This window comes from Colias philodice, chromosome 1 (assembly GCF_061535455.1).
Source record: "Colias philodice isolate Cphi_HAF_F1 chromosome 1, ilColPhil1 Martin Lab GWU primary, whole genome shotgun sequence".
Taxonomy (NCBI): Eukaryota; Metazoa; Arthropoda; class Insecta; order Lepidoptera; family Pieridae; genus Colias; species Colias philodice.
The window spans coordinates 3,801,441-3,945,619 of NC_143086.1; the positions used below are offsets into that span (position 1 = coordinate 3,801,441).

At 32.3% G+C, this 144,179-nt stretch overlaps 7 protein-coding genes across 7 annotated transcripts; 3 read left to right on the forward strand and 4 right to left on the reverse strand.

Moving 5' to 3' along the window:
* Positions 1-9,169: 9,169 nt before the first annotated feature.
* On the reverse strand, positions 9,170-34,218 carry LOC149491079 (protein disulfide-isomerase A5). Its single transcript, XM_089702982.1, has 11 exons — positions 33,775-34,218; positions 31,185-31,628; positions 30,712-30,840; positions 30,442-30,542; positions 30,147-30,292; positions 15,869-15,999; positions 15,206-15,364; positions 14,516-14,654; positions 12,988-13,187; positions 12,022-12,199; positions 9,170-11,375 (listed from the first exon to the last, which is right to left on the reverse strand). The coding sequence occupies exons 1-11, from the start codon at positions 33,802-33,804 to the stop codon at positions 11,116-11,118; spliced, it is 1,917 nt and encodes a 638-aa protein (XP_089559108.1). The 5' UTR covers positions 33,805-34,218; the 3' UTR covers positions 9,170-11,115.
* A 3,038-nt stretch (positions 34,219-37,256) lies between these two features.
* Positions 37,257-41,136, reverse strand: LOC149491080 (uncharacterized). Its single transcript, XM_089698906.1, has 5 exons — positions 40,953-41,136; positions 40,793-40,881; positions 40,103-40,222; positions 37,895-38,021; positions 37,257-37,495 (listed from the first exon to the last, which is right to left on the reverse strand). Exons 1-5 carry the CDS (start codon positions 40,959-40,961, stop codon positions 37,418-37,420), a joined length of 423 nt encoding a protein of 140 aa, XP_089555032.1. The 5' UTR covers positions 40,962-41,136; the 3' UTR covers positions 37,257-37,417.
* A 1,939-nt stretch (positions 41,137-43,075) lies between these two features.
* Tpi (triose phosphate isomerase) lies at positions 43,076-46,337 on the forward strand. The gene is made up of 6 exons (XM_089705626.1): positions 43,076-43,268; positions 43,433-43,557; positions 43,635-43,746; positions 43,883-43,992; positions 44,515-44,721; positions 45,361-46,337. Exons 2-6 carry the CDS (start codon positions 43,447-43,449, stop codon positions 45,565-45,567), a joined length of 747 nt encoding a protein of 248 aa, XP_089561752.1. The 5' UTR covers positions 43,076-43,268; positions 43,433-43,446; the 3' UTR covers positions 45,568-46,337.
* A 1,101-nt stretch (positions 46,338-47,438) lies between these two features.
* On the reverse strand, positions 47,439-73,398 carry LOC149491082 (putative fatty acyl-CoA reductase CG5065). Its single transcript, XM_089703695.1, has 8 exons — positions 73,345-73,398; positions 54,902-55,100; positions 51,966-52,274; positions 50,937-51,132; positions 48,971-49,169; positions 48,490-48,729; positions 47,992-48,249; positions 47,439-47,780 (listed from the first exon to the last, which is right to left on the reverse strand). The coding sequence occupies exons 2-8, from the start codon at positions 55,097-55,099 to the stop codon at positions 47,621-47,623; spliced, it is 1,560 nt and encodes a 519-aa protein (XP_089559821.1). The 5' UTR covers position 55,100; positions 73,345-73,398; the 3' UTR covers positions 47,439-47,620.
* A 792-nt stretch (positions 73,399-74,190) lies between these two features.
* On the reverse strand, positions 74,191-77,077 carry LOC149491083 (uncharacterized). Its single transcript, XM_089706484.1, has 5 exons — positions 76,960-77,077; positions 76,678-76,746; positions 76,368-76,511; positions 75,809-75,882; positions 74,191-74,304 (listed from the first exon to the last, which is right to left on the reverse strand). Exons 1-5 carry the CDS (start codon positions 77,014-77,016, stop codon positions 74,211-74,213), a joined length of 438 nt encoding a protein of 145 aa, XP_089562610.1. The 5' UTR covers positions 77,017-77,077; the 3' UTR covers positions 74,191-74,210.
* Positions 77,078-81,573: 4,496 nt separating this feature from the next.
* LOC149491084 (serine/threonine-protein kinase OSR1-like) lies at positions 81,574-106,832 on the forward strand. The gene is made up of 13 exons (XM_089703322.1): positions 81,574-81,666; positions 85,596-85,647; positions 91,051-91,240; positions 91,908-92,032; positions 92,876-92,969; positions 96,542-96,686; positions 99,767-99,932; positions 100,292-100,439; positions 100,706-100,908; positions 102,387-102,572; positions 104,055-104,143; positions 104,814-104,997; positions 106,341-106,832. The coding sequence occupies exons 1-13, from the start codon at positions 81,581-81,583 to the stop codon at positions 106,416-106,418; spliced, it is 1,746 nt and encodes a 581-aa protein (XP_089559448.1). The 5' UTR covers positions 81,574-81,580; the 3' UTR covers positions 106,419-106,832.
* Positions 106,833-120,520: 13,688 nt separating this feature from the next.
* LOC149491085 (uncharacterized) lies at positions 120,521-130,838 on the forward strand. Its single transcript, XM_089698920.1, has 3 exons — positions 120,521-120,681; positions 127,735-127,880; positions 130,550-130,838. The coding sequence occupies exons 1-3, from the start codon at positions 120,594-120,596 to the stop codon at positions 130,553-130,555; spliced, it is 240 nt and encodes a 79-aa protein (XP_089555046.1). The 5' UTR covers positions 120,521-120,593; the 3' UTR covers positions 130,556-130,838.
* Positions 130,839-144,179: the final 13,341 nt, after the last annotated feature.

Below are 144,179 nucleotides of genomic sequence, written 5' to 3' on the forward strand. Positions count from 1 at the left end.
AATTAACACAAGATTACTCGTACTAGGAAGTACTTTAGTAAGAGTTCCATAATTATTTAATACTAACATGTGCCCGCGACTTCGCGTAGTATTCGGTTAAAAAGCTTATGTGCTAATTTAGACTGTTATCTATATTTACGTCAAAATTCATCAAAATCCGTTCAGTATGTTATGCGAGATTGTAAACAAACATTCTGACTTAGGTATATACATTAAAAAAATACAAATTGTTTAAAAATTTAAATAGCGCTACCAAGTACCAATCTATCTTCTAGTAATATATAGTTTGGGATCAATCTCGTAAAAATAAAATTGGTAAAAGTATCCAAAACATTCAATTACTCAATTTTATTCACTGTTTCTATTAATTTTTACGTTTATGAGCTTTTGATAGCAGTTACTCAGTCGTCAGTAGGAGCTTTTGCAGGATCGTAAATTTTTAAAATTTTCCATTCTAAATTACCATGACGAATCACCAGAACTAAAGAGTTAGATAACAATTTGTGGAATTCGACCTGCGCCTTGCAGTCATTAATCTAATCTTCATACCGAGCCGGACTTCCTATAGAGATTTAACGCAAAATATTTACTATGAACTTTCATTCAGGAGTGCAATTCATATTATCGATTCTATTACTTTCTCCATACAGCCTTTAAATATCCAATATCTTTTAAAAACGCCCGGAACGGGCCTAGGATTAACGTGAAGTATCTAAAGGCCGGTCTATTAAAGTCTAATCCAAAACAAAATCATTCGTTTTTTATATAATTTGGGTGCAAATGTTACGGGCAAACTTTTGTCTTTAATTTGATTATAATTTCTAAATTTAAGCGATAATTAAGAACGTGTGTATGGAAAAAGCTGTACAGAAACATGGCAAATATGCGTCGTGAAGCAAATAGTTGCATCCAACAGATTATGTACGATAAATGAAAGCTTATGTCCGTGCATCCATCACATTAAGGTTCAATCCAGACGGGAAGAAAATATTCAAACGTATGAATTCATATAAAAAAACAGTACCAGTAATACGAATATAACTGTGATTTTATAGCAGTTAGGCGACAGACCTTAATGTGGCGGTCATGTTTATTGTTGTTTGATTGAGACGTGTATTAATTTTAATGTTAGAGAATATTAAAAACAATTCCTGTCTTTGTCAGCTTATCTAAACGTGAGAGTATCCTAACCACGGAAACAATCGAGGAAAACAAAGAACCCAAGACATTATTCTATTTGACGAAGGTGTTCGACCTATGACTAAGAATATTTGCTACTAAACATCTGCTAGAGTTCATCATGAAAAGCCGTTGATTTGTTTCTAGCCTTACACACATTTCCTACACCTAAGAACCATTATGATACCATTATATAACGTCATTGACATTTCAATAACTGCTAAGTTTTTTAAACACTTGATAGCCTTTCACTAAATACTGTTAACTGTGAAACATATGCATATTTACTATGAAATTATCAACTCAAAGTCATAAGGAAGACCATTAGACGAGGTAAATTGATAAACAAACGCTTTGTAATATATCTTTGAAAACACATTCTTGTGATTATAATGTTCTCTGCTACCTGCATAGCAAGACCTACCTTGTGTACAGGTCTACTAAGTATCTAATAACAATAAATATTAATTTGTTCAATACAGACAATCCGGTTGCCATGACTCCGGTTTAGATCTGGATTAAGCTCAAAAAATAAAACCTTTGTTATTTAAGGTTCTTTGAAGCTTTCTATAAGTGAAAGAATTAAAAGATCAGTTAGTGTGAATATGCATTTGCAGTTACTCATTAGTCATTATCTATTAAAGAATTTGACTCTACAATATAAAAGCCTTAGCCTTGCCTTATTGTGATTAATTAAATTAATCAATTATTAAAAAAGTTAGAGAAATTTAATTTTATCTTATGACTTCTGTAGACTTCCACATGCAAGCTCTTCTGTGGGAAATAACGGTTTTCCCTATTCAGAATTTTCTAAAATAAAAGAGAACATAAAGATTGATTTCATTTTAACACTTGCACATTTCAGATGCAGTAAAAGTAGCCAAGTTTTTGCGTAAAAACTACTTTATATTTATTATATATTTTTACGTAATTGTATAATTGTTTTTATCTAAGAATAATTAAGTTACGTAAACTATGTGAGAGATTATTATTTAATAGGCGTTACTCAACTTAATTAATGCCTTGAATTCATTGGCTGTAAAATCGTAACAAGTGTTGGAACATCGTATCCTATTGTCTTTTTTATGATGCTTTGATATCGTATCTATGTAATATTTAAGATAATTTGAATTATAATATATAAAAAAATAAATAGAACTGACCAATTACTTTTTAATATTTTTTCATTTTTTGTTATTTTTTCTTTTGAAATAAAATTTTTATTTCAGATGGAACATTAGTCTATTACTTTACTTTTATATTTATTTTTACAAAGGTAAACTAAAACAGATAATAAAAAATCGCATCTAACAGTCAACAGACAAAGTGGCGCGCTTAACGTACAGACGAGCCTGCGAATTTACATAAAGTTATGAATTATTGCCTAGGTAATAGGTAATATTATATGAATATGGACGGTCTATCTAATAATAATAATTAATCAAATGATTACCACTGGAAACGTTTTCTCCGACATTGCTCTATAATGATATCGATAGATAAATTAATTCAAATCGATATCAAAATTTACACATCACTTTTATTCATTAATTATAATTACTACCGTCAATTTTACATCAGAATTCGGAACATATTTATTGTTTGCTAAAGTTATCGTTATTTATGCAAAATAAATAGCAAATCCGTAAAAGTAAGGGGGCTAGTAGGTTAATACTATAAATGAATAATCTCTTAAATTTTTATGTAATGTTTTTAAAATTCGGTGTGAAGTGTTAGTTCAACTTGGTTTAAGTTCACTTTACTTTCGTTGTATGTAAGCGTCTTGGTGAGCGGGGCGAAAAGCGATAGAGCGGTTTACTATAAATTGTAATTCCTATGTACTTATATATTTTTTTTGTTTTATGTGATATTAGTGGTACCTAATATTCGTGTTAATATACAAGAAAGTAAGACACATAACAAGTTTTAAATAGGGTAATCCTGCATATATACCTTAACCTACCCACGGCTCTACTGTATGCTATAATTTATATTTATTTTTTTATAATTTTACGAAGAAATGATAACAGACCATTTTTGTAGATTGTTTTTCGAGGAACAACTTTGATGTACAACATTTTGTCATTAAGTAAATAGCTAAGGTTTTACAGCGCTCCGAAGTGAGTACTAATTTTCAGTACTCTGATCTATACAGTATACTTATATTATGTGTGTAAATAATAATTTGTCATCAGTAATTGTTTTTTTTTTGTTATTATAATATTTTTAATAATTAATTTTGCAATATTATTATTAATTAATTATTGAATCTTTTCCCCACGACCCAGGAGATAGAGTCTGGAAGCGCGTTTTTTTTACGTCGAAAAGCTGGGCTGAAATATTCTGCAGTGTGCTTCCATTGTTGTGGAGTCTGGGAAAAGAGCCAATAGCCAATATATTATGTATAGTTACTACTGAAAAATAGTACTCACTTCTGAGCGCTGTAAAACCTTAGCTATTGACGTAATGAAAAAATGTTGTATATAAAAGTTGTTCCTCGAAAAACAATCTACAAAAATGGTCTATTAACATTTCTTCGTAAAATTATAAAAAAAAGTTTTATTGAAAAATATAAACATCTCTAATTTCTGAACATTTTCGCTTATAACTTTTTTATTTATAGTTCTACGACAAAAAGTTACTGGACCAAAGTTGTAGAGAATTTAATTTGCAACTAATAATGTGAACGATATTTTTTTATCAAATAAATAGTTTAAGAGATATATCGTAAAAAACTAAAAACCATTCCAACCGCTATTTTCAAGATGGCGGCCGTGGGACAAGGGTGGCGACCCCACAAACTTGGTTTTAGCTTCACACTGACCCCCCCTACATATCAAAAAAACAAAATTGCGTCCTCTAAAAAATGCGAGGTTAGGCCTAAAAAATGTAACATTTCAATGAACTAAATATCCTTTATTTAAAATAGGTACTAAATTCTAATTATTCAAATTTTATGAATCGCCAATTTATGAGATAGACACACTTTTAAAAAGAGTCTGTGTTATGAATAATAAAGCTTTGCGTCGATTCCTTAAAAGTTTACAACAATCGCTCCGCTAATAACTTCCATAACCCTAACAATCAATTAAATAAACCAATATATTCGCAGTCTTCACGCGCATGCAATTTTCGACCTAACAAGGCTCTGACATAACAGCATCAACAGTTCATCACCGCGGATCTTCAAAGGCAACATTTCATTGCGTATAAATATAAGTATAATTATAGAAGATATTACGTGCGTACATTCACTTTTTATTTTAATACCTCCTGTCGGCTTCCGGATTGCTCAATGTGCCCTCACAATTTGTTTTTCGGGTCATTATTGTGTTCCGATAATATTTCGAAATTCCATCTAATTACTAGTAGCAACTAGCACTCATTAATAAAAACTTTCTCTTTAATTTCTTCTCTAATTATATCTACAGTTGTAATTATGTACCTAAAACTTATCTAGACATAATTAGTTACGATCTGGTGATTCTTTTTTCTTTAAACAAATTCAAACATTTCCTTGTGATTACAGAATAAAGAGATCCACTTTTTAATCTTGTACTTGTTTAATTATTATCATTATTCTAAGTTAAATATGACCAAATTATCTTCTAATTGTATATTGTACGTACTATTCTTCTTTAATCATCAGGTTCTATTATAATGTCCGTTTATTTTTTAATTTTTAATTAATTAAGATAATGATAGATACTATGTATTTAATTTCGTTTTTATGGTGAATAAATCATTATGATTTGATTATGATATTAAAAAGTATAGGTAGGTACCTAATTATTTTCTTGAACAGAAGCTTTTAGAAACTCAGATACCGGCAAAAAGCGAAATAAGCAAAGTTTTGTAAGACCTCCCATTCTCCTAATAGGTACATAATAATACAATAAATAACGATCTACTTTTAATTGACACAGTTTACGTTAAAGTACCACTTATAGGCCTCGAGTGAATGCAAAAGCGGCTGAAGTAAACATCATTGTATAAATTAACAATTAAGTTTAGTACTTATTACAATTGTCAAACTATTGCTTCAATAAATTACAATTTTGCTCTACATTAATTATCTTCGAATTAAAAACTATTTAGCAAAAGTGAAATATGTTCTCGTCGGCACAACATTACAGGAAATATCTACGTATTAAACCAAAAAAATATGAGTAAGTCTATATGATTTAAAAAAATATTACATAAGTATATTACACCCTAGGGCCTAGAGCTTTTTAAACATTTCATGGTTGTATTAATTAATTGAAGGTAATTTCTTAATATATCCAATTAAACCAAAAAATATATGAGTAAGTAGTTTATGAATTAAAAAAAATATATAACATACCTATATTTTACACCCTAGAGCTTTTTTAAACAGTTCATGGTTGTAGTTAATTGTAGGTAATTTCTTTCTTGATGACATTTTTCTCTTACAAGAATTTAGTTTCCGCTTTGTTACCAAGAACTATGAAGTATGAACTGCAATAAACTTTTTAAATAATATCACAAATGTCTCAACAATACGTAACGCATAACAGGACGTGATATTGCAGATAAACAGTCGCTTATCTTGTGAAGTTGTAACTTGTAACCATCCAGTTATTCAAGCTCAATTTATGTTGCATTTTGTGATTAGTTGCTTCGGAAATTTCCTTATTGCTGGATACATTTAAACGGGTTTTGCCCACGGCTTTTGATTATTATATAAGATTGTTTGTGAGACACAAGGGCCATGTATTTGCGTGTGGAATGAGAAAGGCAGGAGAGCAGGCGGGGCCGATTATTTTGGTTGAACAAACCAAATAAATTGGGAGATCATTACAACAGAATAAACTACGTTCCATAAAACCTAAAATGAAGGGGAGATATGATAAGTGCTGTCTATATAGGTAGATATAGGTGGGTGTTATGTACCTACCTACGGTCTGCATTGTATCTGCAAGGAGGTTGTTAAAATATTAAATACCTAATTAATAAATCATCACCCACTTTTGAAATATAGGTGATATTTTAAAAGTTCCTCATACCGAAATATTCAGAGAAAGTTATATAGGTAGGTGTTATGTACCTACCTACCTGCATTGTATCTGCAAGGAGGTCGTTAAAATCTTAAATAATTAATAAATCATCACCCACTTTTGAAATATAGGTGATATTTCAAAAGTTCCTCATACCGCAATATTCAGAGAAAGTTAATAAATTATTAAAATAAACTCTTACTAAAATGAAGTTACGGTATACTAAATATAATTAATTATATGAGCATACGTAAATAGGCAAGTTAATGCCATTTAAAAAATATAAAACTTACATACAGCTTAAAATTATCTGAAAAATTATTACCAAAGTTGATCAAACCTAGATAACGTAAAAATTAAACTATGTACCTATATCTCCAACAGATTTAATTTTATTCAAATTCATTCAAAGGATGATGATGATGGTGATGCTGGTTGGATGATGATGATGCTGGTTTACTCTAAGGTTTACTCACAGTTACTATATTATACCCTAGTGGTCCGCCCCGGCTTCGCCCGTGGTACATATTTCGCAATAAAAGGTAGCCTATGTCCTTTCTCGGGTATCAAAATATCTCCATACCAAATTTCATGCAAATTGGTTCAGTAGGTTAGGCGTGATTGAGTAACAGACAGACAGACAGAGTTACTTTCGCATTTATAATATTAGTATGGATCAAATGGATATACTTATATATATGCGTATAAGCACTTCTACGGCAAGTACACTATAATATCTTATCTACACCATAATTACCTATAGAAATAGAAAAAATATATTCTGTCACAGGTGACTTTCCTACAAATCAATAATAGTGGTAACGTCTGTTCAAGAATGCAAGGAACAAAAATAATAATAATCGATCAATTAAATGGATTACACTATATCATTGTACATGTCATCGTTAAACATAAGAACGGTATTTCCGAATCTATTATCTGAAATATTTATCCGAATCCTGCTGCTATTAAGTGTTATAACAGTGCACCAACATTTTCAAAGACAACCCTACAGCATAACTCCAGAAGAATTAATTGGCGATTATAAAAAACCGAGACGAGAATCAATAGTTCCTGCATGGATTATGATGTCTGTAATACTATTTGTGCCACTAGTAATCCTATGCCTGCCGTTAGCACTAGCAAGGAATTCCGTAGAAAGTACGCACGCATTACTTGCGTGGTCTTTAGCGTTGTTGACAAACGCGCTCCTTACGGAGTCGCTCAAAGTGGTAATATGCCGTCCTCGACCGGACTTCTTTTACCGCTGCTTTCCTAATGGCATTGTCACGTTTGAATTAGTATGTACGGGAAATATTAGGGACGTAATCGACGGAAGGAAGTCGTTTCCGAGCGGTCATAGTAGCTTTTCGTTTTGCTCGCTCGGCTTTTTGAGTTTGTGGTTGTATGGGCGACTTGGAGCGCAGTATAATGATATAAGATTTGCTATTTTGTGTGCTGTGCCGATAGTGCTGGCTACTGTGATAGGATTCAGTAGATGTTGCGATAATCACCATCACTGGCAAGATGTAGTGGGCGGCGCTATGCTCGGCTTTGTTACATCATACATTTGTTATAAGTGTTATTGTGCACCTATCTTGGTGCCTGTAAGAATGTAAATTTGAATAAATTTCTATATATTACATACTGTAATTATTAATGATTAACATTCACGTAATATGCAAATTCTTTAACATTTCCTAGTTTAGTAAGTAGGTGTTGGTCCTACACATACACATTCATTAATTGAGGATTTTTATTTAAACCTATGTTTAAACTGAATAACTTAGGGTATTGTGAAATAAAACAACAATTTAAAATATTTATTTATTACTGAACATCAAGTAAGTACATACATTGTTTCTTCAACATCTTATGTTAATTTTGATTTCTGAAAGAAATAGACAGAATTTTATCATCAATATTCAGTATAATGTTATCATTGAATCTAAGATTATTTCATAATATTTGGAAGAACCTGATGAAAGTACACCTAGTATACATGGAAGAATTTACTCGTAGTATAATATTAAAAAGTTATTTTATCATCTCAAATAATATGGAAGAAAAATATCTTGTATCAACAGCTGCTTTACGGAATTACTTAACACTGGATATAAAATATAAGAAAATAATATTCCTCATTATAAGACATAGGTTACACGCTCAGTCTGGCGTCAGTTCAGTCCATCAGTCTGCTCAGAATGACAGGAGAATAATTATCGTCTAACCCAAGAAGCTTATATCTAATACACTGGAGATTGCACTATGACCATTAACTTGTAACAAGAAAATATGACGTTGAATGATGCCTGTATGTTTTTTTATCCCTTTCACACCTAACTTGGCAAGTTGGTTCAACGTTATATTTTCTTGTTACAAGTTAATGGTCATAGTGCAATCTCCAGTGTATCAGATATAAGCTTCTTGGTCTAACCGGTTGACTGACGGACTGTTGCTTCAGAATACCCGTGTTTTTCATCTATCATTCTGGCATCAGTCTAAGCCGGATCAAACTGATGGACTGAACTGACGCCACACTGAGCGTGTAACCTATGACTAAAGTTAAATATAAATGCATAAACATAAGCGAGCTTGGAAGACTATATGCTAATAAATTAATAATTATATCACGTTAAAAAAATAATATAAGCTATTTAAATTTTAAATGCAACAAACTAGAAATTTCATTTCGTTAAATATATTCAGAATTTAAAGTCCAGATAAGCAAAGTTAAAAGAGAATCGCATTTTCTTTTTTTAACGTAATAATAATATTGTGATACAAACAAACAATACTACAAATATAATAATAATATGTACTAAGTTTTCAAACATATACTATACTGAAATATTTTCTCAACTACAAGGATGTACATTGTACATACAAAAATATATATTTTAAGTACAATAATATACATAATTATAGTAAAAAATAATTACCAGATCATAATAAATTTCATTGGTACAAACATTCAAAAAACATTAAATTATTTCTAATACGTTTGACTTAATTGAATGTAAATTCATCAACATAATATAAATTTATATTAAAAATGTCTGTAAAGTTAAAATCGTTTAATTGTGCGATCGTTTGTGAGAAAAACAAATTCGTTGTAATTTTTTTTTTTCTTTAGTCCGATACGTCGATTACAGCATCGAGTACTGTTCAGGAAAGACAGAGAATACCTTATACAATCAATAACATTCCAATGTTATCGATTAAAATGTCAATTATTCAATACATTTAACATCGAATACGTATAATAAAACCTTTCTCCATAGATAAAAACCACGCATTTCCCGTCTCTTAAAATACCTCACACAGCCCAAAATTTTTGCTTACCGCGAAATTCAGTTCATAATTATTTTTATTTTTAGAGTTTTTGACTCCAAAAGCGGTTTTTTGTATAATTTATTCGTAAACATGGTGTGATGTATATAACATTTATAATATAATATACATATAATAAAATCCCTTATTCCGTTACCTTTCCTTGACCAACATCCAACATACCAATAAAATACAGATAATATAAAGAAGTCAGAATTCTATTCCTATACCTAACTAACAGCTAAAACATTGGAATGAGAGTATTTTTATTGTAAATATTATAGTAGAAGTACGGATTTTTTTTTTTTTGTATATCCGTTTGATTATTTTACGTGTTCCAAGTTCATGGCAATTGCGTAAAATATTTGACACTACTGACTTAAGATACTATTTTTTTTTCTTTTTTTTTTGTCTTTAACAACATCGAAATACAGTAAAGTATGGATATAATATAGCCATTTATAACTATGTAAACTTTGATATGGAATGTTAATTTCATTAAGCATACTGAATATATTTTTTCAAAATATCTTCTTATATAACATCCAGTCTATAAATTTCATTACTTACGAGATTATTTTGTTCAAGACATACATATAATTTGATACTAGTATATCCAAAAATAGTATGTAATTTTTTAAAAGTCAACTACATACTGTTTAAGCTCAAAATTATGCGTATAGTTTTTTTTTGTTAATACCTACGCGCGCTATTTCAATTACAATACAGACTATTATAAAATACCACAGATAATTAATGTCTACATTATCTATACCAAAAGCATAGATTTATATACTAAGATAAATACCAATACATTCGCAGGACTAAATAAATATTAAAAATTATTTTTACGTATGTTGTGATGCATAAGTATTTTAAGTTTACTGTATATAGATGTGAATTTACTACAATGTGCTTAAAATACAAGGAGTCGATTCTAGATGTTCAGTGGATACCCAGACGGCCCGCTTATGCGAAAAGAAAACTATAGTTATTATATTATGTAAGTTATTTCCATGTATCAATAGACCATAATATGTATATTGTGCGTGTTTTTAAAATTCGTAGATTTTAATTTGTACCCCATTCAGGTAAACATTCTAATTTCAACCAACAACCAACTTGCAGAATAAACATTTTCAAAGAAAATTTAGTCGAACATCAATAATTTATATTCAAGGAAAAACAATGTTTGTTTGTTGACAAAAATGTTATTTGCCAAAAACTTTTCAAACAAGTTAGCTCATTATAAAATTAATACGTTTTGAGAAGAGCAATTACGCTTGCCGACTTAGAAACTGCTTTTTCAAAGTAGGCGTAATTATTATCTATTTACTATTCTGCAAGTTGACCTACCAAATGTTTACACTGAATCCTTTACTTGTAAAGTCATGAAAAGGGCCAAACACGTTTAGTCCCTGAGGACCATCACAATAATACATATCATGGCACACAAGGTTCATTCCGCCACCTCTTGGTATATCAGGTCAATAGGGTTGATCAAGTATACTTGTATTCCCCAAAACGGTAGAGCAAATACGAGGAAAACAGCGACGAACTTAATCATCCTGTAAGTGGTTAGGAGTCACAATTCCTCGTTAACCTTCAACGAGCGTCGGCAAAAAGCAAACATGTCCTCAACGCTTCGGTCACCGTCGTATACGCCGATTTGAGTAGCTTCGGAGTAGAGCTTGAATGTCGGCAAAGTTTTGATTTGGCCGAAATCGGTGGCCTGCAGGCTGTTGGTCACGTCGATGGCGACGACTTTAAGCGACACGTTCTCGTTCTTCATTTGGGTCGCGAGGCGGCTGAACGCTGGCTTGGCTTCGTTGCAATGGCCGCACCCTGTTGATAGTTGGTTCAAATTCAATCCAATGAAATAAAATACATCAATTTTATATTTTACTAGCGGTCCGCCCCGGCTTCGCCTGTGGTATATGTTTACGTTTTCTCTACATAAGAACCATCCTCGTACTTCAAGGAATATAATAAAAAAAGAATTATCGAAATCGGTTCAGCCGTTCTCGAGTTATACGCTTACCAACACATTTTGCGATTCATTTTTATATATAAGAAGAAGATAGACCGGAGATATTAATCCATCAGGCCCCGGAATCACAGACACAATAGAGAATCTATTGTGTCGCGGTCGGATCTGGCCTCTCGGTGGTTGAGAGGTTAAATATTGTCTGTTTTTAAGTAAAAGGTGGTATTCAAATAAAATAAAATGCAAACAATATAATGCCTTGCAATTTCTTTATAAATATAAATTGAAAATATAAATTGGCCAATGTTTTTAACATGCCATTTTTTTATTTTGGGTACCAATAAACAGCATGAGCATAAAAAGTTTTTGTGTACGTGTTATTTGTAATGTATTCGTATTTGTATACGTGACATGTCACGGAGCACATGTCCTTTAAGCCCTAAAGAATAATGCAAAATTACTAATGACCCTGTAAAAAATAATTAAGATAAAAAAGCAACTCACATTGAGCATGGAACATAACAAAGCTGGGCTCTGTATCGCCGAGTATCTTCAGAAAGTTGTCATCATTTGCTATAATAACGTTAACTCCGAAACCGTCCGTGGTGTGACTCTTGATGCCTCTCTCTTGCATAAGAGTGGCGTCTAATTGTGTGTGGATATATTGAACAAAGTCCGCCATCTGGAATTAAATATTTTGTATGTAATTTGGATAAATGTGTAGGAACAAAATAAATAGGCATGCAGTTTAGATTATTAAGCTATTGCATAGCTTCTATCGCAGGCCTTGAGCGCGGGGACTGAATCTAGAAATTCCGTAACGAAAAAACCTCACGCTCCCCACTCCGACGGGCGCGGAGGTGTGGCTTGAAGGCATAGCATGCAATAGCTTTACCGCGGCAGTCCCCGAGTGCCACACGTCTTTTTTTTATGGTATTAGTATTATGCTAAAGCTAAGATGACGACCTGCTCAGAATTTAGAATGATAATGTTTCTTTTCTCAAACTCAATAAGTATAATTTAAGGCACTTAAGTTCATCCAAGATAATGTTCATGCAACCGTTTTCTTTTGCTTTTCCCTACTATAATTTGCCTGTAAGCTTGTATTTTTGACAAATCAAAAATCCTATAAAAGACCACCACCAAAACACAATTCGACATTGGTGTCGAGCAAGAAGCTTATATCTAATACACTGGAGATTGCACTATGACCATTAACTTGTAACAAGAAAATATGACGTTGAATGACGCCTGTATGTTTTTTTATCCCTTTCACACCCACTTGCCAAGTTAGGTGTGAAAGGGATAAGAAAACATACAGGCGTCATTCAACGTCATATTTTCTTGTTGCAAGGTAATATTCATACTGAAATCTCCAGTTTACCTATTAGATATAAGCTTATTGGTGTCGAGTAACGATGGCTTAAGGACACATGCGCAAATCCCCCAATTACCAATTGAATAATTTACCTTCCGACCCCCGGTATAGTCGTCAATCTTTTCGTAATGGTTAAAGTACTTCAATGTGGGGTACCCCTTGATATTGAACGTGGCACAGAGCCCAGCCTCCTTGGTACAATCCACAGCACCGAACATTATCATCAGATCGTCCGAGAATTGTTCCGCCGCTTTCATGAACTCCGGCTTCATTGCTTGGCAGTGGCCGCACCCTGGGAAAGGGAATTTATAAGAAACTAGGTTTCCGCCCGCGGCTTCGCCCGCGCAGTCAAAGAAAAACCCGCATAGTTCCCGTTCCCGTGGGATTTCCGGGATTGCGTCATTTTCCCGGGATAAAAAGTAGCCTATGGGCGCTTGTGCACTACAAGGAATTTTACTGTCCGGCAATCCGATTTTTTACGGTCCGGTGTGGCATGAAAAAACCGATGAATTGCTTGTGCACCTGTCCGTCTTTACTCGGATCAGTGCGGTACAGTTCAAGGAAGTTTGGCGGTATAATGCTATCATAAATGATCGTTTTTGCATTTTACAAGAAACGAGTAAAAAATATAGAAGGTGTAATATTATATTACTTCGTTATAATAAAAAGTAAAGTTCCGTAAGAGATTTAAAATGCGTGTTTCACTTATTTATTTTATTCGGTGACGAGGAGCTAAAGCTATTCCCACTTGAACTTTAACTTACCAACACTTACTTAGATAATAATTATAGGTCAATGCTTGGTCAATGTATATAAAATAACAATACCGACTTCTCAAATCTCATTGCCAACTAAAAGAAAGTAAAACAAGAGCTTGCTTTTAATTGGCATATGCAGTAAAAACAGTAAAATCCAAGCAAGTGGGCATTCGAAAACAATTATACCTACAGCGACTCGTAGACACAAAAAACCATCCGGAATAGGGAAAAGTAAAATGTCGGACAGTAAAATTACGTATAGTGCACAAGCTAGTATATAGATTAATGGCGTGCCATACCGGACCGTAAAAAATCGGAATGCCGGACCGTAAAATTCCTTGTAGTGGACAAACGCCCTAAGTCCGTTCTCGGGTATCAAAATATCTCCATACCAAATTACATGCAAATTGGTTCAGTAGTTTAGGCGTGATTGAATAACAGACAGACAGACAGAGTTACTTTCGCATTTATAATATTAGTATGGATTAATAAGGAAAAAGGGTAGGTGATAAGAAAAGTTAGGATATTTAAGGGTTTAAACGATAATTTTGAGTGACAATTGAATATATTTTTAAACTACTAGCTAGCTGACTAGCTTTTCGACAGCGGCTTTCCTCGCATGGGCAAAGAAATTTTCAATAAGAATTAGATGTTTTGCTTCCATAAAAAATAGTCTAGTCTCCTATTATCTTCAGACCTCATAAATCATAAACAAACCTTCAGAATCATATCGTGTAATCGTTCCTTATTTTTTTTATCATCGAGTTTAGAAAACATTTTTTTTAAATCACCATCTCACAACTACTTACATCCAAAACAATTTTTTTTGTAATTTCTACTAAATAAAGGGTATAATACTTACATGGTGCGTAAAACATGACGAGTGCGTGTTTAACCTTACGCAGTGCGTACTTAAACGTGTCCGTAGTGAGATGACGTACTGCGGTTTCTTCTTCAGACCATGGCTTCTCTATCAGTGTTGGTGGCGGTTCTTGGGGATCCTGGATAAGTATTTTTAGAATTTTTATATAGTTAAATAATTGAGTACTAGTGGTCCGCCCCGGCTTCGCCCGTGGTACCTACATGTTTAAACTATCCTATCTCTCAAGTTGGATCGAACTGCACATGATGTGCGAATTTTATTATAATCGGTTAAGTGGTTTAGGAGTCCATTGAGGACAAACATTGTGACACGAGATTTATATATATTAAGATTTTTTGTAAGAAATGTTATGGAAAACGTGTTATGTTGTTTAGATTCAATCAATAATATCAATGTGGTGTAATTTATAACCCGTCTTGTATATTTGCAATAAATATACTTATGAATAATTACAAGTAGGAAATGCATGATTTAACTTTTCTTATTTTTTACATGAATTTCTACTTTTATAAGTAAAGGAATAGCAGTAAGTAAACTTTGTATTAAAAATTCTTGTTTTTCAATAATTCAAAAACCGTTATCACTTTACATCCTGGATTTCACATAGTTATTATTGATTATACCTACGTAAACGACAAACATACATACAAAAAAATACCACAAACTCACCAGGAAAAACTCGACGATCTTCTCATCAGTGCGGTGATTAACGTCGTACTTGAATTTGCCGAAATGGAAGTACTTCATGGTCGGGTAGCCCTTGACGTTGAAGCGGGTACCTAGATCCTTTTGTTGAGTCACATCCACCACGGCTATGAGACCTTTGATCTAGAACAAATTAGGTGCAATTATAGTTTTAAGGACGTTCAAAGGGTTCTATATTTGAGAGTGTTTTTTGACGTTGAGTAACAAAGTTTAGTGGGAAATTGGCATAGTTTAAGTTTGTTGCAAACAAGTCATAAAGTCAGGCAGTTTATAGTTACCTTCAAAGGATTCTATGTTTGAGTGTATGTGTTTTTTGATGTTGAGTTTAAGTTTAGTGGGAAAGAATCTGCAATAGTTTTAGTTTATTCCAAATAAGTCATTTTTTTTAATCTAGCATTTTATAGTTTATTGGGAGTAACCACAAAATGAATTTCATTCAAGGTGGAAAAAGTTTATCACGTAACGATAAATATCAGAGTAGCTACGTAATTCAATCGTTGTTTTTAGATCGTTTAAAATTGTGTATTTTAAAGTAACTTCTTATTTTATTGTGTTAACTACTTAATACACATTATGATAGGTAGGTGAACCTTTCACCTACAAAAAATCATAGGTACATAAACATACCTCTTCAGCCTTCATCAACTCTTGAGCCTTGACGAGAATCGGCTTCAGTTTCTTGCAATGGCCACACCACGGCGCATAGAACACAACCAAGGCATTCTCTACAGCCACGAGCGTGATCTCAAAGTTGTCGACTGTCGAGTAGAAACATTTTAAATTTAGTTTTATAGCATTCAAATGCTTTATAATGAGAATTTTAAAGAATATAAAAAGTTCGATTACGAGGCAGGATTCGAACTCGCGAAAGAGAAAAGACGCGAAAAAAGGCTAGATACTGTAGGGGCTAGTTATGTGCGGGTGTAATAAAAGATGAATAACTACGCAAAGGTTATATTTCGTTAACTACATATATTTATTCGTATGTAATTAATATTCAACCTATGCGACCAACCCGCGTCCCGATTAGCCCGTAACTGTCTATGTATAACGCACAAACTGTTTATACATATACGAGTTACCGTGTGAACCTGTGGTGTGAACTTTCTTAGTAGGTACTAGGTTGAAATTTGATAACTCTTAAATTGGCTTGTCGTCGCTACATCATTCCCCCCTTAAAATAAAAAGGGTATACAAGTAAAAAAATCTTACAATAAAATTAAACAATAAACAGAGGGGTGTATATAAAGTGTCGCTATATAAGGTTACAAAATGTTTACAAAATAAAGTATAAAAAATGTTCACAATATAAATCAATCCTAACGTATACAAGTGGTTAACAGTTAACACCTAATTTAGTTATACTATTTATGTTATTACAAAAGCTTGGTTGGTTCTTCTAAGTGTCGTGCGATAATTGTTACACGTCATCTAACACTTAGTAACATTAACATTTCAAATCTCAATACGTTCTTTACACTTGTATCGTTTAATATTACCAAACACTCATAAGCCATAAATCAAAAGTACTTAAATTTCTAAGTAGGTAGTAAACATTTCAATCAAAACTCAACACAAACATAAATTTATGTGAAATACCATACTTAAAACGTTAAACAATGAACTCGTTTCAAAATTACTTAAGTTCTATTATTTATAAAATACGATGTGTTGATTACTAAGTATTTATTATACATTTCTAATTTTCTATGAAGTCTTATGAATACTTATAATCATCGTAATTCTAATAAAATAGTTGAAACAATTACAAATACAATACTATTACCTAAATCGTACCGGTAATCGTATAGCTCTTCCACTACGCGTGGTATGTGTATTAGGCAATTCGCTACTTGGAATTTGTAACGGAACCTCTGCCTCTGCATCTGCCCCAGATGTCGTATCACTATCATCATTCAAATAATATGCAGGTTTTAGACGGTCTACAGATATTCTAACTTTCCTGCCAGTCATTTGAATGTAAAATACCTTTTCCTCTCGACTCAACACACGATAAGGACCGTCGTATGTTGGTTGTAAAGGTTTACGTACAGCGTCGTTTCTTACAAAAACATAATCGCACTTTTCTAAATCGGGGTGAATAAATATGTTCCGTCTTTCATTCTGCCTAATAGCTACTGACTGATATTTCCTAATAGAGTCTCGTAATTTACTTATATACTCAAGACTGCTATCTATTTCAAAACTCGACTTTTTATCGTAATAATCACCTGGTAATCGTAAAGTTGTTCCGTACGTAATTTCTGCTGCGCTTATGCCGGTATCACTTCTTACTGCTGTTCTAAGTCCTAGCAACACAGTTGGTAATTCCGTAACCCAAGATGATGATATATTGCATAAACGAGCCGTTAATGCCGCTTTAAGCGACCTATGCCAACGCTCTACCACCCCGTTACTCTGTGGGTGGTAAGGTGTCGTACGCAACTTATTAATACCTAATAACTTCATTAGTGTAGCAAATAATTGACTTTCGAATTGGCGTCCTTGATCGCTTGTTAGCCTTTTCGGACAACCAAAACGAGAGATCCATCCTTCATATATCACACGCGAAACCGTTTCAGCAGTTATATCTCTCGTAGGAAAACATTCTGGCCATCGCGTCCCCCTGTCACTATGGTTAGGCAATACGTCCTAAAACCTTCGGGTGAAGTGGGTAAAGGTTTAAATCAACATGAATATGTTCAAACCTATCGCACTGCAGAAACGATCCTAAACCTGACATTGTATGTCGATTAAACTTCGATCGTTGACATTCAATGCATGTTTTAGCCCATTGGCCAACGTGACGATTCATATTTGGCCAATAAAAACGATTTTGAATCAACTTGCGTGTAGTCCTTAATCCGGGATGACATAAATTATGTACACTATCAAAAGCAATACGTCGAAATTTATTTGTCAAATAGGGTCTAATTTTATCATTATCTAAATTACAATAAATAAATGTACCGCTTTCAAGTAACATTATTTTCTTTAACCTATTATTAGCGTCTTTCGAATTAGATAATTGTAACATATAAGAATCTTGTTGTTGTTCCTTAGCAAGTTCTGCGTAATCTGTTACAGTGGGACAACTTATTGTTGCGACTCGTGATAACGAATCTGCAACGACATTATCTTGCCCACTAACGTGTCTCAAATTAATACACGACTTTTCGTTTATAGACTAGAGTAGATAATTTTTGAAACAAAAAATAATCGCAGTAGGATGAAACCCATTAGAAAAGGAGGGGAATATGATAAAAATAAAAGGAAAAATAAATTACGGTCAATCCGAGTTCGGGAATTGGGAGGGGGGAGCTTTTAAGAGAAAAAAATGGTTTCTTTCGATTTCCGACAAAACTGCAAGTCCTACGGAAAAAAGTTCAATGGCAAAGTTGTAGGTAATAAAAAGATCTACAACTTTTGTATTTACAATTTTTTCACATAACCTCAAAATTTAGGTGAAAAATTAAAAAAACCAAGATTTTTTTTATCTACTTCAAAATTTATTTTTTTTCTACGAAATTTGGTGGAAACTTACTTTATTATGTCCTAAATACACTGTCATTTATTTGATTGAAAATATTTATTTTTTCGCCTTATTTTGAATTAATACCAAAAAAACAACCTAATTTTCAATCGAAAAGTCACCCGTCAAAATATCAGCTTTTTTCAAAAACTTTAGGAGCCTTTTATTCATTGAAATCTCTACTTTCATATGGTGTAAAAAAAAAAAAAACATTACCATAGTAAATGTTCTCAGGAAATGCATACAAACAGTGTGAAAATGAGCTTTTACTAAATCAGGCACACTTCTCAAACTACCTGAAATGTTTTTATCGACATCATTTTGCTTTTGAATATGCTGTAAAATATTATACTTAGAACAGATAATCTTCTTTCGTTTTTCATTTTTTTGAAATATTACCGAAAAGCCGATACAAGAGAAGATATAGAGTTCGAGAAGTGAGAGAAGTGGGAACTTCCCGAACTCGGATTGACCGTAATTTATTTTTCCTTACATTTTTATCATATTTTCCTCCATTTCTAATGGGTTTCACCCTACTGCGATTTTTTTGCACTTTTTGTTATTTTTAAAGGGATGGATTGCCATTTATCATAATTGCCGAATGTCCGAAGAGTTGTGGGCAAAAATTACCACTATGTGAATCCCCGACAATGGAAAAAGGCTGCGTAGCAGGCCTAAAATCATATTGCGAGACCAACTGGACTCTCATTGCAAGGAATAGACTAAAATTTCTCGCAATAGGAAGACGTGGCCGGAGGGAAAAGAGGTCTTTGCCCAGCAGTGGGACAGCCAAGGCTGAATAAAAATAAAAAAATACATCATATAAAATACAAGAAATTGCGTCGTTACATTTGAAAATGTGGTGGCGAAGTTAACCACTGTCGTATAATATAGACTTATAACAATGAATTCGATTCAATAACGAAACAGTATTCTGTACTTTTTCAATTTAAAATTTAATATTCTTAATCTAAATTTCATATATAACAAAACCGTAATATATGTAGGTGTGCAACGTGCAGTTAAAAGCATCCTTGGTCGATAAAATAAATTTGTTAAATTAAATAATCTCACTACGCATGTCAGGAAAGGGATGCAACGTGTTTGCAATAAGCCAATAGAACCTCGCTTATTACTCGACCCCATCTTGTTTTAACGTATTGATTTGAACTGCATTACCGACAAAATGGAAGGTGCAAGCCTTTGTTACCTTATTGGATATATAATATGTATATATATTTTATTACGATAAGAAAATTCTTGATAGAATTATGAATATAAGTTGAAAATATGCAGCTTTCATAAGGTTTGATTAGATTTCTTAAGAGTGCCATGATTAAATTTTAAAGTGCACTTTTCTAGGAGAATTGGACGTCTACGTTATTTAGATGTGCAAGCATGATTAAATTCTTTGTGAATATGTCTTGATAGAATTTGCGGTTTTCATAAAATTTGATTAGATTTTATAAGAATTCTCTGATGAAATATGAAAATGCACTTTTCTAGGAGAATTGGAAATATATTTTATTTAGATATGAAAACTTATGATTGAATTATGAATAAGAGTTAATAAAAGATGCTTTCATAAGGTTTGATTAGATTTCATAAGAATTCCATGATTAAAATTGAAAATGCGCTTTTCTAGGAGAAATGGAAATATATTTTATTTATATATTCATGCATAATTAATTTCTGTACGAATATGATTTGCAAAAATATGCGGTTCTTATAAGATTTGATTAGCTTTTATAAGAATTCCGTGGTGAAATTTGAACATGGACTTTTTAGTAGAATAGTATACATATATATATCATAGAATTCTTATTTTTTACCGAGATTAACTTACTATAACCAATAACTAAAATATAATATGAATATTGTTGCGTTTATCACGATTTAGTCAACCACACCTCTGGTTTTGGGTTAATCTAAAAAGTTCGTTCACTCGTTAAATCGAGTTATATCCGAGCTCAGTTTGACTTGTTGCTGAACGCAACAAGTGGTACCAATGTTTGTTCTCTAGTAAACTTTTCTTTGTAAACCAATGAGTTTTCAGTTCATTATACATTCGAACCAACTTCATAATGGAATCCGTCATAGTATGGAAGTATAGTCGTGTATTCATAGTACATAATGTGTTGGAAATGTAATTGAATATATGATTATGTAATATCATACTTGATTACAAAATAATTTTTTTTGCAGGAGGTTTATGTATTAATAAAATTATAGGTGTTAGGTATGTATGTTTGTCGAAGCATTTCTTTAAAAACCAGAAGTCGATTTACGACGTTCTCATTTTAGCCCCCGATTAACAAAGGGTGTTATAAGTTTGACGTTGATTTCTGACTGTCCTTATGTGTGATGTTTTTGGCATCGTAACTCTCAAACGGATAGTCCGATTTCGATGCTGTTATTTTATTTGAAAAACAGTCTGATGGCGTAGATTCATAGGTGTGTTTGATGAAAATCGGATAATTTCATCCGAACATTGGACACCTATTTTAATTTAAATTACCTAACTACACAGTTTTATACTACATAAATAATATTATATACTATGGATAAATAATTGCCAATTTAACATTTGAAAAGTACAGAAAAGTCTGTCGTTGTTGAATGGAATCATTGTTACAAGTTTATATATTTTAAACGAGAGGATAACATCGCCAACACTTTTTCCGATATAACGACGTACTTTTCATACGTTAAATTGCCAATTATTTATTCATATTGTATGATGTGATATAAAAATTGTAATATTCCCAAGTTACGTAAATAGGATACGCCTACATATAACATACTGCTACAATTTGGTACATTGATCTGTTGAATTGATCTTGATAAAACCTATCCAGTTAATTAAATTAAAATTTTAATACCCCGTCCTTATTTCGTGGTGTTAAGTATTTTAATATGGACAAAATTAAATCTGCACGACGTGTAGGTATTGTATTTTACTATTTCATTTGATATTTAGGTACTTAATTGTGAAAAAAATATTCAATCCGACGTTGTGGGCTGGCCGCCATCATGGACAAATTTTCATGGAACATAATATCTAAGAAGCAAGGAAACTGGATTTGAAATAAAGAAAACTGCATCGAAATCGGTTTATCATTTTAAGAGCTACGACACCACAAGCATTACACACAAATACAGACAGAAATTAACCTCAAACTTATTACACTTTTCTTTGTTCGTCGGGCGTTATAAATGAGATATACGTTTGAAATTGACTTGTTGTGTTTGAAAAATGCTTTGACATACATACAATCCTCATACCTACCAATTGCCTACAAATATGCAGTTAAAAAAAATCGAAGCCATAATCCGTCATGATATCAATAAATACTATATTCCATTGTATTTCAATATATTAGATACCATAAAGGCATTATGAATACCATATCGCATTTGTTCAAATGTAAAATAAGTCTCACAAATAAAGAAAAGTTTTCCAACTCCAATCGAGTATATTTTCTACAGTAAAACGTTTGTACGACCTGTTGCATTCAGCAACAGGTCAAGCTGAGCTCGGCTATAACTCGATTTAACGAGTCAGCGAACTTTTGAGATCAACCAAACACCAGAGGGGTAGGTGACTATATTGTAATAAACGAAAGAATGTTAATATTATTTTAGTTGTAAGTAGTTAGTAAAGTAAACCCTATTATTTTTAATATTCACCTAAAAATGTCCATTTCATTATTCCTACTATTATTCCCCTTAAAATATCCATATCTAATATGTAAAGTTATTTCATAATCCATCAGTATTATAATCCCCAGAAAAATATATTCATCCTCAGTGTATCAGAGTTTTTATGAAAACCGTATTTTCCATTTCATATTCATAATTCAATCAAAAGTTATATCTGAATAAAATATATATCAAACAAGCCAACAAAGGCTTGCCTAGGCTCCATTCTCGATATCGCAGCATCAAATCAATACGGGATACAAGATGGGGCATAATCAGAGCAGCATCGACTATTTGCTCGATGCAAGTATGTTGCATCCTTTTCGTTGACATGCGCAGTAATACAACTGCGTCGAAGGATTCCAGGTAGCCTAGCTGTATCTAGGTCATCCAGGGAGCTGGGGAAAATCAATGATAGCTGCTACCCACGCTTTCCAGATTTTACTGCGTAGGATGTTCCAACCCTTGATATTTTATGTACTTGCAAATGCAACCTACACTTAATAGATATTAAATATAATAGATATTGCCGTGTGGGCGAATTACTTGATATAATAATGCACCCAACATCCATCTCTAACACGTAATCGAAATACTTAATTACAGTATTACACTAATTCACATATAATATCAATAAAGGAGTCAAATATGTTAATTTCGAACTTGCTATACCTTTTTGAACCAAGCTATTCCATAAACGCTTTAAAAACATTACGAAATCTCTTGATATTTCTTAATTCTTGACATATTTCAATAATGATATGATATTTCAAATGCAAAATAAAGCAAAAGAATAATTACGTAACATTTCAAAAAGAGTTTTTACGCAATTTACCCGAAGCAATAGATTTCAGAAACAATTCTTTCCGAGTTGGTAACTTGCAAAAGTTTATCGTGTGGGCGCGTTTTCATTATCATTGGCATGGTGACCAAAAGTTTCAACTGTTTTGGTGGATTGTGCAATTACCTTCCAAGTACTTAAAAATGAAGGATTTTAACTAATTATATTGAAGAAATTTATAACGAAATGTTACTTAAGTTTAAAAAACCCCCGACTTTTGTGTTTTCAGCCATCTTGAACATTTAACATAGTATAGCCAAGCCGAGCCTTACTTGTTGCTTGCATTTGATATTCACACGATAACGATTGCAATTTCAAAGTCAAATTGCTGAATAGTTAAGTTTAAAAAGTCGCCAGAGTTAAACTTTAAATTTTTGAAAAAAACAACGTAGCATTTGGGGTCCATTGTGAGATTTTTTAAAATAGACATATTGTTTAAAAATTGGTTAGTTTAGTTTAGGCGCTAAATTTATTAATTTGCCAAATTTCATAACGATCGGATATAATAAGGGCCAATCGGAAGTAGATTCAACAAATTATTTCACGTATTTCCTAGGTTACCCACAAATGCAATAACAACTGCCGATCACCATGTTTTATGATACACTTTTCAAACTCAAATTGAGCTCGAACTCATTTTTTTTTTTGAAAGTCACTTTTACCGAGAAGAATCGATAGTTAAAAAACTCTATAGCTAGGAAGCCATTGTACAAAATATCAACCCGAAATAAATTAGTGACGAAGGATCCTTGTGCATATTTTACCCGGTTCATGAAAGGCAGCGTACAGAAACCAAATGTATTTCATATTATAGAAATTAGTTTTACTTTTTATTCAATATTTCTTTTGCTACGCGATGCAAATGGGATAAAAGATTTTCTACGTCTGTAATAATGAATATTATGTATATCGACACGACATACAGCAATGCCTTCCACTTTATGGAAGCTGAAAATTTCCCATGGTACTTAAAAGTGCTCGACAAGCTTTCTACATAAATTATAAAACTTCAACATTTTTTTGTGATTTATAAGACGTCTAGACATGATAAAAAATGCCATGTCAAAACCCAAACCTATAAGTGCAATAATCTCAACAAAGTGTACCATAAAATGTTTAAATTGTGGAATAGTATAAAGCTCGCTTCGCCAGCCTAATTAATTATTAAAGGCAAATACGTTTAAAATAAATTTCATCGCCAATTTTCTAATAGAATTTGTAATAAGATTAGTACAGAAATAGAATTCCAATATCACAGTGGGTAGCAAAATAGTCTGTGAAGACTGGTTATATAAATTGAAATCTGCAAATAATATTGAATGGCATAACACAAATTTCAAAAGAAGATATTTTAAAATACGTCTACCCAGTAGTAATGTAAAGCATATTCGCAGAGGCATCCGAGAAAATTCGCACATTGTTGGACATTGGCATTCGCATTGCAAAATATTGTAAGAATGCTTCGCGAATATGAAAATCGGAATTGAAGTTTCTGAATAAGCTGAAGCCCGTAAGGATTTCAGAATTTCTAATCATAATAATAGTACAGATCTCGAGAATTTCATTTCACGTCGAACCAGAAATAAGAGCCATTAAGTTACTATTTAGACTATTTTCATATTTTGAATTTTACTCCCTTTGACTTGTGAGAACAAGGGATTCATGCTGAGTATTGATTGCAAAGTATTTATAGAATATAAGACTTCCGAGAATCTCAAAGCATACCAAGTCTTATTGAATTCTGCAAAATATAAAGGAATAGACGCTGCGTTATTTTCCTATGTGTGGTAAGGTTCACAATGTGTGAGGAATAGCTTACTAGGTACTTTTTTTAATGAATTGAATAAGGGTTCCTAAAATAATAAATTGAGATCGATATTTAGTAATTTTCACCAACATCACAGAGTAGCATATTCAACATTGATAATTTACTCATTTCTTTATTCCAGGTAGCACAAAAATAATAAAAACATAGGATTGTGACTTTTAATGTTTTGAATTTCTGAATAACAAAGCCTTGAATTTGTTGTAAAAAAAAATTCTCAGGAAAAACGAATAAGTAATAGTTAAGGGAACCTGAAAAAAGTGTATGGCAAGTTTTATATGAATTCGCTCAGTAGTTGCATTAAGACATGATGTAATGAAACACACAGAAAACACAAACAGTATTACAGACTACAAAAAAAATTGCAGTTTTAGGTTCAGTACCATTTTACTTTGACCTGTTGCATTTTAATAACAGTGAAGATAAATTTTAATTCTCATTACAACTAACAATTCCTCTGAAAATACAACAAAAGCCTTAATTTTTTTCAAACACAACAGTAATATTCGCATTGGCATTGGTGAACGTCGGCAGCAGCTATTTGAATTCGCATATGCATTCGCGTGCAATGTTCAAAATATTATGGGCCCTCTTCACAATGAACAACGTTGGCCCAACAAATGATCTTCGATGTATGCTGCGATTGCGACGAATAATAATTAATAAACATCTACAATGACAGCCGATCATTAAAGCCCTCTACACTATCGAGTTTGCCTCTACTCGCCCAACGCTGCCCATTTTGAAGAGCGCCCACTAGCGCCCATAACATACGTTACATCAGGCCCAGGCTGTCAATTAATTAGCTTACTTCAATAATAATATAACAATCTGTGATAACAATAAAGTTATTCGCATTAGTGGAGACAGCTGTCAGAGACAAAGTTTCAAGTGCACGTCATTCACATTCGTACAAATACGTAAACACAAGTGAACGACGTCATTCGAAATTCGTGTTTTTTTTTTCATACATGAAGGTAAATTGTCCGAATGTTTGCACGAAATTGAGTGCCCCGTTGTCTATTACAGTAGAATTAGCGAAAGAGTATAAAAAGAAATAAAACTTTTATGAGCTTTATAGTGAGACTAAATAAAAATCGTCCTGAATTTTTTATACACTTGGTAAAGTTTATTGAAGTGCTATGTAAAATTGTATTTTATAGACAAAATCCTTTAAAAGAGTAACTATCGAGACATATTTATGTATAATGTACAGTCATAAACAAACAGATCTATTCGAACGGTTGTATGAAGCTTTGTCAATTTATTTACATTACAAGGTTTAAGATGAGCATACGTTATGTACGCTATTCATTGCACGTTTCCTTGAGGTTGTCAAGAAAGAAAAAGAAAGAAAAGCTGCAACTTAATTCAATTTATGAGACATAAACACTGATTTTACTCGACTGCATCGGACAGCGAACTAACTGCAGGCATTAAGCTGGGCTTACATGTGTCACAAGTTACGCATCGCGTCGGTTGAATATATTTTTTAAGATAAATCTGGGCTTTACTTCTGCATACTCAATACTCATATCTTTGTAGAAACATTACAACGTATGAAGTTAATTTTATTATATTATGTTTATAATAGTAACGATGCACACATTACAGACTTTTACTAATACCTAAAGCTTTATAGCTTATTAGTAAGTCTTCTTCTTCTTCTTATAAAGTTTATAGAAAAATACCTAATAATGGATCAAAACCGATAAACCGGGCACTAAGATCGATATTTACGCGTGTGGGCATATAATTGCATAAAAGTTGCTCACAAACATATACATACATAAAAAAAAAAAAACTAACTTTTAATGTTGCTTTAAATTGTGAAAAGGGCATTCGATATAATGGTTAGGTTTAGTTTATTTGAAAATTGAGTCCACCCACGGCTTCACCTGCGTAATTATTAGGTAGTATAATTTGTATAGATTAATTATAGACTAAACACAATAGACGCCTCTCAGCGGGGTCGACAAATCTGCCTGCACCTAACTGACGTTAGGGAAAGGGAATTTTTGGCATTGAATAATTAGCAAAGCTCGATGTATTTGCATTATAATCTAATGAAAAATATTCTGTGAATTTGCAAAAAATGTTACAGATAATTTTTGTTGACAGATTATCATCTTACTTACGGTGACACATACATATTGTAAATATAACAATATTAAAAAATGAATTTACGTACAGATGTATATCATACTAGCTGTGCTCCGCGGTTTTACCCGCAGTGCTCCGCTCCTGTTCGTCTTAGCCAGATAATATATAGCCTATAGCCTTCCTCGATAAATTGGCTATCTAACACCAAAATAATTTTTCAAATCAGACTAATAGTTCCCGAGATTAGCGCGTTCAAACAAACAAACTCTTCAGCTTTATAATATGTATTAGTATAGATTTAAACCAACTAATAATTAAAATACTAATAATAATCAAACACCAGAAAAATCTAAAAAAATTAGTCAACGTTTATAACCACACTTTAGCGAGTGTCGAATATAATTCAACATTTCGATTTCAGTGACAAGAAAAATATCAAAAAACCCATTGTAAAAGGAAGAAAACATAACAAGAACTATCGTCCAATAAGTGGTTATAATATCTTTTGATCGCGTTGACCTATAAGTTAGATTTTTCAGACAAGATAGACTCAACTCGAGTCTTATTATTTTCAGCTTGTTATCTTGAGCGATTATTGAGAAAAATGTCTTGACTGACGGACAGACGGAGCGATGAACAACGTAATATAATATATGTTCCGTTTTTCCTTTGGAAGTACGGCTACCTGAAAATGAATCCTACGGGCGATCGGATGTCGGGAAGTGGGAAAGGTTGTTAGGGGTAATAAAATCGTTTTCTCAATTTCCTGCAAAACGTCCTACAGAAAAAACTGACTGGCAAAGTAGAGGTAACTAAAAGATCTACAAATGGTGTTTGCGGCAAAGTTTCAAACTTTAGCAAATAATTATTGCGAGATATCGTTAAATTAAAATTTTAAAGTGTGAATATTATGCGTGCACTAGTTTTTGTGTTTTTCTTTTCCGATTTAAGTAAAAAAATATATCCTGTGTATTTTAGACATAAAAATTAAGTTTTTATGGAATTTCGTAATAATATAAAAAAATTGTAAGTAAGATAAAAATAAAAAACCAAGATCTGTTATTTACCAAAAAATATGGGAAAAAAGTGTTCACACAACAGTTGGAGATCTTTTAATTACTTACAACTTTACGATTTTGTTTTTTTTTTTTATTACTTATATTCTTTTCTTTTTCCATAAGGTTTCCTTATAGACTAGGGTAGAAGCCTTTAAAAATAATGAAAAGATAAAAAAAATCGCAGTCGGATGAAACCCATTAGAAAAGGAGGGGAATATGATAAAAATGTTAGGAAAAATAAATTACGGTCAATCCGAGTTCGGGAAGCTGGAGGGGGGAGCGTTTAAGAGAAAAAAATGGTTTCTCTCGATTTCCGACAAAACTACAAGTCCTATAGAAAAAGTTCAATCGCAAAGTTGTAGGTAATTAAAAGTTCTACAACTTTTGTATTCACAATTTTTTCACATAACCTAAAAATTTAGGTGAAAAATTCAAAAAACCAAGTTTTTGGTCTTTTATTTCTATCAACTTCAAAATTTATTTTTTTTCTACGAAATTTGGTGGAAACTTACTTTATTATGTCCCAAATACACTGTAATTTATTTGATTGAAAATATTTATTTTTTCGCCTTATTTTGAATTAATACCAAAAAAACAACCTAATTTTCAATCGAAAAGTCACCCGTCAAAATATCAGCTTTTTTCAAAAACTTGGGGTGCCTTTTATTCATTGAAATCTCTACTTTCATACGGTGTAAAAAAAATAAACACCACCATAATAAATGTTCTCAGGAAATGCATACAAACAGTCTGAAAATTAGCTTTTATTAAATCAGGCACACTTCTTGAACTCTATATCTTCTCTTGTATCGGCTTTTCGGTAATATTTCAAAAGAAAAATAATTATCTGTTCTAAGTTTAATATTTTACAGCATATTCAAAAGCAAAATGATGTCGATAAAAACATTTCAGGTAGTTCGAGAAGTGTGCCTGATTTAGTAAAAGCTAATTTTCACACTGTTTGTGTGCATTTCCTGAGAACATTTACTATGGTGGTGTTTATTTTTTTTACACCATATGAAAGTAGAGATTTCAATGAATAAAAGGCACCCCAAGTTTTTGAAAAAAGCTGATATTTTGACGGGTGACTTTTCGATTGAAAATTAGGTTGTTTTTTTGGTATTAATTCAAAATAAGGCGAAAAAATAAATATTTTCAATCAAATAAATTACAGTGTATTTGGGACATAATAAAGTAAGTTTTCACCAAATTTTGTAGAAAAACAATAAATTTTGAAGTAGATAAAAATAAAAAACCAAAAACTTGGTTTTTTGAATTTTTCACCTAAATTTTGAGGTTATGTGAAAAAATTGTTAATACAAAAGTTGTAGATCCTTTTATTACCTACAACTTTGCCATTGAACTTTTTTACGTAGGACTTGTAGTTTTGTCGGAAATCGAGAGAGACCATTTTTTTCTCTTAAAAGCTCCCCCCTCCCACTTCCCGAACTCGGATTGACCGTAATTTATTTCTCCTTACATTTTTATCATATTCCCCTCCTTTTCTAATGGGTTTCAGCCGACTGCGATTTTTTTTTGTTTCAAAAATTATCTACTCTAGTCTATTATGCTGTTTTTTGTTTCAATTTCAAACGGCTTGGAAATAAAATTTCAAAATAACAAAATTTCAAAAAATATCTTAATTTAACAAAAAAAATCTTATTTTATAAAAATTATTAGTATGCAAATAAATATCTTCTAGTGTGAAGACTGTAAAAAATATTTCTTCAGTTTCTCGTCCATCAATACGTACTCCGCTTTCATTATCGTCATAGTCAACCATAAGATACAAATCCCAATCGACCTATAAAAAACACAATTGCGCTATGGAACATTTTCCTCACCTGTCAAATGCTGCAACTGCGTATCTTCAGACCACGACGCCGGCGAGGCTTTCGGGACCTCGTTGATGCTGTTCGGATCACGCACAAACTTGACGATCGCATCCCTTTTATTATCGCCGTTGTAGATTGTGCGAAAACGGCCCTTCCTGTGTAAGAATTAGATTATAAAAAAAAATAAAAAAATAATCTAGTCAGATTTTTTATCGAGAGCTTAGCTTAATTTGGACGATATTCTTTTTCATATAACCTAAAAAATAAAGTAAAAATTGTAATAAAAAAAGATAATTGAACTTACTCATAAAATAATATTGTTGGAAAGCCTGTGATGTTGAATTCGACGCGAATTTTTGCATTGTCCGGCTTCGACACATCAATGGCGGCCAACATTGCTTCACCCTAAGAAAATTTAAATTTAAATTTATTTGTTACGATATTATAAAGCAATGAATAAGATAACCAAAACCAAAAATTAAACAAAAAATTTAAAAAAGGCTTTTTTTTCATTCATTTCAATGTTGTTAAATGTCTAAAACCACACCATTCCATATACAAAATAGTAACTCACCTTCAAATCGTTCGCAGCCTTTGCATATTCGGGTTTCAATACTTTGCAGTAGCCACACCACGGCGCGTAGAACATGATCGTTGCCTTCGTTTGCGTCGCCGATGCCTTCTTCAAGAAGTTTGTTATTGCCTACCCAAATAAAATCCCTATTAACATTTATATAAAAAATTCTGGAAACTCAATTCTGAATACGTATAACAAAAGCAATTTATTACAAAGCTCTTCACTATCAAGTACATTAGGTTATAATTGATCTTTCATGTATATATAAAAAATAACATATTTATCCGCAAGAAACCAAAGTAGGTATATTGTAATGTACATATTTATTACAAAAAATACTACAACTCACTCGTTTTTTGTGACTTAACATAATTTCTCAAATCAGACCATAAACATAAGTAAAACAAAAGCATTCTCCTACATGTCTCACTTTGTCATAATATGGTCTCTTTATATAAAGAGGGACCTACCGCAGAATTGGCAAGGTGATACACATCAGTTGCAGTAGGGTCTTCCTCCCACGGCGCATCACCCGTTGGATCCAATAGGAAACTAACAATCGAGTTTACAGTCTCCGATCTCTCATAGTCTTTATGTAATTCACCATCCTTATAATGTTTTATATAATATGGTGCGGCATTGTCGATTTTAAGCTTCTTACAGAGCTTTTTGCCTTCACTCCCAACACAATCAATCAACACCAATGTAGCTCTACCTTTCAATTTGTTAGCTGCCTCGCTAAAAGTAGCGAGTATAGTTTTGGCATTCTTATGATTATTTACATACAGTACTAATACATTTGTTTTTGATCTCATTAACTTTTTAAATTCTTTGAAGTCATCCACTTGTGTGACGGACGATGTCTGTTTTTTGACTTCTTCACTGTCTTCTATACATAGGAAGAGCAAAAGTAGCTGCAAAGAAAATGAATATGTAATGCGATAAAAAAAAATATTCCTATATGAATAAAAGTTTGTGTTCGCCATCCAGATCTTTTTTTTTTTCAAAAACTTTTTTCTTCTTTTGTCAAAAACTTATTTTTGTAGATTAACGCAGTAAAAGGTAAGTAATGCGAACAAAATTGTAGACAAGTCGATGAAAATCAATCAATGTAAGTGAATGTACAACAAATAATGTCGTGTTAAATTTTCTAAAAGGGTTGCTAGTTTATGAAATAAAAACGGGAAACCCTTTTTCCAAGAAGAAGAAGAAGATTTCCATTTCATATCCACAAATCATATTCATTGAGGCATATAATAGCTTAGCAAAGAAACAATTTTAGCTCTAATATCCTTTCTAACGATAAACTCCCTATAATGTAGAACCACAGTAGACAGAATAAACAGTATGGATACTACATACAAAACGTTCGAAACGGCTCACGCACCCAAACATGCGCGGACGCAGCGGTGTTGTCAGATTTACTAATAACAAGTTATATGGATCACCTTTATACTTTGTATCTCCTAAATTATTATGCGATAAAAATGTTTAAAATAGGAAATTTAATGAAGATAATTAGTTTAGAAGTCGCTTAAGTATGAATTATAATTAATAGTTTTAGAGTCACAACAAAAACCTTGCCTCTCTCTACCACCGCTTTTTCTCAACGGCTTTTAGTAAATTTTGGACATCTTTGGGTATAACTTACTGTAAGTACCAGCTTTCCAAGATATAGGAATTATTTGGAATTTGTTGCGGAAATGACATACTTATAATGTTTCTACATTATAAAGTAAAAAACCTTTTTAAAAATAAGCTTTTATTTAAGAGACATAATCCGCCATTTTGGTTCAATACATGGCATAATTTTTAGCAATCCCTTTTATTTGACTGTGCAAAACCTAATGTGTCCGCCATCTTGGATATGCCGCCATGTTGGATTTAGAATGACGTCACACATGCAAACATAGATACATTACAAGTTAATAAAAACTTTAAAAATATGTTAAAATAATTAAAATAAAATTGAATTTTTTTTTAATTACATCAATTTCTTTAAATCAAATGTTTAACAAAGTAAAAATAAAAAAGTAACAGCCCTATTGAGTCAAAGGCATAGTTGCTTTACTGTTTGTTCTGTCTACTGTGGTAGACATGTGCAAATTCCATATATAAACTCTTTACAGTGATACAGGCATTATTTATTACAAAAAAATATTTGGATGGTAAACATATAAAATAGGTTTTTTCCCTAAGCACAGGTACATTTGGCCGGCCTATAGCAGCTGTCTCGCTTTAGTGATACCATACCAAAATACAAAAAAGCCTAAATGATCAAATTTTCTAATTAAAATTAATGTTCATTATAATCTATTGTATTGTATAGTGCTTCGCATACACATTGGCTCTCCGAAACAGCTGAGGTCCTAAACTCTTCTCCGTTTAGTCAATCTACTGATAGGAAAAGCGATGAATATTTTATTTCCATTTGGCTTGGTTCCTTAGCATATTGTAATTTAAAGTTAACACTGTATATTTTAATAATTACAGGTCTGTATTTAGGAAAGTGAAGTAAAAATCTAATAAGTAATTCTACAATTATGAGTAGAAAGTTCACTTAATTGATACATACTTTCAACTAGATACACTAAAGTTTATCATTTCTTTAAAAAATTAAACATACTTAGGCATCGCTACAAAATAAAGAAGGTATACTTCTACTATTATCTGCATCTAATTAGGTATCAACTGTGGTAGTGTGTAGTGTAAGTTTTTTTCTATATTTTAATTGCATTTATAAATTATTTTTTATTTCATAGACCTCAAAACATCATATTGTTAAGGTTATGGTATAGTATACAAATGACTTCATTCTTCCAGAATGTTACTCGATATTTCGTCTTTTTGTTAATGTTAGAAAGTTGGTATTTCTAAATAATATCAAAAAGTGTTTGCATTATATATTTAATTACAAATAATAGCTATAACTTAACAAGAATACAACAAATAACATTGTTGTGCGGCCGGCATGGCTTGTCTATCCGGCAGTCGCCTACGTATTTATAAATAGCGAAAATCAATAACCTATGATGGTTAAAAAAATGATAAATAACTTACCGTAAAACACAGAAAGGATATAACACGCATTTTGAAGCTTAATAACTAAATGTCTTCGCGAAATAAGAGTAGAATCTCTTATTTATATTAATAACACCTTGATAGAGTTTTACATTTGCACAATACAAGTCAACGTTTCGACTTCCACCCGTTATCTGCCCTAAAACCTCTCCTCTCAGTCGCAACTCGCAAGCTGTGCCTGTCTAGAGTCAAGAGCGGCAAGATTCAATCGTTTAAAGTTATACGTTTTCATTAATTATTAATAACTACTGTGCTTCGTCACCACACCTGCCATTTTCATGTTCCTAAATATACAAAGAATTAAGCAATGATTTATTTTGTTTTTCTTGAATTTGAAATATATAATAATTTAAATACATAACAAGTCAAATTTTTATATAAATTCAAGATTTCAAGACTGGACTTTTGAGGTGTGATTTGTCAATATCCTATACGTCAAAACAATAAGTCAATGTGAATTGTGAACAGATAAATAATGACATGGAAACAATCATTTTTCTATTTTATGATATGTACAATTATTCTAATTACTAGCGACCCGCCCCGGCTTCGCACGGGTGCAATGCTGATACTAAAATATACAATACAGAAAAATTGTGAACGTTGTATAGGTATAAAAATATAGCGGCCCGCTCCGGCCTCCGGCATCGCACGGGTATAAAATACATAGCCGGGCGGCCGCAAACGCTACGTCCTGCAATTTTTAAATCTGTAATATCTTCGAAAATATTCACTTAAATCATACGGTGTAAAGGGCCATATAGATCTATATTAAATGAACAATGTATCCATGGTATTTAATTGGTTAAGGATTAATGCTGTATTGGTTAAAATCGCTTCGAAAATTAGCCATTATTTGTCGTAAAAAGTAAATGACAAAAAAAAGTTATTGTGGGTTATCCATAAGAGATAGACATATACCATCGCGGACTTTTCTGTAGACCTTTTCAATGTGTATAATACTTAGTACATTATTTTGATAAAACTCGTAGGGTTCAGCCTGCGTTTGCAATGTAAGCGGAATAAATGTAATTTTTTACGACATCACATTAGAAACCTCAAAAATAACAGTACTTCTCCACTACTTAATGGATCTTATTATACATATAAACCTTCCTCTTGAATCACTCTATCTATTAAAAAAAACCGCATCAAAATCCGTTGCGTAGTTTCAAAGATTTAAGCGTACAAAGGGACATAGGGACATAGGGACAGGGAAAGCGACTTTGTTTTATACTATGTAGTGATAGTGAAGATGAAACGAACCCACTACTACTGTCTGACCCATGCCCGACTCTGTAATATTTATATTAGCTGAACCTTAGAATATCTTAATATAATTTTAACATATTATTTCAACTCTTTGTCGTAACATTAAAAGTTAAGGTACGAAAGGAAATATCATATTGTATTTCATGGCCCTATATGTAGATAATGGTTAGGGAGCCAGGTGCAAATTTGGTTAACTATTTCCTCTCAAGAGATAATTCGTCAGACGCATGAGAGTATAGTATTATAAAGCCTCGTGAACGTCAGCTGGCGCTCGGTTGGGGGGGTGAGCGGTTGTAGCCTCCCACGCACATAGGAAAAAAAATACATTCATTCATTCATTTCCTCTCAGCTAAAAATTTGTCAAATTGTAGCTAACCCAATATCTCAACGAAAAAAAATAGTCAGCTGGTTACAACATGGTGTATTATACGTCAGCTGGTGTCTCGAACATGAAAGTTAAATTTAAAGAAAAATTTATTTTCCGTTATTTCCTCTCAAACAAAAATTTACCTGATGATAGCTTATATGTAACTGTGGATAAATATATATGTCAGCTGGCTGTATCTTGGTGGAAAAACCGTCAGCTGATACGGGAGGCTACAACCGCTCTTCCCCCCAACCGAGCTCCAGCTGACGTTCACGAGGCTTCATAATACTATACTTTGATGCATTTTACTAATTACCGCTTGAGAGGAACTTGGTCATAAAATCTGCTGCTGGCTCCCGGACCATAATACAATCGACTTGAATGTATGTAAGAAACATTTTTTGTTTGTTAATCAAAATTTAACTAGTTAGGTAGTTACTGTAGTAGATCGATTTCAAAAATGACTAAGTATTCTGTGAAAGTTATGTGTAATCGAATATAACCGGGGCAAGCTCCCAATTTCTTATTACTTTATTTATTAGTATTGAAGACTTATAAAACAATATAAAGAATAGTATTTTGATTCTAAAAATGGATTCTTTTTTGTTTTACTAGCCGTGCTTCGTGGTTTTACCTACGTAGTATTTGTATTCTCTTTGGTTTTACCCGCATTACTCTGCTCCTATTGGACCTGTTAGTAAATATTCATACAAAATTTGAAAATCCATGCATGGATGGATCTACGTAAAGACATACAGACAAACATTAAACGTATAGTTTTGACTTTCCTATGATTTCATTATTTGTGTAGATATACAATGATAATACAATATAAAAAAACCAATAAAATATGTACTTAAGTTATTGCTCGTTTTTATTCGATATTGGAGACGGAACCAAGTAGCATCTCGACTTTAAATAGGTACGATTTTATGGAATCCTTCGTGCGCGAATCGCACTTGGCCGGTTTATAGACCCTTTAATAAAAAAAAGCGTTAGGTTTGGCGTGTCTGTCTGTGGCATAGGAATTTTGCACGCCTCATAAGCGAAGCGTTGAGGTGGGTACTACTGTCACTTCGCGCAAAACATCTGATTTTTCAAACTTAAAATGTCTTTATGTATCATACATTGCACTTGTAAGATAATACATACACACACATATTAAGAAAAAACACTATTTTTAACGTTCATGATATTTTTGATGTCATTTTTGTTATTTAAACTAGTTAAAAAACAGTTTAAAAAAGTTCTGTCTTGGACGTCCGTGTGTCTGTATGTGCGGATCCTTTTTCTTGTTAACACGATAGCGACCGAAATACTTTACTAATCGAGTCTTTTTTTTTCTCTTACGCTTGAGTATGCTCAGGAATAGAACCCTTTCATTTTTCAGGGTCTGATTCGATGTGGTTTAATTGTTATTAAATAAACAAAAATAATAATTAATAAATATTTATTAAAAAAAATTATGAGGCGTGCACTTTTGGATTTTCCAAATTATTTTTTACTATGTTTGATGAAAATTTGTCAGATAGCTGCCGCCACAAAGTGGCGGATTAATTGCTTTTCACAACTAACTCAATATGGATATCAATTAAAAGAGCTCGACTAGTAGAATGCTATGTATATATTATATAGTATATACCTACCTAAAACTACAATATGACAAATTTCAATTCCAATATGACGTCGAACACAAAAGGATGAGTTTTTTTCTTCAGTTACTTTACAATTGTATTTTTTTGTATTTGTGAAAAAAATATGTAATTTTTTGTATTTGTGGAAAAAATGTAGGGTATCTAAACAAAGGGAAAATAATACAACATTTTCATTTTTAAACATTTATTATTCATTTTGTGATACATACATTAACATAAAACAATTCATTCTACCAATGGATTACACACTTGGGTCATTAAATAACATAATAATAACTAAAGAACGCTAGTAATTAAGGTACTTGTAGGGACATTATTGGGTAAATATTTAAGAGCTGATGTTCTGAGATTCATCGGAGGCTCCCAAATCTATTCCAGTGTCGTTGGCAGCATCATCCACTTCCTCCTAAAATAATATTCTAGCTTTAGACCTGCTCTGGTTAAATTTATTTATTTTTTTCATTATAACTCAAGAACGGCTGAATAGATTTTAATGAAAATTGAAACTAAAAAATGGAAAAAAAAACTCATAAGTATTAGAAAAAAATACAAAAAATGTTAAATTACCCAACCGACCGAGGCAAATTATTCCATAAAAGAATTGTTCTCTGTTTCGAACATTGTTTTTAAAAAGCAATCATTAAAAAAATGAAATAAAAGTGCATGTTTTTACTGAAAATATTACTTTAATTCTTGGAAATTTATCTATGCATACCAATTGGTGTAACTCTGAAAATATTTTTGTTCAATCAGGGAGGACATTACATAGACATCAATATAACTAAAATTTACACAATATATTTACCTTATAGACATCCACGAAGCTCTGCACTTCTTCCAACATTTGCTTGTAGTGCAAATTCTCCTCACGCAAAGCCGCTTTAATCTGGCACAGTCTTTCATTCTCTTTAAGAGCCTCTTCCAACTCTTTTCTATAAAAGATAGAAAGACGTTACACATACTTAATATTTTTTAAGACAATACTTAACCGTCAATACTAGACAAAATTTGACTAAGCGGAAGCGGCTAGGTTTTAAATACAATAATAGTTATCAAAATCGGTTCACCCAGTTGAAAGTTCTGAGTTAACAAACTCACAGAAAAAACAGTCGAATTGAAAAGTTTTTGAAGCTGGTTGCGTCCGCACTTTAACTCGTGTAATATTCTGGTTAAAAGTAGGTCTAGGTATGAACGCGTAATAAAGCGTTTTTTTAATTATTTAGGACTACCGTTATTAAATAACCCACGGAAAGAAAACAGTCGGAAAAAGATGTTAACTACAGACGTGATGTCCACAAATTCGAGGAAAGTGTGATTTTTCTTAATTTTCCAAAAAAAATGACTTAGACCGCAAGACGTTTGGGATAGTTATAGTTTAGATAGATGGGAAATTACCCCATCCATCTGCCGCACTCACGTACTAGACTACTAGAGTATCCAACATTCTTGGAAAACCCGGTATAATATTTCAATTTTATAAAATCTTGATTGATTGAAGTCTATTTTTTTCAAATAGATGAGTGGTACTGGGTAGTGCTTATTATAATTACTATATCAAATTATTTTTCGCATTCGAGTGCTATTTGCGGTTTTGAATTCGATGTAATTACGAGTGTGGGCCTAAGAGATTTTGATTCACAAAGCGCACACCATTCTTATTATTCCGAACGAAAAACAAAATATGAAGAGTTTGCTTGAAGGCGCTTATCTCGGTAACTACTGATCCGATGAAAAATTCTCTCAGTGTGAAGTCACATAAATAGCTCATTTATCGACGAAGGCTATTTATTATGGCGATTATATATAAGATCATTCGCTATTCGCACAAGTGAATATTGCACTGAGAACATCGAATACATACATTTCCACGTTATTTCCAAATTTTTTCGAACCACTTCTCTAACATGACATCAGACCTATCCAAATATACCTCACAAGTTGAGTTAGATTACGATTAATTTTCTCATTCCCATTTTAAAACTCCACAACTGGCATTCACAACAGATTTTCGCAACCTCTACCACCGTTTTCGTATATCAAATATGTAATCTATATATTTTTAGGGTAACTTAACATGTGAACTTTAATTCAATACTAAAAACTGGTGTTTAAAAAAAATATTTTTTAAATATTTAATTAATCTCATTCTGGACTGCAATTGTTTAGGCAGCCCTTTTGCAATCAATTTAAGTCGTTCTAGACCGGGATCCTATATTAACAAGGTATAAGAAATGAGGCTTAGAAGCTATTTTGTGTGTTATGAGTTATCTCATATTTGTCGTATTTTAAGTAATTCCAACTGCTACTTGCGTTAACGATTACATACTGTATATTAAAGCTATACAGACTAACATTTAATCTTATATATATTTGTTTATTAATTATTAACCAACTTAAAAAAGCAGAAAGTTCTCATTTTAACTGTCTTTTTTTTGGGTTTGTACGCAAGACTGAATGAACCAATTTTGATGATAACAATTTTTTTTATTTCGAATTTAATTAAAAAAAATTATATTTTTATTTTGTTTTAACCTTTGACAGATTTTTTCACATTTTTTATTACATTAAAGAAGATTCTACAGTATTTAACAACCCATAGGATTGTTAAACAATGCTCTATTTATATCCACAATTAGTTACCCCATTTAAAACTGAAAAAGCACCAAGTTAATTTAAATTCCTTTGTTTGATTTGTCTTCATTTGATAGAGACAATGACTTTAAAAATGATAGTAGATTATCCTAAAGATTATAACGAAGACTTGTATGAAAATTTGAACCAAAAATTGGAATTCTTAACTACAAGCTAGCTTAGCTTAAGAGTTTTCCGGAAGGAAAACTCCTAAGTATATTAAAAAGGTGATTGATCAATAGAAATTTCGTCTTCTCCTCCTTCTAAAAGTATGCAACTAAGAAAAACAAAAGAATACTGGAATTCATTTTGTGCTTTCTGCAACCAATGCTGGAACCTATAATAAAACACTTGGAAAAATCAATACTATAAAATATCTTACCTTTTCTCTTCAGCTTGTTGATACCAATAGTTGTTGCTATGCAGACGCAGAGCTATACCCCCGTCATCCATATCGACTTGCACACTCCTGGTCTCCGACTTCTCATTTTTCTTGTCCTCGCTATAACAAAGGAATGCGATTTTTTTTTGTCCAGAAAAATCAGACCAATAAACTAATGTGCAGTAATCAATATTATTACGTAATTTGTGCCTTCTTTATCATTTTGATAGAGCTCAGAATAAAATTGTCATATTAACACTTAATTTATTTATTACACACTAAATTAAGAAATTATTAAAGGGTGATTAGAACAATATATCTATGTATAATGAAAGTTAATGCACTTAAAAAATATTAAATCAAAATATGCATTATAATTAATTAAATTCAGATGTAGCTTTACCAATATTTCTTTCTCCTGCCATTACATATATATAAGCAAAATATATATTAAAGCAAGCATACTCTAAAAATTTTATTAGGGTTTACATATTAATTTCACTACACAAATTATTAAAACATCAGCTTTTGACCTTTTGGTAAGAAATAGGTAGACAATCAATGTGATTTATTGAATTTATGTTGCGATCTATTTTCGTTCCTGATTCAAAGTTAATATTATAATTTTATGAAGGGTTTTATACCTATTATGATATTAAATAAAGCGTAAAAAGCTGTGAGAATATTTACCGGACAAAGTAATCTTCTATTTTCTGTTTTCTCGATGGTGTATTTTTGGTATCATTTTCAGTATTTTCAGACTCCAATAAATTGGATGGCTACACAATTAAAAATAAATTAATAAGTTATTATACATATTATTATCTAACACATCGAATTAATCACTTACAGCACTCATTTTGTTATTTTTTCTAAATGCGCGGAACACGAGTTATCAAAATCAAAAGCAGTACAAACAAAATTAAAATATAAATATTTAAGTTTAGAACTGGAAATGGAAAATATTCAAAAATCAACTTTGTTTGTTACTTTGTAACGTATTGTCAAAGACTAAGCACCGACACAGACCAAGTAGAGGTTGGACACTGACAGTTAAAAAAATTACGGCAGATGTCAAGCAGATGGGCGGGTCCGTAAAAAATTGATTCTTCAGTTCAAAAACTTATGCACAAACACAGATATATTAGATCTGTGTGCACAAACTAAGATCTATAATTTCATTTAAAATAAATTGCACTGTGGCTTTGTAATTATTTAAAACATACAAATAAAACAAAATTATTATTATAAGTTACTATTTTTGCTGGTTGAATTTTAATAACTGTTATCAGTTTAAAAACCTCAAATTTATAAAGCTCAGTTAAAAAAAAAATTGAATGCTTAAATTTAACGTAGATTTACTTAATCCCTTCTAATTTGTGAAATTAAGTTCACACTAAATTCTGAATTTGAAATTGAATTTGTTTGTCATTCTTTCACATCGCAACAGAGCGATTATACTATATAATTTTGGCATCTGGAGATAGTTAGGTGTGAGCAAGAAGCTTATATCTAATACACTGGAGATTTCAGTATATGAACATTAACTTGTAACAAGAAAATATGACGTTGAATGACGCCTGTATGTTTTTTTATCCCTTTCACACCTAGGTAGTTAGTTAGGGCGCTTGTGCACTACAAGGAATTTTACTGTCCGGCATTCCGATTTTTTACGGTCCGGTGTGGCATGAAAAAACCGATGAATTGCTTGTGCACCTGTCCGTCTTTACTCGGATCAGCGCGGTACAGTTCAAGGAAGTTTGGCCGTATAATGCTATCATAAATGATTGTTTTTGCATTTTACAAGAAACGATTAAAAATATAGAAGGTGAAATATTATATTACTTCGTTATAATAAAAAGTAAAGTTCCGTAAGAGATTTAAAATGCGTGTTTCACTTTATTTTAATCGGTGACGAGGAGCTAAAGCTATTCCCACTTGAACTTTAACTTACCAACACTTACTTAGATAATAATTATAGGACAATGCTTGGTCAATGTATACATATAAAATAACAATACCGACTTCTCAAATCTCATTGCCAACTAAAAGAAAGTAAAACAAGAGCTTGCTTTCAATTGGCATATGCAGTAAAAACAGTAAAATCCAAGCAAGTGGGCATTCGAAAACAATTATACCTACAGCGACTCGTAGACACAAAAAACCATCCGGAATAGGGAAAAGTAAAATGTCGGACAGTAAAATTACGTATAGTGCACAAGCTAGTATATAGATTAATGGCGTGCCATACCGGACCGTAAAAAATCGGAATGCCGGACCGTAAAATTCCTTGTAGTGGACAAACGCCCCTAGGTGTGAAAGGGAGTTTCCGTGGTGAGTAAAAATATTTAATATTTAGATTTCAAAATCACAGTATTTCTCTTGGATATTAAAATATGTCATAATAATATTTTATATTAGGTACATATTATTTCACTCAAGAGAGTCATAAGTGCCGTGGTTATTTGTTATTAAATCCTCAACAGCTAGTACCTAATTTACATAAATGTTAATATTGTTAATTGTTAATGTTCTAATTCAATAACGAAAAGCGCCTGAGCATCATCGACCAACCACTTTTCACGACAGTGACATTTCAAGTCAGTGCTGTCACATTAAGTGAATACTTAATTTATTATATATTAAAAAACTTATTCTCCACCTTTTATTGTTATTATTTCGGATAGTGTAGAGTTTTTATCCAGAAGTGTTTAAAATAATAAACACAATTTATAAAAGATTAATTTAAAAATAAAAGCTAATTTGATGTTGTGTACTCGCCACGAAAGAAGTCCTACCGTACATAAAAGTACGAATTAAATTTGACACATCGGACTATTATGATGATCGGACATATGGTTCAAGCCGCTGCAACGTGTTACCGAAACATTATAATTGGTATTGATCCTATAAATTTTCTCAATGTCACATAGGTCATAGCTAGTTAGTCTGTTCTCTTTGCACAGTACGTTTATGTCTCAATCTTATTGGCTGATTTGTGTATCGAAAATCTGTTCACCAATCGCAGTGAGAGTTTTTAATTTTAACTCTGCGAGTTATAAGTAGAGAACGTATTTATTCAATTCTACCGGCGAGGTGACCCAGCTGACCGCTACCTACCGCTACTTGCAAGTTGCAACAGATAGTTGTTTCATTAAAGGCAAAAGTAAGTAAAATCTTTATTTAAAGCTATATATTTAATCAATTAAATCTATGTATATCTTGAGAAAAAGATTAATATAGGGATTATAAGTTATCAATGACCGCTTTGATAGCAGACAATTAATTTCATAACTTTTATTACTCTGATTAAATCACTTATTATTACAGGCTAAAACTCAATCATGGGTCGTAAATTTGTCGTTGGTGGTAATTGGAAGATGAACGGTGATAAGAACCAAATCAATGAAATCGTCAACACCTTGAAGAAAGGTCCTTTAGACCCTAATGCTGAGGTATGTGCTATATACCTATATCGTACAGATCGCTGTATCTCTACAAATAATAAATACAATAATTTTTCAATTTTCAGGTGATTGTTGGTGTGCCGGCAATCTACTTGTCCTACGTCAAGGGCATTATTCCTGACAACATCTCGGTGGCCGCTCAAAACTGCTGGAAGGTGCCCAAAGGAGCATTTACCGGTACATATATTATTCTAGAAATTAAAAATATTTCCTCTTTATGATTTTAACTCGAATTTACTTAATTTTTTTGTATTAAATTAGGAAAATTTTATTTTGGTTTTATGACATATGACATGTACAATTTTTGATACAGGTGAAATCTCTCCGGCTATGATCAAGGACATTGGTGCGAATTGGGTGATCCTGGGACACTCTGAGCGCAGGACCATCTTCGGTGAAAAAGACGACCTGGTTGCTGAGAAGGTAAATTATTATACAGACTTCATAAATACATATAGATGTTTAGGGATTACTAACTGTCATTCATAATATTATTTTGACTACATGTAAATAGGATTTCGTTGTATTTACAGTCTTTAATATCTAAATACATGTACTATTATGTATTTTCTACTAGCTTTCCGCCCGCGGCTTCGCCCGCGTTCTCAAAGAAAAACCCGCATCGTTCCCATTCCCGTGGGATTTCCAGGATAAACCTATCCTATGTGTTTATCCAAGTTACCCTCTATATTATGTGTGCTAAATTTCATGCAAATACATCCAAGGAATAAAAAGTTTCATACAAACTTCTATCCCCTTTTTTACCCCTTTAGGGGATGAATTTTCTAACATCCTTTCTTAGGGGACGCCTACGTTATGACATCTACCTGCATGCCAAATTTCAGCCTGATACGTCCAGTGGTTTGGGCTGTGCGTTGATAGATCACTATATCAGTCACCTTTGAGTTTTATATAATATATAGATTACATTATTTTATATTACAGGTGGCCCATGCCCTTGAATCGGGCTTGAAGGTTATTGCTTGCATCGGCGAGACTCTTGAAGAGAGAGAGGCTGGTAAAACTGAGGAGGTGGTTTTCAGGCAGACACAAGCCTTGGTGCCAGCTATTGGCAACAATTGGGACAAGGTCGTCCTGGCCTATGAGCCTGTCTGGGCCATTGGTACTGGCAAGACTGCCTCCCCTGCTCAGGTATGTGAACATATAAATTAATATTCGATTTTCAAAAGCAATTCTTATTAATGTGCTATTTTCATTTAAATGTCTTCCTCAAACTCAAACATTCATTTATTCAATTAGACTACTATTTAGTAGCACTTTCGAATCGTCATTACGTAAGTATTTTTAACATTTACCACTGTAAGTATGTAACATTATGTAAATTTGGATTTTTTGTATCAATTATTATTAGATTTTCAAAAGCAATTCTTATTACTGTGCTATTTTCATTTTAATGTCTTCAAAAATATTTTTCTAATCTTATCTATTTAATTTGATATAATGATAGAAGATATTTTTATTAGTCGTTGTTACTTGCTAATTATCTAATAACTAGGTTTTCGCCCGCGGCTTCGCCCGCGCAGTCAAAGAAAAACCCGCATAGTTACCGTTCCCGTGGGATTTCCGGGATAAAACCTATCCTATGTGTTAATCCAAGTTACCCTCTATATGTGTGCTTAATTTCATTGTAATCAGTTCATTAGTTTTTACGTGAAAGAGTAACAAACATCCATACATCCATACTTACAAACTTTCGCCTTTATAATAGTATTAAGATCTAATTATTTTGCCATAGTATTGTTTTTTATTAATCATTCTATATGTCCACAGGCTCAAGAGGTCCACGCATCTCTCCGCAACTGGATCTCCAAGAACGTGTCTTCTGATGTAGCGCAGGCTATACGCATTCAATATGGCGGGTCGGTCACTGGTGCAAATGCCAAGGAATTAGCTAATTGTGCTGACATCGATGGGTTCCTCGTTGGGGGCGCCAGCCTGAAGCCCGAGTTCGTGGATATCGTGAATGCCACTAAATGAGTGTGTACCTTCCAGATCTTCCCCCCTTGCTTGATGTAATGGTTATGAGGCATTGCGAAGTTTGTAGCCAGCGGCGAATTTTTTTATAAGGTAACATCGTAGGACGCATATTTTTGAAGTATTTAGTATTTACCTACATATACAATTTTTTCTAATTGAGCAAAACTTTTTGAAGGAAAATTTTGGCCATTGTACCATCAAAGCGATTTATTCAAACTTCCATTGCATTCGTGACCACATACAAGGGAGGATCCCGTTCGTACGCAGTTATTTCGTTCTCGAAAATCAGTGTACCCGAGAGATTAGAGAAGAAATACTCAGTGATATGAATGGGCAGCGACTGTGTCGTATGGACTGATTCTACAAGTCAAAGTGACATGCATAATCTCGTGAAAAACATTTAATAAGTGTCTATTTAACCACCAACAATATTTAGTACTGGATATACATGCATACATACATACATAAAGTATGAATTCTTATTGCATTTAAAATTTAAACAAAAATCTTCATTTTATCAGTACTAAATGTTGTATCAACTTATTATTATGTAATCATGTATTGGAACTTAAAATAAGTGTATTTCTACGCACAATTATGATTTGATTTGTTTTATCAGTCAGTTTGCGTTAAGTCAGTTTGTTTGTCATATGTTGATATTTTTTCGACTGTTATTTTTTATCGGCTCGTCTGATAAATCGTTAAGGTTAAGTTTATTTCCACTTGTATTAAATGTGCGTATATTTAAATAAAAGTCTATGTCGTATAAATTGTTTTTTATTAACAAGCCCGTTACACAATTAAATCTAGTTTGAGCGATGCTTATTTTAATAATATCTTATGTATCAAATAACCATTTATCCATTGTACCATTTTCATCCCGTTCTTAATAAAAAATACACAATAATTTTTATTCCTCAATTCATTGCTCATCTTTTTACGCAGGTACACAATTTAACGTATAAGATTATACAATACAAAATTAATAGTCCTATTATCCTATACAATATCATAGTATTCTACATAATTGTATTTTATATAAAAATAAGGAAGAAGCAAATGCATATAATCTCATACATAAAGTATGTTTACAATATTTTCTGACAAAGTACTATGTTTTTAATTTTTTTTTACATTTTAACTGGCCTTCAGCAGAAATTAAGGCGTCATTTATCTAATTAAATGCGTCAGCGATTGTATTTTATACTCATGCCACAGAATACCTAATAGTATCTAACGCTACTCATACCACAACAATATTGATAAAACTGTTGATGTAAATATACAAGCTAAATAATAGATGCAGAGGCCAGAGGGTTATATTCATGTAGACATTTTTAGTGTTCCCTCCACGAATCGCGATGCTATCTTTTCGTACTACTTGCTATGTCGAATGTATGTTTCATCGCGAGGACGCAGGAGTCGCTCTTGAATGGTTGAAACTTATTTAACTTTATCGTCTTCATTTTGAGGTAGATTGGGTACTCAAAAATGCTATGGAGTAACATTTATTTTATTATCCGCTTATCCAAATAGAACTATCTAATACAATAACAAAAAAATAATACATAGTTTAGACGTAATTATGTTGGATGATTAAAATATCTTTGATTCCACATGCCACCTTACTTACCACCTTAATAAAATTAAATATTTATAAGTGTTTCTAATTTTTATAACTCCACATAGGTACTTGCTAATATAGCAATGTATTATGTGGCCCACCAATTCCTAATATCAATCATCAATCAATCATCAGCCTTTCGATGTCCACTGCTGGACGTAGGCCTCTCCTAATGCACGCCACTGAGCCCGGTCGTTGGCTCTTTGCCGCCAGTTATGGCCAATAATAATGGCTATTAGTTATTCCTAATATATTAACTATACATTTTAAAATCACAGGAGCAGAGGCACTTTATAATACCAAGTACCAATTCTCCATTCATATGATAATATTGATCATTCATACGTCGTTAAGAGTAAAATTATAACTAAATGAATGTAAAATTTCAAGTCTGGTAACGCACTAAAATCTAAGATATAAACCAAAATGCTAGTGATTATCTAAAACTGCTGGTCCCAAAAACGGCAGATGTTTAACCACAGGCTCTCCGTAACTAAATAAGTCTCGGACAGGTTCGAACCATCTTGCTATAAATGACAGTATCAGTAGCCAGAATAAAATCTTGACGATCCAGTCGAGAAAGTAAAGACTGAAAAAGAAATAGAAGAATATTATATCAAGAATCAAAGGAATTTCATTGCTCATTACTAGTCCAGCATTTAACAATAGGAATAATAATATTTTATGAGCCACTCTAATATATTAAGATACAGTGCAACCCTCTATAAAAAAAGATAAGTTTGTCTCCTAAAAGGAAGTCTCTCTACGAGATCACGAGAGGAGATTAGATGTATACTTACAAGTTGTGATAATGTCTGTTTAAGTGGATCTTGTTAGGATCTTCCTTGAAGCAGAACACTCGACCGCCCTCAACACAGCTATGCAGATATTGCACTTTATCCACCTCCGTCAGATCTGTGTTAAATCTTTTGTTATCCTCATCTGTTAGTTGTAATTTAATGTTATCATAATTCGGGCAAGGAAAGCTCCATGGTCTTATTGTGAAGTATTGCAGTACTTCTAGACCTTGACTTATTCGTTCTTGAACTCGAAGCATGCTGAAAAACAATAATTGTTTTTTAAGTACCTAGAAGTACTTTTCCATTACGTTGTACGAGATTACGATAGAATACATAAACTAAGCTGTAATGTAATTTATTCCGCACAAAGTTATTACATTTTTTTGTTACTAATTGTGATGTTATCTTTATTATTTATAATCTAATGTAGTTGCTGTTTCTGTATGAAACTCTGTAAAGTTACAAATACGTATTTTAAAATATATCTTTATCACTTACAATCGCTTTTGTCCGGTAATAAGCAACAGAAAGTCTATGCAATAAGCTGGCAATAGGTGGTAAAATATTCTCTTGAACTCGTGTAATGCATAATTTGTGGTTATGTCACCATTGGGGTACCACAGCGGCCACGCGAGAGGGTATTTGCGGCCATAATCCTTAGCAATGGTGAGCACCTCTCCCCAAGTTGTAGGCTTCTGATGGCCAATGTTAATATTGTATATTGGGATCACCTCAGGCCTGTTGGAGAGTAACTTGAATTAACATAGTGAAGGAAGTAACAAAATAAAGTGTGATGGAAAAATATCGTGTCAAACGTCGTAGCATTTCTTACAATTATATCTCCTTTCACAACCGGTGTTTCTCCGAAAAACGTTATCTGATTGGATTCAAAAACTCTATCTTTATGTAGACGTAAAGCGTGACTTCGTTAAGATAAGACATAGTTTTGTCATTGTGGTAGGGTATCTATGGTACTCACTTTTCCTTCCTGTTCGACTCAATCATGCCCAAAGCAATGATAGCATTGATTGCGGTATCCACTGGTATGACCTGTGCGAGCAAGCTCCCGTCGCAAAGCATGCTTCGGATCGCGCCCTTACCAGCACCCAGCATCAAACCCACGGGACCGTTGAGGTTGTCCACCCAACCTGGCAGAGGTTCTGCTAAAGCTGGACACACTGGAAATAAAATAAATAAATTGTTTACTTCTTTCCGCAACTTACATGCCAAAATATTCATAACTAGCTATGCCTCACGGTTTCACCCGCCTTGCTCCGCTCCTGTTGGTCTAAGCGTGATGATATACATATAGCCTTCCTCGATAAATGGGCTAACTAACTCCGAAAGAATTTTTCAAATTGGACCAGTAGTTCCTGAGATTAGCGCGTTCAAACAAACTCTTCAGCTTTATAAGCTTCTTGGTATAGATTAACGTACAAAATACAGGCTATATATAATAATATGGTAGAAATACCGCGGTAAGAGTTGCAGTCGCCGCGGTCGCCTTTTCCTTTGTAAAGGGGATGTTAGTGTCGCGCATATCCAGTGGCACTTTACCCCGATCCCAATACGCAAAACAGGCGATAAGCATTTCAACTTAACTATTTCGGGGAGGATTCCGTCACATCCCGGTCTTTTCTTACATTTAAGTTGAGAAATAGCAATATCCAAGTCTTTGGAGGATGGTGGATCGTCTAAACTCTAAAGCATTGAACACCTCTAGCTTCGGCATTCGATTTAAGACATCTTGATTTATGTCAGCAGGTTGTGAATATAGCGCTGTAGGTATAGTGTTCTTGATAATTGGCGGTCACCATTCGTAATGAGAGTCCCATTCACTACCTTTAGAATTCCGATCTTCTTCGGTAGAGGTCCAAGAGCCTTTTTTACTACAATGCTAGTGTTATATGTATGTATATAGAACACTAGCATTGTATTATTATCATACATTTTACATCGAGACCACTACCTACGTCATATTTCAATAGAAATTTCTACTCTTTACGGACATTTTGATCCGCTACGTTTGCGTAATGATGATATCAGTATTCCTAGAATAGCTTTTCAAGTTTAGGCCTTAACGCTTTCTCAGTACGAGAGGTAATGTTATTTTACATTTAATTATAACGTTGTATAATGGACATGTTTTTATTATTTTTTGCTATGAGTCTCTTTTAATTGATGGATTTATATTAAAATGTATATTTAATATAATAAAGCATGCATATATGTATATGCATGTCATCTATACATATGTATAGGCAAAATCGTGATATGTCTATATGTTATTATATCTCAGTGTTTACATGTAATAGACATCTGTAATACGCATGCACGCATGCAGGTATTGATCGGTCAGTACTTACCTGTAAAACCTCATTATCTATGGCTACCTAGTTATCTATGAGTTGCAATAGACGTAGCTCTGCACATTCTACGAGATAAATTTTAAATGAATGCAACATAATTAATTAAATTCAACGAATCGGTACCATGTATAAATAATCTTGATATGACACGATTGTAGTATTAGTATTAGTACCTTTTAGTAGTAGTTTTTGTATTTTCAATAAAATTTTCTTATTCTAAAAAATTAAGTATTCAAACATTATAGAACTAATTGTATAAAACGGAGCTTTATAATCTCGTTCATAAGCTGATTTTTAATTATATTATCTTGGAAGTCAAATGTAACAAGCTTAGTTATGAACTAATATAATTTAGTGCTAAATATTTTTAAACGTGAAACTATGTAAAAAATTGCATAAATCGTGAATTTACGATTACGATATCACTATATGATCGTGTGAATTTAAAACTAGATTATTTATAATTTTTTCTCATAAAAAAGGTATCACGTACAAAACACTTGATATTTATAACCTTTGTTATCGATGCATTAATAATCAATTATCAATCATAAAATCTAACTTCCATACACTTACCTATACTCGGTCTTGCAATAACCACTGGTAAAGATTCAAACGCATCCGCGACGATGGATTCGGCTAGTCTCTTAGAGAAGGTATAGCAGTTTGGATGGGCGCCCAAAAGTGAAGGAGTCAGGAGCGCTAATTGCTTATCATCCAGCCATTCTATGAGTCTCATTATGTCAGATGGTTGTACGGTTGGTGCATGGATCTGAAATAATTGTAAATATCAATTAATAATAATAATACAATCTTTGTTTTACCAAAACATCATAACCTTACATAATACGATTTGCCACCTGCGGTGTTCCCGAACAACTACGACATTGGGGCCTTCAAGAAAAGAGCTTATTTGTCCATAAAAGGCCGGCAAAGCACCTGTAACACTCCTAGTGTTACAAGTGTTTATGGGCGGTGGTGACCACTTAACATCAGGTGGCCCACCTGCTCCTTTGCTTGCTCTGATATAATAATTGCACTGTCTCTTGAACTAGAAAAGCTCTGTATCTCAAGAGCTAATTTTTAATGTGAAAAAAAATATAGCATAAATCAAAAACTAACTGCAAACTATTGTACATTTTTTTTACTTTGAAAATTTGTATTTGATAAAATCTAATTGATTATGTAATTGATGGCAAAAATTATAATACTATGAGAATATAGCTTTTATGGCTTTTTATGTGTAGTGTTTCTCGATGTTGGCCAGAAGGGCTGCTACATCGTAACACGAACGCGTTGGTGAACAGATTCACCCTGTTAGCGACATACATGCGACATACGCAAGGGCGTCCCCCCTTGACAGGGATCACGAACCCTCGGCTTGGGCTGTCGCTTGAGTAGAGGAGGCTGGAAAGGCCGGCATCGGTCGGGCAGCTTTTATGGCATAGTAACATAAAACATGAAGATTTTTTCATTGCTAGTATTATAATTTATAAGATACCTACTAGTCGTTATTCTAATAGTCGTTAATTTTGAACTCGTAATGTTTTGCGCAATTTTATTAAGTAATTTTTGGGGCTTGACTTTTGTGTTAAAGATGCTTACCTTTTCCTCCAAAACCTTATAATCAGGATAGCAGAACGCGGTAGATAGATGCACCACCAGTTGCAGCTTCTTCAATCTTTTAGCCACATTTAGAGTCCTTTGAGTGCCGCAAGTGTTCATATTAACATTGTCCTTTAATGGTGCTTCTAGCCTTAACGTCGCAGCGAAGTGAAACACTAGGTATACTTCTTCGGATAGTTTTTCTATATCGTTGTCCGATAGACCAAAGTTCTCGAAGAGCACGTCACCCTGTAATGCCTTTATCTTCTTGAAGCTTGCTGGACGTTCGTTCCTTATGCGGTCGAAGAGCTGGAAATAAAATGTAGGGTTTTTTACTTTTTATGTATTTTGACGAAATGGATGTTTGTGTATTTAATATTGAAAGCAGTAAAAAGTATTACAATTTTGAAGTGAAACTTCTTTTAGGCGCGTTGAGAGTAATTTCAAAGTCACGTCATGGCAATACCGTCACGTCATGGAGTAAGGCGACGATTTTGGTATCTTTGAATCTTACCAAAGAAGTTTGACTTCTGACACGTGTGCTCGGCACTCACGCTCTTTTTTATTTGTCTTGTAATATTTTACGTTTTCGCATATTGGTAGAAAGCATAGAGTTTCTAGCGTAATAATGAATGGAAGCATTTTATATCATCATCAGCCCATATTAATGTTCCCACTGCTGGGACACGGAATTCCCTTAAGGAATCAGGCCATAATCCACCACGCTGGCCAAGTGCGGGTTGGCGGATGTCACATGTCGTCGAACTCTTGATTCTTCGACATGCCGCGGCCGGCCGGTTGATGATGTTGATGATGTTTTCCTTCACCGTTCGAGCAGTGGTGATGTTATGTGCAGATAAATTGGAAAATCATTTACTGCACGCCGCCGCCTGGTCTCGAACCCCTAGCTTATCGATTTGATGTCCGTGGTCCTCACCACTGAGCCGCCACTGCTTTGGATTGGATTTTAAGTATTCCGACGTAATTGATGTGTGGAATATTTAAAGTGGTAAAAGTGTTTTTTTTATTTGTTATGTTCAAGGGTATTAAAATATTAATTAGTGGAACCCACTTTTTGCATCAATAAGTTAAGGCTGGAAGCATAACATAGTAATAGAGATTTTCTAATGTATTTTACTATATCAGAAAATTCCAACGTAGTTTATCATACCAGTGACCTATTTAGGCTGAGGTAACGTGGAGGTAACCTATATTATGTTTTGCACTAGATAATTAAATATCTCCATTGAAGCAAATCGAGTCAAGCACTCGGTAATCATTCCGCTCAGTCGGCATAGCAATATGTTATTGTATCCGAAAGAGACATAATATTTATTATGTTAATCCGCTTAGAGGCAGCTTTTTTTTAAATAACATTGGAGCGTCTGTGTTTAATATTGAAATAGCCGATTTTTACCAAAATAGAAATTTTAAAAATATTTATATGTCTGTCTGTTTGTTTCGGCTTATCTCAGGAACGACTGGACTGATTTTGAAAGGACTTTCACTGACAGGCAGCTGCTTACAAGGGGTAATTTAGGCTATTGTCTATACCGATATTCCCACATGAACATGAGGATTCAAAGGAATAAACTCAGTCACGCGCGCGGGTGAAACGCGCGGGGTGCAGCTAGTGAATGATATTTCGGAAGTCTAAGTTCGGAAGTATAATGTAAGTATTACGTTACGCTGCAACAGAGTCGATTACCAAATATGTACCATAGAAGTGAATGGCCGTAGATGGAATTAGAGGTTTTGGCATTGAGAAACTATTTAAAATATTACGGCACATATTTTAAACGTGGTATCATTAATAATGTCCAATAACACTGACACTAAGAATAGCAAAGCCATAGGTAGTTATTAATTATTACAATAATAGTCATATTTAAATAAAAGTTGCTCTCTCCAGAATATAGCAGTCTGAGTTACTCGAGCAAAGTAGGTCGGGCGATGGATCGGGAATATAATCCATCTTCCGGTCACAGATTAGTAAATAGTTACTACGGTCCGGTGAGGCGGCGTAAGACGTGTCCCGCTCTCCGCCCCGGGAGGGTGAGCCACAGTAAATTGAATACGAAAAGTACGGTAACTACTTTACTAAGCGGCTTTCATAAACATGCGCATCAACGAGATTTGTAAATAGTCCGAGTCGTCCCGGTATTGTCAGTAGCGAGTGAACTCTCAAAGAGCGCACGCAACGACTTCAACGGCCGCGGCGTATCGCGAAAAAGTTACGCCGATACATGACAAGTTAAATTGCTTGCTTCAAGGGTGCGTAGGTATATTTAATTGAAATGGTTTCGTTGCTTTACTGTTCGTTGTCAATAAACTATGTTAGACACGCAAACCTACAGCTGGCAAACCGCCTGCCCCTGTAGGTTTGCGTTTGGGCTGCCGCCGAGGGGGATACGTCTATCCACCTGTTGCCTTAAAAGAATACAGTGGAGTTTAGTCCGGTACACTTCTATTTTTCTCCACTATAAAAGGCACAGAAAAGTTATACACGTTGTTGGGCTTTTATGGATTTTTTGCTTTGTTTTGGAATAAATTAATGTGCAGTTATATCCTATCGGGGAGCTAAATACCCACATATATAATATTTATGTCAATTATATGTAATATACATGAACGTTTCTCTCAAAATACATAAATTCAGATAATCTATTAGATGCAACTCTATCTTTATGTGATAATTATGTTAAATGTGATTTTATATAATATATTTTAGGTACATTTTTATTCTCTAATCACAAGAGCATGATATGATTTATGTGTTTATTGTTTCTTGAATATAATTTAAATTTAGTTAATTCAAAATAAATAAAAATAATACTTAATTCTCATGCATGCATGTATTTGTTTAGCTATAAAAAGAGAAACAACGGGTTATTTTTTATCTACATTCAATATTTAAATAAATAACAATTACTTACTGGCAACCTCTGCATTTCCTCTAACCTCTGATTGACGGATTTCCCGCGCTTCGGTCGCATTAGTATATAAATGTTGCCAATGTCAGGAACGCTGTAGAGAAGCTTCTCAACCAGCACCTTTCCCATGAAACCAGTGCCTCCGGTCACGAGGACACTCTTGCCTTTATAGAACTCCGCCACAGACATTCCGGCCGACATCCTGGAAAAAACAATACATTAATTAGAATCACACCAAAGCATTTTTTAGGTATAATATCATCTGTGGTTTTAAGTTTGTTATAATTTCGTGTTTCAATGTTTCGAGAACACTGGATTGATTTAAGTGTATTGTTTTTTTTTTCATCGATTGGTTGTCGCTTAGAACATAGGTTTATATGTAATTGGTAAACGATTGAAAAAGTAACAGATAAATGTTGTTGATGTTTGATGTCACATCTAGCGGGAGAGAAACAAGCGGCTAGAGATTAATTAAGTTTCCTCTGTAGTCTTTTTCTCAAAGAAAGCAACGTCGTATATGTATTGAATGTATTGTTTACTTATTCCAATAAAATCCAACTAGATAAGGACACTTTCGGGTCTTTTTACGAGTTACATGCAGGATGCTTTATGTATTTCATTGGTATAATTTGTTCTAAAAAAATCCCTGAAAAACTTATTAAATTATGAAGTTTAGAATTTTTTACACACACTTTTTGTTCAATAATTATATAGTAATTTAAGTAATAAACAAAATAAACTACTGCCTATTTATGTAAGCAACATAAACGTTGGATAGTACGTAGCGGAAATTAACACGTCAATTCTCATGTGCTTTGCGAAGGCAATGGGTGAATTAGATTACTCAAGATAATTGAATCTGAGCGTGCGTTCCGTTAGAAAGTAATTTATTTGGAACAATTTTAGGTAATGCTCGTTGAGAGAAAGAGCGAAGCCAGTAGTTAAACGCACGTGGTTAGCCACGTTTTGTGAATAAGTTTCAAAATGGCGTGTCGAAATTTCTCGGTGATTTAAATCTTTGTTTCATATTTCAGTTTTCGATCGCTCTATGCTAAATTAGTTGTTTTTGTTTTGAAAAAATACTAATAAGTTGTGGTCTCATGCAACTTTAATGGTGAATCATAATAATATCTTACTTTAACACACATTATAAACGATCCTCTTTGTTTATATGATAATTATTAATAATTACTTGAATAATGAATAATTACTAAGTACACTTACGTATATTATAAGTATGCCATACACCATTTTATTGGTAAAAACTAAAAAACAAAACTTACTACAGATACACTTTAAACGAGTAACATGTAAGTATATTTTATTAAAAAACGTCAGGTTAGTCACCACTACCCAAGAACGGCAGAACGAATTTTGTAATGATTAAAAAAAAATATTTCATAAGTGGGTTGGGGGAGCAATAAGTACCTAACTACCTAGGAATTTTATAAAAAGCTAAACTTTTTAATTTTACTAAGGTATTTGTTTAAAACAAGAACCTATAATTAAACCAATAATTATATTCAATTCAATAAATATACACATTTTATAAGATAATTTTTGAAAATAGGTCATAACGTCATTTACCCCGTGGTTAGGTTGGCCCCTTCCAATCTTTATCAGAAACTAGCGACCCGCCCCGGCTTCGCACGGGTGCAATTTTGATACTAAATACACTACAGAAAAACTGTGAACGTTGTACATATATATAAAAACATAGCGGCCCGCTCCGGCTTCGCACGGGTATAAAATAGATAGCCGGGCGGCCGGCCGGTACCGCCGCAAACGCTACGTCCCGCAATTTTTAAATCTGTATTATCTTCGAAAATATTCACTTAAATCATACGGTGTAAAGAGCCATATAGATCTATATTAAATGAACAATGTACCGTATTCAAGGTATTTAATTGGTTAAGGATTAATGCTGTATTGGTTAAAATCGCATCGAAAATTAGCCATTATTTGTCGTAAAAAGTAAATGACAAAAAAAAGTTATTGTGGGTTATCCATAAGAGATAGACATATACCACGCGGCCTTTTCTGTAGACCTTTTCAATGTGTATAATACTTAGTACATTATTTTGATAAAACTCGTAGGGTTCCGCCTGCGTTTGCAATGTAAGCGGAAAAAATGTAATTTTTTACGACATCACATTAGAAACCTCAAAAATAACAGTACTTCTCCACTATTTAATGGACGTTATTATACATATAAACCTTCCCCTTGAATCACTCTATCTATTAAAAAAAACCGCATCAAAATCCGTTGCGCAGTTTCAAAGATTTAAGCGTACAAAGGGACATAGGGACATAGGGACAGGGAAAGCGACTTTGTTTTATACTATGTAGTGATAGTGAAGTGATAATTAAATATGGCTTTTCGTACCTACCTATATCTATACATCTATACAAATATTATAAAGAGGAAAGGTTTGATTTTTTGTTTGTTTGTTTGTATGAATTGAATAGGCTCCGAAACTACTTGGCAGATTTGAAAAATTCTTTCACTGTTGGAAAGCTACATCATTTCTGAGTGACATAGGCTAGGTTTTATCCCGGAAATCCCACGGGAACGGGAACTATGCGGGTTTTTTTTTTGAAAACGCGGGCGAAGCCGCAGGCGGATTGCTAGTAGTATAATAATTGCATGTATATTTTTCTCAAATTCTATGGAATCATAGTATTGGTAGCTATTTTATATTATGTACCGAAGTTTTTTTGCATTTATTTTAGTGGGAACTTCTGTTAGGTGTTTTTGCAAAAATTTTGTAGGTTTTATTTTGTAAAGAATAATGAATAGTGCGTAGACAAATAGTTTGAGTATTTTTAATAGCGTATTGTTTGACATACAATAATAATTATTTAACCATGTGCATGTCAAGGCTATGTCATTATAATGATGAAGTATCTAGACAGAATACAAATTATTATTTACGATACCTACCTATTTTATCCATTGAACGTCGTAACGTAGGATATTAAACGTATCAAGATCATTAAAACATTGTTAGCTTATTAGGTATATTATTAATATTGTTTTCTTCGATATATTTTTGTTTGGGACTTTTTATTTGAGAAAAAAGGATAGTTTCATACGAAGATTTAATCTAAATTTTAAAATTATTTATAATATTTGTCGTAACTAATATAAAGTGTGTGTAACGTGATATTAAAGAAACTTTTATAATTTTTAAACAGACACAATTCAACTTAAAGGCTGCATAGATGAAACGTTTTTTTGAAGAAAGAAACTATCACACAAGTTCCATGTTTCACCCATATGTTTAGTCGAAATTTAGCCTTTTCTCATCTTGCCTTGACCGAAAACGGTATTAAAAAACGGTATCTAAGTAGTATATTTCTATATCATGTTTCGGTTAAATATATCATCATCACTACATAGTATAAAACAAAGTCGCTTTCTCTGTCCCTGTGTCCCTTTGTATGCTTAAATGTTTAAAACTACGCAACGGATTTTGATGCGGTTTTTTTTAATAGATAGAGTGATTCAACAGGAAGGTTTTAGTAAATAATTTATTAGGTTTTAGACAAAGCGGGCGAAGCCGCGTGCGGAATGCTAGTTTACTTATAATGTTAGGATGTTGATTCACACATAAAATGCGTTATATTGTGTGATTAAAATTAATGGTTCACTTAGTACAAACTTAATTTGCTTTAATCATACTCCTATATGAGATAAAATCATAAATAAGGTATTGTGTAAATTAGCCATATTTAATAATGTTGAACAGTCACTCGAGTAATTGTTGGTAATTTTTTTATAATTGTTGTAAAAATGTGCTAATCTGTGACATTATTTTGTATCTCTGCATCATAATTATGTATGTATATTGTATACACAATTACATATCTAGTATAAATCTAATTTAACTCCGACGTAATACACATTATATAATAAGGTTAAGGTCTTCATGTTAGAAATTAAAACCTCATTACCATTAGAATATGAGGGGATCTTGCATATTTAACGAGGTACCTATATTAATATTATAACGCTTTTTTTAACTATTAGGCAGGTAAAGCTATAGTATTCTACGAAAATTTCTTCCTGTCTGGAAATTTGTAGATGTACCTCGATTTTTGTCTTTGATCTATTTGTGTCTCGTATTTGTATAATATTATTATGATGAAATTGGAGCTTCCTTATAAAGCAAAGGATTAGATAGATTATCTCTTGCTATGTCATTATATATTTATAAACATTAACGTTACATACATTACGTTATAATAATACCTATAGCTAGTAAATAATAAATCACATTACATCATCCTGTCAATTAAGTAAAATTTATGTTGCTATATTAATATTTGAAATCACTTTGAAATCAATGGGTCAGCTGCGAAATTAAATAATGGGTAGGTATCTAACATAAAAAAAAATAAACCAATTCTTTTTATTTTTTTATCACTTATAATTAAAAGGTAAGTAATTATGACTTCAAGATCAGGATTTCTTTGGTTATTTTTGTGAATATGCCACAGAAAAAAAATTGAACACGCCACAGAAAAAAAATTGCTTGATTTTACTCAAACATAATTTATTGAAACACATCTTACATGCAAAAATCCTTACAAAGATAAATCAATACACTCAAGTGTAAGTCGGCACTTGCATTGTTGATTTATAAAAACTGGTTCAAAGCTCTTATGAGTAGAGTGTGAAGGCTCTTGTTGGGCAATGACCTGATAACGATTAGCTTTGGAATTTCGTGTGTGGTGTTTAACTATAACTGTTATACGATTATTATAAACGTATAACATTATAAACGATTTCTCAAGTATAGTGATTCTAAGATTAAATAATTGTATTGGTAAACTGTGGGTATTACAGTCAAAAAGTTCATAATTAAAATGTTCATAATTGAATTTTTTTTAATTCTTATGCTTTACGCGCTGGCCATCAACAATGGATATGTCGTGGTCATATCGTAGATTTGATCATTTCATGATATGAGTGGCCATTTCACGAAATGGTCGCATATCGTGAAATGGCCAATTTAGTTTGGCCACATCATGATGTGGTTTGGGCAGATCAATGATAAGAAATCGTTTCACGATATGGCCAATTAACGCACGGTTTTTTCATGAAATGATCAAAATTATTTGATCATATCGTAAAATAGTTACATTAATCGTTGGTAGAGGCGCTGCAAGCTCTGTGTTTATGTGATAAGATGGCGGCCGCTGGCGAAAATTAAATTATTCGCAGTTAAAAACTTCATAATTCGTTTAATAACAATATTATGAAGAAAGTCATAGCAAATAATTTACGACGAAGAGGTACGAGTACTATGGAAAATGTGGATATCTTATATGTATTTAAGAAAAAATGCGACTTAAATAAAATAATTTAAGAAACTACTACTATATTATTATAATTGTTTGTTTTTTAAAAAGCGATCCGCTTCTGGCACTCGCCGGCCGCTCCCGCGGCACGCTCGCTTTGCTCGCTCGGCTCGTGCGTTGTTTATCAAAGTCTAACCTAACCTAACCTAACTGTTTTCTATTGCAAAAACGATTCGCTTCTGGCATTCGCCGGCCGCTGCCGCGGCACTAACTTTAATGACATTAAACAAGTTTTTAGAATATTATATATAGTTATTCTGATTTTTTTTAATATTTTATGGACTCTTTATATTTTATACGATCTGGCCAAATGTGGATGACCAAATCGTGAAACGTTGACGATTTAACGATCTGATCAAACTATGTTGGCCATTTCACGATATGCGACCATTTCGTGAAATGGCCACTCATATCATGAAATGATCAAATCTACGATATGACCACGACAGATACAAATAAAAATATTATTATTTTCAAATATATTATGATTTATTAAAAAGAAGTTGGTTTTGGTTTCAACATTGAAAATCAAAACCAAATTTCCAAAATCAAATTGAAAAATTCGATTTGCATGAAATTTTTAAAAATTTTTTATCTTAAAGACCATTTTTATCGTAAATACATTATTATAGTTATACTAGCTTACCACCCGCGGCTTTGCCCGCTTTGTCTAAAATCTAATAAATTATAGATATACTAAAACCACACTAAAACCGTATCGTTGCGTAGTTTTAAAGATTTAAGCATACATAGGGACATAGGGACAGAAAAAGCGACTTTGTTTTATACTACCTATGTAGTGATTTGACATTTAATTGTTTTTGAACGTTGCCAGTTCAGCTAGTTAATTTAAATAATTTAATGTTATATCAGCTATTGTCTAGTGTAAATTACCAATGTAGGCAATCGTTTTATGTTCACAAAAAATAATGAGCGTGTATCATAGTTCGCACGAGAAGTTTATTAGCAATTTATAATCAAAGAACTAGATTGATTACAGCAAATATGCCATAATGTTGACTTAGCAATACGTGCATTATTAACAAACAGGGATGTAATTAACATATAAATAATATTTTTTTAGTTGCAGGAACAAAAATCGTAAACACGATGATTTGTGAAGATATTTTAAAATCGATTTATAAACATAAAAGGTAGCTGTATGTATTTAAGTACTGGATGTCATTCCTAACTTTCAATTTCGTGTATTATATTATCTGTAGAATAAAGAATTAATAATAAAATTAAATAATAGTTTATTGACGTAATTAAAGTAGTAAGTATAACATTATCCAAAGAAGATGGAATAAAAATATCATACAATTGTATAGCCACAGATTGATCCATATTCAGATTTCAGGTCACTTGGTCAGGTATCTATTTCTCAGGGATCTATTTCAGTCACAGGTTCTATTACCAGTGACCTAAATAGGTATCCAGACTTATTATTTATATGTTGTAACCATGTTTGATTGCAAATAAATGATTTGAAAATTTGATATAATATCATAGACAAATATGATAATATTTAAGTATTCAAATAAGTTATTAGTTACGATTATTCACAAGATCCAACCCTGTTGCTTGCAACTTTGTAAGCTAACCACTAGCTAGTTACACTCAATCTACAACCAAGCCGTCGATTTCCATGTTATCAAAGTAAATTACATCGGAAAGTGAACTATATAAAATAATGGTTTATTACGAATCTATTACGGTTGTAATACACTAGAGCAATTGATCTGAATTCAGCTAGGTCTGAAATATCCTTGTTGAAATAATTAATTATAATGTAGAATTAACTACTTTGAACTTTTATCAGTTCGAAGTCATGTGATAATTTAATTTATTATTTGGTTCTATTTCTAGTAATAAGAATATATTAAAGTTAACAATTTTAGGTACATACTTTTGTTTGTTTGTCTTTCAAAAGAAACTGGTATCTAAATTAAGTAAATTAAATTAATAAAAAAAAAATCTAATTTCATGCAAACAAAAATTACGATTGATGACGATTACATGAATTTCGATCAAATGTTTTTTAATACATTTAAGTGTTTACGTATATTTTGTTTACTCGTGACATTATGAAACTTATGGTGAAAATAAAGTTCAAAGGTCTTCCACGACTGGCAATGAGGAGCTCGTTTAGATCCTGTTCATGCGGCTGTATTTACATACTTATATTGTAGCTGATCGACTTGTTCTGAGAATGTATGGGTAGTTTCTTCAATTTCTCTGTGAACTGTTTATATTCTAGCTTGTATGCTACAACTAAGTATGGTAAAGATAAACTATAAATTTTAAAGCAAGTATTTTTAGTTATAATAGTGATAAAAGATACAGTTTAAATACATATCAAAAAATTTACTAGTATTTCTTTAAACTTTTTTGAATTAAATTTTATTATAGTATCATTCAACAGCTCATTAACTTATTTGATAGACAATTTTGAATTTAAATTAAGGTAAAATCACACTATACACAAACTGTACAGTATACACGTAACACGACTGTAATATAAATAATAAAAACGAATGTAGTTCGACCTTCTAGGTAATCATATTTTGTCAATGTCGCACGTATGTTATTGCCACTTTAGACTGTTTACACGCTATTTTACGAGCTTCCACAGTTGTAGAGTAACTATTTAGTAATCTCTGCTTGTAGTACGGTTGTAGTGTACTAGTGATTTAGTGAATGACGAAGGGTCAATGATCGCATTTGGGGCTTTTCCCTTTCCTTACCGCAATCACTCTCCGTGAACAAAATTACAGAAAATTAGGATTATATGGGTAGTCGGTACTCGAGGCAATGATGTCGCGGTTTTATTGTTAGGGTCGACAATGGTCGAAAAGGGGAAAGTGGGTATAGGAGGATCAGAAAAAATAAATATTAATGCCAATGGTGAACCATAATCAGGATTAGCGTGGTTTAATGAAAAATATGAAACCTACACAAATGGTGCTATTTTAAAGGCTTGTAGCAATGAAAAATGCGAACAGGAAATCTGCACTAAATCGTCTATAAAAGAAAAAAGGCGATACAGGGGGGATACTAGCATAGTACCATAGTATAATATATTTTGTTATTACGATGTCAGATGATCCACAACGCATAAAAATATAGGTAGATTAAAGGTATAAATGAAAGCATTGCAATAATTAAACTAGTTTACTGTTGATACCACAAGACTAGTTATCTCGAACCATCCAAATTAATCTCGACTCACTATTAGTACTTCGCAATTACATTCTATCACATTACCGTAACATTTCTTACTTTGTAACTAGTGTGTCACGCTTATTATCGCGTGTTAAGAAAGTTTTTATTTTCTCATTTTTAGAGTTCCGTACCGATAGGGTAAAATGGGACCCTATTACCACAGAATACATAATATTAGCTAACGCTACTATTACTGAGACTTCGTTGTCTGTCTGTCTGTTTCCAGGCTGTATCTCATCTCATAAACCGTGATAGCTAGAAAGCTGAAATTTTCACAAATGATGTATTTCCGTTGCCGCTATAACAACAAATCGCGTCGTGCGCGAGTCCGACTCGCACTTGGCTAGTTTCTTCTCTTGTCTCTGGGATATAATATAGCGTATGATAATATACTATGGTGTTTCAAAAACCCGGAATCACGTCGTTTTGTACCTAAATAATTTTACTATTAAATGTTTTTAAATTCGAAAATCATATAAAACTCCTATTGTTTGTATTGCTTAAATATTAATTTGCATTGCTTATTTAACTTATTTTTCCATTACGTTCGTAGCCACCATTCCAGATCCGTAGCTGCATTGCAAAGTGTAATTCAAAGATCAGTCTGTCGGTATGTCATATGGCATAACCATTTCACTAGAAAACCAACAATAATTTAAATTATTCTTTTTTCTGGGTCTTGGCGTTAAAAAATAAATATGATTTTATACGCAGGCATAATTAACTATGCATATGAGTAAAGCTTGAAGTAATTAATAATTATGCAACATATTATGACGAGTTTACATTCTAATTTTTGAGTATTTTAAATACTTTTTAGATGATTACGTGGATAAATATATATCTATCCATGTGAATTTAACATCATGGATATATTCTACGTCTTACATAAAAAAAAAACATAATGATATGATAAAAAATGTCAAAAATATTTCACCACACTATAAACATTATCACGACACTTGCTCAACTCCGCTCAAAGTTAAATAAATACCATAATATGAATTATTCTGTTTAGAAATAAGGTCTTGGTCCGTTCATAGCCTTGTGTGAAGGATTTTTAGCACAAATATTAACCATTTTAAGTGCATTTATGCGTATCACGGATATCATTTTCATTTACATATTTTATTATAGTGTAAATAGAGATGTCTGTACCAATGTATATAATATATACACATAAACATTATATACGTACATAGCTTTAGAATATTATGAATACAAATTGCGAGAAATATCCATTGAAAGTTTTTATCGCTTGTATTATATTATAATTACCTGGTATATATATTAGGTATATTATGTTATATGTATTTACAGAAATTACCTATGTATAAATATATGTTTTTTAATGAGTGACACCGAATTATAATTAATTTAATGTAATAAATATAAATAAATAAATTTTTGTTTATCTAGGTCTACTGAACGTACTACGTACCTAACGTAGTCATTTTCTAGGAGATCCGAGTCCGCCTAGGTTTTGAATGTACGGTCATGACGAAAAGGCTTCTCGTAATATACCTATTTTTTAATACAGATCACTTTCAATAATTTCATTATTTCTTATTTAAAGTTTAAATGCGTGTTAGCGAAATACATAATCAAGAAATATCTTCCTAAAATAAGTATCAATGCGAACAATTATCTAACAGACAAACAGACAGTCAAACATCCTCTTTACAAAAGGCAATATCCCATCCGAGAACATGGCTTATCAACGTGTAGTCTTAGTTTCCTTACAAGGAAAAAAGTCCAAGGAAAAACTTGTATTGACATAGAATAAAATGTTTTTCTTTAGCATTATTACAACAATTTTACATGCACGCTATAGAACCTAGAAAGCTAAATGCATCATGCATCCAGCTTATTCTTTCGATATGAATGTTATAAATACGAATTATGTATGTATTTAAATTTGATGAATTTTAGTAGTAGAGGTGTGATGAGGGGGGTCTTTAAAAAATTATTTGTATCCAAAATTAAATGTAAAGTTCTAGAATTATGTGATTAACATAATATAATTCGAGAAAAGTTTAAAAATGCACGCAAGCAAAAAGGCAAGCGGAAAGCTAGTATAGAAACGATCTAGCATTTAGTAATATATAAGTTATCGTAAGAATTATTTACAAGTATTTTGGTTTAATAAGAACACATTCTATTATTACTTATCTAATTATTTTAATTTGCTACTAACAAAGATCTAATAAAAATGCCTACAATGTAAGTTTAAATCTACGTATATTGCAATGTACTTTTGATATCTTCCTCCATCTTAGCATTGCGTTACTCATGGTAGGATCTCAATTATGAAGAGCTGTACTAATTAAAACCCTTGCGTTTCCGTTGTTTACACATGCAATCCTACATAATAACTAGGTTTGTAAACATAGACTAGGACATGTAGCTTGTCACTTTTAGAAATAATATTTAACGTTACATTATGTATGCTTTTTCTTGATGAAATTTAGAAATTTTTATGATAGTGTACAAATAAACTACACTGTTTATTTAATAACTAGCTTACCGCCCGCGGCTTCGCACGCGTTTTCAAAGAAAAACCACCATAGTTCTCGTTCCCGTGTGATTTCCGAGATAAAACTTATGCTAGGTGTTAATCTCTATATGCTAAATTTCATTGTAATCGGTTCAGTAGTATTTGCGTGAAAGAGTAACAAACATACATACACACACACATGTGACGAGTTCAAAGCGTTTAAAATTAACTGGATCGGAATACATTTCCAGGATTCATATTTGAATTTATAACATTTTTTATTATGTATTATGTGTGTCTTGTTTATAACTGCAGTAAAACGCATCACGTGATACGTCTGCGATCTTACAAAAATGAATGTTTTATAAGAACTGATTTATTCAACTATCTCTATTGTAAAATCTTTTTTTGCTAAGTTCAATTGCGTTTATATTGTGTAAGTTCTGTATCTTGATGTCGAGATATCCGTGTAAAGAAATATCTATTGATGTGCAGACATAGAACGAGAACTTATTGTTTGAACGGTTTTAATTAATGTTAGGTACTAACATTATAACAAGGAATTCCTCCATTCGTAATACATAAGCTCCGAATTCTATAGTTATTGTTTATTTCGAGGTTATCTCTCGTGGAGCCGCGGCCGGGGCGAACGGCTTGTCTTAATCTAAATTGTAAATATGTATCCCGTTTCGATGTAATATGAAAGGGATTTCTGTTTGTGCATACTTACAGTATACTAACTAGTAACTATATCTTTAGCTGCGCATAGGTTCTCATTCCAGACGAATGTATCTTTAAAGGAATAAGGTTTAACAAACTTTACATTATGAGCAATGAGCATCCATAATGTCTTCATATATTCTTACCTATAGGATACGATTCTTCCTTAATTTCTTGTGAAAAAAGCCGGGATTACCTAGACGTGTGATTTTGAAAGGTTCGTTATTTCACCTTCAAAAACATAATACGTTTCTCCACCTCATAAGTCATACCGTTACATAACGGTTTCTAGTGAAAAGACTGTCCAAATTACATGGAAGAAATGAATTAGAAGGGAACGAAATGGACCGTTTCTAATTTATTGATTGCTCCACGAACTATAGGTACATGTATATATACTGTGGTATACATAATAGGTAATATGTTCCCACGAATAATGACTTATATGTATAACTACAGATGAAAATCCTTTTTAAACAATTGGTTCATCACTACAGAATATAAAACAAAGTCGCTTTCTATGTCCCTATATGATATATCCATTTGTATGCTTAAATCTTTAAAACTACGGAACATATTTTGATGCGGTTTTTTTAATAGATGAAGGTTTAAGTATATAATTTATTAGGTTTTAAACAAATCGGGTGAAGCCTTTTATCGGGTGAAGATTTTTATTGGAGAATATTTATATTTGGGAGATTTTTATTTTATTTTTTTGGTTTAGAACATACGTCCTTTTTAAATTACCTAATCATAACATTTATGAAAAGGTAACTGGTAAAACAAAGAAAAAAAACTTTCTTTAACCTTTGACTAAATCTCGTTAAGATAACTTATCTAAAGTTACCGAAATGAGTTTTTCTACCTTTGTTTTGGACATAGTTTTGTAGTTAACAGCGTGCCTCGTTTCTTTTGAATGAAAGTGTTTATATATTTAGGGCTATTTATAGGTCCATGTATTTAATAATGAAACAAAAGGTAAAAGGATTTTATGTTTTGTACTTTTAAACCGACATAACCGAGAACCACGGAATATTCTTACAACGATGTTATATTATAACATAGGTACATATTATGATAACTGTATAGTTAGCATATTGATAACATGGTTTTTAAACTGGTTGATTTGATTAAATTTGATTTACACTTTTTGCTTTGATTTGACCAAGGACAATATAATATTATGGTTTTTATTAAGATACAGTGAGATGCGCGTGTACGTATTTGCATAAGCGTAACCTAGTACATATAGTTATTTTGTTCGTATAAGTATGATAAATCAAAACAATTTCCCTATATACCGAAGGCCGCGAGGCGCGATCAAAGGTGGGTCGCGACCCATATCACACAGGTTAACATACACTGTCCTAGATAAAGCTGGCTTCATTGAGTATGAGTTTGAGATTAATTTTGAAAGAATTCGATAGATGATAATCAAGTCTTTACGATTTATTTTGAGTTTGAGTTTGAAATACTTCAATAGCTGATAATGAAGTAAGAAAATAATGGACGTAATGCATCAAAGTACGGGGTTTAAAATGACGAAGAAAAATGAATTTGAAAGACTAGTAGACGCTACAAATTGTATGTAAATGTCACCAATTGTAAGATCGAGAGGAAAATTGTTTGAACTTTACCCTTAATTAGCATTACGTTGCTACTTGCTAGGTACCTCACAATTAACTATATAAGGTTACTCTAGTACCAATGCCATATAAAATATAACACTTTAATGGTCTTCGGTTACCTTAAACTCTGGTCTACTTATTACAAAAGCCTTTGCGTGGGTGTGAACTCAAATAATCTATACTTATAATATAAAGCTGAAGGGTTTGTTTGTTTGTTTAAACGCGCTAATCTCTGGAACTACTGGTCCGATTTAAAAAATTCTTTCAGTGTTAGATAGCCCATTTCTCGAGGAAGGCTGTAGGCTATATATCATCACTCTAAGACGAACAGGAGCGGAGCCACGCGGGTGAAACCGCGGAGCGCAGCTAGTTCTTGATATACCAAAATAAGTAAATGCGAGTGTAATTATTTGTAAAATTAAATTGTAAAAAGAGCAACTATGGAGTTTCTTGCCGGTTCTTCTCCGTAGATACTGCTTTCCGAATCGGTGGTAAATGTTAATAATATGTACCTAATGACGTTTCAAAAGTGCTTCTAGAAGAAGTCTAATTGAATAAATAAATTTTTGAGTTTGAGTTTGAGTTTGGAGATAGATCTATTGAGTTAAACCTGTTTTATTTCAATAGAGTTAGTGATTATTATTTACTAGCTTTCCGCCCGCGGCTTCGCCCGCGTTTTCAAAGAAAAACCTGTTCCCGTAGGATTTCCGGGATAAAACCTATCCTATGTCCTTTCTCGGGTATCAAAATATTTCTATACCAAATTTCATGCAAATTGGTTCAGTAGTTAAGGCGTGATTGAGTAACAGACAGACAGACAGAGTTACTTTCGCATTTATAATATTAAGTATGGATTATGTTGGTAGGTATATGTCAAATGTCAATTTATAATTAATAATACTCGCAATAAACTACTGCGGTTATTGTTCAAATTCAATTAATATAAGAATTTATTTATGTTTTTAGAAAACACCAAACTATTCCTACCATTAACCGATTATCCAGTTTGAGAGGATGGTATAATTAAAGTTCAAAATATAGTCCCCAAGTTTATACAAGTATAATTTAAAGACTGACTAAAGCATTCACTAAAAATATTTTAAAATAAAGTTTCATTTTCAATATTGGTAACTAATATAAATTATAAAATAGGTACTTTTCAATTATGTTTCAATATGCAATCTTACTAATTAAATAAATTGTAGGATCTCACAAAAACTAGCTGAAACAAACAAATTAAACGTACCTACAGGAAAATTAAAATCAATTAATTAAATGCAAAATACTTTTTGTTATTTTATTCAGATTTTATGAGAAAATATCAGTTCAATTGTGTAAATTAGCTAATGGGCATTGGCCATTGATAGAAGACTAAACTACATCCTTTAATACGATTTTAATTCAATTTCAGAATAAAAAAAACAGACATTCGGATACATTGAATAAATATAGAAAGCTATAAGGCTCTATAATATATTCTATACACATATTTGTAAGATATATAGATACAAAAAATAATAATATATGTGAAGGACTAATACTTGATATTTCTGTACAAATTCGCTGTATTTGCAAAAATTGTATTCGCATTTCGCAATGCTTAATGTAAAATATTTATTAGCAACCAAAATATTATATTAAATACTAGCTTACCGCCCGCGGCTTCGCCCGCTTTGTCTAAAACCTAATAAATTATATACTAAAACCTTCCTCTTGAATCACTCTATCTATTAAAAAAACGCATCAAAATCCGTTGCGTAGTTTTAAAGATTTAAGCATACAAAGGGACATAGGGACATAGGGATATAGGGACAGAGAAAGCGACTTTGTTTTATATACTATGTAGTGATGAACTTATATTAAATTAATAATATTTTTATTCTTACATTCAACTTAATTTAAATACACACATAGGTATTTAAAAGTTAACCCAATCCATATTGAAAATTCGAAAAATTAATTAAACTTATATATTAAGGCCCTATTATTTATGCAAAATTATAATCATTTCGTATTTTAAACTAATTGTATTAAATTGGACTAAATGGACTCAAAGCGAATTTCACCGCATTTAACAGACTGATTGAATACAAATTGAAAATGTTATTTATTGACATAACAGAGTCATTACTATAACAAAATATACAACAATATTTACAGCATTTTTTATGCTCTCGAATCATTGTCTCGAATTTAATAATACATAAGAAACTTGTTTTAACATTTAAATTTTACTAACATAATTGTGAGTAAAAAAATGTTTTGTTATTTGTTTATAGTGTTACACGGAGATTGAGGATCTTAAGGCAATCATAATTTTTTTGTATACATTATATAGGTACATAAATTACTATTATTATATTATATATATAATATATTATATTATTCATATTTAATTTTATCGTTCAACTAGTTTGATGAAAAACACCGTGTAAGTTCGCTCAGCAAAATAAGCTATAAGTCATCGTGAAAAAACGCTTTTATTTTATTGAATCCAATTGGCTATTAACAAAAAAGTCCCATTATACCTATAGGTACTATTTATATTTTTGGTGTGCGCAATTTTGTTTAGATTCAATTTGAAAGATATTGGAGATCGAGTAGTTATTTATTTGATTTATTAAATACTTACTACTAATTATTTACAATAAGTATATTCATTAACGTATACGAATGTAAATATGTCTATTGTTTTCGAACGGATTTTAAACAGATGAGGAACATGGTTTATTTTTGTTATGAAATCAAAACCTATCAAAAAATGACGTAAGAAACACGAGAGCAAAGCCCATAAGAAAAACTAGTTGGTTCTGATAATCTTTAGATAATCGACATACATAATATAAAACCGTTATCTGTATTATTATTTAAAGCCGAATCTTGTATGACTTGTGTTAGCTTTAAATTAAAGAATATTGATATAAATCGAACGGTGAAAGTTGTAGCATTTTTTTAATAAATTTCTCTTTAGAATTACTGAAGATATCGAAAAACATATTAGTCCATTGAATGAGTCCCTCCAAGGGGGGTCTAGAGTGCGTGAGTTAGTAACGTAAGATGTTTCTTCGGAAACATGTCAAGAGTCCCTAGGTAATAAACATACTAAAACCCCGGGCCACTAGGAGGAGCCCCGGAGTGGGGGGAGGGGGGAAATGGGTCCATTTTTTCATTTTTCGCTTAAATCTCAAAAACGGTACATGCTAGAGAAAAACTTTCAAGGAAAAATTGAAAGGCCATAAAATTATCTACAAGTTGTACCTGAATCATTTTTTCCTATATCCTACCGTTTCTGAGTTATACGCAGTAAAACATGATTTTGGCTCAAACAATTTCAACATCAATCGATCAAAAAATATTTCTTTCTTCCAAAAATCTCAAATGTGCAACTTGTGACCAGTACTGATAGATTGCTCTTAATTAGTTCTATAATTGGTAAAATAAACACATTCCTCCATGGAAGCCTTTAGGAGGAATCGATTGTCAAAATATTATATTAGGACAGTTTGAGTTACTGAACTTGATCTTTTTATTTTTTTCTTCCAAAAAACTCAAAAGTGCAACTTGTGACCGGTACAGATAGATTGCTCATAATTAGGTCCTAATAAAATTCAATTCCCCGTAAACGCCTCCGTGTTGGAATCTGGTATTTTTATCAATGATAGACCCAATTATGAGAAATCTATCTGTACCGGTCACAAGTTGCACTTATGAGTTTTTTGGAAGAAAAAAATAAAAAGATCAAGTTCAGTAACTCAAACTACCATAATATAATATTTTGACAATCGATTCCTCCTAAAGGCTTCCATGGAGGAATGTGTTTATTTAACCAATTATAGACCTAATTAAGAGCAATCTATCAGTACCGGTCACAAGTTGCACTTTTGAGTTTTTTGGAAGAAAGAAATATTTTTTGATCGATTGATGTGGAAATTGTTTGAGCCAAAATCATGTTTTACTGCGTATAACTCAGAAACGGTAGGATATAGGAAAAAATGATTCAGGTACAACTTGTAGATAATTTTATGGCCTTTCAACTTTTCCTTGAAAGTTTTTCTCTAACATGTACCGTTTTTGAGATTTAAGCGAAAAATGAAAAAATGGACCCATTTTCCCCCTCCCCCCACTCCGGGGCTCCTCCTAGTGGCCCGGGGTTTTAGTATGTTTATTACCTAGGGACTCTTGACATGTTTCCGAAGAAACATCTTACGTTACTAACTCACGCACTCTAGAACTTTTTATTCAATGGACTATATGTACATATACACACGAACAAACAACCTCCTCTTGTTGTTTTGGAAGATGGTCAATTAAAATTAAACGAGAGTTAATCTAATATTTATTTCTCAAAACGGTTTCACTATTTTTTGTTTCATAACGCGGGTCGGGAAACTTTAAAAAATGACCAAATGGTGTAACGAAAAAATACTTTGTTCCGCTGTAAGCTTGCCAGTACATTTCCAGAGCTATGCATTGATAATTATTGAGATGTATCGTAAATGCAGTTGTCATCAACAAAATTGAACAAAATTGAAAAAGATTATTTAATTATTTTACGAAACTAGTTTAAATTAATTACAAATTTAAGTTATTAATTGATTTGATTGAATCTAAAATATGTAACAAATAATCATGGTTTTTTTTATTTATACAATTATTTTAATTGTAAAGAATTAGATAATCCTATTCCTATTATGGTCTTACTCGGGATAGAGATCTCAAGAAGTCACTCGATGTTTTCTTTATACGCACCCGTTTAATTCTTTTCTTATAAAAATAATTTATACGTAAAAATTAGTTTAAACCAATAGTCCTTTATACATAAAAATAAATATTGCATGTTAAACCGCAGCAATGTTTGTTTATGTATCTCAATTTTAAAAACGATTTTTGGTTATCACATTTTTCATCTCAAAAAAAGAAAAAAATAAATCGCAGCACAAAATGATTAAACGAAATTGCCACCAAAATATTCAAAGTTTAAATAAAATATAGTTGTATTATATACTCACTCGTTAGAATAAGTCGTGAAGGTTCGTCGCAACGCACTGCTCGACTGGCTTGCTGGCCAGGTTGCGTCTACATAAAATATTTGTGATCTAGTAGTAAGGTGGTCCTCGACTCATTATCATACATTAATTAGCTTTAGCAATTGTGACTGATTTGCGGAGATTTTCTTCCGGATTACATGTTTATTTACCTTATTTATTTAACTATTGTATTACGTATTTGCTCGTGTCTTAGGTATTTAAGAGTGTTAATTTTTAACCTCTTGATCTTTATAAATAATGGTACATAATTCATAATGACAGTAGATTATAATCTTTTAGTATATTGTTGTTTTTATTTGTTTAATTATGTGTTTTAGCATACATTAAACATAGCATAATATTGTTTTTATAACTCTACTAGCTGACCCGCAAAACGAAGTTAGAGAGGACATCTTTATATTTCACGAACTTAAAAAAGTTTTTCGCCATCGAACCTAAACAAAACATTTCATAAAAATCGGTTAAGCTTAAAAAAGGAGGAGGTTCCACGGCTTTAAAGAAAAGGAAGAGGTTCTCATTTTGACTGTTTTCTTTTTCAGTGAACACCGTGACAGTAGAAATGTATAAAAGTTTACATAGAGTGTACAAATTAGTCTATAAAGTAGGTACCAACGATTTAGTTCTAAAAAGTTATGTGCCTAATTAATCAAAGCCCACACTCACAGGAAATGAAATGAAAAGCACAATATGCTATTCTCAAACTTTAATAACACGAATAGCCAAATAAATTACTTAACATAAATCACTGATTACGAATAACAGGAAATAAAAACATTTATCACTACGTGCAGTCGCTATATTATAATGGTTAGTTGGGGTCGTGGGGTCTATACGTGGAGGGACATGTCACCGAGTTTGTGGACCGGCCACATGCACTCGCAGCCAGCAGGGATCACCATCGTCAGGGTCTCCCAGCAGTCACTGCAAAATATAGTCATCTGTATGCGGTTACTGTGGCAGTGTGGACTGTGGTAGCGTGATCTTATGATACACTGCTACATAGACTGTAGCCTGGATAAATTGAGTATCCAGTATAAAAGCTTATACATAAGTGACTAAACTGTTTTATGTTCATAGTTGTAAAATAACGATATGACAAGTATATACGAATAACTGCAGACTAACTGGCTTTCAGCATTGATAGGGAAATATTCATAAAAAAATATAGGAATGTTCAGAATTTGATCTAAATTCTGTTAAACGACTAGAAAGATGCAAATTAATAAAAAACCTATCTTCTACTATTATGATGAAATGATTTGTCCATATTCCACTGACAAAAACTAACGTTTTAAATAGTGATGCTGCTTTTCTTGGTCATGATTAAAAAAGCTACCGCTGTTCAAATGAAAACAGTATATTTTCAATTTCGTTAATGCAGTCGGCTCTCACGACGTCAGTAGGCGAGCTACGTTGGTATAAAAATGTGCCAACTTTGATCGATAAAACGCGAACCGAGCAAGACTGAGAACTAGACCAAGTGCAACTGCAATAGAATTTTTACCGTGAGTGTTCTCTTGGAGGCTCTAATGTTAACGTATTAGGCATTTTGGTATTAGATGTTACATAATATCACAGACTAATAATAAAATACTACGGATAATATGCATGTTCCTTATTATGATGATGATACATTTTAGAATCATATCGGAAATTAGAATTGATACCTTAAACAATGTTGAGTTTTTTTTTTGTATATTTGTAACAAACTAATTAAGGTCCTCTTAAGATTTAAGTAAAGCAAGTAAAGCATTTTATTTCTATGGAACATAGCGAGGTACTCGAATCTCGAAAGTCACAAATGTGCAACAACAGTATTTTAAAACTGTTGACCTATGATGATGTATTGCTGTGTCAAAGACCTTTAATTAATTAGTGATTTAATAAATTAAGTTTAGAGCCAATAAAATATGACCATAGTATCAGTTAGTTAAGTCTGTAAAAGCATCTATTTATAAATTGAAAAATAAACATTAATTACAAGAAAACCTGGTAATAAGCGAGGAAAATACAAATTAATCAATTTTGTATCTTATATTTGTTAAAACAAAAACAATGTCTCTTGGAGAGGGTGTATTTCTTTTTCTCGAATGTTATTTATCTTCGAATTGTCCTGCCAGCCCGGGACAGTTCTCATTATTGAGCTTCGGGTATTGAACTTTGAATGAATGACCTTTCGATTATATTTCTACAAGTCAACTATTATATATTATTGATTAATTGTAATCAAGTATCTATATAATGGTTATTCACAATTATTTAAATTTAAGTCTAGCAAAACAGAAACCCTTTTTTTTAATCTTAGCAAATACGTCTCGTGTAGATAATATGAACTCAAGTTAAATTACTATAAGGTTCTAATTAATAGATGAGACATACAATAGTGATACATTAAAGAGAATACATAAAAGAGTGGATTATTTACCTGGAATACCGTCTTCGTGTTAAATGTATAGTTTTGTTCCACTGCACGCATGAGAATCCAAGACTCGAGCATATCTGAAACATTTATTTCCACTATTAATCAATATTTATAATTTTAAATAAAAATAACCATATCGTAGTTCTATGGGGTATGTTTACTGAAAATAATATGAAGAGGAAAATTTCAACCCTAAGGGTTCCAAATCTCTTTGGAAACAATCGCGTATTTAATTTTCCTTTCATTTTCAATAACAACAAATAAACTCAAAATTTTCCATTAACCTTCTCAAATAAAGAAACATAAAAATATGGGACAGTTATTTAAACATTTACAGTTCATTCTTATATTGTGATCACCCATCCTAATACAAACGCGGAAATTTGTAAGAATGTTTGGACTATGGATGTTTGTTACTCTATCACTATAAACGCTGCATTTTGATGAAACTTTAGGGTACTAGGTAATATATCACAATAACACATGAGCTATAGAAATTTAATTTTTCCGCGGATGAATCAGGAACAGCTAGTTATTCTACAAGACTAGCTCAATAACTAACCTCATTAGTGACTCCAATCTCATCAGCAACAGAAGTGGTGCACGTTATCTCCTCATAGTAAGCTGGCCGATACTCGAACTCATTGGTGTTCAGTCGCTGGATCTTCCTCTCCAAGTGGCAAATTGGATAGTGTTTCTGGAAAGCCTTGGAACATTCATTTTAGGAACATGTGTTAGGCAGAATTTGTATAATTGTATATTTTTATTATAGATGTAATTATGTTATGGGAATTACAAATTGACCATTAAATAATTTCTTCAGAACTGTAAATCTTAGAGTAAAGGATACTTATGTGAACAGCATTTCTTACCTGAGCACCCAATTGACGCATCTCCCTCTCTCGCGAGGCTTGTAATGATTCTGTGTACTCCGGTAGTGACTAAAACATTGATGTCAATTTTCAATTAATAAAGTTTGATTTTGAAGCTAGAGTAGACAAGTTTGGATTTTCTAATTGTTACATTTAGGTACTATTTTTTACCAAATTAACTAAATCAAAATCAGCTCAACATAATTTTTAAATAATTTTTAATTATATACGTGAAAAAGAGGTAGACAGTTATTTTCCCATTATTAATATTATAAGCATTACCTCATCTGATTCATCGCAATCTTCCTCATTATCGCGCTGTTTAAACCTAGCTGCCATTTGGCGACTCCTCTCAAGTCTGCCCAGGATTGTGTTCAGGACTTTATCCGGGTTGGGGATCCGTAGAACATGCTGGAAGAAGTCTTGGGCTGCGTCCTCGCGGTACGCTAGCAATGTTCCCGCCAAACACACTGTTACGCAGGTCACCTGCGATCAAGAGTATTATTAAGTACTCATCCATTAAATTATTGTCAAGAGGAATAATTCATAGTCACAGATTGGGATCCGGAATTGGCAATTACCAATTATTATCTACAGTCACAGACATCAAAATACATATAAGAATGTTTATATATCTGTGTCTACAGTTTAATGTTATTGTAATGTCTAGTTATGGGTCACACTTTAACCTACTACATAATATTTAAACAATTAGCTTAACACATGAATTCTATTTTTTTTATTTTTTATTATTCAGCCATGGCTGCAGTCCCACTGCTGGGCAAAGGCCTCTCTTCCCTTCGTCCATGTCTTCCTATTGTGAGCAATTTTAGCCCATTCCTTGCAATGAGAGTCCAGTTCGTCGCGCCATCTGATTTTGGGCCTTCCGCGCAGCCTTTTTCCATTGTCGGGGATCCACATAGTGGTGATTTTTGCCCACAACTCTTCGGACATCCGGCAAACATGTCCAGCCCAGTTCCATTTGAGCTCGGCAGCTTTATGGGCTACGTCGACAATCTGTGTTTTTGAGCGCAGCGTTCTATTTTGAATGCGAACAGAAAGCTTTACGCCCAAAATGCTGCGCTCCATTGATCTTTGGCAAACCCCAAGTGCGGACTTTTGGCGATCAGTCAATGACCAGGTCTGTGCACCGTAGGTGAGGATGGGCAAGATGCACATGTCCATGAGCCTTCGTTTTAGTGAAAGAGGCAAGTCTCCTACATAAATTCAATTGACCATCAAATACTTAAATAAAAGAAATTATTCTGTAAGCGACACAAAACCTCATATTATATTTCTTAGAGAAAAAATAAATCTATGAATTAAAGCAGTATAGTTTTTCCGCCTTATCATTTAGATTAGCAAAAACGAATAACAAACATATTGCGATGTGCTGTGTAAAAGGATTATTGGTAATATTATTGTTATCGTAATTCGTTGAAATTAAATATATTATAATGATTATAATTACGTTCACTTCAATTAAACTAAGACGTGGGCTTTGGTAGGTTCTATAGGTTTTGTTAAATTTATTAAGAAAAAGAAAAAGAGATAAAATATTAAGTACTTACCTAAGTACAATCTTATTCCATAATGTTTTTAACATTATATTAATATATAAATTAAATTTAAATAGTAAACATCTTATTGCGTTCACCTATTTCTTTTTAATTCGATAATTCGATACTATATGACAAAATTAAAAAAAAATATTGCTGAGTCCTCTCACGACACACAATAAAATCGGGCAGAATTTGTAAGTCTGCATTTATTGGAAACTTGATTGGAAACAAAGAGATTGTTATGATTGAAATACGATGCCAAATAGACCGGGAGATACTGACACAAAATTTCGAGTCATTTGTAACAAGGATGGCGGTTCTACAGGGGTCTTAGTACGCAATGACAAAAAGAAAAATGATGGTGTGAACGCTGGTACCGGTGGCTTAGTCGCGTGGGCGTTTGTCGAACTCGTCGGAAAAATAGCGAAAGTCAAACGATTTGTAACACAAAAATTTTAGAATTTACCGATAGCCCATAAAAAAGTAGTAGGCGGTAGTGTCATGCCATACTTTTCCGGTGTGACTTACAGCCCGCCATACCGATGCGAATGTGTTGATTTAAATAAAACAATCATTCAACCATTTGTACCAGGCTAACTTTTGCACAGGTAACTATCGTCGTGCAGCCATTTACGAAAATCGCCATGCCATACTTTTCGGACGATTCCAAATGGTCGCCATACCGCCGAAAATCTGCAAAAAATTTTTATTTCGCCAAACTTTTTGTACCAGTATTGCATTTGGATTTTTGGAGAGTATTTGATAAAATGTGACCATTATTATATTTGCCATACTTCTAGTAGGGGGAAAAAGTGCTGTCATACTTGAAAACTTAATTTATTATTAATTTATATAAGTGAAGATTTCCAACACATAGATCTTTGAAATTTTGTATTTATATTTGTTGATCCTCAAACTTACAGGAAAAATAAGTGCCATACTGTTACAAATCGTTTGACTTTCGCTATTTTCCGACGAGTTCGACTAACGCCCACGCGACTAAGCCGCCGGTACCAGCGTTCACGCCATCGTTTTTCTTTTTGTCATTGCGTACTAAGACCCCTGTAGAACCGCCATCCTGTTACAAATGACTCGAAATTTTGTGTCAGTATCTCCCGGTCTAAAAATTATATTATGTTTCAAACGGAGTAAGCGTGTCCCCGCCTCATAGTTGATTAGTCCCCACTGGGTCGTGCTTTGATTGGCATCCGTTGCCGCGCAGGATTCAAGAGCGAGCAAACCTTTGGTATTATATTATTGTATATTATATTAGTATAAAGATACTTTAATTAAATTATAGTGTAGATAGATTAGTTACAAGGCACTGATCCCGGCTTAGCCCCAGTACTGTTATTTTTTTAATGATAATCGTAATCATGTCGTCAAACCAAAAATATTAACATTCGTTAGGCCTTTATTGAGTTATAATATGGTGTAACTGACGCTTTTGGCTGGTTCTAGTTATCTTTAATATATCATTTAATATATACCTACTAAACAAACAATCTTATTGATATAATTCATTATAATTAGCAATACAATAATGTTATGTTCTGTATTCTTCACACGCTTTTTGACAGAGTAAATAATAATAAAACATAAATATATATGTATGTATTTATAAAATGTTAATCGTCAGCAATTTAATGTAACAAGTACCTTAATATTATGCAATGAGAAACTACTGTAATTTTAATTTTTAGGAATAAAATATGTATTAATCTAAATAGTTTTAAGAAACAAATTTGAGAAAAAAAATATTTTCCTTAGTTTACCTACGATACATAAATGAATCAAAAAAAGTATTTTTTTTTATAATAAAAATAAATCATTAACAAAGACCCGAAGGTGTTCAGCAATGAATAATTATAGTTGACAGTTGTTAAATTGTTCACCATACCTGCGGTCAAAAGTGTGACCCAAGAATTACACATTGCACGCATCAAGTGATGAAGTGAGTAATGTAGGGTAGAAAGGATCCTAAGCATGCCTAAGCAGTGAAATGACGTGTAGGCAAAATATAGTGTAAAATATTATACACGATCAGTAGAAAAATACATCGCACCGCTACAGTAAACAAGTAAGTCCTTTTTTATGTTGCAACACAGAAATAAACCCTAGAAAGTCGGTTTCGAAGTTGTAAATTCGCAATAAATTTTCGCAAAGTTTTGTTGGATTCCACGTGGCGAATGGCGATACCATACAAATTTGATCTGTATTTACTGTAATTTTTCGAGAATATGAAAGATATGTTATTGTTATTTAATTGATTCGTCACGGCCAATAATACGTTTGAAAATTGATCTTCTACGGTTACAATGGCGAATATGGTTCGTGCAATTTTGCGAGCAAATATTATGTCATTTATGTGGGTATTAATAATTTTTTTTAATTCTAACAATCGCCTATATCGATGCTTTAAAATATTGGGTCATCTTTATATTTATTTATAAAATAGAATTTACGATTATGATTAGAAAAATATTATGGATTTATTATAATTATTAAAGCAAAAGAAACTTAGATTTGTTTTTATAACAACCAGAAAAATGCATGCGATGCACTTGATGTAAGGTGATCACCGCCGATAAACAATCGGAATATTGTAATTACGTAAACTATTATATTTGTAATTTATATGGATTACATTCAATAATCTAGATCAGCAGATTTCCGCCTTACTGCAGCTAGAATAGCTTCCGAAACGTAATGCTTTTAGTAGTGTGGTTTTTGAATGAATTTTAGGACAGTCCTAATACGGACAGACAATTTTGCTCACATAAACTAAAGGGCTGTAGGTACAGATTAATTAATATTTAATAAATGGTATGCTTCTAATTTCTTAAGATGTTTGGAGGATTTTATGTTATTTGTGTTAACCTAATATTATGACATTTATTTTTCAGGAAACATACTTATATTAGGCATAAACTAGCGGTTCGCGGGTATATTTTCTTTTTGGAAGATTTTCAAAATTTTTATCTGTAAAATATTTTTTTACATTTTTTTTTATACAAAATCTATTCTCTTGACAATAACGAACTCATTAAATTTATCCAATTTGAAGTACCTAGACGTTTTGAAGTTATATGTGTACAAATATTTCGGTGATTAATTTTTATACAAAAATATTTAGCATAGCATTATAGTAACTGATATTTACAGAATTCTACATTTTAAAACATTAATTAATATAAACAATATTGAATTACAAACCGCATAATCTGTTCTTATAAATGATTACGATTGTACTAATAATTTATTTTGGATTTGTATTTACTGTTTTGTATCCATATATTATATTTAATAAATATCTTTTACAGGGGATATAATTCGTAAAAATGGATGTGTTTAAAAAGCTGAAAATGTCGAAAAAAGACGCAGGCGATGAGTGCATACCCTTGAGATCGAAGGTGGAAAAAATTAAGTAAGTATGCTTCGTAGATATCTATTTATAAGAACTTATATTTTACAAAAAAATCAATAGATTTCTTATCCGCTTAATAAATAAATATTTAACTAAGGGCTGATTTTTCAATCCTTGGTTAAAACTTATTCGTCGAATAATGTGTAAAACTACCATTTTAAAAAGGTTTTCTAATTGCCCGTTTTTGACAGTTTACGTGACATTTACCTAAATAATATCGTGTCATTTGTGTAATATATATAATACTTTAATGGACGGATAAGTTTTAACCAAGCATTGAAAAATCGGCCCTTAATAACGAATTTATTGCATAAAACTGTCTTATTATGTACTAATATTAATATGTCTGTAAGATTTATGTATATTTTTATCTTAACTGCTGAACCTATTTCGATAATTCTTTTTTTTATGTTTTGTGGAAGTCCAAGGACGGTTCTTATGTAGAGTACCACGGACGAAGCCGGGGCGGACCGCTTGTTCTGAATACAATGAAATTTTATATCATCATTAACATTCTCCTAATAAATCATATTTTATTTTTATTATTTTAATCATATCTTTTTATTTTGTCGTAGATTTGCTTAATATTAAATACATATTTTACTTCAGTATGAGTTACTGAGGAATTAATTCCGCATGTATAATTTAGATAAATAAGATAATCCAGCGTTTTTCTATTTTAATCGGACTTCACACGAATTGTTAGGTATTATTTAAGTACGAATATTTTCAATGAATACATGTTTATGCTAATAGTGATTAAACAGTACACATTATAAAAAGGATGTGATTCTTGTAAAAAGGTATACCTAAAGACTTATTAGTTATTATCTATGATTATAATTATTTTATTGATCTATGTATGTGCAAATGCAACTTTTAAAACAAAATTAAATTGCCCCACTGTCGACTTCTAAAGTTAAGGAGTAGGAGGAGATTAATACACGACTTTTCTTTTATAGACTGAGTAGATAATTTTTGAAACAAAAAAAAAATTGCAGTAGGATGAAACCCATTAGAAAAGGAGGGGAATATGATAAAAATAAAAGGAAAAATAAATTACGGTCAATCCGAGTTCGGGAAGTGGGAGGGGGGAGCTTTTAAGAGAAAAAAATGGATTCTCTCGATTTCCGACAAAACCACAAGTCCTACGGAAAAAAGTTCAATGGCAAAGTTGTAGGTAATAAAAAGATCTACAACTTTTGTGTTTACAAAATTAAAATCGGTCAAGTAGTTTATGACTATGAGCCTATTCATTACAATCAAACAAACAAAGTTTTCCTCGCTTTATAATATTAGTGTAGATTAGGGACAGATCGGGTAAAATTTGATTTAAAATTTTTCAAAATTTAATTGAGACGTTGAATTATCCTCAATAAAATGCCATTACTTATGGAAACGTGATTATATGTTTGTATTTCTTATGATCGTTCAGTACCTAGATGATCTTGTAAGTATCGTTTTACAATAATAAAAAGGAGAAATACAAATTCCGATGTAAGCATTAAATTGATACTCGGTAGGTATATCAAGTGTAAGTTGTAACTAATCAAACAATGATGTCATTATAAATAACACTTACCCTGAGAATTATATTTGATGAAGGCATGTCTCAAGTGTCCTATAATTTAGTCCCTTAAAGACAATAGCTACACTATTTATGAATCAAATTTCTGAACGAAACTCTTTTTATATCAAAAATTTTTATTGGTGTTACAATTGTGAAGGTGTTTTCATAAAATGTCGAAGTTAATCCTGTGGGTAGACATAACAGGGAATGGCTCTTTTATTTTGTTATTAAAGACCACCAAGATTAATAGGTGTGTTTCAATAAACACACAGTAGGTACATTAGTAAAAATGGTGAAAAGTAACTTGTTTTCTAATTAAAGTTGCATAAACTTATCAAAATATATTATATAGGTAAGTACCTACTTATATCAGGAAAATTTATTTTTTCATACAAATAATACCTAATTGCACAAGAACCTGCTTTCTCTGATGTATCTGATGGTAACGTTATCGGTTATACACAATAATGTATTATAATGTAGGTACGTTTGTATTGTTTAAAGAAAAATACAATATAAAAGCATAGATCTAATATTCTTAATTATTTATTTACAGGTTGGTTTTCTCTATAAATTGTACCTTAGTCTCGTATGGCGTACATACAGTTTTTTAAAATATAAGTATATTTATTTAGGTTCATAAAGCATATTATGTGTATGTTTGTGGAAGACAGTATTAAATGCAAATTAATGTTTAAAGTATTTTCGACGTGTAATAAATAGTTTTTAGTGCACAGTTTCAAATAATTCGGTATAATTTATAAAAATGCGGTGTATCCATACTATTACACCGCAACCCATTCATTTGTTATATTAGTCGGGAGATTAAAACAAAAAGATAATCACAGTTATCATCAGCCCGCGATTTATTTGTTAACGTAATTACAAAAAATCGACAAGAGTCACTCTAATTTCGGCGGGAAATGGAGATTAGGTTTGTCAAAGCTAGGAATTACGTAGCAATTTTCCGAATTGCTTGCCTATTTTCGGAAATCCAAGCGACCGAGACTTGTTTTTATTAATGAATATATTTTAAATAAATTAACACAATGATTAATATTGGTGTCCAAGGGAACGACTTACAAATGAAAAATTCTGAGTGTTAATCTGGGCAAAGCTTGGGGCAAAGTGATTAATTTTGTTCTTTTTGGTCCAAAATTAGTTTCGTGGACTGGATGGAAAAATAGTTTACGTGATCAAGTTCATTTTAAAATGGAGGCTTTGTTAATAACACATATTTTTTTTTATATTTTAGGCAATAAGGTATTGATTAATATTACATCAGAATTTATTTTAATCTAACAAGTTAGTTACTCTTCCCAATAATTATATGAAGTATGTAAAGATTATAAAAATACTGCCTTCACCGTCCTTCCTGCCGGCAAATGAGAGTAAAATGTAGTGCTAATTTCCCGTATGTCAATTATTGCTTCCGTTGGATAAGTTTTCCTTTTTGGTTTGATAACGAATATTTGTGCTTTAATATTTTTTTGAAGCTCTTAGATTGAGAAATATGACTGTATCATGTGGGATTTAGTGATGATATTAGTGTAATAGGTATCTGATACTTTGGTTTATCAGGTCCGCAGTTACAGGAAATCCCATATGTCGTGTGTGTGTGTAGAAACTATTGAACACTAGCTTTTTGCCAGCGGCTTTGCCCACGTACACGTAGTCAAAGAAAAACCCGCATAGTTTCTGTTGCCGTTGGATTTCCGAAATCAAACCTATCTAGTGTCCTTCCTCATAGCTATCTCTGCACCAAATTTTAAGTAAATCCATGCACTACTTTTTGAGATTAGCCCAGACATACATACATACATACAGACAAACAGACACAAATTCTATAAACTACATTTTTGGGTTTGGTATCTATTGTAGGTAGGTCACGTACTTTGACTTTAATGATAAGAAAAATATAGACTAGTCTTATATGATTCAATAATACATGATATACTTAGCGATAATTCGATTAAATTCAATTGATTCATTTGAATACGCAGTGAAGCGGTGCCGGCATGTACTTACCTAGTTAAAATAGATATGTACCTTAGTAGGTACTAGGTACTAAATTATTTATGCCATTGGAATAAAAATCCTACAGATAATTGAAAATGTGCATATACCTACTCTTATTTAATAACGTTTTATACAGGCACTAACTGCTCCCCGCGGTTTCACCTATAGCCTTCCTCGATAAATGAATGGGCTAACACCGGAATTATTTTTCAAATCGGATCATTAATTCCTGAGTTTAGCACGTTCAAACAAACAAACAAGCTCTTCAGCTTTATAATATTAAGTACCTATAAATTAAAAAGAAAAAATTGTTAATACAGTATGTTTTATATTATTTCAGTAAAGTACAAAGTGATATTATTGCACCGGGAACCAGCGGAGTCTTCAGACAGGTAAGGTTTAAAATTTAAATACGATATATGAGTAAATTATTATACTTACTTCAGTATATTATTCTCGGTTATGACAAACTATATACTATCTTTCTTAATACTATTATAAAGGCGAAAGTTTGTAAGTATGGATGTTTGTTACTATTTCACGTAAAAACTACTGAACCGATTACAATTAAATTTAGCACACATATAGAGGGTAACTTGGATTAACACATAGGATAGGTTTTATCCCGGAAATCCCACGGGAACGGGAACTATGCGGGTTTTCCTTTGAAAACGCGGGCGAAGCCGCGGGCGGAAATCTAGTATACATATATAGGTATCAATAGGAGAGCCTTTTTATCGCTTGCTCAGCTTGTACGTATACCTATGTAGTGTTCGAGAAAATTTAGCTGTTCAGTAAAATTAATATTATGATGCAATTGCCAATTATTCGTTAAAAAATAAGCAATGTACATTGTGCTAACCTACATGTTATAAAAAATTGCCACCTTTTATGCATTTCCGAGTGCGATCTTTCAAATTGAAACTATAGTAGCCTGTACTATTAACTAGGTATTCTGTGGTATTAGCTACCTACCAATTTGAACAAACTATACCTTTACTAATTTGCACTAGTCTTCAATAGGTAGATAACAATGTAGGTAATCAGTAATACTAATAGCCTGCCAAGTCCACCACATAACCTTGGTCTAGATCATAATTTCTATAAACACGACCTGAACTACAATCCTATGTGCAGTGCCGGTGTAAGGGCCACTGACACCCCGGGCGAAAATATTGTGGCGCCCACTTGAGGTGTTCTGAAGGTTTGCACCAGGAGATGCAAGAGACTCCAACTTCAGACCTTGGCGCCGCGCTTGTGTGCTATATTTCATTGTAATCGGTTCAGTAGTATTTGCGTGAAAGAGTAACAAACATACATCCATCCTATCGCATTTATAATATTAGTAGGGTAGGTACGACAGGATGAGGATAGTCGCGTCGGTTGATAACATTATATAAAAAATTTACTGAATGTCCTGCCGCATCATTCAATAACACAACACACTTTAGTAAAAGTTGTATACGTAGTATATTATTATTAGTCTGTGGTGCTACTCATAAAGCGCTTGTAGACTATTCTTCTACTTTACATACACATTGGAGATCTAAATTTCTTTTCAACCAACTTAAAGATATTAATAATCTGGAGAATGTAATATATAAAATAAGATGAATTATATCTTCTCTATATAAAATTCTCGTGTCACAATGTTAGTAACCATACTCTTTAGAAACAACTGGACCGATTCTCATGAAATTTTGTGTGCCTGTTGGGACCAACATCTGGCTCATAGTTTGTGTTGGCCTGGAGACGGGCAGCTGCTGATGGGGTCACGGAAGAATAGGCATGACGAAAGATTTTGAAATTCTCTTCCATAATGTGTGTATACGTTTACTATACAAGAAAAACCCTATATTTCGGTAATATACTTAAATTTAACGAAGATTAAAGCCATTTTTCAAAAAATATTTAATATCTGTGCCAAAACAGCTCGCAGGTGTCATGGCGTAGGCGTGACGTCAAACTTTGTTAAATACGTAATTATTTGTACGCATTGCGAAGAAAATTAAAAAAGTCTTTATTTAATATGTGTTATAGAAACGAATTACAAAGTTTATAAGTGGTGTGCAGTATTGCAGTGTGAATCCACATAAAAATAATGCTCAAAAATGTGTTAGTAATTATTTCAAGCGAAAAAATAATAATAAATTATTGTATAAAGTTGGCGCGGAGAATCCCGAACCATGTATTCGTGAATTCGCAATTATATTTCTGTTCTGAGTCGATAAAGCATACGTGAAACAAAAGAAAATAAATAAAAATGCGTATTCTCAACATATTCATAACAACAAAATACATCTGACGTGAGTTGTTTACTTATGCGTGACGTCACGCGTGTTTTAGTCAAAATGGCGAACTTCAGAATTTCAATGTTTTATTTTATTGATAATCTCATTAATCTTCATGTTTTTAAGATTTCTAAGTCGCTATATTTAATTTATTTATTATACATTTTCCCTTAAAAACACTAATACGATCATTTATGGATACTGTCGTCATGCCTTACCCGTGGCCCCGTCGTTGATGCGGCTTGACGGAACACAGTGGGGTTTTGGTCGGTAGGAATCCGACATAACCCACGGCCCTTTCCCCGGAGGCCGTGGGTATCATCTATGCAAGATTTCCCCAATTAAAAAAAAAAAAAAAAGGTCGACCAACATCTATTTTTCTTACTCTTGATAAGAGTGGCAGAACAACGTTTGGTGGGACAGCTAGTCACTATCACTATCTACATAGTATAAAACAAAGTCGCTTTCTCTGTCCCTATGTCCCTACTACGCAACGGATTTTGATACGGTTTTTTTTAATAGATAGATTCAAGAGGAATTAGGTTTATATGTGTTATAACATCCATTAAATAGTGGAGAAGTACTGTTATTTTTGAGGTTTCTAATGTGATGTCGTAGGTAAATAATTACATTTTTTTCCGCTTACCTACATTGCAAACGCAGGCTGAACCCTACGAGTTTTATCAAAATATTAAATAATATACTAAGTATTGTACACATTGAAAAGGTCTACCGAAAATTCCGTGATGGTATATGTCTAACCCACAATAACTTTTTTTTGTCAATTTACTTTTTACGACAAATAATGGCTAATTTTTGAAGCGATTTTAACCAATGGGTATCTACAGCATTAATCCTTAACCAATTAAATACCTTGAATACATTGTTTCATTTAATATAGATCTATATTGCCCTTTACACCGTATGATTTAAGTGAATATTTTCAAAGATATTACCTGTGTTAATACAGATTTAAAAATTGCGGGACGTATCGTTTGCGGCGGTACCGGCGGACCGGCCGCGGCCGGCCGCCATTACACCCGTGCGAAGCCGGGGCGGGTCGCTAGTTATGTATATAAAATATTCATTGACATTTTATACAAATCTGGGCTGTCGGAAAATATGTTGTTTGAAAATAGCAGCAATAGGTACCTATGCAAAGAGATGTAATTTGTAAATAGGTAGTAGGAATAATGAAATAGTCATCAATCTCGACACTAACATCAAATACTAATTTGTAACACTGGTTACGCTTCTTAATAATGAACCGTACATAATTTTATATGTATTAGGTAGGTACGTGGTAGGTACTAAGTAGGTATATTTAACCAAGATAAATAGGTGTATCGTAGAGCTATCTCTGTAATTTATTAAATTAACGACATATAAGTATTGTCATATTAGTCATGATCATATACACTCATATACCTAATATTAGACCGGACTCTCAGTGGAGTTTCGTTTGCAAAAATCGCGGACCTAAATCTGACTTCTGATATATATTGTATAGATCCCAGACATCCTATAGACAGATGTTGCCAACCAGTTTTGTGGTCCCCCTGCCCGCACCCCGGTAATTAAATATGGCATACAAAGAAAAAAATAAAAATTTCCAAAACATGCCGTGTGGGGTATCAAATGAAAGAGCTTATTGAGTAGATCACGAATATATAGCATACTATATACATTTCTTACACTTTCTCTAAGATTTTTTAGAAAATTTACGAAAATGGTCCATTTTTGAGTTAACTTTAAACCACTATAGATTGAAAACTCATGAATATATTTTTTAAATTATTATTTTAAATAATTAACAATAGTCCATTGTTTACGATTCAATATTTCGTACAGTGAAATAGTTGCATGGGGGAGTGGGGGGAGCATTCAAAGATGGCGAGTATATTTTCAAGTTCATATAGTATATAGTTATTTTCATCAAATCCACCACATAGCTCACTTAAATTATATTACGAACTATTGAATCATAAACAATGGACTATTGTTAATTATTTAAAATAATAATTTAAAAAATATATTCATGAGTTTTCAATCTATAGTGGTTTAAAGTTAACTCAAAAATGGACCATTTTCGTAAATTTTCTAAAAAATCTTAGAGAAAGTGTAAGAAATGTATATAGTATGCTATATATTCGTGATCTACTCAATAAGCTCTTTCATTTGATACCCCACACGGCATGTTTTGGAAATTTTTATTTTTTTCTTTGTATGCCATATTTAATTACCGGGGTGTGGGCAGGGGGACCACAAAACTGGTTGGCAACATCTGTCTATAGGATGTCTGGGACCTATACAATATATATCAGAAGTCAGATTTAGGTCCGCTATTTTTGCAAACGAACATCTCCTTGGAGCCTGCTCTATATTATTATGATGAATCGAATAAAGTGGGAACTGGGAAGTAGGGATGTCGATCTCAAATCGATTAATCGGAGAATCGATTTTTCGGACCAAATAAATCGATTTTTTAAATCGATATGTCGTACTGAATCGATTCAGTGAATCGATATTTTACCCTTGAAAATCGACTTTCGATTTTTCTTTTATGGTAAAAAAAAAATATATTTAGAATTAGCTGAATGTACTCACAATATTACGGATATATACATGCTTTATTGGCAAGAACAAACAAACTCTATTTATCACCATGTTCACTCAATAGCCGTGATGTTTATGAGTATCGTAGGATCATCTGTTCCCTGTGAGCGCCTTTTTTCGATTGCCAGCAACATCGCAAGTGATGAGCGGAACCGCTTGGATACCAGTAGACTTGACAAATTGTTGGGAACTATAAGCTATGTTATCTACTCTCTTAAATTTTTAATGTAGCAAATACATTTAGAAAATAAATATCTTCTTTTATATGTGATCTGATATTTTGACATGGTAATAAAAATAATTGTAACTAATTCCCTGAACTAAAAAATTCCTGATTTTACTGATAAGTGATCCCAGAGATTGTTTATTATGGTACCATTCTTGTTTTTCATAAAATGGATTTATATTTACATTGTAAATACAAATTTGAAAATAATCGATTTTTTAGAAATCGATTTTTTAGACCTCGATTTTTTTATGAATCGATTTATCAAGTAACGATTCGAATCGATTTAAAAATCGATCTTTTTTGGAAAGAATCGACATCCCTACTGGGAAGTTAGGTAAATATTCACCTTCACATGTATATTCGATATTTGAAATTTGAATTTCAAATTTAAAATGGGCTTTGTAATCCGTTAGTGTTACCTACCATCAAATATGGACCATGCAAAAAAATAAATTACTTTAAAAATTGGCGTACAATATAATTATTAATTATTAATAAATGTTCATTAGTAAAAAATATGAAAAACTTATTTTTTCAACAACAAAAAGAAACCTACACTACATGGCACACATGTCATTTAATGCTAGTTTGCAAAAAAAATGTGTAAATAGCTGCAATATAATGCTAAAAATTTTAATCAGCAATTTAATTTTTTGCAGGCATCATTTGGAACTTGTGACCAACAATATATATCACCGTTTTCGTCATTCCATAATATCTTCACACGCTCTTTGAGCAATAGGTCGGGTGGCATCGGAAGTTTATTCACACGCAAAATGGCGACCAGTGTTAATCCTCCGTGTCCGTGGTCGAATAGTCAAGATGACTATGAAATTCGGGATGTTATTGGTAAGTAACTAATTTATTACGTTTAATAGCATCCCTAGACATCGATAGATGTAATAAGATTAAGAAAATACCTCCTCATTTCTTTAAATTTAATATTTTTTCGATGTGTCATTACCATCTGTCAAATCATTAATTAAATGTCAATAAGTAATGCAGTATTTTGCCGATTCTATCGTTATTTCATATTAAAGACTTAAAAATTAACAGTCTATTATCCCTCTGAAATGTTCAAGACTATAGCAAGCTTTGTTTTTCAAAATATTTCTAGTTTGGGAGGTTATTTTTGAATAAACATTCAAGGAGACCCACTGACACATAAAATACTTGGTTCATTTACATAGTAATGATAATGTAAACAACACATTACTTTAACTCTGTAATCGAGTTTGCTTATTATAAAAACTACATAAATGTTCCTGTGAAGTGGTATCTTTTCCTTTTAAATTATTAAAGTTCAATTAAAAATCAAAACTAAGAATTATATAAATAAGTGAAAATTAAAACTTTCATTTTTCACCTTAGATAAATTTTGTACTGTTTTTTATATGACTGCTTACATTTATATTACATATACATACTGCTTGTAATATTACAATTTTTATTTAGGTGACATAGAAAACCTGCTTCCTAAATAAATTTAATTAATTAACTAAACTCTAACTTTAAGGGGTTGGAGCCACCGCAGTTGTATACTCAGCTCTCTGCAAACCTCGCAATGAAAAGTGTGCAATCAAAAGAATTAATTTAGAGAAATGGAACACATCTATGGATGAACTGCTAAAGGAAATACAGGTACTTATAGTGTTGTTTTTTTTTTATAAAATATAATATTCATCAATTTGTCATATTCATTATTCATAACTTATCTGAGTTATTGGTATTGTGAATCATCAAAATAATCAAAAAATAAAATAACAAGATAACTGCATTTAGGTTATTTATTGTATATTTCTTATTTGTTAATATACAAAATCTTCAGTAGTTTTCTTAACTTTTACATTATAATGACTACAAATAATGTTAACACGTGAACACAGATAAATATTGTATACAAAATAAATCAACCCTATCTAGAAAGTATCATATTAGCTCAGTTTTGTTAATATTTACAATAATTTTTTCTCAAAAAACCGGCACCTTTACCAGCCATTGTTAAATGATATCTTAAAGTCACTTTGAAACACCCTTTAACCAACTGTAAAATTGTAACTAAATAGCATAATACATATAAATTCATTTCATTCATGTTTTCACAAACATACTATGTGATATTAAGTGATAAGACTAGAGAATTTACAATGTGTTTAATGGCAAAAATGTAAATAGATTTCTTTTTACAAGAGACCTTCACACACAGATGTGCAAATAATATTGTTCTCTTTGTCCGTGTGAATTGAATATTCATTCATCATTGTATTAAAGTACTAGCCTTCGCTTACTCTCTATTTGATACTATTATTTCAGAAACATCTAGATGTTTATTTTTACTAATCATGTCTGATATTTATTGATATTTAAAAAGATACTATTTTGTTAGTAAAATTGAAGAATTGATACCATTATACTGATAAATATCAACAAACCATAAAGAATATTATTCATATTCATTAAATTAAAACATACAAATGATTCCAGGCTATGTCCAGTTGCAATCACGTAAATGTGGTCACATATTACACAAGCTTTGTTGTCAATGATGAGCTGTGGTTGATTTTGAGACTTTTGGAGGGTATGTACCTTAAAAACTGTATTTATAGCAATGAACAACTATTATATGTGACTAATAATTATTATTAACAAAAATACTAAACAGCCATTGGTCAGAACTTGACAAAATTAAAATGGGACCAACCAGAAGGGACTCATTTTCAAATAAGAAAGGAATCATTAAAATCGGTTCACCTAGTTGAATCCCATAAAAAATCAGTTGAATTCAAACTTCCCTCCTTTGAAGTCAAAGTCTTTTCAAGTCTTTTTTGAAGTCGGTTGAAAAGGACAATAGTTAAACTGAAAGATCACAAGGTCAACATGTTCATATATCAGGAAGTTGTACAATAACCTGATAGTCTGCGATAACAGTCATTCATATGCAATTTCAACAATGAGCTGCAGATTTGTTGCCGTAAATTGAATTACAAGATAAGAATGGAGTCAGGGTTATAAGTTTCTAGGTCCAGTATTATTGTACAATACAGAATATTGTTAGGTATTGCAAAATTAGGTTTTGTATTGACGATAGGACATATTATTATGTGTTTCATATCTGTTCCACTGATCTATATGTTCCAATGCCCAATAAAGAAAGGGATAACCATCCCTTTCTGTGACTCTAGGGTTAGATGTTTGTTAAATATCTGCTAAGAATCAAACCGTTTACTTTTAGGCCCAGTTTCATCAAGCTCTGTTAGTTAGTTTAACACGCTGTTAACTCTTTTAACGGGACATCAATGTAAGGGAGTGTCCCACCATGACCTAATCGAGGATTAGTTTCCTTAACACGGCATTATATTTAACCCGTGGCATAGAGGCTCTTTAAATTTTTAACAAGCGATTAGAAAAAATGATTTGAAGTTTTCTTGCTGTCAAGATGGACTCTGCATACTATTTTATTTTTGTAAATGAAGATGTGTTGGATGATTTGTATAATTTGGATTATATAGTGCGACCGCGACGGCCCAGAATTTATAAAGACGTCGTCATTGTTTCGAAGAATATGATGATGTTGATTTTAGTACAAGATTTCGTTTATCAAAACAATCGGTTTTGGAAGTATTGCAATTAATTGAAGATAAACTCGAATAACCGTCGGATCTGTAAGTAAAACTATCTCGTGAGGTAATATTTATATTTATGTGCATAAAAGGTTCCTTCCTACATACTGTATTATTTTCAATTAAACCATAATAATCCTGTGAGTCATGTCAAATCTAGTATTGAATACCAATATAGGTACTTAAAATGTAAACTTCACCACTACTCAGGTAAGGCTCAGCCTCAGCTCAGCCTCCTCATGATTATGAAATGTACTTATCTTAATTTTAAATTCTGTTTTAGGAATCAATCAGTTTCACCTACAGACCAACTGCTTATTGTAGTGCAGTGCAGTGATGGCTCAGTGGTGAAAAACATTGTGAGGAAACCGACATATCATAAGATAGCGTGGTGGATAATGACCTGATCCCTTACCGTGTTTAAGTTTAAGTTAGCACTACCAATCCCATGTCCCAGCAGTGAGAAAGTATATGGGCTGACGATGATGATGATCCTAATTTAATTTAAATGTGACATTGTTATAGAAATATGTAATTTTTCATGTTACCTAAATAAATTTTTTTGCCACCTGCGGTGTTCCCGAACAACTACGACATTGGGGCCTTCAAGAAAAGAGCTTATTTGTCTATAAAAGGCCGGCAAAGCACCTGTAACACTCCTAGTGTTACAAGTGTTTATGGGCGGTGGTGACCACTTAACATCAGGTGGCCCATCTGCTCCTTTGCTTGCTCTGACATAAAAAAAAAAAAAAAAAAAAAAAAAATAAATAAAACTTGTGTTTTTATAAAACATTTTTATTGTACCCTTAGATTGTACCTATCAACATCATTCAATAAATAGGTTATAACAACTAGATACTAGGTTATTACAAACAAGAATTTACTATTAATTTACTTTAAATGTATCTTGCTGCTTTGTCTTTATTTTTCTTGTTTTAATTGCTCTTCTAGTATGAGATCTCTCGCACTTTCCTTCGGACTCCGAATTTTTTTTCGTAATTTCAACCAGATCCAGTTTACCTTCGACCAAGTGAAATTGAACCGCGATTTTTCTTCAACATTATTGTATTTATTCAACTCAAAATAAAATTAAAATAACACAAGAAAAATCACAACAAAACAATCTCCAAATAACATCAAACATTTGTAACCATGGTAACGACCAAATCGTTTGACATATAAACCAGCAAACGTAAAAGTTTCTACATGATTATTAAATTGTATACTGTGTTAGAACATTTCAATTTAGTCGAATTACCAAACATGACAGTTATTATACAACTAGAACAAATAGCCCCAACGTGCGAAACTATGGCATTGTCAACTATGACATTTTGTTTCGTGCGGTTTAAAATACGAATGAATGATTCGTGAGTCGCTCAGTTAATGGTCGATTTGATAATCGGCTGTTAGATTTCCTTCTTGGGACCTGTAGAGTTGACAACGATGTTAAAATACATGTTTAATTTGAAGCTCGATTAATAAATGTCTGATTTAGAAAATATTGGTGAAATTGGGTCTTAATGTCATATTTATTTATATTGTTGTGTATATTCAGTGTAGTGGCCTGAATATGAAGAAAGGTTACCCAGTGTTATTTTGGATCAAAAATAGGTTGATTGTTATTATGAATGTTTATGTTAAAAATTTAAATATTCCAAGATACAAGACCAGAAGCGTAGCGTGCCTTGGCGGGGCCCCGTATACAAATTTGTTTAGGGGCCCTTAGGAAGGGTAAAGATTTCTCACAAAAGCGCACGTTGGGGGCCCCCTTGGCGCAGGGGCCCGTATAATTGATACGGCAGATACGGCGGTTGCTACAATGCTATGAAAGTATGACAAATGAAATGCTGACAAATTAGTTATATTATAATCATGCTTCTTTTTGAATAAATTTATCATACACACTTTTAATTGGTCTTACCAAGTTAGCATATTAGGTCACATTAGTGCATAACTTCAATTTAAAACGTGATTTCTAAAAATATCTCATTCATGATTTCTTATATTGGATGCCAAGTAAAAACACACGTTTTGAAACATAAGTAAAAAATTTTATTGTTGCTGAATATAATGTCAGTATGAAAATCATGCCCTCAATTTTTTTTTTGCTTATTATGTATGAATTCTAGTTAATCAAACTATGAACTATGTTTTTCTATTTAAGTATTTAAATTATTGGTGAATATGTTTCTTTTAGGCTTTTGTTACTGACAGATTAAGTTTTAAAATTTATTTTTCGCCTCTCATATAATATTATAATTTGGAAATAATGTTTGATCGTTTGTTTGGCTTTCTTTCAACTACTAAGTGAAAGATTTTATCTCATGATTTGTCTGAAAATAGCTGAGAGGCTAGAGAGTGATACAAGCAATCTCATTCCCACGGAAATTTCTTTAGACGCAGGCGAAGCCGCTAGCGAAAAGCTAAAGACCATAAGGTCTTTAGCTAAGTATAAACTAGCCAGAGCTGATGTATGTTAAAATTATGGAAAATGGTATATTTATGTAATTTTATATTTATGTTCCAGGCGGCAGTCTCCTTGATGTAATCAAACACAAGATGAAAGTTTCAAATTGCAAGCACGGTGTCTTTGATGAGGCCACTATTGCAACTGTACTCAAAGAGGTGCTGAAGGGACTGGAGTATTTCCACAGCAACGGACAGATTCATAGGTAATTTGGTTTTTTTATAAGAAAATTATATGATGTAGTATTATAGAAAATATTATTATATTATGCTATGTAATTTTAGTTTTCGTGTTCGTTTATCGTGTACTGGGTTATATTTAACTGTATTGAGCTGTGTGTATTAGGTAATAAGAATCTTGCTAATGTATTTAAATATTTTGCTGTAGTGCGAACTGCTAATGTATTTATTAAAAATGCAGCATAGTTTGTTCTGCGAAAATATTAAATTGCGTGCATTGCTTATAAACTAAATGCTCATTGCGAATTTCTTAAGAGAAGATTATTAATCAGGGTTCGGTGTTTATGGAGTCATTCAATAATTATAACAAAATTATGCCTCAATGATTAAAAATGCTGAATGAGCAATTTTATTTTGTATATGTACAATGTACATACATGTAATCAGTGAATGAATTTTACATAACCACAAAATTATGTTTAATTATAATATATCATTTACTAATACAATATAAAGCTAAAGAGTTTGTTTGTTGGTTTCCTTTCTCTGGAACTGCTGATCCGAATTTCAGGGCACAGCTAGTAATATCTCATACATTTTAATTCAAAATCGGTCAGAATATCGTCAAAAATATCTAAATTACACAAGATTTAGGTTCTGTAAATTTATTTGTTTGTTATATATGTGTGTAAATTTGTTAATGTCATATGGTCAGCGCAATTTTATTTGCTATTTTAAATATTCCATTACGAAAGCTTTGCGATGTTTTTTTTATGAAATGTTTATTATGCTGCTATGCAGTATTTCTAGTGCAAATGAGTTAACACGGAATTCTTGTTTATGAATTCATCTTTCTGAAATTATACTTTATTAAATACTTTGATATAATTATCAATGAGCTGGTTAAAAGCTTGTGTGTTGAACTTTCAAGTATAAACCAATTAAATTATATTTTCTCTCATGGGTCATGAGGCATATCTTTGATACCTTTATCATTGGTCGAAGCTTTTTTTTAATAGTCTACCGGGAATCGATCCTAGGACTTCTCGTTTAAAAGCTTTGACTAAACCACAGTATTAACAAAAAAACGTTTGAAGTGTCCTATTTTTTTTAAATTATTAGACTAAAAATTCATTGTTCGCAATTTCTATAATGCTTTAGCTACATAATTATTGTGCTATGCAATTGCGTTTTTGCTTTGGCGTATTTTGAAGGGCGAGTGAAAAATGTTTTGAGATCAAATAATCATAAAGTAAATTTAAAAAAAAATGTATGTTTTTTTTTAAATTTACTTTATGTGTGTATTTTCCCCCGTGTATTTTCATAAAAAATTTCATCCAAATTGGTGCTGTGGCTTAACTGTGAAAGCAAAATACGCATAGCGACAATACCACTTTTTTACCACTTACCGCCTTTTGCGATACTTAATTCATAGTAGATAAAGTATAATATGTTCATGAAACGAGAAATATAAAATTATTGCGCTAAAATTGCTTTAAAAGTTGCGAAAGTTTTCTGGGCGACTCTTATTGTGCTATTTATAGAAATAGATTGTGCAGTATGTTGTACGTATTGTGTAGTTTTAATTTAATGTTGGTAGTAGCTAGAGATTTAGAAATAAGCTGTGAAGGCGTGTGACCAAAGACCTGTTCTAAAGTACTCGTAGTTTTGCCTGAGGCATTGTTACAGTGATCAACTTTCTTTGTGATGGTTGTTAGCCTTCTGTGGCCTAACAAATGTTTTTATCAGTCTTCTAGAGATTTAGACATCATCACTCAGTTTAACATCTATGCTATACTAATATTATAAAGCTGAAGAGTTTGTTTGTTTGTTTGTTTGAACGCGTTAATCTCAGGAACTACTGGACCGATTTGAAAAATTCTTTCGGTGTTAGATAGCCCATTTATGGAGGAGAGCTATAGGCTATAATATATCATCACGCTAAGACCAACGGAAGCGGAGCAATGCGGGTGAAACTATATAGTTATAAATTATTATGCATATGTTTCACGGATCGGTTTTCTTTACGGACAAGAAGGCGATCAGCATTCTGCCAAATCGTCTTCATTCAAATATCTAGAGCCAAAAATTTATTTTGAAAATTTTGTCTACCTGTTCTGTTTTCAAGTCATAACTACTGGATGAATTTTGATGAAACTTTTTTGTTGTTAATCCTTGGCTACATAGAGATATAATTTATTTGGAAAATTTTCATTTGAAATCTAATCTAAGCATGGTGGTTTTCTTCCTTACATTAAAATAAAAACGTGCCTGCGTCTGTCTGTGCACGATAAACCTAAAAAAACTACTGCACCAATTTTGATTCTGTGTTCATCAACGGATAGTGGGGTAATCGGCGAAGGGTTTATTTTATAATTTGGTAAGTTTTAGATAGGGTGTGCGAAGCCGGGGGTGAAAAGCTAGTTGTTTTAAAAGCATCCTTCCCTATAGCTATCACATTATTTATTTCAGGACGATATCTATTACATATAAGAGCTTAAAAAAAAACGAAAATAACATTATGACTGATTTGTGTTATAAGATGATATGGAAATTTCTTTTGATGATAGGGAATGTAAATATGCTAATAGCACCTAATATGACTTGAAACTGTGACGTGGACCAGGAAAATAGGCGTTTGTCGTCGAGTTAAACGTATCACAATAAGTACTCCTCCCTAATACCACACCCCGGACACTCCATACAAAATTATCGTTTTGACAGTCACACTGTAGAGACTGCAAATGTGTGTGTTAACGCTATAAGGTTGGCATATTTGTGACTAGCGTAAAAAAAAAATTCGCGTTTTTCTGATGAAATACATCCGTAAACAGCACAATATCTAACCATTTTCTACGAAAAACGATAATCACAAATCCAAAATAATAAAATTACTTTAAGTCAATTTGATTAATGTTGTCAATCTTCGTTGCGTATCGTCCTTGCAGAAAAATGTGGCCCATTTTAATCACGATCGCGCGGGGTGAGGTAAATGTTTAATTTTGGCTGGAGGCGGAGAGTGTCCGTTCTGTAGCGTTTAGCTACTATTATGTATTCTGTGCTAATACTATAAGTACCCCTCCCTAAACTCCTTACTAAATTGCAGGGACATAAAAGCGGGTAACATTCTACTAGGTGAAGATGGGACGGTGCAAATAGCAGATTTCGGTGTGTCCGCCTGGCTCGCTACGGGCAGGGACCTTTCCAGGCAGAAGGTCAGGCATACCTTCGTGGGCACACCGTGTTGGATGGCGCCCGAGGTTATGGAACAGGTAAATTTGGAATATTTTATTGATACAATATAGAATTTAAGGAAAAAAAGTAAAAACTATACATATAAATAGATGAAAATATATAAATATGAATAGATAGATCAGAAAAAAGAACGTGTGTGCCGAGCACAAGTATCAAAAGTGAAACTTCTTTGAAGATTCAAAGATACCAAAATCGACACCTTACTCCATGACGCGACCTTGAAATTTTACTCACAATACGCCTCAAGAAGTTTCACTTAAAAAATTCAGAACACTTTCACCGGTGGAAAGATGGCTATATTTTAATCAGATTATATCCTAGATCAACCCCAATTAATCTAAATATATAAATTAAATTTTTGTTACATTCATTACAGGATCACGGTTACGATTTCAAAGCAGATATCTGGTCGTTCGGAATCACGGCAATAGAAATGGCCACGGGCACGGCCCCCTACCACAAGTATCCGCCAATGAAAGTGTTGATGCTCACACTGCAAAATGATCCCCCAAACTTGGATACAGGTCATTATTTATTTTATAAATGCGATAGTAATTCTGTCTGTCTGTTTCCCTTGCACGTCATAACTACTGAACAAACTTTGTTAAAATTTCGAAGATAATTAAAATTGGGCAGATTAAAAGGCTACTTTTTGACAATAAAGAATGTATGTAAGTGAAGTAGATAATAATTAATAAGTTTGTTTGACCTCGGTTGAATAGATACTTAAAAATAGTTTCTATCTCCTGTATGCGTAAAATATCATTAAATATTTTTTTTTATATGACAGGTGCTGATGAGAAAGAGCAATACAAAATATATGGGAAGACGTTCAGGAAAATGATCGTCGATTGCCTCCAAAAGGATCCCTCAAAGCGTCCGTCCGCGACGGAGCTGTTGAAACACCCGTTCTTCAAGAAAGCCAAAGATAAGAAGTATTTGACGCAGACTCTGGTTGCTATCGGACCTAGTATGGAAACTAGGGTCCACAAGGTCAGTAGATATTTTTTTTTATATTTGCTACAAACATGATTGTGGACAAATATGGACTGATAATGATGATGATGATGATTCACATGTAACAACATTTTAAACATTAAAAAAAGTAACAAAATTTAATTATAAATTTATAATGTATAGAGAAAATTCGATCGTGAGGCGGGATACGAAACCGCATCCTTCACACCAATCCGGGGCGCCAATCCGCTTGACCAATTCATTGATTTTTTTCTATTCTTTATAAATTTATATTTATAAAGCATTTCAATGTGTGTAATTTAACAAAATCGATTTATTTCCTTTGAACTCATTTTCGAGGTTATTTTTCGAGGTTTGTAAAAAGTTGTAGAACAAATGTTGTTGGGATTGATGTAGTGAAGCTGCCTGCAAGAGGATTTTCAGTAATCCTGTATAACCAATAATACTTACTTTACTTACTTAATACACAGTATTACCATATTTCCTACAGTAGTGCGACGAATGTACTTGTGCAGAGAAACGGAGGGGAACTTGCGGGGGTCGGGCGACGCGGGCCGCGTAAAGCAAACACGCTTAGTTTGCTTTACCTAGCGCGAAAGGATGACGCAGTCGTATTTTTTGTGTAATAATTTTATTATACATAGGTACTTACATATTCTATTATGGCGTGCACAAACTGTTCCGTTTACGGATGTAAATCTACATTGAAATCCCAGAAGGAAACAATATTTCAGAAAGATTGTATTACCTAATTGTATCTGTTGAATTAAAATCAAAGCTATGTATATGTTGTCCTCATTATTTTCTAATCAGATTGTACATCCCAATGCGAATGCATTACTTAGTTAAATGTTATAAATTATAATATACAATTAAGAACATCCAAAAATAAAGTGTCCACGTAAATAATATTTAGCAGTGCAATATCTATAATTATATATTTATGAACAAATAATTACATCAGATTTAATAATCGCAATTATTTTGAATGTACATATGAATAAATGACTTCATCATAATATTAATAATCACAATTGTTTTATTTCCCATTTGTTGCAACCCTAGCGTATTTTCGTGTGGCAGCGTAAGTACCTACGCTGGCAGCGGCATCGCGCGACATCAAGGCGATTCCTTACTGTAGGAAATAATATTGTAATACTGTGCTTAATATCCTAAGGCCCCTAGGTGGGGCAAAGGGCGTCAACAGTACATCGCCATGTATCTCGATTTTTGGCGGCATGTTTTATTTCGCTCCAACATTTTCCTATACACTTGGCCTCTGCGATGACAGTCCGACGCCAAGTTAGCTTTGGACGGCCACGTTTTCGTTTTCCCTGGGGGTTCCAATCCAAAGCCTGCTTTGGTATGTGTTCCGGGTCTCTACGTAGCGTGTGGCCAATCCACTTCCACTTACGGCGTTTAATCTGTTGGGCGATCGGTGTTTCGTTGCAGCATCCCAAAGGATAACCAATAATACTGAACCATATTTCCAGGCGAGCAAACGCCAGCCCGGTACCTCTGGGCGACTACATCGCACAGTGACTGGGGAGTGGGTGTGGAGTGAGGAGGAGGAGGAGGGAGCGGTGGATACAGCGGACTCGGACAGCGAGGAGGGCAGCGACAAGCGGCCCATGAACGAGCTGCTGCGGGACGACTCGAGTGCCAGCGACAATGAGGAGGTGTGTAAAGTAAGGCCAACGAGAAGCGATACAAAAGGTCATTCACCTAAAAAACAACTGTGGCGTTGACAATCTAATATCTATCTCTTTCCATCTTGTGCCTTTATCGTAATGTCTCGTTCTTCCGGCAAAAACACAACAACGTCAAGACGGATTCGCCAACATTCGGGCGGCCATTTTATTATTTTTATTATATTTTATGATTCAGAAAATTATTATTATTCGCGTTATTTAATTTAAATCTACATTATACAATAATTCAAATTATGATAAAATTTATAAAAATAGACTATCCTTTTTGGTATTATTACAATTTGCCGGATATTTTTTGAAACTATATAAATCCAACTTTCAAAAAGTTGTATATAAATCCAACGTTCAAAAAGTTTCATGCAAGGCCATTGGGAATTGCAGGGGTGCCCCTGCAATTCCCAATGGCCTTGCATGTGTTTTGTTTACATTTGGTATCGCTTCTCGTTGGACGTACTTTAGAGCATCTGTGTGTTGCTGTTTGTGTGTGGAGCGAGGAGGAGGAAGGCACGGCTGTTTCAGCCAGATGTTATACACAGAATCAAATTTTATCCCGTACTTAATATTGTAAATCGTGGTCTGGACCTTCAATAAGAGGCCTGTAGATTTCAGGTATTTCATTCCTGAGTAAGGGCGTTTGTCCACTACAAGGAATTTTACGGTCCGGCATTCCGATTTTTTACGGTCCGGTATGGCACGCCATTAATCTATATACTAGCTTGTGCACTATACGTAATTTTACTGTCCGACATTTTACTTTTCCCTATTCCGGATGGTTTTTTGTGTCTACGAGTCGCTGTAGGTATAATTGTTTTCGAATGCCCACTTGCTTGGATTTTACTGTTTTTACTGCATATGCCAATTGAAAGCAAGCTCTTGTTTTACTTTCTTTTAGTTGGCAATGAGATTTGAGAAGTCGGTATTGTTATTTTATATACATTGACCAAGTATTGACCTATAATTATTATCTAAGTAAGTGTTGGTAAGTTAAAGTTCAAGTGGGAATAGCTTTAGCTCCTCGTCACCGATTAAAATAAATAAGTGAAACACGCATTTTAAATCTCTTACGGAACTTTACTTTTTATTATAACGAAATAATATAATATTTCACCTTCTATATTTTTTACTCGTTTCTTGTAAAATGCAAAAACAATCATTTATGATAGCATTATACCGCCAAACTTCCTTGAACTGTACCGCACTGATCCGAGTAAAGACGGACAGGTGCACAAGCAATTCATCGGTTTTTTCATGCCACACCGGACCGTAAAAAATCGGAATGCCGGACAGTAAAATTCCTTGTAGTGCACAAGCGCCCTAACATAAATCTTCATTTAATTTATATCCCAGGTAATCTGGGAATCAAAAATACTGATGTAACCAGGTTTTTCTATATATAATTTAATATAAAAATGCGTCCCTTTAAATACTAATTAATATTATTTGTTCCAGGAACAACACCCACCGATAGAAATGAAAGAACTTCCTGTATCAAATGAGCCAACTGAACCTCAAACTATCAATTTAGTTTTAAGACTTAGGTAGGTTGATCTTTGAAATTAAAATGTAAATATAATTTGCCTAAATATTTCACAGAATTTTAGAAAATAATCTTAATAAAAAGAGCATAGTAAATACTGATAAGTATTTACCGTAAATATTTATGTCAGAAAAAAAACACTACTTACTTCAAAAAGTTAAATGTGAAGTAAGCGATAGACGAACAGGAATGTCGCCATTTTAAATCTCTTAATCCGACCAAGTTATAAGATGACGTAGCGACACGGCCTGCCGCAGCTCGTTGTGTTCTCCCGCACTCTTATTTCTCTGCTGCTGAAATTATCCGTATTCATCTGTTTTAATCTGCTGTATAAAATGGATTTACATCATTGAGTTACTATGTACTACGTACTAGAGAGGGCATCACTACTACACTCTTTTTAACACGAGTTAGAGTCAATCGTCTCAAACCAATATTTATTTGTTACATTGATTAAGTTTATTCATATTTTTTTTAATAAGATAAATAATATTTATTTTCTACATTGATTGGTTTTAATTTATAAGTAATAAGAGGCAGAATATCTACAAATTGTATGACTCACTCCCCCCCATCACCGCCGCGCTTGTCGCACAGATTTTGTTCGATAATGATAATCATATATCTATAATGATATCTCAATGATTTACATAGATTTGTATACATTTCAGGAACGCGCGTCGCGAACTGAACGACATACGCTTCGAGTACATAAGGGGCCGCGACACGAGCGAGGGCATCGCCGCGGAGCTGGTGGGCGCGGGGCTGGTGGGCGCGGGGGACGCGGGGCCCATCGCGACCAACCTCGCGCGCCTGCTGCTGCGCCCCGCGAGCAAGACGGTCACCTTCCACCTGGTGGGTATACTGTGCTTACCAACTAAGAATAAATAATAATAATAATAAATATTTTTCAGGACAATTTTCAGACAAGGCACAATCTGATCCCATACTAAGCTTTCGCTTGTGTTATGGAAACCAGATGGCTAATAAACATACATACATAATTTTTAAATAAATACATCAGCAAACATCTATTTTCATCACACAAATATTTGTCCCGGGTGGGAATCGAACCCACGACCTCTGGCTTGGAAGGCAGGACCACTGAATAAAGTCAATATAAATAGGATCATGCTTGCTGCCAAACTTCTTAGAACGGTCTAAATAATACCGCCAGCAAAAAGTGCAAAACATAAGTTTAGTATATTTATTATTGTTAATAGATAATGTAGATTCTATTATTGTATAATCATTATATTTATTTAAAAAATAATCTTATTGAATTTTTTAATGGATAATTTTGGATAAATTTTATATATTTATTCAAACAAACTCATAAAAAAAAAACCAAAGCTTATGTTGTCGACACCATGTTTGCCAGCTTCATAACTACAACTTCATAACCGTAAGTTTTGCATTTGCCACCATAAAATTGTGATTTAATAAGAAGGCGTGTGGCCGACAAAAATATAATAAAAAATCCGATTACTTAATAAAAACTGAATTAATATTTGTATATTTTCATAAATATGCTTTTTCTTTCAAATCCTACTCATGAAAAATTAATTTGGCCTACAGTGTATTAGAAAAACCCAAAAAGCATACATTGAATATTAAAACTGAATATAATTTGTTTATTGATTTTTTTGCACACCATACACTTTGGGAACGAAGTTTGCGTGTATTGCAGAGCAAAATGGCGTCTTGACAGTCATATTCTTATTTGGAACGCATAGTATAGCAAGCAGCTAGTGCACACTGTACCGTGATTCGCGAACTACTCGGCACGGGGCTGGTGGGCGCGTCCGACGTGATGCACATAGTCTTGTGTCTTGATTTGCTTCAAATTGTCTTTATTTGCAAATCCAATTGTCTTTATTTGAGTTCGAGTTCATAACCGATCTGACTCGACTATGACCCACTTTAAACGGACAAATTTAATTAAAAAAAGACGTGTAACACTCGAGGACTGCATCGGTAATGCTATTGCATAGCATGCCTTCAAGCCACACCTCCGAGCCCGTCGGAGTGGGGAGCGTGAGGTTTTTTCGTTACGGAATTTCTCGATTCGGTCCCCGCGCTCAAGGCCCGCGATAAAAGCTATGCAATAGCTTAACTATGTACACTTATCGAAAATCGGTGTATATACAATAATTTCATCTTATTATGTCGTTTTAAAAACTATATTTTTTTTCCAGAACTCAATCCCACCGAACGAGCAGTACGACGAGAAGTCACTAGTAGGGTTCGCCCAAATTTCTATTATATCCGAGTAATGCGGTCGTACGTTGGTGCTCTGTCGTATTCTAGTTTATTATTATTATTTAGTCAATTTCGAACGTGTATTATATTCTCTGTTTCGCTATTTATTAGATTATATTTTATCTCAGATATGTGTATTGATGTTAATTTTGTGGATATTTAATTCGAATTTTTATGAACATGTCGTAATGAGCCTCAAAGGCTTTATGTAAAGAATATTCGAGGGTTTTAATAATGTGATTTATGATTTGAAAATATATTTATAATTTGCGTATATTTTCAAATTAATAGCAAATTAATCAGTGACTAGAATTCAATATCTTACGGATGTTATTATTTCTTTTATATCATTTTAGTCATAAAGAAATTGACATTTCAAATAATTTTTATGTGTAATATCTGTTTTTATGCAAAAATACCAAGTGTGTGAATGTGAACGTCGCTAAATAAGAAGTTATTTTCCAGTCTGAAGGAATTTCGCATAGAAGTGAAATAAATATAAAATAATACATGTTCTGTTTAGTGTTAGTTTGCGGCTGTGCCGCGGCCTTTCAGATTTAGTTAATATTGCTAGATGCAATTTAATTGCGGGGAAATTTTTATGCCGTTATAGCCATTTTATTTTATTTATTTTAATTAATGAAACAACTCAGAACTAAAATACCACACAAAGAAATAATGGGATATACGAAAAAGTAAATAAAACAATGGTGAAAATTTTTGTTTAAAAGAAAAATCTGTTGTTTTTCTTAAAATTTTCATAATTTTTTTTTCCCATTATTGAATAACATTATTTTTATTATGTATGAATAAATACTAATAGAAATATTAAGAAATATATTAAGTAATATTATGAAATATACATGGACGTATAAAAAAAGACGGACGGTATATCGCCTAAACATTGAGTGAAGCCTAGTAATGGCGGCGAAACATCCATGTGTGTGTGCCATGTTGCCATGGCAACAGCTGTCCTGTTGACAATGGCGGCTGTATCTTTTTCTATAAATTTTGCCGTAATAATTTTGGCATTAAAACATAAAAGAAATAACTTGCTTCACTGTGGAATGTAATCCCTCGTGTTTTGTTATTTAAAATTGTACTGTTGCGACACCATTTAACCACGCAAAACGGCATTTTAAATATTTTTTGTGAAACAGTGACGCAGTTAATCAGTCGGTAGTTCACGACGTAATGGCGGCCGACTAGCTTACTATGGTGAGAGTGTGTGCTTGTTTATTGTCTTTACACGATCGCTAGCTTACTATGGTGGCTTCACGTTGTTTGTTCGTAATACGGCGTCCGTCTTTTTTTATACGTCCATGGAAATATATAACTATTTCTCTGTCATATATCCCATCAATTTTGAGGTGTCCATTCTAAGAATGGCTGGTGGCAAACCTAACTATGCTATATCTCAAATTTTATCATAGATAAGTGTTTTGTCTCCTAAAAACTGAGAATCTCATATACTTAGCTTTTCAGTATGAAGATTAATAAGAATGTATAAAATAGACTAGCTTACGTATAAGTAAATTAATGGCTATAACATATTCACTATTGCATTTCTGTGTTGCGAGTAATGCGTTTACACGCAGTACTAATACATTCCTTTTTGTAATTTATCGTTAAATATTATAAAACAGTGGGGCATAAGCCAAGAACGCGGAAAATTAGGAAACTAATATATTCGCTAGAGTTGTAAATGCGAAAATGTTTCACGTTTAAAACGGGAACGTTATATTTAAGCCAATCCCTATTATGCGCGAAGATAATTCGATTCTATTGGCTGATTGTTTATGCGATACGGTTACCGCCATTTGAATGGCCGTTTACTTTTTCCGTGCATTTTGAAAAATAATTTTTAAATAAAGCGTAATTCTGTAGACTTTACAAATCTTTTGACGCGTAATTCCCTGCAAAGATTACGTGCTATTAAACTAAGATTTTAATTTATTACACCGATATATAGAAGTATGGTTCACATAATAGCACGGACGTCCTCAATGATCAAATATAATTTTATATGGGCGTTAGGATACTAACAATATCCAGATTATATAGATATATTATTATCTAGAGTCTGTACTATATTTAGGGCCGATTTTTCAATGCTTGGATAAAAATTATCCGTCCAATAAAGTATTACACGATAGTATTAAAATGTCACGTTAACTGTCAAATACGGGCAATTATAGTCCTTTCCACCTAAGATGATTTCTGTGACACATGAATTTTTGACACGTGTAGAGATGTCTTTACTGAAATCATATCAATTGTTTTCGATAATCGATAATATTTTATATGGAAATGAAATCGATTTGAATAAAGTACCAAAATTAGTTTTTTCGGCATTTCGCCAACAATTAACTAAGGAAACTTAGCAAACAACAGCAACAAAAAGTCAACAATAACAATTAGTAACAATAACAGAATACCACGTAAAGTATCATTATAAAAATGCAACTTGTATGCACTCGTACAGACGATTGACTCGATTGACAAACGATCACAAGATGGGCGCCGATTATATGATTTTCCAACTCTATGATTTTTCAACGATCCATTTCATGTACACAAATTGCGTAGGTATTATATTTTTGTGTTATTTTATTTTATTTTTCATTATATTAAACTAAACAATACTGTTTTCGATTTAAGAGTTTATGATGTTTTATTTTTATATTTTTGGCAATAATTCCGCCATAAAATAAAAATATTATGCACTAAAATTATTTTGGCGTTTTAAACATAAAATACGTAATTCGGAACACGATGAAGTGTCACAGGAATCATCCTAGGTGAAAAGGACTATAGAATACTTACCATTTTAAAATGGTAGTTTTATACATTATTCGACGAATAAGTTTTATCCAAGCATTGAAAAAACGGCCCTTAGACGGATAGGTTAGGTTTGACAAACGAGTCATAGATCGTCGATTTGTCGTTTCCTGGATTATAGTCATTGTTATTTGTTGGCTTTAATTGATAGTTCAATAGCGGTTGCGTCCGGTTCGTTTCTCTCAAATTTATACTGAAAACAGTAAAATACTAAAAAAATATTTTTAGAAGTTTTCAATAGGTTGCCAAGGCTTTTATATCCTAAGTTATGATAAAAAAATACCTGAAAATTTAGTAAAAATATAGAGAATATAAATGATTATAAATATTTTGTAGAAAAATAACCGGGCGTGCGTTTTGCAGTCTCCAAAACATTGGATAAGGACTTGATCATTGTGCCGAACCAAAGATCTTGATTTACTTAAGATTGTAGTGCTTATACATTATGTTGCGTATTATGTGAGGTTTAATATTGTTTGAATTTTAATATATTTATAAATTGATATAGCTTTGCGACGATAGTGAAAGGTGCGTATCAAAGGCGTATTTTAGTTACGTACACCGGTTGTTATTTTGGGTATATAATGTACATTTTAAATATTTAACTTATATTACTAAATCGTATAAAATATTAACATCCACATGGGAAAACATTCCTTTAAAAGTAGTTCAAACCAGATTTTCGATTATTTTTAATTACTGCATATATTAATACATTCAAATTCAATTTCTTTGGACACAGCTTTGTCAAATTCTTCAAGCTCAAAATATGTCTTTGATAATGCAACGAATTCTTTTTAAATTGTTAATAATGTTATAATTTAACGATCGAATAAAAATACATATTTAATAGGCGTATACTAAGTAAAGTTATAAAAAAATATACCGGGATTATCATTTATCTGGTTTTTTAATATTTTTTTATTATGACGAATTTTAAATCTCAATTATTGTAATTCCGAATTTATTCACTCCTAACGTTGTAGTCGAGGGTGGATCTTTATAATTTTATCGAAAAATCTCATTTGAATATTATTTTTATATGAAACATTTGGAAAAGGAATTTATCACCTATTTGGTACAAAATAATTTAAGAATTTAATTTTATCAGAAGTCTCTTACATAATATTGACACCTTATTTATCGTATATTTTATTTGTTATATTGCAAATTTATTATATTAATATAAAACACTAGTGTCTGTAATCGTTGTCGCTAAAAATCTAAAGGTTTAAACGTATTTTCTTAAGTAAATATAGAATTTAAATGAACATTGGGTAATTTTAAAAGTAGTTTCATATCGTACGATGTGTGCGGATTAATATCAATATCAATATTAATATATTGGTATTAATATATAATATATTATAGCGTATATTCGATGCAATATTTTAGGAAATATCCCAAGTTCATAAACTCGTTTTAACTTCTCTTTGACAGTAACTATGTATGTGTGTGTATATGTAGGCTTATGTGTAATTCAATAATTACTTTAAAAATACCATATTTAAGAAATGCATTTATGTCTTCTATACGATATATATAATTTGCATTTAGTAATAAATATTAGATTTGGATTATTATTGAATCGCAGTCGAAAAAGATCTAGAATTGATATATTTAATTCCAGACTTTTCGATCTATGATCAATGCAAGTATCCACAGGCCTATACACTGTAAAGTGACAAATATCGATAGAATAATATAACCTAAAGATGTAATTTTAATCTAAAATAATGTTTAAGGCAGTTTCCATAGATGAATGTACTGTTTATTTTCTTGGCTACTTATTATAATAGATAATGGTATAATCTGGTAAAATAATACGTAAATAAATAAATAAAAAATAAAACAATAATAGAAAGAGAAAACCGATGTTGCGTTGATATAATCCGAATTTTAATATCTCAAATGAATCTTAGAATATCTCGTATATACCTTACAAGGAAGTATACTCTTCAATTTTGACGGATTTTAGTATCTGTGATTTCTGCGTATCGTAAATGTGTGCCAGAAAGGGAATATTTTTTTATATTTTTAGTTATGGTATTAAAATTATATAGTATTATAATTCTGATATGTTTGTGCTTATAATTAGATGCAAAATTTTAAAATTTTCTGAAAAACAGTACGTTCGCAGACCGGTCTATCTTTTGTCTCTTTCTAAATGAATTATTAAATAGTAAAATTGCTAAAGAAAATCAATCAAATTAGACTTTTGTATACCACATGTGCCATTCTCTTATGTCTAATCAGTAAAGACAATTGGAAGAAACTTTTACAATTAGCGTTATTTTTTCTAGCTTTGTGAAACATAGCAATTTTAGTGGCTTTCCTTATGAAGTATGAGGGATGTATTTAGCGGTCACTATCGACACTAACCCCAGTAGAATAGCGTGTGTATAGTATTGATATAATCGAAAATATATATTTTTGTAACAACACTATCTTTCTATATAATATCTCGTTTTATAGCGTATAATATATATTAAATACATTGACAATATTTTCATAGTGCATTATAAGGTATAGGTGTTAAATTAGTTTATATTTGTAATGTATGAAACTACACTCCGTGTTGGGAAGGATTTATCAATTAATGAATTACTTCGTGTTTACATGTGACGATATTTACACTATACGATATGTCGTAACGATCGTAGCTTTGTATCACGTCGGACATATCTGTGATCCATCCACGGATTATCTTAATTCCAACTATCGTATGTCATTTTCATATAAATTAAAAATGTTAGACTATATCTTTCGAGTTACTACGACTCTGACTAATATATCGTTGATGATACATTTGTACAAAGTAAGATGATAAATTCTTGATGAAATCTGAAAGACTGGAACCATTTGTTTTCTTTCACTTTATATATTTTGTTCTTTCCCTAAAAATTCTACAATCAATCTATCATTCCCTTAAATAATTAGTATTATAACAACTTTCTATCTTGCTGTTTCATTTACTTTTTTGGTCTATCATAAACATTTTCTTTCAAGTATGAAAATTGGAAATTATTAATTGTATTCTGGAAAGTTTAATCGGGCTTAACTATATTTTATTCATATATTTTCATCATCTTTAAGTTTCAGTCTTTCAATTGTTATACATGCGCAATTTCATGTATAATAATAATTTGAATATCGCGTAATTCTATTGGCTCTTATAATATCGTCAATTTACTATATCATAAATGTAAGTAACTTAGAAAAATTATATTAAACTAATTTTCAGCGCGATTGTTAGATAATGTAACTCAGAAAATGTGTTTCTGTATACCATTATATTACATAATCTCTAAGTTTTGTCGGTAATTATATAAGAATTGGTGTAATACGATTCTGTTTGAGTGAGCAGTTTATTTGGATGGCATGTGATAATATATTGTAGCCTCTTTCTCTTGAATGACATTACAATAAGCTTACAACAATAAATATGCAAGTGTTACATAAGAGTGGTCTGAGGTCATTGCAGACATGCATCAAACCATTGCATTATTGCAATTATTAGATTTAATAATTAATTCTGTATCTGCAAACGAAATAATATTTTGTTATAGTTTATTTGAATTTGGAATCAGCAATAAATTATTTTATATTTATCATAATTTTATACACCGTTGCGTCCATACGACTCCAATGTCAAATTGAACGTAATAGACTATCTTCACAATCGAGTGCGTTGGCCCAACAAATGATTGTCGATGTTTGCCGCCATTACGGCCATTATAAATAAACAATGACGGCCGATCATAGATATGTAGACTCGACCAACGTTGCTCATTGTGAAGAGGGCCCTTAAAGTGGTATGAAATTGATAGTTGACAATACTTATACATTGCTTAGTTTTGATGGCTGTGAGAATATCAAGTTGTAGGTGTAGCAATAAATCTCTATTGGTCGAATCTCGGAACGGAGCTTGGAATTGTTAAATATCACTTTCATAAATTTATCTTGCGTCCTTTTGCAATAGCAAATATGCCTGGATAGGGAGTAGGCTCGGATTGAAGTATTGTTATCTGTAAATGTAATGTCCAAGGGTGTACTAAGCCGTAGTTAGGCCACGTTTTACATATTAGTGAGTGATTCTCAGTTTCATAAATTTTGACTTCTGTGTCTGAGAAATAATTAAAAAATATTTTTCTATTGATTTCGCTGTTTTGTTTTACAGTACAAAACGCTATTACTGGGACAAGAATTTTATATAATATACATATATGATAGCGCGTTTAATTTAACGATAAAGTTATATTTTAAAAGTAAATCAATTCATTAACTTAATTATTTTAATAATAATTAATTGGATAAAAGTATTAACTATCATTTAATTATCAAACAATAATAATATTTAATGTCATATTCAAAATAACGATCAAAACAACACAAATAACACCTGCGCTGACTCACACCACTCAAATAGTTGTTTTGATCGTCTTATAAATAACGGTTGTCTGCAGTTGCGAGTCATTCTTGTCTTGACTTTGGTCGAGTAAAGATGTCTAAGAAATATATCAGTATTTAATTACGTAATACAATCACGCTCTAACATATATTTAGAAAGGTTTATTTTTGCAAGTAAATAATGCCCTGGTCCGGCTTAGTGCACTCTTTATAAATAACCATATGTACGACATGACTAGAATTAGTGAAACCGGATGCGTCTACAGTATTTGAATTTTGTAATATAATTTTCATAGTATAATTACAATTGCATAGATTACATAGAATACATTTTAACTGTAAACGAGCATTTACTTGTGTGTCACATTATGTCATATAGCGTGTGAATGTATGTAAGATTGTTTAATATTGTATTATAATATAGGTTTCGGGTCGTCGCGCACTACCGGTTTTGGCCAAGTGCATACAAAAGATCTGATACCAGCCTCGGTCAAATTGCGCGTAAAGCGCCAGTGCGCGAACGCTCTTGTTATGATTTTTGTTTCTCATGTATTCATTCCTATTTATAACGAACGTAACTATTTTACCTCATTCTGTGCTAAACTGGAAAATGATATGTTTAATGGATTATAAACGAAATTATATTGGTTTGTTTTTGCCCTGCCCGCCCCATCGATATATTTCCCATTTATTTTTGTATATAAAAATGCCCCAACCTGAAATTTTAATCAGGAATTATTTATAAAAGTCTTCGGTACTTAATGTGGTTGTGGCAAGAATATTATATTTTATATTATCATATTATATTAAAGCTTTGGTCAATAATTGAAAGTATACATAAATTTGGTGTTTAATATTGCGTAATTGTTTATGAAAACTCTGTAATCCCTTCGGGCTGTATTCGTTTCATGCATGTACTTATTTCGGAATTGATGTGTCTTAGCCTTATTTGTAAGTGAATGGTAATTATAAATAAACATTTGATAAAATTGAACTACTTTGTGATTATTTTGCATGAACTGTTTTTTTTACAGTGTAATATTTGATAGTTCAGGATCCTTCGCCCATTTTTGCAAGTGATTACTATCAAGCTAATTTTCCGTGAGTAGCTTTATTTTGATGAGACGCCCAATAATTTCCTGTACGAAACTCTCGATTGTGGTAGCTAACAGAGGTAACAAGGATAAAATGTTTTGATTTGATGGTTCTCAAATATTTATTACTAACAGAATTTTTTTTTTGGTTCAATCTCAAGATAATTATCTAAATTATTCGAAAAAATATTTGTCCTACAAAATCTATGGTTTGATCAAAGAGTCCCCTCTTTCCAATGTGTATCGATAACGAGGTCATCATAAATGATTACTAATCAGCAGATTTTTTTGTTTTCACTTAGTTAATATTTATATAATTCAACAGACATATTGTCCTACAAATTGCGTAATAAATATTTGAGAACCATCAAATCAAAACATTTTATCCTTGTTACCTCTGTTAGCTACCACAATCGAGAGTTTCGTACAGGAAATTATTGGTCGTCTCATCAAAATAAAGCTACTCACGGAAAATTAGCTTGATAGTAATCATTTTCAAAAATGGGCGAAGGATCCTGGACTATGATATTTATTATGTCTCAAAACATCGGATGAAAAGTATTGCCCCTGTGTCTTTCTTTAGTTCATCAATATAATGGTTATTACGTCGTTGGCTTGTTATCTAACGCTATTATTTTCCCAAACTGGAATTAGTAATATGTATTAGATCTTTCTGATCACCAACTTGCTTGCTAAAACAATTGCTTATAATTATATTTCAGTGTTGTGTGAGAAGTCACCGTATATCCCAATTTTTCTGGCCTGATGCTGTAGTTCTCTCTTAGCTTCAAATAATAAGAATTTTTTTCCTCTTTTTTCTTCTGGACTCTGGCGGAGTTAAGAGAAAGTCGATGGTATCCCATTAAGCACACAGTACATATTTCCTTTTTTATATATAAGCTTTGTTTCTCTGTCTGTTTATTTTGTTTGCATATTACTAGCGTTAGCTACTATTAATTATTCTGTGATATTACCTACATCAATCTGATGCTGTGCTTCTATAGGAAGTCTATTGAATAAAAAAAAAAAAAATGTGTGCGTGTACTATAGTGTACACACGTAAGAAGTGAAACTTCTTTATGACCTTATTTTTCAAAAAATAATTTACTACAATATGCAACTTTACAGAAATACGTCGAATCACGCGTGGTAGGGATAAAAAAAAGATAGCGCGTAACGGCAAAATGTCACGCGTAACGAAAAAATGTTACACTAAATTTTTTTCCAACCCCGATAAAGAAGTTTCACTTCAAAAATGTTTGAGTTTGATGTAGATTACATTGGGAATAAAATATCATTCACTTTTTCGAGTTTTGTTCTTATTTTGTTTACTTGGCTATCATTGACTACATGACTAGTGCAATGATTGTAATCATGCACCTCTTTGGCCTGCATCCCTGCTAATGTAGCTACTAAATAATAACATTGCCGAAGAAAAACCCTTTCAAGATAATCGGAATGACCACCGGATTACGTAATGGTAGAACAACGTTATTTCTCGAATTCGCTTTTAACCTTCATACTAATTATTTGCTATCGCAGTTACAACTAAATTAAAAAACATAACAAAAACCTACCACGCGATTCTAAGCGTTAAAGATGGTGTATCAGCGGATATTTTGGCGTGCACTAAAATGTGTATTCCATAAGATACAATGACGCGTTGAGCGTGATATCATTCCGGGAACTGTTTTGGTCTCAGTTTTCAGACGCTGGAGAAACGGTTGTGAAACAATAATATTGTGATCTATGGCATGCGATGTAGAAACTAGCTTTTTAACTAGTTTTATTTCATCCAATGGAATGGGTTTTATAAAATATTGGTATTTCCTGTCGTTATTCGTAATTCCTTCTAAATTTCAGATGGGCTTCAGCAACTTTCTAAAGTCATTTATTTTTATACTTAGTATAAACTGCATGTATAATAGGAGAATGTAATTCTAATATCAACGCTCTCCAATCAGGCAATGATGCATAGAAAATAATAAAATATTTATTTTGTATTACAGTGGAAAGTTTTATACTTAGTGCCGGTATGTCAACAAAAAGTTCTGCGTTCATTATCACGCAATACAAGATACCCAACGGACAGAGCATAGTTCGACCTTTTCAAATGAAAATGAAATTTAACGAGCGCATCTGCTAGAGAAATGAGCACAAGGTTTGTTTACGTGAGATTTATAGTTGCGCGCGAAAATCCCGCTCTTCCGATTGATATCCGCAAATAGCGTATGACCTTCCCACATTCCTGGAGAATGCGCTCTGTTTTGGTTTAGTTTTCCATATTCATTACCTACTACATAGACTAGCCATCCGCCCGTGACATCTAATGTGTTGAAGGAAGTACCCATGAGAATGGGGTGTTACTTTGCAGTAAAAAGTAGCCTATTTCCAATCTCAACAACGGATCATAAAATGTTCCCGTTGCGATGTGAAAGCACTATCTGTGCCGCGCGGTTTTACCCGCATTGCTACGCTCCTATTCTTATATTCTTATGGTCTTAGCGTGATAATATATTATTATTATAGCCTATAGCCACTAGTCCATACATTAGTACCCAAACCCCTTTATAACAGTTTAGATTAGTACATAGTTCAAGGGTTATTAAGGATGCAAGCAAGCGACACTACTACACAATATAATCATTAATGAAACCACATACCTATCGTCTTAGTTCTAATGCTTGTTAAGTCAGGTAAGAATGAACTTACACATAAGAGCGGAGTCTGAGTGCGGGAGTGATATTAATATGTGGACCTAATTGGATGTATATATAAGTATTTACTTTTTATCCATTCATTTTAAGTTTAATAATCTTTGTAGTCCCATGTGTGCATAGTGGAATGAAACGTTTTGTTACTATACTGTAAGTATACTGTATTATCTGCGTTTTACGACGAATTTTTGAACCAATAAATAATATGCACATATTATGTGTATAAAACACTTAGGTATTCTGTTTGTATTATTTACCCATCTATTATCGTCTTTTAAAGTCAAATTTTCGTGCATATAATATACGCGAATAATTATTCTACGTGATAAATAGTTAGTTAGCTATTTCATTGACAATTGCACACACTATTTGTATTTCTAATCTGCTACTGAACCTAAAAACATTAGTTATAACTCAATCACGCTTTATTTTGCAAACAGTAAAGAGAATAATCTGTTGATCACGTATTATGGATTTAAAATAACAGCCTGTATTAATTCAGTTGGACTTGAACTGAATTTCCAATCCTTCCATGAATAGATATAATGCTAGTATGTATAATATTATCGCGCTAGAAGCACGAGGATTAGGTAGAGCAGCTTTGCGTATTGTGAGATGCTTTATTCAATATCCATTTTATGGAGTTGTATCTAAGATGTTATTTGAATATTATGTAACAGATCTTATTAGTTCCCACCCGTATGGAATCTGGGTAGGAAAACATTATTTTATTGTTATCACATTTAATTTGAATTGATTGATCGTAACTTGATTAATAAGAAAAAGGAATCTGGCACGTGCGCGTAGGTACAGTTCATATGTTTTTCCATACTTTCCGCTTCATGTTTATACTTTTCTGCGTTGATATATTATATGCTTACATTAATTGAATATTTGTAGTGTACTTCTAACTCGGATGTGTAGGTACTGATATTTTAGGGGATTACCCAATACATAAAAATGTTTTGTAATCTTTCAATTCAAATACGTAGTATGAGTTATTACGTTTAATATTTATCACTGCAATACATATCGCCGAATCACGTGCCATGTCAAAGGTTTACAGTGATTTCTCGGACAGATAACGTTACAAGTATATAAAAGAAATGCTTATATAGAAAGTAAAATTAATATTTACCTATTTGTTTTATACGACGCGGTACACTTGAAATTATTGAAATATATTTTTTAAGTGTACCAGAAGCTTTTTAAAAAAAGAAAAAAAAAACAAAGCACATTGATAAAACAATACGTACAAGTACTGACAAAATATAATCGATATCTATCTTTATTATGATAATAATTGTTAAAAATTTTGATAACTTACATAAAAGTACCCGAAGCTGGGGCGAGCAGCTAGTACATTATAAAACAATAGGTAAACTTATAAATACTAAAAAACATGACCACTTATAACTCAACACTGGCTCAACGGTTTTTTATTTGTTAGATTTGTCATCCATTGGATTAGGATAATTACTGCCAATGTAAGAAAACTTTTCAAAAATTGGCATGAACCCTGGTAGAGCTGGGAAAAGCGTAGCGCGTAGTAATATGTAATATAAAAAATATTCAATACCTATAGTAAAGCCATGATAAAATGAATCAATAAAAATAAATAATAATAATGTGTGTGTATAATGTGTGTGTTTTCTGTCGAAAACAGGCTTGTAGCTATACAACATATTCGCAGACTTGCTTTAGTTTATAACACGTAATATTATATTTAAAAAAAATTTTAGTGCGTTTGACTGTCAATATGTTTCTTGCTTCTTCACAATAACGAGTTTATTATGACTGTAAATTGCTCATAATAAATAGGTTACTTTTAATTTTTTATACAGGGTGTCCCACTATTGGTATACTAAGCGCGAAGGGATTTGTAGTTTTGCATAAACTAATCACGTAAAAAATACTTAACAACAAAATTACGTCAAAAATTTTTTGCTAAATTTTTCCTGAAAATCCATGTTTTCTTTTCTAGCTTCGCGCAGCCGGCATATACCGCTTCGCTAATGTGAGCATTTTGTCTATGAAAACTTCATCTTAAAACGATAGCTCACGTGCTGGTGGCAAAGTTGGGCGGGTTGCTTGTTATGGGTGTACAATGTACATATAGTGTTTTAAAAATTCATCTATTTGAAAAAAAATGCGTCTGGAATTTTATAAGTATTTTTTACGAACTCAGCGTATGCAAAACTATAACTCCTTTGAGCTTAGTACTTATACCAACAGTGGGACACCCTGTATACTGTATACCTAAGCTCTATGTCAGCTAATTGAAGCGAGTAATTAAATATAAATTATAAAGAGAAAATGCTTCTGTAAATAATAATCCTTCTTCTATTATTTACAAGTTCTTTTCTTTTAAAGGAGTAATTGTGAGTCGTTGGATTTACCCTGTCTTTAGTTACTGACGAAGTAAGTAAACCCTAGTTTTTAATTTCGACTCTACTACTTTTCTTCTCAACTGATATTCCTCAAGGAGAAAGCTTCATCAAACATCCAAATTTGTTTAGCTAATTTAGGTATTTTACGAATTCGATGGATCTTTCACGTTTATGAAATGGAAAGGTTTACCTACTTAGGGAAAGGGAAATTAGCAGTCAAAGCAAGGGGAATCACTTGTCTGCGATGTAAGTATCCAATATTGATGTAGTAAAATATAACTACAAAATGAATGAATCATAGAAGTAATTGAAAATACTAATCTTGATCGTAGTTATCTATATATTATTTTAAGACAATGTTGTACCGTTCGTAATTTAGAAAACGATAGGAAAACCTAAAATTGTATTAAACGAACACATCCAAATTATTAAGCGTTATTTTAATTTTTCAATGCTTTTAAAACTGAAAATTTCATCAAAATACTTTCTTTTACTAGAAATCATAGTGTAGCAATCAGTTTTGTCAAAACCACAAACATTACCAAATAATATTAGTACGTAAACAACTTATAGTTTACGAACGCCGTAACTGCGATCACTCCTAACACACTCGTCTTGGATCCGCGCGAAAATGTTTATAAATATGTGTGTATAAAAGCGCGAAGCTGCCCCATCGAGGCCAGATGCTTGTCGTGCTTCTGCCCGAGTAAACCATTGACTTATTTATTTTGTTGATAATGATGTTCAAGTTTGTGTTCATGTTTGCGTTGTTCATGCTGGCCGCAGCCACCCCAACGCGGAAGCGGTCAACGACACCCGTTGAATGTGAGTACTACTCAATTACCGTGCAAGCGAATTCTTTAATACTGTAAACAATACCTTGTTATGTGCATGGAATTCGGAAAATGTCTTTCAAGCGCTACTGCAACCAAATATTGATTAAGATAATGTGTTGACCAATTTTATATGAATGCATTCTAACGATAGAAACTACTTTAATGATCTTATTTTAATCATGTGTGTGTTGAGCTCCAAATAAATGTTATAGCAACCTATATCTTCATATAAAATAAGTGCGTGTGCTAAAAAAATAAAACATAATATTTTTTTGAAAGTACATAGTTCTCAGAAACAATAATATTGCAAACAGGTAGAAACAGTATAAAGAGTTATTTCTATCCTTCCAGTGAACAAAATTGCTTTATACAATTAAGAATTACTGGAATACTGTACATATTCAATTAAGCAGATAGCTGTAGTTATTACGAAATATTTCATTGCAAAATAACATTGCTCTATTCAGCAATAAGCTCGAATTCCAGATAAATCAAATTACGCATACTCAAAGCATTTTATGAATTGTATGTTTTTAATCTTGTTATTATTTTACATTTTTTTAATATATTTTCATTTATCTTAACCCTACATTGCATGATATTTTTATTTTCACCTCAAAAAAATATATGTGGATCTATATAGGTTCTAGACAAAAAAAATTAAAATCCATCTATTTAGCAGATATTTTTTTAAATTCTTTTCCTTAGGGCCGATTTTTCAATGCTTGGATAAAACTTATCCATCCAATAAAGTATTACACGATAATATTAAAATGTCACGTAAACTGTCAAATACGGGCAATTAGAATACGTTTTTAAAATGGTAGTTTAATACATTAGTCGGCGAATAAGTTTTATCCAAGGATTGAAAAATCAGCCCTTAAGTGGTACTCTATGCAGTTACACTAGTATTTGGCTCTTACTTAGGAGCAATCAGTACATTAAAACTTTTTATTTTACATCAAAAGTATGTCTTCTACTGATGAAATTTGTAAAAACAAATTGTAGTCTTTATTAGAACATAATTTACTGGAAACTTTTTGCAAGAAATATATGTTTTCCCTTTACACTGGGAATACTGGCAGCGCTGTCTATTCTCTTTCCAGATTGAAAAGTGATCATACCATAGATCATACCTTTCAAGTCGTACCCACATCTCAGGTGAAAAGGATTGCTGCATTTGTTTTTTTTTTCTTCTCAATCACCGTCATCTGTCGCCTCTTTTTATTCGTAACGATGAACGACATGCATAGACTTCTAGCAACCTCCAGTTTGAAATATTTTAATTCAGTCGGTGTTCTACTACTCTCTTATGCAGTAGGCAAAATAGACGTAGTACCATTTATCAGTAAGCATTTTTATTTTATGCTTCCCAAGAAATTACTCCTCCAATATGTTGATTATATATTTTTACAATTTTAGGTACTTCTTAGGTAATTTATTTTTTCTTGCAATACTGGCTAACTTGGTCAATAGGCTGTTTTCCAATAAAAGATGATGATAAAGCTACGAGTTTATTATCCTACCACATTAACTGTGGAACAATTTGCCACCTGCGGTGTTTCCGAACAACTACGACATTGGGGCCTTCAAGAAAAGAGCTTATCTGTCCATAAAAGGCCGGCAAAGCACCTGCAACACTAGAAGTGTTGCAAGTGTTTATGGGCGGTGGTGACCACTTACCATCAGGTGGCCCACCTGCCCCTTTGCTTGCTCTGACATAAAAAAAAAAAAAAAAAAAAAAAAAAAACATTACCCTGCTTACTGTTTCATCAAAATCAGCTATCCATTCTTCTGAATATCCCCGTTCTGTTGTATTACCCTTCAAATATTTATTAACGGAAGATGGAGGATGGTTGGGCTGTTAAGATTTCTTCTATCAAATTGAATTTCATTTCCTTCCTTGATAATTATATTTTTTGAAATTCAATTACTTCTAACTGATACTGTGAAAGAACTTCTTCTTTGGCGTGTTGATCTGCTTACCCTTGAAATACTGGTTTGGGGAACTGTTGATTATTCATTAAAATTTTTGGCAAGGGTTGTATGTGTATCAGTAAGTAAGTAGAGGAAGATGCATATCTGGTAGAGAAACATGATTTTCGGACTCAATAAAGTTTTCATCAAGCTGGTCCAAGTTTCGTCTTATCCTCATCATGTCATCGTCATTCCGACCGTCTGCAAAGTCCTGATCATCATCTCTAGATGATAGTATTTCTGAACACTGCTCATTTATCGTATCAGACAATTTCGTCTTCACCATAATCTGTAACAAAATAAATAATATTTGTATGTTTACGAAAATGTTACAATGAAAAATATTATCATGTTTGTTTACATTAAAACATCTAGAATTCGTGAGAAAAACATTTGATTAAGTACGTGGTATTGTAATTAACAATTTTATCTCAACTATACTATGTATTTCACATATATATTATATAAATATGTAGATATCGCTATTATTACCTAATCTTGAACTTAAACGTATCTGTATTTGTTAAAACCACTACCTATTCATAACTAAAATGTATATATCTCTACGGTGATTGTATTTCTTCCTTGACTTATGATTTAGAAATTTTAACTCTTAATTATTAGATAAGAATCCACTTCCTGAATACAGTTATAGTACAAAAAATTAATACGTATGACATCGCGAATTACAGCCACTAGTAAATAATTGATATCGTTTTGTACAGTTATCAAGCTGGTATCATTTATATGCGATTAAATGCTCGTAGAATATTCACATGTATAAGAAACTGTAAAATTAAAATGTCTACCCTCCAACTGCTTATTACAGTGACATTATAAATGGTACTTCGTTATCATGAGCATTCTTAATTATACCTACCTGAATCACTTATTACCGTTCAGTATAAAAACTAGTAGCTAGTGGCACTAGGAAATTATAAAAAAAAATCCAATACGACTACCTATGTTCTTAAAGCTGAGTATCGACTTCGCGCTCCAAGAGGTCGAACATTGGCGCGCGCTCCAGCCGCGTGAAATGGATACCAGTTTGGAACGCGCGCCAAAATGTTCGTTGGAGCGGTCGAACGCGGAGCGGTCCGTTCCGTCGGGTGTCGGTTTTTTACCGCGCATCAAACGTGGCGCGCGCGCCAATGGAGACGGGTTTGTCGTAGTTTTTGTGTTTGAAACTCTGAACAGGTATTGCAAGCTTGTCTCTAGCCTTTCAGTCACTGTAATAGCTTCGCGAAACTGGGTGTCCATTTTTTTCACCTTTGGCTCTATCAAGTTATGCAAGTAATAAAAATCTTCTGTAGACATTCTTTTGAAGTTTTTTATTGTGTCTTCTATCACTTCGAACTGCATGTCTCTTATAAGTGTCACTCCATACTGCATTTTTTTTCGGTACAGCTCTTTTATCCACCAACGCACTTGACGTTTCTGTTTTTTCTTTTTTATTATGCTGTGTATAATAATTACAATAGCTGCTGCTGCTCGTACACGACGCTTCCATGATGAACGGTCAAACACTGGAACAGTTGCCACGCGCGCCAGGCGCGCTTAGTTGATATACTTCAATTATTTGGAACGCGCTCCGCGGAGCGCACTCTCGGCGCGGTCATTCATGGCGCGCGCGCCAGGAGCGCGAAGTCGATACCCAGCTTTACTCTACAAAATTTGGCATTGAATATGCCCAAGTATAAAAAAATTGATTCAAACCTAAATAATTTAATTTTTCTTTCAGTTTCTTGTTTTTTTTTATCTAATTTATATTGGTTCAACTCAGACCTTACTTATTTTCTAGCGGTACTGGGATCGCACTCTATAAAGGATTTCTAAACGAGTTTTGGCACTAATTAACAAAACTGTTGTCAAAATAAAACAATTTCAGTTTATTTTAATTTCATACTGCTAATTATAAATCTTTCTTCTTCTTCTTTCTTTCTCAGTCCGTTTACACCCAAAATTGAGTATAGGCCTCTTCATGGGCATGCAATTCTTTTCTGTTCTTCGCCACTCGCATCCATTTTCTTCCCAATACCTTCACTATATCGTCAGCCCACCTAGCAGGCTGACGTCCAACATTTCTTCGCTCGGTCCAAGGACGCCATTCCAAGATTCTGTTGGTCCACCTATGACCTATTGTCGCTTATATTCTATAATTATAAATCGTTTCACTGTAAATTGATTAATAAATGGTACAGGTGGTTGTTGGTACAATTAATATATTGAAAACATATGAAGATTGGGTTCGTTACATTTTCGGAATACATGTTTAGCTTTATCATCAAATTATTACAATTTATTATTTTTTTAAATACTTATTATTTATTTTTAATCAGTGCTTGGATATTACAAGAAATGTTTTTATTCAATAAGTAGTTCAAATATAGGTACGTATAAAGTCAACATAGTCACATTGTTTATCCACGTATTAATTCTATGAAACCAACGCATTGGAGTTCTGTAAGTTGACTCCCTTCATATTATATGAATGTTGGGTCAATTCAGCGAAATAATACTATTGCAAAGATACACCAAGCGAAAACGGAAATAAATTCTTTCAAAAATATATGTATTAATTTCAGGAATGGAAACTTTTTAATACCATCTTTGTATTTAATAACTGGGAATTGGAATTGGTTTTCATATTTTTGCGGATAATTAACGTTAAATAGTTTGTAAATTCGTAAAGGATTTATGAAAAAATAGGGAGTACGAATATGTAGTTTAAAATTGGTAATCCTTTCCTGTAACATGTATATTGTATATGTTTAAATATTCATGACTGAGTAAGTTCTATAACAGGCAGGCTCAGGCCATAGGAATTTACATATTATACAATTATACAAATCCCGTTTGAATTGTCCAGCTCTGTGACATTTCTTACTTGTTGAAATTTTGTTGGGTTAAATATGTAAAACAAAAGCAATGGTATATTAGTTTAGGTGCTTTGATTTGCACGGTGATTGCTTACAACCCATATTTTAGGGACTGTTCCTTATTCTGTGAATCCTAATTTATTTATTTATTTAAAGACACACCAACAGTAGCTCAATTTGTAACATAATAAAGAATTCGTAGGTACATAAAATCTTATTCTAAAATGGCTATTAATTACAGGTACATAGTACATACAGCATTAATTGAACTAATATTAGTACATAATATGTTATATTATTGCATGCATGTGCATGTAATATATTTTTTTCCGTGAGCTTAAAATTCAATGAACAAAATTACAATATACATTAGTGGGAATAATCGTTAATATATTTTGACATTTTCAAGCAATTGATAATATTAATTGTTTAGTTACATTTTTATCGCAGTCATGTGACCCACCAGATAATTGAAATAATTCAATACATAATAACAGCAGCGCTTACGCATCGTTCGACCTTCATGTCTATATTTAAGATAATTCGCTTGTTTTTGTGTCAATATCAAGTTATATAAGAACATGATCGATTTAGGTCATGGGCGGAAAATTTTGCGCTTTTCCTTATGGCGCGGTTGTCTGGGGAAATTATTAAAACATAATGATTTATAGTATTAATTAAACTTTGCTGTTTGTTGATAAATGTAAGTAATTCTAGTCAATAACAAAAACAATTTAGATTTCTACGTGATTCTACTTTGATACTAGTCCCACTTATATATTAAACTGTTTTAAACATGTTATAATCATGTTATAATAAAGTTTTTTTACCTATATCTTCTCGAATAGATACAATATTGGTTGGTACGATCAATCAACAGGCTAGCCGGATGAAAATCCGATCGTGGTTATTTTCACGCGAAGGACACCACATGGCGGCTGGCGAAGAATAAAATAAATATTCCCTTGTCAGTTGAAAATATAAGCCGTTGGGTGCGTGGAAATGTACTGTATTAAGGAGGTACTTAAGAATCACAAAACGTTCTACGTAGCTTATGTGTTGCCGTGAGCTTAAATGTGTATTCTGAAAATTATTTGTAACCTTATGTAATAGATTTATACAGACATATGGAAAATAAACTTTCAATTCAAATTACAAAGAAAAGATAGGAAATTGTTGTTAGTCACAAAATTGTCATTATAATTGAGGTATAGCAAAATCAATACGATTTCATAACTAACTCTACTTTTGCCAGAAATAAATCATTTCGCAAAACCGTCAAATATATGCAAATGTGATTAATTGTATATTCACAAACATGCGCCGAATCTAATGTACATGTAAGTACATTATTTAATATTTCCACATGAATTCGATGATGCGTGCATTTAAATCAATTTCAACCCTTCCTATCTAGGGTGTAATATCTTTAAAATTGCTTTAGGGATTTTTATTGCATGCTAGATAATAATTTGGATTTAGATTTTTATTTAATGCAATTTGTTATCGATTACGCTTAGAATCATGGTAAGAATGTTGCTAATATGAGTGTTGATACATTTTTCAAGTACTTAATGTTTTGAAATTTGACGCTATAGTGTTATATAATTATCATTATCTAATTTCGTAAAAATAAGCCCTATCTATATCGATGTGCAATAGACATAAAATTTCCACTCAAATCTATTTGTATATGGAAATACAAAAAATATTTCGTGGAAAAGTTTCAAATGTAATACAGATAGGATTTTAGAAGGTTTTTTATTTCTCTACAATGGTTCCCCCAGAGTCGTAAGAGGCTTATAAAATATTGTTTTAATAAATAATACCCGTTATAAAGAGGGATTGAAATGTATCAGGGATATATTCTGTATCCGGTTTGTGAGAAAGGTGTTTATATTCTTCCATTGTATCAAGTTATTCACCAGACTACGAGAAAATCAAAATTTTCCACTGTATTTGTTTGTATTTGGTTAGCCGTTTTCCTTTTATTATTGCCTCGCTCTTTACCCAAAACAATGATTATTTTCCAAATTTAATTCCAAAAATTTCCACTGTTTTTATGAACTTGGTTCGTCCACAAATAACCGTCTAGGATTTTACTCCACTACCCAAAACATGTTTATCCAAATTATTTCTGACTATTTATAATTCCCAATATTTATGTATCTCTTTTTACGTTTCAGTGGTCAGCGTGATAGAATTAGAAGAGCCATGCGTGCGCCAGGGCGGTCTCTGCCTCCGTATTGAAGACTGCCAGCCCGGGAACCTCGTGCAGATGAGGGGCGTGCTCTGCCCCAACCAGAGGCACTTGGGAGTCGAATGTTGCTATGTAAGGGTACTTTTGTAAGCGCGGTTAGAATGTATAGGTATTTGGTAGCCATGCGTGCCCCAGGGCGGTCTCTGCCTCCGTATAGAAGACTGCCAGCCCGGGAACCTCGTGCAGATGAGAGGCGTGCTCTGCCCCAACCAGAGGCACTTGGGAGTCGATTGTTGCTATGTAAGGGTACTAATATAAACGCGAAAGTATACAAGAATGAATAGATATACATAGACTTAACTAGTACATAGCACTTTTTGATCAGGCTACCACGCATATGAAGCAGCAGGTTCGTGAAGGGATGATAGATAGGGAAGAAGTTCTTAAATAGATTTATACTTTTTGTATTTAATCGGTATAAACATTTAAATAATAAAACACATTTATTGTAAATATCACATCACGAGATACAATTAGAATAAAGCAAAGACAAAAAAATAAATAAATGAATCTTATTCTAAGAACAGCAATGTGGCAGTGAGTGACTTGAAAAATGGCGCCAACTCAGTTTCTGCAAGGTGATATTAATTATTAATTAATACCTTACCACCACTGATTTTCAGTGACCTCAAGTGACTATTGGTGAATTTATGAATTTACTGAAATTGTGTTCGCAAGCCAAACATTCCCCTAAATCAACCTTCATATACATATTTTCCCTAAAACTTTGCATTTGAAACAAACCGGGAGTACGTCAGTATTTTTAACTTTTAACTAAGATATTCCGGTATCAAGTTGCACCATCTATGCTGTTTTTAAACCTGTCAAACCTTTTTAACAGTTTTGAATATTTAATGAGCCTCCTATAAAGCGTCCCAGATTCTAAAATATAACTTACATTTAACCCGGTACAGTTATACATATATTTTTAATAATAGGATAATTTTTAAAATTCGTCAAGTCCTTTTGATATAATCGTATTAAATACCTAATCTTTATAATTAACTAGCGGTCCGCCCCGGCTTCGCCCGTGGTACATATTTACGTTTTCTCTACATAAAAACCATCCTCGTACTTCAAGGAATAAAATAAAAAAAGAATTATCGAAATCGGTTCAGCCGTTCTCGAGTTATGCGCTTACCAACACATTTTGCGATTCATTTTTATATATAAGAAGATTATAAGGGAAGATTAAAGTTGCTAATAACTTATATTAATTTAATAGAAACGTAAAAGGTATTAAGTATTTACACGTGCTACAATTGTGGAAATACACATATTTTTTAATCCGTATTAATTTGTATATAACTGATAGAAATGGGAACATAAACAGAATAAAGTCCTTTCAGCTCAGCAAAGAGGATTATTACACGTGCGAATGTTTCTATTCCTTTTTTAATACCATAATGGCGGAACAGATTAGAAGAAAAGAAAAAAAACATAAACTAGAAGGACATAAGCTCATTTTACGTGAGAGTTTAAATGGAAAAAAACGGAGTCGCGGACGGAAAGCTCAAAATGTCGTTATAATATTAACTCTACCATCTACTCACTGAATTCGATTTTATTAACATGCACTGGATATTTACAGAGTCTAAAAGAAAGATTAATTAACTCCTTATTGTAATTTGAAATAACGTTAAGTATATATAGTTCTTTCTTCATAGTTAGAACTGAAATCAAGCCATATGTGAACTGCGGAAACGTATGAAAAAGTCCAGCGCAATAAAAGAGTTCCATACTTTTTACGCCAGTCTTATGAGCATAGTTGCGGGTCATAACTAGTTTGTAGATTGTAGCCGAGTATATTTAACCCCATGTCCGATTTCCAGACGGAAAAGCTGTAATCAAAACCTACAGGGCACTTCCCATTTATTTACAAAATTTGTATTTGCGTAAAGGGGAATATTAAGCTCGTATGTGTTCACCAGATATTATGCGCCATCCATGCCACGTTTATTGGTTTTTCTGACTAATTATACATTGATAGAAGTAATCTGTGTACTTTGGTACTAATGATAGTTTCATTCGGTGATAGGATCGGAAATGAGGGAATACTCTTCGTTCGCTTGTAATTGCGACACGCATAGAGCCTTTTTTTAAATAAAAGTCTTATTTTAAAAATCCATTAGGTTCCCTATTATTATAAGGAACATAATGGATTTTTGAGTATATCATTTCCTGGTGTATTTTTTAATTTTTTATCTTTTTACGTATCTGTTAAAAAATGCAACAACTGAACAATTAATTGAACACAATTATGTATCGATGATAAAATATAGGAAGTGTGAAAGTGTTTATTATTATTATACATTATTCATATTTTATAAATTCATTAATATCATATGATGGTATCGTATGTAACTCTTTTAATGTCTACATTTTACTTATTAATAACTACGCGCCTACGATAAAAATATATTATCAATTTAATATTTGCGTGAACGGGTGTGCACTGTGCATGTAGCAATTTGTAGCTTCGTAGCTCCCAACAAGATTTGATTTAGATCTTATATAGAAGGAAAATCTGCTTTCTAAGATGTTTTGCCTTTACCGGAAATAGAATCAATCGTCTCTGAGATATTTATATCCAGTAACTAGTGTCAGGATTCTTGCTACGAATTGGAAATTTACATGTTGCATTTTATATGGCACTGTCGGACTTCGGAAGCTTACATTTTTAATACTTTTAGTTTTCAACAGTTAACTTTTGTATTAATCGTTATATTTTTATTTTCCAGGCATGAAGGAGATCTGGAGAGAAGCCGTATTCCGCCTTAAGTTAAGATAGATATAAGTTGTCAAATATAAATGGTTTATTACAAATGTATTATGCTCGGTTTCTATATGAACTTTCTTATTTTATTAGCTTCACTATCAGTTAAAATTCAAACGTCTGCAAAAGTTACTATAAAGTAGAAATCGTAAATAGTATGAGAATATTAAATATAGTATGTTATATTACTATGAGTATTAACGATGTTGTTATTGCTGTGAGCAAACTTATTTTATTAAATGAGTACTTAATGATATGGCTTATTATTTTTTGAATGTCCTAAAAGTCCCGTGATCTTCAGCTTCTTATCAATTGTCTAATTATTGAATGATTTTGTAAAAGAAATACTAATCTTATTTATAAAACTATGAAAAATATCATAATCATAATATCACTTAAATGACTAAGATTCTTTTTAAGATTAATTCAAAATTGATTGTACGGTTAAAGTACTCATAATATTTCTTATGAAATTTAAAATTACAAAACTCACATAACTAGATATATTTTTTTTAAGAATAGAAATAGATAGAAAATAGAAAGGAGAATGGCAAACTCCCATAGGACTCTGGGCCTGATCGTTACACTGATGATTTATGGGGGATTAAATAGATAAAAATATACAGATTCTATGAATATAATAATTATAGATCTCTTCTATGGGATAGCAGAGATATTGGGGTGTAAAGTAACAAAAATAAAAGTTAGTTTGCTTGAGTTAAATGAAGCATTGCCTTTTTCTAGGTCCAGGTAATTTTATTTTCTACCTACATTGTCTAGCTAATAATAGTGTAACAGTAGAACAGTCAGGTAATAGAAATATTGGATCCAACACATATTATTCAACACACATTTTAACTTACCAAAACATCAACAATCACTAGGTAGGTATATTTCTTATATCTTTATAAATGGATGAAGCATTTGAATTCAATAAAAATAAAAATGAACAATAAACTTTCATTCCTATTAATAGACTCATATTTGACTATTTTACTCCTCTGACAACACTGACATCTCTGCTTGATAAGACCGGTAGTGAACGAATTATCTTTTTTTTCAAAGATTTGTTTTCCCATAGAATCAGAATTCAATATTTTACAAATAATTATTAAAATTAACATAATGAATTTTAAATATATTATGATTTCTGTAACAGTTAGGCCCAGTTTCGCCATTCTCCTTTATTTTTTATAGCATTTGAATGTCATAAAAGTAAAATATCAAACTCGCATAGATTTGAAACACTACGACAAGACTACGACATTCAAGAATATGAATCCACTAAATTATAATCAATTTCTATCAATACACGAGTTTTATGTAGGAGGAGCTGAAGTTCACAAACATTTTATCGAATATCAATTTATAAGATATTTATACAGATATAGAAATATGATCTTCTTTGATGTTACAGACGTTATAATCTACTTAAATAATATTATTTCTTAACTTCAATGAAATGGAATCTACGAATTTTCATTAGAACGCAAATAGCATAAAGGTTTCGGAAGTCAAATAAATAACATCTTAAATATTTCATCAAAATTGATTTCAGCAGACGCAAAGTTATTTTGAGATCGTGAAATGCAGCAAATCGTTCTATTAAAATATTGCTTAATTATCTGGAAAAGAGGATTTTCTATATAAACGTTCCGAAATAAATATTTGATCATTAATTGGGTTCAACGTAACTTTAAATTAGGCATGGATTATGAACTTTGAACTATGAATGAATGAATGATTGAATGAATAAATAAATAAATGAATGAATACTTTATTTCACACACCAGATGAAAAAATAACATAAAATAAGATACAAACAAATTGCACAATAGGTGACCTTATGGCTACAGAGCCATCTCTTCCAGGTAACCCAACCAAGGAAAACAATAATTTAAATTACGAGTACAAGTAGGTAGGCGGTGTATACTAAAAATGAAGCGATAAAAAAATAAGTAATAATATAAATTACTAGGAAAGTAAAAGTATAAATAATATATCTTATCTTACATATGTTTTAAAAATTGTATATTAAATAAATGAAAAAGTCAACATATAGATCATATTTTAAGACCATTAAAAGCCTACGTTTCAAAATAGGTAGGTATAATATATTTGATCATAAATTGGGTTGAACTAACTTCGTGGTAACTTCAACTTAGGCATGGATAATTAACTTTGAACTAGGTATACATATGTTTTAAAAATTGTATTTTTAATACACAAAAAAGCCAACTTAACGATCATATTTTAAGTCCATTAAAAGCGTATAAAGACGGAAATTTCGTCCTCCGCGTCCAAATAAAGCCGATAAAATAAAACAAATCGTTTTACATTACGCGATCACGGTAACATTGTAAAAGGTGGCAATTTGATGCTGACATACGTCACGAGTACTCCTCAAAATCGGGGAGGCAACCCCCCGTTCAGTCGGAGCTTGCAGCGTATGCATTCCATCTTCCAACTAGCTACGGATTGGTCAACTCGCTTGCAATTAACAGGTGAGGCGCGCGGTAAGTACAAACATTATTTATTTTACTTGTATAATAATGTGCAAGTTTAATTGTAACGTAACTTATATTTTTTGCCTAATTTTTGACGAGTTTCGCGATGTTTTATGATTGATTTAATTCGATTTCAATTGGATTTTTTTTATTACTTATTACTGTAAGCGGTGTTAAATATGAATTTATACTTTTATTACGGTGTGTTTAAAGTAATATTTGGTGATTTTATTTTAAACTTCTACGCGGTCCGCGGCCGCGGTGTAACAAGTTGCGCTTATAAAATGAGTGTAAACTAACGCGTTAAGATTATTTTTAATTACGGATCTTCTCATCAAATTCGGATAGTCCTTTATTTTTTTAAAGTAAATAAGTGCACGGTCTTGTGATTTAAATTTCGTTAAAAAAAATCCGTCGGAAAATTTTAATTATTTTTATATTGCGATTCAAGTTAAAATGAACCAAAATTAAACGTCATGATTTGACAATATTGCAAGATATTTTTAATAATAAATTAATAAGAAGTGTTAAGTTTGGTGAGAGTTCCGACGGACTTTCCAGAGAATTCGCTTCGCTTTACTGGATACCATTTAAATATTAAAACGACTATGAAAGTCTTTTTCTTTTGGTTTTGTGCAAAATTCATTACATTTTATAAGAAAACTTAATTTTAAACATAGATGTACCGCGTTAAATGATTAATAATTGCTATAATATTATATTTGAGAATGTGTTCTTTTGATATATATTATGAGATTGTGCTCTCGAAATGTTTTATAAGTATCTTTATAATGGGCTATGTTTTTCAAAAATTTTCCAATAGGTATTTTTATAAGACTTTTGGTGTAATAAAATGAACAAAGACTTTTTTACATATAGTAATATAGCTCTAGCTTGGCTGTCAAAATGACGTTTTTGTTTTTGACATTTCTGCCCATATTCTAAGCTAACATTATCACTTTTATATATGCGAAGGCCAAATAATGTGCAAATAATATTCATGCGAATGGATTTCTATTTCTCGTAATTATTCTGCTCCTTTCAGCCAATATGCAAAGTTTATCTGTAGAGCGAGATAGTTGCTAGTTACCGTGTAGCATTCGTGCGAAAGAGAACGAGCGATTGTAGCGATGGAAACAGCTATACACTTGTTTATGCATTTTCCAATAGCCTGTCTCACTCTTATCGCGCGGAAACGCCTACGTGAAAGCGAGAGCGCACGCTGTTCCCTCCTACCGACCAATGCTGAAGAACGATGCATCTTTCTCGCTCTTTCGGGAAAATAGAGTGCGGATGTATAGGATTAGACTTAACACGGATTAAAAACAATTAAATAGTTGAAAGGAATACTCTACATTTTAATTTTATTATTACTCCGGTACAATCTTAATTTATTTTTGACTTTTTGCATTAAGCAATTGAGAATGACTTTGACAGCAGCTGTCAATTAATGCTATATTGTCTGTGCGTATCTCGCGAATTCCTAATTCGAAGAAGTGTAAACGGTAAGCACTTAATCCACCAATCCATTATCGGCTTCGCTGCATTGTGTATATTAGCAATACATTTGAACGTTAGCAATCACATTCGATATGGATACTAAAAAAAACATGCTATTTGATATTCTACTGTTTTGATTGTTATTTTGATGCATTTATATTATGATATCTACATATTTTTAATTTTTATAATAGGCGTATTTTTACAAATCTTCTTATTTTTAAGTTTTTGTATTCGCTTTTTTATTATTTATTTCGTAAGTTATATATGGTAACACAGCAGACCTGCGATCACAGATAATATAGGTACTTTATACCCACTGCATACTAATTTAAAAACAAATATTTCATATCTCTATCGATTGATAACCGTTTAAGCTTGCTTTCCGAGGGAGGTTAAAGCAGTTCTTTAAAGTTTAAATTAAACGTGACGACTTAACACTTAAACTCAATTTAAAGACGATTTACTTTTCTTACGCAAAAGTTAATATAACGTAACGAGGCGACGATGTTTGTTGTAGCTCTATTTTCTTCAGCCGAGTGGGAGATGAGTCTTCTTTTTTTATTTATCTAAGACTTTTTATTAATGTTGGCTGGAATTGAACTTATGTTCTGCTGATCACATATTAAACATATTTTACTTACCATTGTACCAAAAACAGTTTATTATACATGCTAGTTGAAACCTTAAAATTTGTACAACTTATATTGTTGAAATAAAGCTTATTTTATAATGAAACAATAGTACTTCCTAAAAACAAAAGAAATATTTTTAACATCGGGCAAAGTTCAACTATTGGAATTCAGTTACATTTCATAACAAAAAGTGACGCTATTCTCTTCCGAACAATTAAAATAAGAGAAATATGGATAAAAATATTTTGCCAATATATTAATAATAAAGCGAAAGTAGAGTTCAGCGTATCACGTTTAAAAGCCATCATAAAAATGCCGCTAGGTATTAGTGGTCGGAATGCAGTCCAACGCAAAAGTACACTTCCAAAATATTCGGCCCACGGGCCACGAGCTACGGGCCTTACAATATCATCGTATTTTCAAAAACTACACTCTTAATTTGGTCCTAAAAGTCGTGCACTGAAACATCCAATTCCTATAGAAAAACTTCTTTTATTAAGTGTTTTATTATTTTTTCCATACTTTCCGTGTAATCTTGTCTTTTAAAAGGATAAGCTGGACTATGTAAACCATTTAAAGGATTTGTCAAAGCGGTGCATTTTTCTAGAAATTGTGGTCAACATTTTAATGTAGTTTATTCATGTTGTGTTTATCTATGAGCAAACACAACATTTTATACGTTTATACTTACTAGTGCATTAAAAGTAATATTTTTACTTTTATTCCATATAATAACCGACACGTTTGATCAGTGAAAGCATATTTACAAATTAATAATATATTAATTAAATAAATCAGATTGCGAATCGTGCATTACTGCTACAAAATACCTATCTTTGAAAGTTTATTTTCTTGTGAATCCTACAGAAATATTTGAATCTCTTATCTGGTATCATTAAAAAATCTCTATCTTCTATTTTACACCTGGTACCAAAGCCATGGCTGTTATATGGGAACTCTTTAGTTTATGCAGGTTAGTCCTGTTCAGTGTGTTCAGTTAATTGGTTAAGTACAGATCCAACACGAAACTTGACAAGAGTCATTTCGTGTGTACAAATAGCTTTTTTCAAATCCTTCTCATTTATTTAACTTTATTCTAAACAGACACGATTTAAAATGTTTTTTGCGCTCGCATACCGCCTCTACGCCAAAACCGTGCCAGACTATTTTCCGGGGATTTGTACTTGACCATTACCTATGACATCAGTGCCTTTAACTAAACAGGGGGCTACCATACGATATTAAAGCAGTATTACTTCTAGTGTGAAACAATGTCAAAGCAATATCGTCTAGTGCCGTCACTTTTCCGCACTCGAATTAATACTGCTTTAAGACATGGTAGCGGGCGGACCTGCATAAAGTAAAGAGTTCTGAGAACACAGTTTTATATAAAACAACAAAAGAAATGAACGGTCAATGAATAAGCCGTGCATAAGGAGAGGAAGAATAAAAACAGGACACACTCCTGAAAGGATAATCTCTTTTCTTTTAAAGGATTTACTTTGTATTTAAATGTCATTTACGGAAGTAATGCATTATGCACGGTCAGAAAATCTTAATATACCTCTATACATATAAATCTCGTGTCACAATGTTTGTCCTCAATGGACTCCTAAACCACTTAACCGATTATAATAAAATTCGCACACCATGTGCAGTTCGATCCAACTTGAGAGATAGGATAGTTTAAACATGTAGGTACCACGGGCGAAGCCGGGGCGGACCGCTAGTAAAACTATATGTTCTTAAGTTACGGCATTTCTAATTAACTTTAATCGAAATGGTTAGCTCTTTTTTTTTTCGACTTTTTTGTGAATGTACGGTGAGTTACTATCGTTTCATTACTGGAGATTGATATTTAACGAATGTATTATTAGTTATTAGCTGTTCGATTACCTGTGATGATTGGTGACTTTTTTCATAGTGCTTTTTTCATTTGCTGTTTCATTAGATCATTGGATAGGTTTTTCAAAAAATGTTATCATTACGCGAAGACCTTTTTTTCAATTTATTGAACCGTGACTTATTAAGCTTTAAAGTGACAATAATTTTCTTCAGTGGTGTCCCCTATCAAATAAACGGCTGTTGTAAGAAATTGAAATGTAACAAATGTAGAAGTACTTTGGTATAAAAAAGTTAAGAGACAAATTATCAAACTCGAGTGGGCTTTACAATTTAATTAATTCTATAGAAATGATGACGAAGACGACTCGACATTCATGATACAGATAGATAGAAATGTATAATATGACACATATACAGAGATATCTTATTTAATTGGGTTCATTTATTATATTTGTGTGTGGGTGCCCCCTTAGGTTTTTTTTATAACTTCAATGTAATTAATTTGCCCTGTTACATTTATAGAGCTTATTCTAAGAGCTTATTATATTAAACTAGCTTTCCGCCCGCGGCTTCGCCCGCTTTGTCTAAAACATAATAAATTATATACTAAAACCTTCCTCTTGAATCACTCTATCTATTAAAAAAACCGCATCAAAATCCGTTGCGTAGTTTTAAAGATTTAAGCATACATAGGGACATAGGGACATAGGGACAGAGAAAGCGACTTTGTTTTATACTATGTAGTGAAGTCGTTTTTTCATAGAGACGTTTTTATAGCTTTCCCTACACATTTCGCGATACACAAATTGTTATTTGCGATGAAATGCATTTTTGCCGAATATGTTTCATTGTCATACGTACACAGGAGAGAACTGTAGAAAGAAGGTCAAATTTCGACCAGCTAAAATCTAGTGTGAATCGAAATTAATTTGAATAAACCTTTCAGATATTCAGTTATTTATTTATTTATTTAAAGATATCTCTACACCATGGACATGGAAGAGATAATTTCACTGATTCTTTATTATTATTATTTATTAAACTTTCCTGCGCTGGCATACAAATAGATCGTTAAAATTAAAACTTATAACTAGACCAGCACGGAGGGCGGCCTTTAATATCACTTAAGAGTGATCTCTTCCAGGCAACCCGCGGTGTAAAGTTATAGTTTATGGGAGGTAGGTAAAGAAGTATACTAACACCAAGAATTATGTTGTGTGCCGAGCACACGTGTCAGGAGACTTCTTTGGCAAGATTCAATAATACCAAAATTGTCGCCTTACTCCATGACGTGACGGTGTTGCCATGATGCAACCTTGAAGTTTTACTCTCAACGCGTCTATAGAAGTTTCACTTCAAAAATATTTTATACTTTCCAAAACACATACTACAAAATTGATTTGGTGATTTAACTTTGGACTAAAGTTCAGTATTAAAAGGGATAATAAACTCGATCAGAGAAAAAAAGTGAAATATTTCTCTTTATAGAGTATGGACATCTATTAACTCGGTAACTTTTAAAATGTTTCATATTTCATTTGTGCCGGCATTCTCGACGATAAATGAACATAACGCCTTTGAGCCTGTACAAAGTAATACATTTCTGAGCTTTTTCACCTTTTACCTACAACGCCGCTTTAACATTTTCGATATTTTATTTTTTAACACTGTTATTTTTATTCATCTATACTTCTATACTAATATTATAAAGAGGAAAGGTTTGTAATTATGTATGTATGTATATGGTTTTCACGCATAAACTACTGGACCGATTTCAAAAATTCTTTCACCATTAGAAAGCTGCATCTTCACTGAGCAACATAGGCTATATTGCATTTTCAAAAAAATTAGAGATCCTTACCAAAAATGCAATAATGTAACCCAAGGTGTAAAAAATTCCTTAATAAAAATTCTGTCATCGCGTGCGCTGCGGAATCTATTCCTTGAAGTACGAGGATGGTTCTTATGAAATAAAACGTAAACATGTAGGGCGGGCGAGGCCGGGGCGGACCGCTAGTTGTAAATATAATGCCATTTATGATCGCTATTTTATATAAATATGAACTCAGAATATTACGATATCTAATAGATCAGAAAAGAAATACGTATGTTTTTTTAGGATGTTATTTTCATATAATATTATTAATACTTATCGCTTGCCCCGGCTGCGCTTGAGTTAAATCGTAATAAAATACGGCATATAAACTCGGCAAAGATGTAAGTAGTGTTTGAGTTTAATTGTAACAAACAAAGAAACAAATGCCTCTTTAGTACCTATAATAGTAATTTTTTTTAAAGTTATAAAGCTTTGTTTTATTGTTGTGTCAAATTATGAACTTTTACTTTATTTTTTTAAATATTATACTCTTCAAATAACGAGATGCCATTCCCGACAGGGAATAGCCCAGATTTTTAAATGTCGCCTTAGAGGCACAGAGAACAGATGTATGCATATTGCATCTGCCCCTTACCCCACTTGGACACGGGACTTCACTTTTACAGACCTTAAATGAAAATTCCCTATAATACCCAAAAATAATCATGTTAATTGCTCGAAAACCCATGTGGTAATCTACGAACTTATCAAATCTCTAAAAATCCTGAAAACAAATCACCAACAACAAATCAAACATTGCGCTCAAAAATCTAAACAGGTAATAATTTACCTCAAATCAAAATTATGTTATAAAATGTACAAAGCAAACCGCATCCTATTCACAATGGAAGGTTTATCAGGTTCCTGCATGTAAACTGATCGGCTGATATATAATAGCCAAATTGATTTTAAAATACAGCATAATTAAAGATGTGCAATGAAGACTCTTAAATCTTTCATAAAAGTGTATCCGATGATGAAGCGAACAATACTAGAGATTTCAAAGGCACACAAAAGACGCGTTTATATCGATTAAAAGTTGACCACAACAACTATGATTAAATGCTAAATAATCAGGCGCTTGCTAGTGTATTACTAAATTAAGTTTTCAACTGTATATCTTCTATAATATAAAAAAATGAAGGTTGAACCGATTTCGTTAATTCTTTTTTTATAATATTATTTAAAGTACCAGTCCTTATAAAGAGTATACGTTAACATGTACCACGGGCGAAGCCGGGGCGGACCGCTAGTAACATGATAAAAAAGCAAAAGTGATTTAAAAATGATTACGAAGGCTAATCAACTCACGACTCTATATAGTGCCGTACAAATGTCGGGCAAACGTAATTACAATCGGATGTAGCGGCGTATTTAGCTGCCCTGGGCTGTTAAATTTTGCCCTCGGATTAGCCTTGGTGGCAATTGTGCTCATCATAATTTGTATGGTTCTATTTGTATCTTATATTCCCTTGTTTATCACCTTAATTCTATTTTAGAAGAGTAAAAGACGTTTAAAATGATTGAAAAAAAATAGTATATAATAGTTTAACGTTTTCATTAGTTATTTATTTGTAATTAATTTGAATGCATTTTTATCACGTGATAATACACTAAAAGGTGTCTTGGAAGGGCTATTACTGTTTAATTAATATAAAAAGTTTTTCCAAAAAAATCGGAAAATTTAGTAAGCGTCGTTAGTTTTGTTAAAATGGTCATAACAATATAATATTCATATCAAATTTTATACGTAAAAGGATTTCCAGTTTCAGTTACCATCATATTACAGAGTTTTTAATATACAGTTCTATCTCTGTGAAATGGTTTTAAAAAAATATAGCCATGAATAAACAAATATACGACTGCTCGTTTTGTACTTGCCTCAACGTCAACTCATGGGTTTTGATGAGTTTTGCAATAGAGAAATCTTTGAGAGCTTTTTGACTAGAATTTCATTTTTATTGACTTGTGTCCGATTCTTTTTTTATAAAACTTTAGGACGATTTTTTATGAAAATCTTTACTAAAATAATACGACTAGTTAGTTGATGGCTAGTTGGATCGAATGAATAAAAAACGAACGGAAAAGTAAAAGATTTATTTTAGAAATTGTTTAAAATATAAAATCCTAAATTTACATTTTTATATCGTAATGAAATCTAATACAAACATATTCCTGAATTATTCTTAATAATTCTTTATATTGGAACAGATAATTCAATAGAATGACGATGACGATGTCTCAATTCACATTTTTTATTATTAACCTTGACTGATGTGTGAATACGATGATCAGAACTTTCCCCTTTAACTACTTATTATATATAGCAATTATACGTAATATATAATATGTCTCAGAATCTCTAGAATCAGAATATTAAACGCTTGTACGCTGAGACTTTAGTTCAAATAGTTCTGCCTTTTAAAGTTCGTTTCAAAATAAAATTCGCGTAGTCTCACATCTATGTACCATAGTCCGACAGCAAACATGACGCTCAACCTTGGTTCACTCAGAATTGTCAGTTCCCGACTCCCGTGTTCCTTTTTACGGTTCTGTGCGCTTTACTGCTTTACTTTCGCTCTCAAGTTTTGTTGATTTGTTTGCAGATAGGCGTAGATAGTTCAGAGTAGAAGCTGTGTGATATTTTTATCTGTATTTTATTTTGACACTATTTGTTGTTAGTTTCAAATCATTTATCCGGAAAGAAAAGCTTAATTTAAACTTCCTATCTATTACGGAATAATTGCCTTATATGTTGATACAAAATTTACTCTGTTTATTAATGTTAGATAATTTATACGATTATATTAAATAATTATTGTATACATTAATTGATCGAAGAATTATAAACCTGAAACTTCTCTTCAAAAGCCTCTTTTATAGATACTAGACAATACTAGACCAGACTCAGGCACAATAGTCAGATTTATATCCATTAAGCTCACAGGATTGACATTTAGTTAAAAACTTGCTAACTATAACCAGCGGAACTTTTCTGCAGGTGACTTTATTCGTTCCTTTTTTGTACTAGATACCTATAAAAATTTCGTCTGCTTTATTTATAGTTTATTGATTTTTCCCATGAAACGGCAAAAGCCGTACAAATTGATAGCCCACGCACATTAATAAAATGTATATTTCACGTTTCATCTAACATCTAGTTGTTAGATAATTAATTATCTGTGGTTATCCTGATTATAAACATTAAAAGCTTTGACGTATACCTTTTTAGCTTATATAGAAACATTAGCTCTGACAAGTTTTGTTTACAAAACGACCAACTCATTTACTTAATGAAAATCCGTTGGATAATATATATACCATTTGTAGGCTATTTACAAGTGGTATCATTTCGCATATATTCAGTTGATCCGAATGCAGTTAATTATTTTGAAAGGGTTGCTTAGTTTCCCACGACTGCTTTGAATCAATAATTAGAAAATTGTATCAATTATCCATATATTAGTACCTAGATCCTTTGTGACAGTCTTGATCGCCATTATTGACAATTTCCTTATGATTTATTATTAACACAACATGTTAGCTCGAATTGAAATACTGTGCAATTATTGACCGTGAAATTGAGTTTATTCTTCTAACGACTTAATAGCCTTAGGGCGGGGGCACACGATGCGTTGCGGCGGCGGTGCGGCGCCGGAGCGGTGTCGCTGCGTCGTCTTACATAGAAATATCTGTGGCATGTCACACGATGCGTTCCGGCGCCGCACCGGACTTGTAACCACCAAGACGAGGCGGGGAGGGGTGAATGCGGTGCGACGTCGGAGCGGCACCGCTCAGTTGTTTTGCGTCACAAGGAAGGACACGCTGTGCAACGCTGCTACGACGCCGCTGCGACATAAAAACGTTACGGCGCCGCAACGCTCGTGTGCCCACTGACACGGTGAAATCTTTGCGGTGCGGCGCCGCAACGCATCGTGTGCCCCCGCTCTTACACTGTAGGGGTTGTGTTTGAATATTTGAAATATCTTTTCGTTTCATTTCAACTTTAGACGATGGATCAGCGTATCCCACTAATAAAATAAACGCGAAAATTTCAATAATGTATTTATGTATGTACGCAATAACAGCTGCTTGGATCTGTATGAAATTTGGTACAGATATAGTATGTATAGGTTACTTTTACCCGGATATCACGCGAGTGACGCTAGTTTTTGAAAAAAGCTAGTTCATTTATAAGCTTCGATTTTTAATAGTGTGAACAAAATAAAGTCGCTGTAAACGAAGGAATTTTATCGTATACAGTTTTTAATTAAAATCTCTCCTGCTGTGCGTTTACCCTTTGTTTTAAAAGACAATATTTCAGCACAATATAAGTGGAAATAAGCGCATAGCATAAAGTAAATATAATTACTATAAACTATAAAAATGTTCTATAAAAACTATAGAAGCTAATTGCTTCTATTTCTGTTCTAAGTATAATGTTTTACAGCATATTCAAAAGCAAAATGATGTCGATAAAAACATTTCAGGTAGTTTGAGAAGTAAGAAAGATCAGTATAATTTTTCACCTAAATTTTGAGGTTATGTGAAAAAATTGTTAATACAAAAGTTGTAGATCCTTTTATTACCTACAACTTTGCCATTGAACTTTTTTCCGTAGGACTTGTAGTTTTGTCGGAAATCGAGAGAGACCATTTTTTTCTCTTAAAAGCTCCCCCCTCCCACTTCCCGAACTCGGATTGACCGTAATTTATTTTTCCTTACATTTTTATCATATTTTCCTCCATTTCTAATGGGTTTCATCCGACTGCGATTTTTTTTTGTTTCAAAAATTATCTACTCTAGTCTATTAGGTAATAACAAGAACATAAAAAAAAAAATTAATCGCTACAAGTAGAAGTAAAACAAGAATACCGCTTTCTTTTTAAATACAATGTCATAAATTAAAGATGACGTCTTGATTTTTAACATAATAGAATATTCACAATATAATTTTCATTATCCTCTTATAATAAAATGTTCACGGTATTGTCTACCGGTTCAATAGAAATAATCCTTAAAAGAGTTCATAAAATATTCAAAAGAACGATCGTCAACTGCCACCTCATGAAGCGGCTCTATGAAATAAAATTGTGAATTTTATGTAGTACCAGCTTTCCGTAGGCTTCGCTCACTTTATCTAAAACTTGTATACAGTATAGTAAAACCTTCTTATTGCTTTCATACTTATTTCATTGTCCTAAATTGTTAAAAATACCAATTCATTATATA

Coding starts and splice junctions, on each gene's coding strand:
- LOC149491083 (XM_089706484.1), bottom strand. CDS start 77,016: ATGGCAGCTAGGTTTAAACAGCGCGATAATGAGGAAGATTGCGATGAA. Junction 75,883..76,367: donor AGATTGGAGTCACTAATGAG/GTTAGTTATTGA, acceptor TAAATGTTTCAG/ATATGCTCGAGTCTTGGATT. Junction 74,305..75,808: donor ACACGAAGACGGTATTCCAG/GTAAATAATCCA, acceptor TATATTTTGCAG/TGACTGCTGGGAGACCCTGA.
- LOC149491085 (XM_089698920.1), top strand. CDS start 120,594: ATGATGTTCAAGTTTGTGTTCATGTTTGCGTTGTTCATGCTGGCCGCA. Junction 120,682..127,734: donor GTCAACGACACCCGTTGAAT/GTGAGTACTACT, acceptor TTTACGTTTCAG/TGGTCAGCGTGATAGAATTA.
- LOC149491082 (XM_089703695.1), bottom strand. CDS start 55,099: ATGTCGGCCGGAATGTCTGTGGCGGAGTTCTATAAAGGCAAGAGTGTC. Junction 49,170..50,936: donor TATTGCAAGACCGAGTATAG/GTAAGTGTATGG, acceptor TTTTATTTCCAG/TGTGTCCAGCTTTAGCAGAA. Junction 47,781..47,991: donor AACAGACATTATCACAACTT/GTAAGTATACAT, acceptor TTTCTTTTTCAG/TCTTTACTTTCTCGACTGGA.
- LOC149491084 (XM_089703322.1), top strand. CDS start 81,581: ATGGATGTGTTTAAAAAGCTGAAAATGTCGAAAAAAGACGCAGGCGAT. Junction 91,241..91,907: donor TGAAATTCGGGATGTTATTG/GTAAGTAACTAA, acceptor TCTAACTTTAAG/GGGTTGGAGCCACCGCAGTT. Junction 100,440..100,705: donor TCCCCCAAACTTGGATACAG/GTCATTATTTAT, acceptor TTTATATGACAG/GTGCTGATGAGAAAGAGCAA.
- LOC149491079 (XM_089702982.1), bottom strand. CDS start 33,804: ATGCGTGTTATATCCTTTCTGTGTTTTACG. Junction 30,841..31,184: donor ATCACCTTGCCAATTCTGCG/GTAGGTCCCTCT, acceptor TTATTTGGGTAG/GCAATAACAAACTTCTTGAA. Junction 11,376..12,021: donor TGTTATGTTCCATGCTCAAT/GTGAGTTGCTTT, acceptor AACTATCAACAG/GGTGCGGCCATTGCAACGAA.
- LOC149491080 (XM_089698906.1), bottom strand. Junction 38,022..40,102: donor CAACAAGCTGAAGAGAAAAG/GTAAGATATTTT, acceptor TATCTTTTATAG/AAAAGAGTTGGAAGAGGCTC. Junction 37,496..37,894: donor GCTTCGTGGATGTCTATAAG/GTAAATATATTG, acceptor ATATTATTTTAG/GAGGAAGTGGATGATGCTGC.
- Tpi (XM_089705626.1), top strand. CDS start 43,447: ATGGGTCGTAAATTTGTCGTTGGTGGTAATTGGAAGATGAACGGTGAT. Junction 43,558..43,634: donor CTTTAGACCCTAATGCTGAG/GTATGTGCTATA, acceptor TTCAATTTTCAG/GTGATTGTTGGTGTGCCGGC. Junction 43,993..44,514: donor ACGACCTGGTTGCTGAGAAG/GTAAATTATTAT, acceptor TTTATATTACAG/GTGGCCCATGCCCTTGAATC.